General features: G+C 37.3%; 3 protein-coding genes, 1 long non-coding RNA gene and 1 other non-coding gene across 6 annotated transcripts; 4 read left to right on the top strand and 1 right to left on the bottom strand.

Moving 5' to 3' along the window:
- Window positions 1-3,137: 3,137 nt before the first annotated feature.
- LOC755253 (transcriptional repressor NF-X1) lies at window positions 3,138-28,911 on the bottom strand. Its single transcript, XM_030990375.1, has 19 exons — window positions 28,711-28,911; window positions 25,449-26,739; window positions 23,859-24,098; window positions 23,097-23,246; window positions 19,209-19,308; window positions 18,498-18,706; window positions 16,900-17,123; window positions 15,011-15,119; window positions 14,203-14,402; window positions 13,297-13,401; window positions 12,882-13,001; window positions 12,080-12,168; window positions 11,499-11,603; window positions 10,148-10,189; window positions 9,069-9,161; window positions 8,484-8,550; window positions 6,094-6,239; window positions 4,843-4,950; window positions 3,138-3,580 (listed from the first exon to the last, which is right to left on the bottom strand). Exons 1-19 carry the CDS (start codon window positions 28,711-28,713, stop codon window positions 3,490-3,492), a joined length of 3,492 nt encoding a protein of 1,163 aa, XP_030846235.1. The 5' UTR covers window positions 28,714-28,911; the 3' UTR covers window positions 3,138-3,489.
- Window positions 28,912-44,279: 15,368 nt separating this feature from the next.
- TRNAN-GUU lies at window positions 44,280-44,353 on the top strand. Its single transcript has one exon. It is a non-coding gene; the product is annotated as a tRNA-Asn (tRNA).
- Window positions 44,354-46,759: 2,406 nt separating this feature from the next.
- On the top strand, window positions 46,760-69,633 carry LOC752480 (protein white). The gene is given in 22 exon segments (XM_030990373.1): window positions 46,760-47,047; window positions 48,236-48,283; window positions 49,431-49,495; window positions 49,498-49,616; window positions 50,798-50,869; window positions 51,814-51,847; window positions 51,850-51,914; window positions 53,085-53,251; window positions 53,982-54,021; window positions 54,023-54,054; window positions 57,294-57,396; window positions 58,206-58,283; window positions 60,213-60,247; window positions 60,476-60,581; window positions 61,596-61,727; window positions 63,840-63,932; window positions 64,385-64,445; window positions 64,980-65,057; window positions 66,160-66,265; window positions 68,040-68,140; window positions 68,809-68,882; window positions 69,529-69,633. Coding segments are annotated over 22 exon segments (1,962 nt in total). The 5' UTR covers window positions 46,760-46,796; the 3' UTR covers window positions 69,631-69,633.
- Window positions 69,634-92,129: 22,496 nt separating this feature from the next.
- LOC105446727 lies at window positions 92,130-95,272 on the top strand. The gene is made up of 3 exons (XR_973840.2): window positions 92,130-92,210; window positions 94,322-94,438; window positions 95,214-95,272. It is a non-coding gene; the product is annotated as an uncharacterized LOC105446727 (long non-coding RNA).
- A 4,463-nt stretch (window positions 95,273-99,735) lies between these two features.
- On the top strand, window positions 99,736-118,324 carry LOC100890387 (acid-sensing ion channel 1). 2 transcript variants are annotated; one of them, XM_030990372.1, is made up of 10 exons: window positions 99,736-100,223; window positions 100,942-101,112; window positions 104,022-104,201; window positions 105,751-105,875; window positions 106,587-106,774; window positions 107,326-107,470; window positions 108,182-108,238; window positions 109,197-109,386; window positions 110,988-111,075; window positions 118,183-118,291. In XM_030990372.1, exons 1-9 carry the CDS (start codon window positions 100,009-100,011, stop codon window positions 111,034-111,036), a joined length of 1,320 nt encoding a protein of 439 aa, XP_030846232.1. In that variant the 5' UTR covers window positions 99,736-100,008; the 3' UTR covers window positions 111,037-111,075; window positions 118,183-118,291. The 2 variants fall into 2 exon arrangements, with proteins under 2 accessions (XP_030846232.1, XP_030846231.1); XM_030990371.1 differs by having other exon boundaries at window positions 99,737-100,223; window positions 110,984-111,075; window positions 118,183-118,324.
- The last annotated feature ends 1,279 nt before the right edge of the window (window positions 118,325-119,603 follow it).

Raw genomic sequence — 119,603 nt, 5'->3', positions numbered from 1 at the left:
CCTTTGAATTTCAAGTGAATAACAGCGTGTCGAGGTTGTGCACAGAAATAAGCTACTGGATTCAATATCTCTACTTCTCGAGTTCCCTAAATGCCATTAAGGTGTGCGAACATAAAACCTATTTGAGCACAATTCTTCTTCATTTGATGAAGCAGGATCTTGTAATCTTCTCATTAATAAATAATTCTGGCAAACTACTCCCTATCTTAACATACAACAGAATTGGGATTTTCCTGCAATTACGATTACTCTGTAAATATTTTGTACGATATTGTAAATAATTATAAATATATATATTGTATATTATATAACTGCAGTTGTTTGAATGGAGATATCTATATGAATAGTATACTTAATCTAATTTTGACAAATCTTTTCCCCATGTATGTATATATGGGAGTTGTTACTGATATTACTTCTACTGGAAACAGCTAGTTTGAACAGATACATATGTGTGGAGGTGTCACAGTGCAGAGGATTGCTGTTTGTATTTAAAGGGGAGGTCCACCCCGATATTAAGTTTTGATAACAATGAGAGAAACAAATTAGTGAATGCTTGAGCAATATCTGATTAAAAATAAAAAACTATTTGAAGTTGTCATCAGTACAATACGAATTGGCAACACTGACATATCTTGTGAGCTCCTCTCTAATTTGCTCTGTAGAGAGAAAATGTCATAAACTCTAATTTTCTTGGTTATTGATGATGGAATAGATTTGTGTCATACAGGGGTTGTTTAAAACCTTACATCAGGGTGGACTTCCCCTTTAAGCAGTGGACTACTCACTGTTAAATGCTTCAATAATTTATATTGTTCGATCAGTAATAGATGGCTCACTCCAGTGACTTCTTCTACAGAAGCACATTTTGGCATTGTCGCATTCATTGAAACTGATAATTATCTTAATATAATGTTGTTCATGAAATCACTCGTATCATGAATTACATTTTAGACATAAGAGCATCATTTCAGGAAACCATCATAAGTACAAGTTCACTTAAATCTCATTCAAACGTGTACTGTGGTTAACAGGAATTTCAAAGGCAAACACAACATTGCTTACAACATGTTTTAGTTGTATACTATTGAACGTAGGAAATGATGTCATTAACTTGATTAACTTTGATTGTTACTGACACATTCTGACACATTTGCTGTAATTTATTCTATGCACGTGTACAAACAAAGATTTTAAATGTATAATATGTTTAATTGTATAAACTAAGATTTTTTCAAATAAGAATGACTGCTTGATGTATCCGTCCAAAAAATACCTTTCATATCCTTGTATGTAAATGTGTGTGTAAAATAAATCTATGGTATTTTCTACTTTGCATGAAGGCAAATGTAAATAAATTCTATGAAGAGAGCAACAATTGTTTTTACTTTCCTTATCAATGTTTAATGTTATTAAATTATATTGATGATTCTTACGTAATAACTGGACAGGCCAAACAAATCTATACATTCATAATCATTTGACAAGGAACAATTTTAATATCATCATGACAATTTATTTAGATTTTCTCTCAAAAAGGTATCCTTTGAAAACAAGAAAGGTGTAACTATAAACCAAATACAGAAAAAGTTTGGCAATACCAAGGCCCTGTTTTATAAGGTAAAATGCAACTGCACGATTGCTTACACCCAATCAAATGCAATTATTTTAATTAGTACATTTATTGAACTTGTTATACATTTATGAAACAAGGCCCTACGTAGTTTAGTGGGTCGACATTCTGTTCCTCAAAAGACTTGAACACAGAGTATACGTGAACTTGAAGTACAACAAAACTCAAAGAAAAGCTAAACATTTCATGTATTGCAATTCATCAAAGTCACTAAAAGAAGTTTCTTCTGTGAAAGGTCATAATTTTATGACTGGAGGGGGACTTTTTTAAGCCAACAAATGAATTTACTTTAAAACTTCTGTAACACACAAGGGGGAGGAGGAAAAAAAAGAAGTTGGCATACTTCTATACCTGTTAATGGTGTACTTAATCTATGCCAAAAGAACATAAGGAATTCAGATGAAGAGATATTTTCATCCTATCTCTTTAATGAAAGCAGAAGAAAAAACATTGTAGAGTATGCCACACAGTTTTAAATTTACCTTTACTATTATCACTCCCTGTTAAACCAAACAAAACAAATTTAATTCAAGAAATTTCTATCGGGGAAAATTGGCATGCGTCCCTTCTTTACTGACCACAACACGTGCAGTTATAACCCTTACAACAGCAAAATAATACTACATGCGAAAATGTAAATCTAACATGGTCAACATGGAAAAGAAGGAAAAGGGAATAAACAGGAAAGCCCAAAATACTAAAAAGAAAAGTATCAAATGAAAGAAAAGAAACTTCTTAACTTGTATGATTTATGGATTGGTCAGGACTTTTGTCAACACATTCAATATACACATAGAACAACAGATCTACCATGCAAAGAATAAGTTGAGTAGGTTTATAACATAGTCATCCATAGCACCAGAGAGTAAAGCACCATGAGACAATCTAGTGTACTACTGTATTATTAACAATTATTCTTGCAACAGTCTCATTTACACAAATTCTGCATATTGTTGTAGACGCACTGATTGGAAACATGCAAAATCTGATGGTAGAGCATGTGCGAACATGTATTGTAAGTAGCCTGTTTTAAAGAGCATGAAAACTACTTGCAAAATTTTTTCTGCGCGCTTGTCATCTGCAAAAGTATCTGTATGCAAAAAGAGTAGGTTATACAGTTTACAAAATTTAAACTCTGCATTTGAAAGAATTTGGTAAATATGACACCAGGGGGGAGTTTCACAAAGATTTTAAGTTGAACTTATCTCTAAGTTAGACTTACAAATTATGGAAGGCTGTTAGCATCTTTGAAAATATTGTGTAAAAGTAATTTTAAAAGGCTTTAGATGTTGATTCAAACTTTTCTTATTTTCTAGTATCAAGGAGATTACATGTTTCTTGATGTGGAATTTATGAAAAGACTAAAATATTTGCATTTCTGCTTATAAATATATATCATTTTAGAGTAAAAATGGCTGTATATAATTTTAGAGTCCAACTTAGAATTAAGTTCTATTTAGGATCCTTGTGAAACACCCCCCCCCCCCCCCCCGCACTTCTTGTAGGAAGAGCTCTCTGGAAACATCTCCAACCTGTTTCTCCTATACAGTACATGGAAGTCAAGAAGAGAAGAAGAAGAAGAATGCCAGGATATCAGGTTTCAGTCTGAACACATATTTACGGAGCTGTAAGAGCGATTTAGCTATCGAAAGATTCAAAAGTGCGATCAAGAGAACGGGACGTACGGACAACCCGAAAACATAAAAACAATAAAATACTTAAATATCACTATGAGAATATTACACTTATATAATGCCAAATCCTAGAAGGATCCCTACCAACAGAAGAGTTCTTTTTCACTTGATCTGGTACCAGTATGTGCAAATTCCATCTTTGAAAGACTGGGTATGAGCTAGCTAACCAGTCATGTCGAAGTAGTCAATGACTTTTTCCTTGGTCTTGCTACCGACAATGTCAGTGGAGAGTTTGACAGCCTTCGCTGCAGATCTGAAGAAGAAAAAAAGAAGAAGTGCATTGATGAATATGGGTCAATCATTCTGCATGTTATTGAAAATATAAAGACAGAAAGGCAAGTCCTTTTGAAAACTTGACACATATTTTTAAAGCAACACTGAACTGATGAACTGTTTGCCCTAGAGTACTGTTTATTGCACAGTGGAATCTAATGGTCAACTTGCTATATAAACAATGCATAATCTCCACTTCGCAGACAGAGCACTTGATGCGAGAACCAACAGCGCAGCTTTGGAAGCAGCGAGTTACGGGACAAAACTGCAACAACTCGCTGAGATGGCGCTAGAGGTGATTTTGCGGTAGTGCTTCTAGTACAGTATGGCATTAACTCATATCCTGCCATGAGACTGCTAGCGCGCTATTGTTATAGTGCTCTGTGCACGCGAGCACGCTATCGATTGATTGCTACGTTCATGCTAGCGAGCTACCGTTTGTCTGCTTTGTGCACGCTAGCATGCATATGTAATAACAGTTATTGTTCATGCCCATTGCACCGTGCTGAGTGCTTTTGCAACGCTATTGAAAGTACCATCACGTGCATCAGATTATCGGCATTGGATTACGCGTCTTTGTATACAACAGTCAGATTGGATTTTCTCGAGTAATTCAGCGATTTGTTTTTTGTAAAGATTTAAATAACACGCACTTGAACCAACCTTAAAATTAACTTGGCACACAGGAGATTTGTGGCTGGCACAATAGGGATTAGCACTGTGGCACTGGGTGCATTGTATGGGTGGCAGCTTAAGAGTTAAGCACTAGTACTGCTGCTATCTTTGAGACCTTACTCATTAACCAGTCTTGGGTCCCCGATACATTTCAAATATTTCAAACTAAAAAAAAATAGAATTAGTAAACACAAGATAATCTTGCCATCACTGTACATGGGCTGTACCATAGATGATTTAAAGGGATCGTTTAACAATATTAAATCTGAGATGCACGGCTCTACGTGTTATCAGTGTCTGTGATATGGTGCTATATTGAAGCCCTAACAAAATTGCGCTTCAAAATGATCAAGAAGTGCCTCAAAAAAAGTAAAACCTTTGAGTGACTGGTTTTACCATACTCGTTTTCCCCAATATCTTGATAATCAGACAGGTGATCGGCTTGTAAAAGTCATGGGGTTCCTGACTGACCTAAAGGTGTATAGTTATCATTGCAGCATGAGCTAAATCTAGGATTTTGTTTCAGAATCTGTGACAAAGTTACCGGATCCCTTCAAGTATCCTTACCTGAGATCGCCTTCCTGACTGGCATGGGGTATGGGAAGCGGTGCCCTTGGGTTAATCCCTCTCTGTATGGTAGCCGTTAAGGTCATGGTTGGCATGAAACATCGATTCCTACAAACACACAAAACAAGGACTGATATTAATATGGCAGGCGTTATTAAAGGGGTCAAAAGGTTAATCCCTCTTTGGATAGTAAGCAAATAATTACCGTTGGTGAAGGTGATGGGACAAACTATCACTTCCGATCTGGATGTAGCTATCTTTCCGAAGTGAAGCACAGGAAAGATAGCGTATACATTCAGATCGCCGAGGAAGTGATAGTTTGCCATCGCCTGAAACCAAAAGGTGATTATTTGCTTTATCTCACTATGAACATGACTGACAAAGAAAGCGGACAAAATAAACAGTTCCTCAGGTAGACAAAGGAACATCCCTTCACTGCTATTATGTACAAAATGCGTAGAACAGGTGTCACATGCATATTCACCTTTTTACATAATAGCAGTGAAGGGATGTTCCTTTGTCTACCTGAGGAACTGTATATTTTGTCCGCTTTCTTTGTCAGTCATGTTCATAGTGTCTTCCACATCAGAAATATTTCACTTCTTCCGTCATTTTAGAGCAACAAATCATTAATTAACAGCTAGCAAACGGTGTACGATACGTACAGTGCACGCAGTACTTACGTACGTACGTATACGCAACGTATACAATCTTCCTTGAAAGTGTCTTGCATTGTGTAGATAGTACTACTATCTACACAGTGCAACAAATTTTTCGTCTCCCATTAATGATGGGCGAACTATCTTTCATTACATGATTTACTTTTGACCAATCGTAGCGCAAGATTCTTTGTAAGTGGAATATAATAGCTTTTAATGTCATGGTAGGCATGCAACAAGGATTTCAATAAACGCCTAACACAATACTATGATTCATAAAAATGTGGTATAGGTAGTGGGGACCAAGGATTCAGTCATGTGTGTAGGCTACTCAATACACATACATATAGTCCCTTGTGTTAACAAAATTTCTATGCTTACATTTTAAAATGTGATATTTTTTATTTCTTCATACTCCTTTACCGTTCACTCATAGAATCTTTGGCAAAGGTTTTTTTTTTTTTTTTAATTTGTTGGGGGAGGGGGGGGGGGGGGGGGGGGCTGGGATTTTCTACATATTTTATGTACACAAATTATCTTTTTGTGTGACTAGTCCCTTGAAATACTGCATAATGTACATGTGTGAACTTACTTTCTTGCTGTGGTGACTACATTTCTCTTTGGTTCTTCATCATAACTTTCCGATTCGCTGCCATAGAATTCAGACAGCTCATGGATGATTCGGCGGTGGTTCTTCATCATGGACGGGAAGGCGTGGCTTCTACTGGCCTGCTTGGACTATTACATAATAGTGTCAGGAAAGTTATAATTATAATAATAGCAATAATAATAACAACAAGAATCAGTGGTGATAGTGAGCACTAAAATTTTTTTTTTTAAATCGCAGACAAAACTAGATGGAATTTTGACTGCGCGCAGTCGAAAATGATGCCTCCGCCATAGAGCAATTTAAACAAGTTTGGAGTTTAAATCTCCAGTAGTTCTTGAGATATCATGATAACAATCTCAATGTATGGAATTTCATAAGTTGACCTCTGTGACCCTTGACCTTTGACCTACGTGCTCCAAAATCTAAGCAGATTGTCTTCCTATGGTGATACACACTATCATTAAGTTTGAAGTTTAAATCTCCAGTGGTTCTTGAGATATTATGATATGGTGATACATACTATCATTAAGTTTGAAGTGAAAATTCTCCAGTGGTTCTTGAGATATCGCGATAACGATCTCAATGTATGGAATTTCATAAGTTGACCTCTGTGACCCTTGACCTTTGACCTACGTGCTCCAAAATCTAATCAGATTGTCTTCCTATGGTGATACACACTATCATTAAGTTTGAAGTTTAAATCTCCAGTGGTTCTTGAGATATTATGATAACAATCTCAATGTATGGAATTTCATAAGTTGACCTCTGTGACCCTTGACCTTTGACCTACGTGCTCCAAAATCTAATCAGATCGTCTTCCTATGGTGATACATACTATCCTTAAGTTTGAAGTTTTTACATCTCCAGTGGTTCTTGAGATATCATGATAACAATCTCAATGTATGGAATTTCATAAGTTGACCTCTATGACCCTTGACCTTTGACCTACGTGCTCCAAAATGTAATCAGATTGTTTTCCTATAGTGATACACACTATCACTAAGTTTGAAGTTTAAATCTCCAGTGGTTCTTGAGATATCATGATAACAATCTCAATGTATGGAATTTCATAAGTTGACCTCTGTGACCCTTGACCTTTGACATACGTGCTCCAAATCTAATCAGATCGTCTTCCTATGGTGATACATACTATCCTTAAGTTTGAAGTTTAAATCTCAAATGGTTCTTGAGATATCGCGCTAACAAACTCAATACAAGGAATTTCATAAGTTGACCTCTGTGACCTGTGACCTTTGACCTACGTACTCCAAAATCTAATCAGATCGTCTTCCTATGGTGATAAATACTATTCCCGAGTCTTAAGTTTAAATCTTAAATGGTTCTTGAGATATTGTGATAACGGTCAAACGGGACGGACGTACGGACGTACGTACGGACAACCCGAAAACATGATGCCTCCGGCACCACCTTCGGTGGCGGAGGCATAAAAATAGCATTCACCTCTTTTGAGTAAGAAAATTGGGAAAAAAAAGGGAATAATAGGGAAAATAAGGGAAAAATCAAGAGAATAGGGGTAAAATCAGGATGAAAAGAAAAGAAAACAAATCGGGGGGAAAAGAAAAATTGGGTAATTAACAGGCCTGAATAATAGTGGGATCTTGTTTAGGCTTTAGCGCTCACGTCCATCAGACTTGACACTTGTGGCACTTCACGATTAATACCCCAGCTTTAGCATGACTGCCATTATAGCGCTCCAGCATTCCAAGGAATTAATTTCTGCCGGTTACGCATTGACATGGGTCGAATGTGGCAAATGTAGATTAATATCTTGCTTAAGGACATTAGTGCTGCGGTGGAACTTGAGTTGCAGACCTTGTGATCCACAGTCCGGTGACATATCCACTCCACCACGACACCTCTACACAATATAGGGTTGATATCAATCGCAACTATATACATAAGAGATAGGAGACTGCAAACTTGCAATTGATTGGAGGACTTGCTATTGATTTGGACCAATCGCAACTTACATTGGCCCAGATTGGCCCAGTGAATTTACATGTGGGTGAAAAAATACATGCCTAATACACCAAGCTTGACTTGTTCACTGAACACTATTAACCCCTTTGACCCCAAGAAATTCACACAAAGAAATAACAAAAGCATTCTATGTAGTCAAATCTTAATATTCATTCCATGTTTTATCGTAGAATTAGGTATGGAAATTACTTTTAAATAATAAACTGTAGAATGCACATTTTTATTTCTGGTATAGTTGGAAACAAATACCGGTAGTCATTCTTCATGGGGATCCCCAAGTTACAGACAATCATTAAATTTCTACAAAAATATCAATGAATGGGCTAAAACACACTCTTTGCATTAATTTAAAAAAAATAGATTATGCTTACACTTTGAGCAGAAACAACCAACGCAGCCATTTCTTTTTCTATAGCAGCCACAAAGCCTGGATGCTTCCTGTGTCAAAGAAAATAAATTCTCTTTAGAAATAAAGCAAAAATAAACAAAACATGGCAACACTTTCTTAACACTTTTTGAAGTGTATTTGCAATATTTTAAAACAATGATTTAGTGTATTGGAGTACATTTCATATTTATACCATACATTGATTATCAATGTATGTGATACAAGTAAACTTTTTAAGGAAACAGGAGAGAAATGTGTAGATTGAATTCTATATTTTTTCAATCTTTTTATCAAAACTTTTTGGTCAGCGACACTTTGCCAGATGCTTTAATAGATTCAACATTTTTTTTAAAGCCAGGGCAAAAGGCCACCTGGCAAAAATAACACAGGTTTCCTTGGATAATCAATATTTCTATGATAATTAAAACAAATGTTTGTAATGACCACTACCCCATGTGTCAAATAAAAACAATTAAACATTTCTGAACAAATACATTTAATTCTCTTCCAAGAAACGATGACTAGATTGTATGGTAAATGAGCTAAATCAGAAAAAGAGTGGAAATACCTCGCTTGTTCTTTCAGAAAGTCACCATATTGAGTTATTTTACCGCTTGCACTCAATTCAGGGTTCTTGATCTGCAATGCAACAGCAAGCCGTCTAAAAAAGGAGAGAAGAAACGAAGCGTTTGCAACAAGATTCATCATAATAAAGCTTTACACATTATAATATATTGCACAGGATTAAAATAAAACAAATATGAAAATTGTTATGAGCCTTTTTCCCCTTCAAATTACCATTTTATTTCATTACACAGCGAGTTGAATGATATCCTTTGTAATCGTTTTCATCTCTTTATTTTGACAGCAAGTTTCGTTGAAATCAACTGTCAAGGGGTTGGCATTGATCTTCAGAAGCCAGTAATACAGCGGAACCTGTATATAAAGACCGTCCCAGGGTGACAAGAAAAGTGGTCTTTGAAAGCAGGTGGTCTTTATGTACAGGTTCCTTTAGTACATGTTTCAATGACAAACAATTTTGGAGGGAAACCAAAACAGGTGGTCTTTACAGGGAGGTGGTATTTCTATACAGGTGGTAAGTAAAACAGTTTTGACTGTAGAATATCCCCACTCTCTTATCTCGTAATGAGAGGTGGGTCTTGCACAGATTAATTTACAAATATTTATGATTTGTCATAACATGATGAGTAAAAAATGGAGCATTACATATATTCCTCATCCATACATGTACACCTTAAATGAAATGAAAATATTTATCTTGTCCCCATACTGACATATTCCGTGAATATAACTTGGAGACAAGTTCTTCATCCAAATCGTAGAATGTTGATTGAAATTTGAAATACTATCCATCCAAGATGAAACAAATTAATCTATACAGTAGGCTTGCGGGTGCACCATGTGTGAGAGAGAGAGAGAGGATTGAGGAGTCCTGAAAAGGACTCTGACTTGGTGGTGTGTAGTCCTGAAAATGACTGTTTGTTATCTTTCTTAGCTTATAGTTCTAAGGAGAACTATAGCGCTTGGAGAGGATGAGTGGCTCGACGTTTCGAACAGGAGATTAATCTATATCTGATTATATCGTTTATGGAAAAATGAAAATGTGGATATGATATGAATACTCACTTATTTCTTTCTTGGAGTGCACACTCTTCATCGCAAAGAATCCTGATAAAACAAAGAAATGAAAAATAATCACAGATCACAGACCTAGTTATTTCTAGTTTAGTATTTAATGGGTGAAGAGTAACCAGAGCATCTAAATAATGGGTCTTTCGGATGGTGACAATAGGGACTTTTAGATTTGCAACGTCGACAGCTTTGACTGCAACGTGTGACATCATTTTAAGGCACTGCGCATGCGTCACGTCATCTCAGTCGGTGATCGAGAATGCGTCAAAAAATCTAGATCTAGTCACTATGAACATGACAGACAATGAAAGCGGACAAAATATACAGTTCCTCAGGTAGACAAAGGAACATCCCTTCACTGCTATTATGTAAAAATGTGTAGAACAGGTGAATATGCATATTCATTGTTCTACACAATAACAGTGAAGGGATGTTCTTTTTGTCTCCCACAGCAGGGTAGAATGAGGAACTGTATATTTTGTCCTATTTCTTTGTCAGTCATGTTCATAGTGTTACTTCCTGCATGCATGTATATCGTCGAGTGCAATCTAAAAGATTTCTAATTGTAGTCAACATGGGCAGTTGAGTACGTTGACACGTATGATCAGTCAGCGTTCATCGTGTTCTCGTCCACTCAATCTAAAAGTCCCTATTAAAGGTCGGTCCCCAGACGTAAATAATCATATCTGATTGATACATGTCTATAAAAACAAACTTCACACACACATCATAGAATGTATCCTAGGTGCATAAATGAAAAATGATTACATACCGGTAAGTTTTATACACATGAATCCAGCATTTATCTCAATGGGTTTTCGCAGTTTTGTAAACATTACTTTTATCTGCCTAAGCGTAGAAAGAAGTGTCTGACAGAAAGATAATATAGAATTGGCAATTTATGAACTTACCTACTAGCCTTGTTAGAGCCCTTAGCTCCCGTCAACTCACTGAATCATCATCACCATCACCATCATCATAATCATCACCATCACCGTCACCATCATCATAGTCATCATCAACCTACAACAAGCAACCATCGACCAAACCTCCCCGCTGTCATTTAAAAATGCAGTTACTAAAGAACTTTTTTCCAAAATGTAATCGTCCACCCTCCCCCACCTCCAGTCAAAATTCTTCGGAGTATTTAGGAGGAAAATAATCCACCACCACCACCACCACCACCACCACCACCACCACCACCACCACCACCACCACCACCTCCACCACCACCACCACCACCACCACCACCACCACCACCACCTCCACCACCACCACCACCACCACCACCACCACCACCACCACCTCCACCACCACCACCACCACCACCACCACCACCACTTACCTACTAGCCTTGTTAGAGCCCTTGGCACCCGTCAGCTCACTTATGTCTACTTCTTCATTATGTTGTAGTGTCTGGATCTTACCAGCTAACTTGGACACGGTCAGCCTGTGTAAAGAGGGAGGAGGCAAGGTACAAACAATGAATTCATCGTCATCATCATCATCAGCAGTATTATCATTATCATCATCATCATCAGCATTATCATCACTATCATCATCATCACTCTCCACTTGTAGACACTGCAAAACAAATTTTCATGGGCCCCCCAAATAAATTTGATAAAATCATTTTATTATAATAGAGGGTAAAATACTCTCCATCCACAATGAGCACATAACACATTTCCATGTGTCTTTCCTTATTTAATAGGCCATTTTCGTAATGTAATCAAATTTAATGCATAATCTTTAAGTGCCTCATTACAATTTGCATTCTGACTGATGAATGAAATAATTTGTAACATGGTACTTAACAAAGATTTATGCATGAATTTGATTATATTACGAAAACGGCCTATTCAATCAAGCATTGAACATCTTTTATTGCGATACTTCATGACATGAACTTTGTTGTAGACTTACTTCTGCAGTGCTTTGTTAATGCCGTCACTCCCACTGGCCTGGCATTCCATTATCTGTACTCGTCTCCCGCATGGACACTTCACAGTTACCTACCAATAAAATATCACATTATTTTAGTGTTATCATGAGTATGGGTATTGATGATATATTGTAAACCAAACTTTCTCAAAGTTATTCTGAATGGTTGGATATGTATTAGATTAGATTAATTATGAATAGCGAGCTTTTAGAATCAGCATAGTTATACAGTTTGGGCTCAATCTTGCTAAAATCACATGCAATGTATAAATATTTTAACAAGTATTTAAAAAATGAAACAGATAATTGGTTCATGCCTTCTGCATTTCAGGGCCAATTTAGACAGAAGGTGGTGAGCCTCTGAAAAAAAAAACATTACAACAAAACAAAATAAAATGCATTTCTTTATCTTACAAAGTTCCAACTCACAGGTCAGTGAGTATGCTATGACTTATTGTTATGTGCCGCTTCATTGTTTTCTTCAATAATTCCCGAATACTCTCTCATGCTATTCATTTACACACAAAACTTTGCTGTATAGGGGTTATTATTGTGTGCAGCTGCATTGTTTTCTTTGATACCTCCTAAGAAAAATTGCCTGATGCCATTCATTTACACACAGAGTTTCGCTGCGGCAGTTTTTTAGACGTGGTATAACCTATAGTGTCTGAAGGGGACTTAATTCTTAGACTTACTCTTGTTTTACATGTGATCTGAGGACACGGCCAGCCCACATTTAAGAGGTGGTATACCGCATAGTGTCTGAAGGGGGCTTTCTACTTACCCTTGCTTTACATGTGACCTGAGGACACGGCCAGCCCACATGGCAGATGACGCTACATGGATGTTTGCAATCAGCACGGACCACCTTGCAAGGCTGCTTGCATTCAGGGTCGCAATCACCCTGTAAAGGATAAGTATAAACATTAGGAGGCGCGATGGCTAAGTGGTAGAGCTGGGGTATTAAACAAATCCGGATTTATATTTATCACCAATTTTGTGCCAAGCCCTAAAAGCATCATGTCAAATTTTCTCAGATAATCTACACAATATTCTCATAACTACAGCAATCATGCAATTTATTCTTTTTAGTGACCAGGATTTAAATTACTTCTTGATTCGCCTCTTTGCATGTTTTATTTTTCAGGAGAACAAATGAAAAAAAATTATGTAGTAATGTCTGAAAGCTATAAACTTACCGCGTGGCAGGTTTTGAGGCAATTGTGGTAGCCACAGGGCAGTGGTTTACCACAAGGACGACCACAGGAGATGCCTTGCACGTGGCATGGAATGTTGTAGCGGACCTGCAACAACAGAGAAAGGAAAGAGACTTTTGACATACAACCCCCAGAAGTGAAATGAAGCTCATACCACGAAAGATTGTGCCAAGTCAGTCACCAAAAAATAAATTGTTATTTCTCTCTTACTCTCTCTGCAACGCTTCTGCTTCTCTCTTTCTTGCCATAAATTCTCAAAAATTAGTTTTTCTACTGGAGCCTGAATCCCTTGACAAAGTAAAGATTGTTTGACTGCAAAACACATGCTCCACCATTCATTAAACTTTCTTTTTCCATACCCCAACAACTTTGTTTTACCTTATTTTTTTCTCTTCCACCAAGACATTAATATTATAAACTTACCATTCTCCATACTTACACTTCTAATGACGGCCATTTTATTCTTGTTATTTTAAATGAATTCATTCAACGAACGTTGTATTTTTACCTCAGAATGCTTTGAATATATCTTAATGTTTGCATGTTTTCTAAACTGAAGAATGAATAAAGAATGAACTGTAATTTTTTTCTTCAAACTTGAACAAATTCCTCCATGATATGGCTAACCTAACACCCACTCTTAACTCTAACTATATCCTAATACATCTTTGACAAAATAAATCCAAGAGCACATATCATCAGAGTTTATATTGGGGGCATCTAAAGAATACAAGCTGCATTGACTAATTCTTGATTTTAACCCTGAACCTAGCATTATACTATAAGAGCTAACTTTTCATGTAATTGCAACCCTAATCCTAACTCGATGTGTTTGAAAACCAAAATCCATAGCACAAGTTGGATCACGAACCGTCCTTCAAGACTCACCTCATGTCCCCCGATACATGTCTTGCTCGTGAGCTCCACACACGGAGGGCACTTCTCCTCGCTGTGGCAGTGATGTCGGATGGTATGCTGGCAAGCATGTCTCTGATTGCACGGCTGATGGCACTCCGGGGGCGGGGTACCGCAGGGGATTGGAGGGTACAGAACCTCAGTGCCGCAGTGACAGGTCAGCTCTTCAAAACCTAGATCAGAAAAGAGGTACAGAAGGGGGGATTAAGGATTTTGTAAAAAGGAGGGTGGGGGCAGGGCACCAATGTGCTGAAAAATTACCTAATAAAGGGGCACTTTTTATGGGGGGGTGGGGCTGTGTACTAAAGGTATATAAATTCAAATTAAAATACAACTATAAATTAAAATACAAAAATCTATTGATTAAAATCTGAACAAATATATATACATACTGTTAACTCTAAATATATGCAAATTCTGTTGTGACTGCCAAAAAAATAATCTGATTTATGCTAAATTTGACTTAGGAAGTGTAAATAACATTTTTTGCATAGTTTGGTCAAATATTTGATTTGATTTGGTCAAAATTTGAACTGTGTGACTGTGAGTTATGCATAATTACCTATGTTTACTGGGTTTCAAAGGGAGGTGGGAGGGGGGAGGGGGGGGGGGGTTGCATAAGTCAGTTGTCTCCCCCTCCTCATGGTCAATAGGCACTTGTTATAATTTCAATACATTACTATTTGCATATGAGCCTCATAGATACATTAGATGCTTTTACTTTCAAAATGTAAACTGAAACGTTGCTTTTACTTCAGAAAGGTGTGTTCCATTGACTTACTTGCATGGAGACACGGAGGGCAGTTGCCCATATGGCACGGCTCCTCACAGGCGTGAATACCACACTTGAGCTTGCGTCCACACTGCTGGAAGCACAGGTGATCTGTATACTGAAAGATTATTAAAAGGCATAACATAATAAGATTCTCTTCCTATACAGTGCATAGCAGTGTAAGAATATTATAAGATGGGTAGAAGAATCCCTGCAATCTGATTGGTCAATTACCATGTAATTATTTTTACTGGATGCACGCGATATCGGCGATCGATACCACCGATATCCTTTTTTTTTATAAAATAATTTTCGTTTTTTTTTTTTTTTTTTTTAATTTTTTTTTTTATATAACTTTTTTTTAAATGATTTTTTTTTGATAATTTTTTTTTGGTGATAATTATTTGTTTTTCGTGTGTTTTTTGAAGAAAAAAAAAATTCTATAATTTGGGGCCCCATCTTATAAAATAGATGATGCACAGGTTTAATTCGTGGGTCGGTGGAATTGTGTGCACGCAGTACCTTCGAATTTGGTCTAAAACCATTCAAAGGTTCCTTGTGCACACAATCCCTACCGACGTACTCAAACCTGTGCATCACTTGTATACTGTACCCTTCGCAGAAGCTCTGATAGGATTCAGTGTTTGTAAGTGCGATTTTCTCAGTGGTATTTAAAATATTTAATTGTTTTTTACTACAGCTCTTTTTTCAATATACAGAGCACTTTTGGAGTTTTTGAGAGTTAAATCGCTCATTGCTTCAATGCAATTTTTTTTGCTGGTGCATTGTATTATGATACAACATCCCTATGCCTGCTCTTATTTTGTAAATTATTACCCCAGCTTAATAGCACTAGCGACTATTTTCAGCACGCAGTGCACTTCGAGGACAAAATCTTTAATAGCAGATACCCACTTCTTATATCTGGGTCGAGTGTGGCAGATGTAGGTCAATGGCTTTCCCGAGGACATGGGTGATTGGGGGGGGGGGGGAGGGATTTAATCCTATAACGTGTGATCCAGTCGACTGACATACATTGTACATGTACATGTAGTAACTAGAGACCACAACCCCTCATAGAAGGACATAGTGTCAAACTTGGGAAATGTTTCATAAAGACTAAGATAGACTTTAAGTCAGACTTAACTATAGCAGGCCATCCATATGCCACTGTTTGCTCTCACCATTTACTGGCATTTGTCTCTCAAAGGAAATACAAATCATGGTCCCAAATCTACATAATTTACATTTTTGGATAGTTCATTATTGAAGGAAAAAAATATTATTTAAGGGTCATAATGGTGAGAGCAACAAGTGGCATTAACAGCCTGTCATAGTTAAGTCCAACTTAAAGTCAGTCTTAGTCTTTGTGAAACACTCCCAAGGTTGCATACACATGCTTTCTTAGCAGTCAGGTAAAACAAACAAACCAACCAACCAATGATGCCATATAGTAATTTTGCTACAGGATCCAAACGACTAACTTGAACAATGGTACCATACACCATACTTAACCCCAATACCGACCCTAGCTCTAAACCTCAGCTAACACTTCAAAAGATTGTTTTACAAGATTCAAATAAATACTTATTCGCTCTAAATTCATCCAAATTCTTGGCATAATGTAGACTGTTTTGCACATTGTGTTTATTTATAAGAACAAATAAACAAGATTTTTTTTTCATATAATTTTGTTCCTATGCTTTTTCTACTACTAGCATTCATGTCCATACATTAAACAAACATATTTACATGTAAGCTTGCAATTTCCCAATTTTTTAAAGAAATTTCTATTAAGTTAGCATAACTTTATGCATAATTCCACCGTAGGAGGCTTTCAAAACATACCGGTACCTTGAAACTTTACCTATGCAAGTTTGTCAAATGACGACACTTACCACACAACACAACTGTCCACATTTATGCCTCCCACAATGCTTCTTCTTGGTGCACTTCCTGTCACAGACGACCTCTGACATGCTACCCTGTGATTGGATGCTATCCTGTATCACCTTGCAAGAGACGTCGACGAACCGATGTCCGCAACGACACTTGGCGTTTGTGGTCTTCTCGCAGGGTCGACATGGCCCAGAGTGGCAAGGCTGCTCACATATATGCTTGACTGTCATGGTGCAATGCAAAGGTGAAAGATGAAAGGTCAAAGGTCGGGAGAATGAAGAGATGCCAAGAAATACATATAGACTGACAAAAAAATAGACCACCGATTTAACTGCTTAAAGGATTACTTCCTAAAGAAGGTGAAAGGTCAAGAGAATGAAGGGATACCAACAAATATCGGTAAATTTATTAAAATAGACCGCTGATAAACCACTGATGAGTTTCAATTGCTTATAGGATTAGTTCCATAAGAGTTCTCTTTGACTAACTAATCATGCCATAGATCAGACAGCACACATAATGCTCCAAAGATGCTTTCTAATAGGGACTTTTAGATTGAGTGGACGAGAACACGACGAACGCCGACTGATCATGCGTGTCAACGTACTCAACTGCCCATGCTGACTTCAATTAGATTTTTTAAAGATTGCACTCGACGATATACATGCATGCAGGAAGTATCACTATTAACATGAAGGACAAAGAAAGAGGACAAAATTTCCCGTGCCTTATTCTACCCTCAACAATTGCTGTGGTAGACAAAAGAACATCCCTTCACTGCTATGATGTAAAAATGTGTAGAACAGGTGAATATGCATGTGACACCTGTTCTACACATTTTTACATAATAGCAGGGAAGGGATGTTCCTTTGTCTACCTGAGGAACTGTATATTTTATGTGCACACGGCATACTAGTACCGTACTAGATTTAGGAAAATCAAGGTTGACGCATTCTCGATCGCCGACTGAGACGACGTGACGCATGCGCAGTGCCTTAAAATGACGTCACACGTTGCAGTCAAAGCTGTCGACGTGCAAATCTAAAAGTCCCTATTGCTACAGCTTCTAGAGCGGTAAGTAAATCTTACCAACATAAAAATGAGTGATTGGATGAAAAAACAAAAACCCATTTTGCACAATATTAACTTAAAAAATACTTGTTGATGTCATTGATTCATTCTATTTGAATACAAGATACATTCAACAATTTGTATACATCTTGTTCTTAAAAGATGTTTATCTTCATTACAGTTACGAATACTTATGGAAGCTTCTGAATGAAGGCTTAAAAGCATTTGTATTCAGCACCAAGTTTGGTTGTCATTTTAAGTTGGTTGGATCATGATAGGGTGGGTATTGCTTATAACCTAGTATGTTTTAAATGTAGATATGACAAGTAGCTAAACAGCAACACAAATATGTGTTCAATCGACTGAATCAAAATGAACTTTTCTGTACCAACAGACAATAAAGCTCTTCCCACACTTGTTCTTCCAGATTTCAGAATTTGTCCAATGAAACTGGCATGGATGAGAACCATTCTCCTCTCTGCAAATTAGAGAATGGTGTCAATTAACTGAATCTAATTGAACTTACCTGTACCGCCACATGCAAAGCTTTTCCCACACTCGTTCCGACAGGTGGGGATAGGGTCAATACAGGAGGTCCTCTCGACCCCCTCCAGGGACGAGAGAGGGGTCTTCCCGCAGGGGCAGTGGGTGATACGGGCGGGGTCGCGGCTGCAGGGTCGGCACTCACCAACGTGGCAGGGGGTTTCACAGTTGTGATGACCACAGTCCAAAGGCCTTCAAGGATATATTGAGAGCAGAGAAATGAGGCGTTCAGTATCAAAGATGCCTCACAAATACAGAAAATATTACATTTGAAAAACACATAGAGCCCTAGAGCATTCACTCATAAAGCCCAATTGTACTACTTGTAGCTACTTGCTCCTTCTATATAGAAAACAATGCCTAAGCGGTGACCATTAGTCCCCCATGATCCTCTTTTTCTTATGTTAATTGAGAGCTGAGTTGATGAGATAGCCACCTGTCAGTGACCACGCTGTTTGGTCTAATCCCTCCTGGCCAAACTAGTACAGATGGCCTTTAAATCAATCTTTCTTGTCAGGAACAACAAAGTAACTGCTCTCAAAAAGAAGAGTTTAACCCCCCCCCCTCACCCGAAGAAAAAAAGATATGATAAACATAAATCTATCCTTTTTCTATATGCCAATAAATGAGTATGGTAAACAGGGAATATGGAAAAAATCTACTTGGTGCCACCTTGGCGTTTTCTATTACTTACTTGTCACATATTGTCAAACAAGAATAGCTGCCTTCGGTACCAGTGGGTGACACTTCCTGGTTACACTCCACTTCTCTGCTTGCTCCCCCACAATAACATTCTGAAATAGAATAGAGAAGACAACCATCTTTGATATTAAAGCAGTCATCGTCCATCAGCATATAGAATCCGATACCACAATGAAACCTGTAAACAAAGACCATTCAAAGGATCAAGGGAAACATGAAACGTGGTCTTTATAGGCAGGTGGTCTTTATGTAAAGGTTATTTTAGTACAGGTTTCAACAGGAAACAGTATTCAAGAAACAAAACAAAATGGGTCTTTACAGACAGATGGTCTTTCTATACAGGTGGTCACTAAAGCAAGTTAGACTGGATTTGAATAGTACACAGAATACAGTGTTTTAACCTGTTAACTACTGCATTATCTTATTCCCATAGGCTTAAAGATAAAGACCAGTTATGGTCATGCGATTGCATTGTGAAAGAAACGTTGTGAAGTCGATCAGAAAAGGTTGATCATCTAGCATAGATGTACTGCAAGGTTCTGGAATCATCAAAATGATAAGAAATTTGACCCAGTCTTTATAAAGTTACAAGCACTGTACACAGAAAGATGTATATTGGACTACGCACACATGCGCGACAGGTGTGTTTTTATCTCTCACAGTCCAATAGATAAAATAATTTACCAAATATATCAATTAGTAGGCGGTTTCCCGGCAAATTTGTTATCATCATGTATTATTATTCAAAACTTTTGAAATTGGGGCGTTTCCAATACTGGTCTTTCCTTTAACACAGGGACCAATAGGTTTTTGTAAGCAATGGGTTAAAAGAATTCAGAATAATGATTGATAACTGGGCAGAAGTAAAGGGCATCATGGACCGGTGAATAAGTTGGTGGACAACGATTCATATGATGGATGATACACATCCCTATCTCTGCATAAAGTCACTCGGCAAGCCATGAATCTGCCACTCTCCACACAGGTGTGGTACATGTACATACATGTAGGTACCAGGTACAAAGAATTTCCTTGAAATGCCTAATGCAAGGGTCACTCTGTGGCCTGGACCCACCCTCCTCAGGTCATCACCTTTCTTCACCTGAGCCAATTATTTGTAACCTCAGGGTTTCACCATCACTTCATGTGCTTTACAAAAAACAAAGGCAAAGCATCACTCTTATCAGCAAATGTGTTAGTCCAGGCTTCACCCTTTGAATTATTTGCATAGGTGATGCTTCACTTTTGTCAGTTTTACATAGGTGAGGCTTCACTTGTGTCAGTTTTCCATAGGTGAGGCTTCACTTTTGTAAGTTTTCGGCCGGTCTGAAGCTTCACCACTGTTTCACCATACTGGCCATTTGCATAGTTCAAGCTTCACCACTGTTTCACCATATTGGCCATTACATATTTCAAGCTTCACGTTTTGAAATCAAGCTCCACCAATGTTTACTTATAATAGTAGACCATGACTGCAATGGTCTATAGTCATGATAGTAATTCCATACTGCTCAATAAGTACCAAGTCAACCAGGTTTCAATTCAAAGATACAGTAACATGTTTATTTTGTCAATCCAATGTTTCTACAGATATGTTGTTATGAAACTTAAAACGTTTATACAAAAGTTGTTTTAACTACAAGTCTTGTTTTCTAATACTAACTCTTGTTTTCTAATACTAACTCTTGTTTTCTAATACTAACTCTTGTTAACTATAAACACTAACTCCTGTTACCTATTAAACTCTGTTACTTGGAAATGAAAGAAAATGTTCATTCCAGACAAATTTCAGGTTTGCGTTGTTAGATTTTGACATTGTGTTCATTAAAACTACACTATAAAAATAATGAAGTTGCACAAGTGCACATTTCTTTTTATACAGGCAGTACTGTCACATTATTTTTGTAGTGTAGATAAACCAAGCTAAAACTCATTTTTGGTCTGGTTTATAAAATGTTAGCTTATCAAATTTCCTATTCACAATAGCTTGGTTACACCTCATTTGTTGTAGTTGAATTCAAGAAACTTTTGGCCGGGTATTGTACAACCACCTGATGATGGACCACACAATTCAGCCTTGCCCATAACACACTAATTATAATTGGTCCGAAACTATTCAAGCAAAGCAAACCAAAAAAGAAGTTAACTCTTCATTACCTGAGAATTTATGAAATGAGAGCATTAATTATAGAGAGTAATATGCATGATCAAAGTGTACTCAATGCTTTGCTTACTTAGTTGTGGTCACTACTATGAATAAAACTTGATGGGGAAATTGTCCAGAAACAGTCAATAAGTCAACATACCAACATAATACAAAGTATAGAACTTTCCAGCTATCAAACACATTGTATGCATTTGTAAGACCATGTATACTTGACTGGCAAGCATCTCTCATTTCATATTTTAACTATGACATTGACAACACCTGAACAATTTCCCGATCAATTCATTCAATAGTGAGGCTTCGACTCGAGCGCACGGCACTGCTGTGGCGTAATACCTTTGTGGAATACGTCAACATTGAAATCTCGCGAAAATATAGGCTAAGTTTTATGCACAGATTTCGTTAATAATCAATCGTAAAACAGGGTCGGAGTAGTACCGTCTCAAAATGATCGGAAAACTCTGAACTTTCTATTTTTTTTCAACTCACCTCGCAAAAACTTGGGGCCAAAACTTGGCACGATCTGCGCTGCGCATGCTGGGTACAATACCGACAGCTCGTAGGCTACTAGTCTCGTTTCCAGACTTGAGGCTGGCCTTTCAGGCACGTATACTGCGAATACTCACGCAACTAGTTATGTGTAGGAGACTAGTAGACTACTCGAAAACGATCTCGTGAAATCTCGAAATCAGTTTCGCTGGAGAAAAGTTCGGTGACCTCAGGACGATCACTCTGCAAGTGCATGAGTGACCGGAATAAAAATTAAATAATTGTTTTGAAACGCACGATTTCGACATGATTTCGACATATTTTCGACGCGACCGGTAGTGGCTTCGATGTCACATCACCTGAACAAACAAGGCGACCGATTGGATTCGATGTCACATCACCAGAAAAAACAAATTACTCGTCAAAGCTTCACACATTTCATCAATTTGTATAGTAAAGCTTCACCCAATGAAGAAAAACGAACGTTAGGACTTCACTACAACAACAAATAGGTCAGGGTCAGGCTTAGGCGTCGAGTCGACGTCGATATTTGGCGACCTCTGAGGAGGGTGGGTCCAGGCCACAGAGTGACCCTTGCATAAGTGCCTTCAGACAGCCGAGTGAATGTTATCAAGCCCAGTTGAGTACCTTTGCATTGTTTGCAAAGTAACTGCACTATATAAATATACATATATATTATTTATTTATTACTAGTACTGGGGAGTGTTTCACACAGACTAAGATCAACTTTAAGTTCAACTTAACTATGGCACGCCGTTCATGCTACTGTGTGATATCACCATTATGATCTTTAGATAATATATTTTTTAGATAATAAATTATCAACAAATGTAAATTCTGTAGATTTGTAAGTCCCTTCAGAGACCACAGCCAGTAAATGGTGAGAGCAAACAGTGGCATGAATGGCCTGCCATAGTTAAGTCCAACTTAAAGTCGATCTTGGTCTTTGTAAACCCCCCCCCCCCCCCCTCCAGGTATTAGGGACTTTTCGCACAGCGATGCAAGTGCCGACAACAGTGTATTTAAATGAGCTCGCCACCCCGCACCAGCTCGACTCCCGACGTTAATACAGCTGAATACCTTCGTAGGTTTGGATGCTACGCATAAATTTTCACTCTGAGTGCGACCCCCGCGAAGATTAACGTTGTAGAAGGCCCCATCGCCGGTGGTGAAAACTGCCTATTATGATAAAATTGTACAAACCTTGAAGAATGGTTTCTTCACAAGGGCTACACTGGTCTCTGTGACAGATCTCCTCACAGGTATGTCTTCTGCAGTTCAACGGCTCACCACATTTCTCCTGACATCGAATCTCATTCTGGGTACCACACCTCACTGTCTGCTGGCTCTTACCTAAAATATAGAGAAGATTAAAGGTATAGACCAGTTTTGGAACCCCCCCCCCCCCCTCAAAAAATGAAATGGAAGCTCTTACATGTATTAACAATCATGTGAAAAAATATGTTTGAACTAATACGTGATGATACAAATTTTGCCGGGAAACAACCTACTAATGAATATATTTGGTAAATTATTATATCTATCCAGACTGGATAGATGTAGGGTAGTCCCGCATGCATCTTTCTGTGTACAGTGCTTGTAAATTTACCGTTGACAAATATATCAATTAATAGGCGGTTTCCCGGCAAAATTTGTATCATCATGTATTAGTCAATCATATTCTTTCAAATGATTGGTAATAAGAGCTTTCAGTTTCATTTCATTTTTTGAGAGGGGGGCGTTCCCAAACTGGTCTTTACTTTAACTACAAGAGCATAATCAGACCATGAACTAGTCTTTTCCTAAGTCACTTTTACTTTTAGAGTATTTTTTTTAAATACAAACTAGTAATATCTCTAAATAAAAGTAAAAGTTACAGCTGACATTTTAAAATTCAATGAACCAAGACATACAGAGCAAAACAGCTTGGGGTTGATGGGTCAGTCCCCTTTAAGGCCAACTCACCACAATTGCAGGATTTCTGTACATTGGACGGACACGGTGGGCATGGACCCGGGTGACATAGAATGTTACAGGCATGGGGGCAGGAGGTGGGGCGACTACCACGACACACCTCCCCACAGCTGTGGGGGGTTTCCCCCGGCTCCCATGCGGGCTCTCTCATCTTCCCGCAGAAGCAGAAGTAGACGTGCGGGATCTTGATCTCGATGCCTCTGCACGCTGGGCACTGCCAGCCATCGGTTCCTGTCAGAGATACAAGGGTAAAACATAATTCAGTGTGTTTCTACTTTCGACGGGAGACCAGGGGGGTGTTTCATAAAGAGTTCGTAAAGTTACGCATGACTTTACGAACGACTTGTATATGAAGTGCCAGACAGGATGTCCCAATTTTTTTCTGATATTTCCAATAACCTCAATTAAATTATGGCAAAAAATATACTTTGCATTAAAAATGTTTGTTATCATAAGAATGTTAATCTACATCTGCACAGTTCAACTTAATAAATAAAAATCAATAATGATTGAGCATCCCATTTGGCTTTTCATATACAAGTCATTCGTAAAGTCACGCGTAACTTTACGAACAACTTTATGAAACACCCCCAGGGGGTGTTACACAAAGACTAAGATCTACTTTAAGTTGGACTTAATGTAACTATGGCAGGACGTTCATGCTACTGTCTGTTCTCACCGTTTACTGGCATTGGTCTATCAAGGGACGTACAAACCATGATCACAAATCTAAAGAGTTTTTATTTTTTGACAATTCATTATTGAAGGAAAAAATATTACCGGTATCTAAAGATCATAATTGAGAGACCAATGATGAGAGCAACTGGTGGCATGAACAGCCTGCCATAGTTAAGTCCAACTTAAAGTCAATCTTAGTCTTTGTGAAACACCCCCCTGGGCCCCGTCTTGATCAAAACCAATCAAAAGTCCTCCAATCAATTGCAAATTTGCAGTGTCCTATTTCTTATGTACATAGCTGTGATTGATATCAATCGCAAATAATTTGCGATTTATTCTACAGAACCGAGACTGCGAGAGCATATTTGGAAAAACCTGGAAACAGGTATGTTATTCCGTTTGTGTTAAAGTTATAATCGGATTATGGCGTTTCTACAGACGCCTGTACCTGGAAATAATCTGTTATAACCAGAGAATAGCAGACTAGCAGTATCTTGAAATCTGTTACAAACAGACTAAGTGCTACAACCAAACTTGTCCAATATCCCAGGGCAGACACTACTATCAGATGGGCAACTGAATTGCCCGAGAGCAAATTAAAGAGCAAACCATTCTCTAAAGTACGAAAAATCATAGATCAACAAAGTATTTGTAAAATCATACTGATCCCTAATATTTGAACACACATTTGACAAATTTAGTCTGTATTACAGAGGAAAATTCATCTGATTATAAAGATGGGAAAAGTGAATTTGGTAGATTAGACAGTGAGAATTCGTTTTAAACCATTTTGAAATTTTGTATGGATTTATCACGGAAGAAAATACCCCTTACCCATCATTCACTCACAAATGCCCTCCCCCAACCCATCCATCTCCTCTCCTGCTAAGAGCAGGTTCTTACCTTCAGCGGATGCAGAAGGACTTTTGGCCCATTTCTTGATGCAGCCCAGATGAAAGACAACAAAGCATGTTTTACAGCTCCAGACCCTGGCTTCGCACTTGATCCGGTCACAACACACAGGACACTCGTAGGACCCTGCCGAGAGCTGCTCAATGAGAGACCCTGTCTGGGTTTCTGCGCTGCCTCCCTTGGGGACCTTCTTTGGGAACGGTTTCCTGGCCCCCTTCTGGTTCTGCTGCTTGCTCGCCGGGCCACTTCCTTTTCCTCTCTGGTTTGGAGCGGACCGGTTTCTTGGGTTGTCTCTGTCGTTGTCATCTTGGTTTTCATTAGAGTTGCTTCTGTATCGATTTCTATCTCGTGGCCCGTCGTCCTTCTTATCTTGCCATCTGGTACCTTGTATACGAGACGTTAATCTTTCAACGTCGCTCCTGTCTCGACTGGCATTGTTGGACGAATCTCCGTCAGGGTATTCTTTTGGCTTTCTCGATTGCGATCTGGATTGTTCTTGTCTGTTTTCTCTGTAATCATCCTTTTGGTATGATCCACCCTGTTCCCTATTCCCTTTCCCTCTTCCCCTTTGTCTTCCCCCTCCCCTGCCTCGGTTCACACCCCTTCCCCCATCTTCATGGCTGTCTGAATAGCGCTGTCCTTCTTTGTGGCTCTCAAAGTCTTCCACAGCACCTTTGTCCGATCCCTTTGAACAGTCCTGTCTACCCCTCCCACCCCCTCTTCCTCTCCCACCTCCTCTTCCTCTCCCACCCCCTCTCCCGCCCCCTCTCCCGCCCCCTCCCTCCCCGCCTCTCTGAGGTTGTCGGCTGTCCTCCCACGTCCAATTCGTCTGTTGATTTCCACCTCGGTGAGCCATTCCTTGGTCCCTTCCAGGGCCGTATCTGTCGTCATACCCCCTTCTATCGTCCCTTTGACCTGCTTGGTAAATTTGCCCGGTCGGATGACCACCATAACTAAAATAATCTCCACCATAGCCTCCTTGGCCTTGTCTGCCATAGTCCTGATTGTGATTCCTTCCGCCATCTCTCTCGCTGTATCCATAGTCCCTCATACCATCCTGATCTCTTCTGTAATGCCCTCGACTGTCCTGCTCTGCTTGGTGATACCTATCATCATAATTCCGCCCAGGATTCCTGGACGGGGCATGTCGTTGCTGGTGACTTCTCTGATCCATCCTGTGTTGGCTCGAGGATGATTTCTCTTCCTTATTACGGTTTCCGTCTCCACCTTTACCTCCTTTTTCATATGCAGAGTCAAAGACCTCTGATGCTGCCATCTGTGGCTAGAATGGAATAACAAGACAGAAAAAGAAAATTATGTTCTAGTATAAACTAGGCCTGTGCATACCGTATTTGCTGGCGATAAGGCCACACCGTCGCATAGGCCGCACCCCAACTTTGACATTTCAAAGAGGAAAAAAAACAAAAAACAAGGAAAAAAAACAAAAAAAACAGACAAAACAAAATAATTATCATTTTCTCGAAAACACTTTTTTTTTTTTTTTACAAACTGATACCAAATTCATCAATATTCTTATAATTTACTGGAAGTTTAGCTAAAAAAGTGATCGCAGGCAGATTTGGTGTCCCATATGTGCAAATTTGTGCTGGTTTTTACTTTCGTTTTTTTTTTTTTTTTACTCTTTCGCCGTAAAGGCAGCACCCCGACTTTTTGATATTTTCTCTTCCAAAAATACTGCGGCCTTTACGCGGGCAAATACGGTAAGCGTGTATTTTGGTAGTCCTGGACACGTCTGGACATACAGTCGATACATGTGTACACAGTCACGTTTTGCATCATCATGTCATCAATTGCAACTAAAAATCTAAAGAGTAAAGTACAGATTTTGAGTTAATTCTGATGATTTTCGTACTGTGGTGTTTGAAAATGTTGAGAATCAATAGAGGTCGTCTAAACTTTACTACACAAAAAGTATACTAATGCTGCTACACAGTACATTTATGGGTAGGGTGTCTGATCGCGCACTTTGTTTTGCGCACTTGGTCTCTGACGCTCTGCAGGTTTCGGCTTCCCGATCCGTACACTCACTGGCAATGCGAAAAAAAGGATTACTCGTAATAAAATACCCCCATTTCACCCCAGTGGGTCTCTATACAAAGTCAATGTGAATTGCATCAAGAAAATCATTGCAGAATCTGTTTTTCGCATTGCCACTGTGCAGATCGGAAATAAGAAGCATCCACGAAAATGCGGACAATACTTATTTACGGACGCGTCTGTCCGCGTTTACGAAGACAATCATGTATACGATCCTTATTCTCGGACCAGCGCCCCTACTGTAAACACATCGACAGGCAACTCCTCCATGGAGCTCCGAGCTCCAGCGCCAAAGCTCGAGAGCCCGACCTCTAGTTAATTGACGGGATGACTTTTCATCATTTCGAATCATTAGTCACCCCGCCCCTTAATTCCAACATCCAATAGCATCGTGCTTGAATGAATCTGACACAATGATAGTCCATTCATCATTGATTGAGAGAATGATGTACTGCACTGCCAGTCACTGCCAGTCACTGCCAGTGGCTATATAAGTATTATATCCCTTGTTGTAAGATTGTTGCATTAGAAGTGTACACAACAAGAAAACAAATAGTTTTACTAGTTATAAAAAACGTTTCCTGCCGACCTCATCGGAATAGTTCATTTTTTATTGCTGACGTCACGCATGGAAAAAGGACTAGGCCTATGCGTGACGTCACAATAAAAAAACGCATAGTTCTGAACTAGATCTATGCGTTTTCCCAGCGAGCGCGTACATGATATTTCAAATGCCTCCGCCCGATACCGATCACGCATGCGCGTGATCGATAGCTCAACACCAGCCTCAACACAGAGTTCTGCAGCGGTTTGCCGTGAAACCTGAGAAAAAGTGTATCCCAATATCATTGTTTTTTCCGAAAAATAATCCAAAAATAACAAGTAAATTGACACGAAACAGGTAATAAACATAACAATTTTTAACTCATGATCTTTATTTGGACATTTAACGAATATTTACTTCATTTTGGGTATGTTAGTAGGGTATCTCCACGCTGGAGTGTCATATTTTGGATACCTTACTGAACAAGCGCCCACCGAACTTCTTCTTCTTCAGTAGCAGTACAACTTGAAATCACTCACTGTATATTTGTATACTATTACTAGTACCAGTGCAGTGCCATTGGCAGTGGCAGATTTTTCGGCATGTTCGGTGAATTTTGTTTTCTTCTCCTAACTTAGTTTTTATACTTACCATGCAGTTCGACTAGACTGAGCTGGGCTAAAACACGTTCACGACGAGCAGTATCCTACGCTTGATTATTCGACACAAGTTATAATTTCAGAGGAAGTTGCGACAGTTGAACGGCTCCGGTGGAAACAAATATTGCAACACAACGTGTGCGAGCAATGCAATGCTTTTGCATATGTTGTTGTTGTTGTTGGTAAATGTTTAATGGCGTTCATTCAGTAATGAATATATACGCCATAAATATCTTCAATTTTATAAGAAAATCAGTTATAGTCTTCATAAGAAAACTGAGAATAAAGATTTGTAATGAAATAATTAATTAATGCTTTTGCATAATATAATACACATCCATATTATACGCGTACTGTACACGTTATGTATTATAGTCTAGCTCCAGCTACTGCCCGAAATATAACCCCCCCCCCCCTCCCCCAACCCCTCGCTCGCCCCCAGGAGCGGTTCCAGCTAGATCTAGCCAGAAGAGTCATTGGAGGGGGAGGGGGGGGGGGGGGGGTAGGCACCCCAAGCCTTCTTCTAGAACCGCTATACTGCCCCTATCCCAATACCAATCCCATAGTAATTCTTTCAATTTTCTTACCTGGCTGTAAATATTACTATTTTAACTTATTCATTTTATACATAAATTATGATGTCTGTAAGGGACCCCACTGGAAGCTCTCGAGCTTTCGTGGGTTAGTCTATATCCTGTTCAAGCTGACTTATTTTTTTTTTTAATCTGTTATTGTATACTGTTGTATGTTGGAAGCCGTTGTCGAATAAATCAATCAATCAACTAATTCGATCCCTGAATCCTAAATCCTAACCCTAATCCTAAATCCTAGGTTATATAGCCTCACAGTCAAATACTAGTACTACCGGTCAGCATATCACTTCGCCTTCACCCTAAATTCACTACAAAGTTTACTGTTCATGTTTAAATATTTAAATAATATGCTCTCACTTTTATTTCAAACTCTGTTTTCATTATAAATTACACCATTTACTTTTACCCTTTACCCGTTTCCTCTAACTTTCATCTATTCAACCCGAAATTACTAATTGTACATATAGATCAACTAGACACAGCTGGTCAGCTATGGAATAGTTTCCTCTAGGCCTACTCATTTAAAGCCAAAGTAAAACAAACAAACAACGAGATGTTATTATCAGAATATGCTTTCTTAGCATTGTCAATCTTAGAATTCTTATACAAAATGATGTACAAGGTAACATTTCTGTGTAAACTTTTCAAATGTTGTGATAATAGTTGATCATCCCTGTATATATTTCTTTCATTGAAACCATTATCATTATCATGAACATCATCGCCATCAGTTCAGTTCAGTTCAGTTCAGTATCATTTCTTTCCCTCAAAACAAAAATACAAAGAATACCTTTTTTTTTCTTCGTGCAAATGATATTTGTTTTCAGCTCGATACAATATAGATGATAATAGTAATAATTCAAAATAATGAAATGTAGTATAACATGATATGAAAATGAATGCTTTGTAGAATTAATGACAAGAAACATATTGTAAATCATCATCATTATCATCAGCATCATCATCGTCGTCATTATCTTCAGGCGCGTATGCAGGGGGGGGGATTAAACCCCCCTTGAATTTCATGTGTTTTGTGTATGTTTTTTGGGAACCCCCCCCCCCCCTTTTGAGTTTTTTTTTAATAAAATGAAGAAAAAAAAAATCCTTATAGATGACCTAAAAAAGATGACCTTACCCCACCCCAACGGTCGATGGGTCAAAATTTCAAATTTCGGGACCCCCCCCCCCCAAAAAAAAAAAAATGTCCTCTTACCCCCCCCCCCCCCCCCCCGCTTATTCAGCGGCTGGCTGATTCGTTGCGATTTTTTGAGGACCAAAAAGTGTCCTCTTACCCCCCCCCCCCCCCCCCGCTTATTCGGCGGCTAGCTGAGTCGTTGCGAAATTTTTGGTCCGACTTTGACCCCCCCCCCCCCCCTTGAAAAAAAATCCTGCCTACGCCACTGATTATCCTTATATAGTTACAAATGCATATTTGTTTATTGTGCTTGATAAATATGTGGATCTAGGCCTATTTAATAATAATAATAATACATAACATTTATTAGGTGCTTAATACTGATGTTTCTAAGCGCACAGTGTTCTGATTAAGAGAAGACTATAACCCGTAGAATTAAATTAGAAGAAAAAGCAAAAATACAAAAGTAACATAGATAAGGTAAGAAAAACAGTGGCAATCAACTAAATAAAGACAAATATGGTGCGCACCTCCATTGACCGACGCACAACTGCAATTTACAATTTGAAAAGATAGGTTTTGAGTAGAGATTTGAATTGAGATACAGAGGGGGCGCAGTGAATAAAGGCGGGCAGTTTGTTCCAGAGAGCGGGGGCAATAACTGAAAAGGCGCGGTCACCATACCGGGTGTTAGTGCGGGGTCCAGGTGTTAACAGTAATGTGGAAGATGAACGAAGTGTTCGTTTGTTTCGGGCTGCCATATTTTCAAGCAACTTCTTAGTATCATTCTTCCGCAAATAATTTTATAAAATTTGATGAAATATGATAATTTTACAATTTATCTTCTTTTTTCTAGAAAAATTGTTATGTTTATTTGCTTATTTATCATTAATTTGTCAAAAAGTACTTTTTAGTATTTTATGTTTGTCATGTTTAACGAAAATTGTTTATATTATATGGAATGCAGAAGAAAATCATGATAAATGGGGATTTTATTATTTTGACATTGGACTCACAATACCCAGCAGTAAAGGTGAATTTGTTTATTTTTTTACATTTGAAATTTGTCACAAAAATCTAGTAACCATAATTCTAATTGAAAGTACAAACGTTTTTACGAATATTAGCCTTTTTTGGCAAATATCGGGAATTCTTTAGAATTGGTGATTTTGGGGTGATTTCTTACATTTCTGGTAATGTTTTACCTGCCGTTTTGTGATATTGATCAATTCTGGCAACACTGTAGGATTTTTGTTTAGGTGACGGGCCTTGTTCTAAAGGAAAGCTTTAATTTGTGGTCTGTAAAACTATTATCAATGACAACGATGGTTTGCCTTCAATCGCCTAATTAAAAAATACAGGTGTCAGGAGTCACATGCACCCCAATCAAATGGGGCAAAATGGACAACAATGGAGAGAGAGAGAGAGAGAGAGAGAGAGAGAGAGAGAGAGAGAGAGGGGGGAATGAGCATGAAAAGCAAACTATTATTATACAGTGCGTCCCAGGAAAAACGAAGCCGAGAATAATATCGATGTTTTATCATAATTTAATCACAATTATAATTGACAAATGACACATATTATTTGGAAAGCTTAGATCCTCCTCTTTGATTTAATACTACTCGTATAATGCAAAGTTTACGCATGAGTGATTAAAATTAATTTGAAGAGAGGAAACCAAAATATCATTTGGCGGACGGTATCTGAATTTCAAAGAGAAAATCACATTTCCAGAAAGTTGAGTATCATACCCTTTCCAATGACACCTCAAGCAGGAAAAATGAACTAGGAATAACAAAGTTCTGTTCGTTTAAAGTAGTGCTTGCATTTCCATAATGTTATCAAACGAATTCGTTTTCACTGGCTGCCTGCAGTAGCAACAAATGGAATTAACAAAAGACTTAACTCCGTTTCGTTGACAATCAGCCCTGCATAAAGTCTTTCGTCTACGGCTGATTGTAAAAGAAATGGAGTTAAGTCTTTTGTCAATTTTGCTAGTTGCTACTGCAGGCAGCCAGTGAAAACGAATTCGTTTGATAACATTATGGAAATGCAAGCACTAATTGGAACAAACATAACTTTGTCATTCCTTGCTCATTTTCCCTGATTGAGGTGTCATATGAAAGGGCAGAAACTCAACCTTCTAGAAATGTGATTTTCTCGTTGAAATTCAGATACCGTCCGCCAAATGATTTTTTGGTTTCCTTTCTTCAAATTAATTTTAATCACTCATGCATGAAATATGCATTTATGAGTTGCATCAAATGAAAGAGGAGGGTCTAAGCTTTCCAAATATGTGTCATTTATTAATTATAAATGTGACTAAGTTATGATAAAACATCGATAGTTCTTGGTTTCATTTTTTTCTGGGACGCACTGTATAGGACCCCCTCCCACAAACTCCTTCTAATCGACGCTTAGAAACGTAATATTGAGTGCTATACAAATGTGTGCACTATTATTAGTATTATGGCTATAAATCGGTGCCCCCCCCCCATGATTTCAGTGCACTGCAATGGTATGGTATGGTATGGTATATTTTATTTATTCACGGTAATACAATAATTGTGCCCGCATTCAGCAAATTAAAGCTGTTTTTCAGCGAGGTCGTGACTACATGCACATACAATTCGAATGGAATATGACTGGAAGTCTGGATACACTCTATGTCAATGTCCGCCTTTGAAGGACCCTCTTAATAATGTCGCACTACTCGGTAGTCAGATGGTAAACCGAAAAACACAGTCGGGGATATTATGAATGATGAATAATTGACAACCATGGCTGTATATAATTATGCTTATTCCATTCCACCGAATGATTTTGTCTTATTAGATTTATTTGTCTTTTTCTTTATTTCTTCTTTGCTTTGATAGACGAATTATTGAACGTTCAGTCTTTATTATTGTGCTTTATTTGTCCTTGTTTATTTGTCGTCGTTTTGTTTGATTCTATAGAACAAATCGGTTCAATCAATAAAAGAACAAAAAACGTGTGTAATTCTCTCAAAAATGAAATTTAGATAACACTTTTGCAAATTGGACGTAATAAGTTAATATGTATTTATATTATATAAAAACGTCCTTTCGAGACAAAGGCCTATCTATCATCGCGGTCACCCCCGAAAAATCGCTAAAACTTGATATTTTATTCAGGAAAAACATTGTGTAATACAAAATTAGTAAACTGTAAACTTTAAACCGATGAATACTATTATTCCTAGAATACAGTCCTTTAATAGATAAACATCGGTTCCCCCAGAACGAAAAAGAAAACAGAAAAAACATGGAATCAAGTCCTCAAATTTACGTCACAATACAAATCAACCTCTACATTGTATTTACAGGAAGTATACCAGCCTGAAGAAGAAAAAAAATAACAGCATTCCTATTTCAAAGGATTACCATTTAGGATTACATGGTTTTCTTACAAAATATGCATGTCATTCCCATAAAATTACCCCACAACCCTGCTTAATTAAAACACAGAGTTTTTGCTGGTATATAGCAAGAGGTCTCAGGTTATTGTCATGCCCCAATAACTGTGATCATTTTTATTGACGCGTTTCGTTACTTTACCCGTATGTTCGTCACTTTACCCGTATGGTGTTCCCGAATGCCGACGTTTAGATATTCCGCGTTCTGACTGAGAAGTCATCTCGAATTCATTTTGAACTCATAACGTTTTCGATTGGCAAGCTAAAATCGGTATGTATTACATAACTAATTTGAATTTTAGAACAATATTGTATTTCTCTATATATTTGAATTGGTAGATTAAAAGTTTGTTTCATGAATTGAATTGTGTGTGAAGTATGATGGTCAGATCATTTTGTCTTAATGGCGCTTTCTTTCCGATTTCTGCAATTTGTTTTTCTTCTTCTGATATTTTATAATTTATTCAATTAGACTTTTGAACTATTGTAAATTGATGGATGTTTCTTCCATGAATCCCGGGTAACTCAATTTGAATTCACTTGCTGTTCGGTAGCTTACGTTGTAACGTGTCTGACACGGCCGAATGTAGCAAGCAACTACTTCGAAGATCAAGATACATTAATCTTGATCTAAGGAGACACGAACGAACGAGTAGCTTATAAAATTATATGACTTGAATCCACATCACGTATATACATACAGGCCAGCTTTCGGTAGTCTAGGATCTTCTTGCTTTGACTTAAGACGTATAGTTATGTGCACCAGTGGCGGATCCAGGGGGGGGGGGGGGGGGGGGGTGCGGGGGGCCCGGGCGGCCCGGCCCCCTGGGAAAAAAAGGTGTATTTTTACGTTTTTTAACGTCAATTTTACCTTTTTTTTTGAGATGGCCCTCCCCCGGCGCTCAAGGGGGGGGGGGGGGGTTCAATTTTTCAAATTTTCGAGGGCCAAAAAAAAAAAAAAATAGTGCTCACTGCCCCCCCCCCCCCCCCCCCCCCCACTGAGCGAAATATTAAAATATTAGCCGGCACGATTTTCATATTTCAGCAGACTACATTTCAAATCGATTTCAAATTTGGGCCCCCACCCCTAAGAAATCCTGGACCCGCGCCTGATGTGCACATTAATTTTGAATACATTAGTCTTACTTATTGATTTGTTTCTGTTGAGACGAAGCGTTTCGAAAAACCATGTCGAGCTCTTTCAATCAGCTAGTCCAAAAGAACCATATTTCTTTTGCAAAACGACTCGGGTTATAATTATGCTCGGGTCAGTTTCTATTCATCAACGATCATTGTTAAAGCAGGGCTCCCACTTAGCCGAGTTGGAGCCTCGAGTTGTGGCGAGCTGGCGCGAGCTTATGGCAAGCCGTTTTATCATTAAAACATATTTCTTGATAACAAGAATTTAATCGAGAAATAATTTTACGTTGTATAGCAATGGTAATTCTTGATATCAAGAAATATGTTTTAATGATAAAACGGCTTGCCATAAGCTCGCGCCAGCTCACCACAACTCGAGGCTCCAGCTCGGCTAAGTGGGAGCCCTGCTTAAAGTGTGGAATAAGCAAGTTATCCGAGTTCGGGGGTCATTGGGACTTATTGTTCGTTTATTACAAAAGAAGAAGAAGGAACAAAAAAGTTTAGTCTTTTCAGTTACCGTTTTGTATTTAAAATTCACTGGTGCTTATCTCAGAGCGCCTGCATGGCGATGAACTATTCAATTCACCTATACTATTCAATTGTATGGATGGAATTGAATACATTGGATGTTGTTATCTTGGACAAGCTTTCAGGTTATCAATAACAACCTTTGTTTAAATATCATAAATAAAAGTTCAAATTGTTTTTTCTAAGCAAAATGATAAATTACCAAAAGGTCAGCTTTTATTAAATATTAATTCCCAATCTAAAGGTGTCGTTGTCAGTGATAAATCGCTTTACTGGGGATGCGAAGGCCGTGGGTTTAATCCCTGGCGTGGAACATTCTTGAGCAAGGTGTTTTATTAAAAGTTGAAAATGTTAGTAACCTGTCTATAAGAGAGTTTACAGATAGCACGTGGTAGTTGGTACAAATTAATGACCCCAAATATCCACAGATCTTTTACACATGGAGAAGTTCCACTTTGAGCATTACACCCCATTCACAGTAGTTTTGAAATTTGTAGCGGCGTTGTAGCGGAGCGGCGACACCGCCATAACACCGCTACAAATGCATTCACAGTAGAAAAGTTATCCCGCTGCAGCAGCGGGATAAATATCATGTACCCATTCACGCTGCAGCGGGTGATTTTTATTACCTCCGTAACAAACACGTGTATGCATGGCTCATGACCCGCGAGTGACCCCGATATGACCGGAAATACTTCAGCGCGGGGTTTTCGATTGCTTGAAATTGCGCGCGCTAGCTGTACTTTACACACTCTATTCCTCATGTAGCTAGCTCGATCATATTACTTTTTAAAAAACTAGCATTTTTATTGCTTCCAGTCAGAATATTTTAATTTTTTGAAGTGTGAAATATTTTTATTTGGATAATTATAATATCTACATAATAATAAATCAATTTGAATCCACTGGTTACTTTATTTCTATTTCACTTTATGTTCCCCATTGCTGGAGAAAAGAGGTCAGTGATAGGTAAGTAAACAAATCACACGTGTTTGTCGCGGTGTTATAGCGGAGAGCCTTCACACTGAGTAAACACCGCGACAGCAGCGGGACTGTCCCGCTGCTGTAGCTAGGCGAGCCTAGCGATAGTTTGTCGCGGCGTTATCGCGAGGCGGTGTTATCCCGCGATAGTTTATAACGGGTCCGAGCCTTCACACTGAAGACAACACCGCGACAGCAGCGGGACAGTCCCGCTGCTGTCGCGGTGTTTGAGGCCACTGTGAATGGGGTGAATAATAACTGCCAAAATCCTAGATGTGCTTCATGAATACCTTTTGTTTGCCCTCTTGAAAAGAAAACTTCCACCTGCGTATCTTAGAATGTACCGTTGGTGCATAAATGAATAATGTTACATAACTTTCATGAGCGCATATCCAGTATTCACCTCTGGTGGGTTTTACCTTTTTGGTACAAATGAGCTTTATCTGCCCATGCGCAGATTGTATCTGTAAACTAGTGTTTTTCTACTGAGAACAGCTAGGGTATCTCACTGAGCGGCGAATGCTTGCGAACGTAGCGAATTTCGCTGGGGTTTCGACAGGGTTCTTAAAAGGTTTGCAAAAGGTTCGTTAAAGGTTTCAAGAAAGTTTGCCATATTATTATAATTATAACCTTGTCTATCGTTGCTAGGTTTAATTTATTGCATACGTCTTTGTGGAGTGCAAAATTTCCAACTATTTCATTCACCTGTTACGAATAATTGTATTTCATTAGTATGCATGCGAATTATATACAGCATTTGTTGCTGGTATACGGGACAACATGGTTTGCTCTACTTAACAACACGTAATGTATTCTGACTGCACGTCATTATTATTGCCTATTTGTCTCGACGGACACTTTTGGTACCCATGCGCAAATTAAATCGTTTCGGTTCAGCCAAGCACAATGAACACTACCCGCATCTTTTCTCTATTATAAGGGGGGGGGGGGGTATATAGCCTACTGAGACGACTAATCCGTAATGTAGACGTATATTGTACTGACAAAGTCTGTGTTTTACCGACGACAATTTAGATGAGACCATTTCAATTCTTCACCTTCTCCTCACTATTATTATTATTCTCTTTACTCTTTATTTCTATTTTTCGTTTCTTCTCAAATTCACTCTCCTTGTACGTCTCTAGAATCTCATACTACTCCGTTTTCGCCTCCTATAACACCTTTTAAATCCAGACCTACTATAATTGTGTTACTCAGTACGGGAGCCTATTCACATACAAGCTATGCTTTTTATTTAGGCTCCCCATATTTTACATTGTTCTACCCAGCCTGTTATATATATATATATATACATATTTCGAAATTTCGTACTTATTTTCCGTACATTATATTTGATTTGAAATCTCTAATTTTTCCTTTTTTTTTCTTGTGTGAAATCTATTCTTATAATAATATACCCCTGTATATATATAAAAAAGAAAGAATATAAACTGTTTTTCGATGTAAAATGTGGAATAAATAAAACTTCAAACTTCAAACTTAGAGTGCGCTCTCTCGAATAATAATATGTCGTTCATCTAAAAAATAAAACTTTCGTTCATTTAGATGACTCATTACACTTATAGCAATTTCAAATTTAGTTCCAAAGGAATACAAAAAGATTTTACCTGACGAGATTCTGATGTAGTATGGAACATCCATACAGCACCCACACTAGACACCTTCAGAGCAATTTTTTTTTTTGGTAACGATTATTATCAAAGAAATCTAATAGTCACTTTTAATAATATTGGGCAATTCTTGTATGACGCCCATGTGTGTCAGACTTGGCTCTTCTCTTTGCTCCATAAATGTTAGCCCGGCTTTACTATGGCTGCCAATCCTGCCATTATGGCGTTCTATATTTCAAGGAATTAAATCTTCCGTTATTCTTTTTCCTCACCTATATGGGTCGAGTATGGCCAATGTAGATCAATGTTTTTCAAAAGGGACATTGATCCTGCATTGTGACTGGGATTTTAAAGGTAACACAAAGTTTTTTTAGAATTTTTAAAAATTGGATTGATAATAATTCTTTAGAATGTTAATATAGTTGGATGCCTGTGGATGTATCATAAGCACTAAAAAGTAGCCCCTAGAACACTTCTGCTTTCGAGATATTGAATAATAAAAAAATTACCGGTGCTCCTGGTAAATTTCGAATATTTCAAATAGCGCCTAAGGCCATTCCATGTTAGCTGCGACAATGAAAATCTCAGAATATGCAGTTCTGATATATAATTTCTAAACGGGAATAGCAAATCGGTCGACTGTAGTCAAACATTGTTTTAAAGCTAAAGAGATATCAGTCTTGAGAGGGCGCTATACAACATAAGAGTTTATTATTTACAATTTCATCACTTTAGACTCGATTTCAACCGCGACAACGATCACTGATTAATTGTAAAATCGCATATGCTTCCAAATTCCTGACCCCATACCAAAATTGTGTAATACCATTGAGCGAATAATAACCTCTCCTCGACCCCCCCTCCCCCCCCTCTCTCTCTCTTTCCAACTCCCCCGTTTCTCTTCCCCCGCCTCTCCCTTCTCTCTCCACCCTCTCCTTCCCCTTTTCTCCCTCTCTCTCCATCTCTCCACCACCCTCACCTACTCTCTTTTTATAATTTCTTCCCTCCCCCTATATCTATGTTTTTATCTCGCACATTTTTTGTCTCGTTTCATCCTGTATACGTATAGCAATTTGTATTTACTCTGAGGCATTATTTTGTAGTGTTTACATAATAATAATGTAAGGCTAACCATAACTACAATTACTTATGCATAATGCATAAATCTTTGTCAAGTGCCAAGTTACAAATTATTCTATTCACGTTATGCATAATTGTATTTCAATAACCAGAATGTGAATGACGGACAGTATTCATTTTGTTGCTGGTATATGACAAACATTATGGCCTGCCTAACCTCACAATATTTTATGCTATTACAAAAATTAATGTAACAGCAAAAACGTGCATTAAAAATGATTACAAAACGGAAATATGGTTGATCAGTTTCTTCACTCAACCGGCGCGTTTTCATCATCTCGAGATTGCCAAATATCTCGAGATTGCCAAATAGCCCGTTATTTGGGAAATAATCCCGAAGTAACAAATCGGGTCTTCACTATCTCGAGATTCGACCTCGAAACTTGAAACTCGAACTTGAGAAATTAGCTCGAGATATTTTGCTCAGCGTTAGCGTGTATTGCTAATCTTCGGTCTAGTGAAAACGCAAGTCTTCGGTCTAAGACGCACGGGACAAATAGCTGGATATTTTGCCAAATAGTAGGATATTTTGCAAACTATCCAAAGATATCTCGGGATGACAATCCTGACCAAATACCCTTCTAATTGCTACTTCGGTCTGATGAAGACGCAAATTAGCTGGATAGTTTGCGATCGGGATAGTTCAAATAGCTGGATATTTGGCAATCTCGAGATAGTCAAAACAGGCCTGTCCTTGTGTGGTTTATTGACACTGCGCTTCTCAAACGGAGAATGATTATTATAGCTCCAGTACAAATTTGTCTGCCACTATCGTGCCTGCTCGTTGTACCGCATCGAAGACGTGAGAAAAATGAATAAAATATAACATAACGGTTATACCAGGGAGGTGAGACTTTACATGCCCTGGTTATACACTGCAGTTTTGTATTCTCATTGCGTTCTTGTCAACACGTATAGGTCTATAAAATCATATATTATAGGGCTCGGTCTAACGAGATATTTATACATTAGTTGGACTATTTTGAAGAATGTAATTCTGCATCATCCTTCTTTAAAGGTAGGTGTACATTTTGCATTTTGTGATTAACAAGTTCAATGATTTTTGCAAATAAAAGGTTCTCGTCACTTTAATCATGATCATGATTCTCCTTTTTTGTCGCCAATAATTTTGTGTCGGAGTGTCATTTTGTCTCCAGTGATCGACAAACGATATGGTAATGTATTTTGTGTGAACGTACATTAATTTCATCTCGATCTACTCAGTCCATCGGTTCCATGCTTCAAGGGTACTTTTAATAAGTTTATCTGTAATTAAAGCTGTCCTTTTATACTTATTTTTATTACCGTCTTAAGTTTCTGTCTTTAGAGCAATCCTTTGGCTGTGACAGGCCTTTGCCGGTTTCGCTGGGTGTTCGAGTCTATGATATTGTGACTAATCACAAATCGAATTCCTTTCACAGTACGTAAAGCGGTTGTATATCGGTTATGATTTCAAACGAATGGATTAAACTTAAAACTTGAGGAACTAAAGTAATGGGAATATATATATATATAGCAAAATGAAACATAATTTTGATTCTCTTTTCTTTCTCTAGACGTAACAACTACTATCTCACCAGGATTGCACCGGCGGTAACAGGAAGCAATGGAGTCCGATACTATACCTTTAGTCAGCCGTTTGGATAAGCAAAACGGAGGTCGTATCAAGGGTGAGAATATAAGAGTATTTTCTTCTCTCCCCCCCTCTTTCTATCTCTCTGTCTAAAAAAGGGTCAATTTTTAGTCATAGTGGGTTAATTTTATGTGTGTAACCCCCCCCCCCATCACTCCCCTAAAACCCCCACCCTTTGGATTTTTTAATGTTTTTTTTAAATTTTTTATTATATATAGGTTTTCCCGGCAATTTCGTAAAAGCAGCAATCAATTTCATTAACGTGCATACATGTTCGAGCAAATTTTCTCCAATCGTTGCTCCCCTGTTTCATTTTTAAACTTGTTGCATTCAATTTCGTTTCGAGTCACCGAATTGTCTAAACATGCACATTCAAATTAAAACTTGGTTCAGTCAATTTGGAAATGCGTATAAAGTTCATTTCGCCAATGTTGAGTGGGAGGTGAATTCTTTGGCGATTTGCGATTTCATTTTCGTCTATGGACTACCTCTTTCGCAATCGGGTCATTCAAATTAACACTAGACCTCATAATCATATGAATTATAGTATGAGGCTCGATATTTATTCGGATATTCAGTATTTGATGTTCATTTATTTATTCTTTTTCTCTATATGATCTTTCCTGACATGATTCACATTCTACAATCTTATTTGTCTGATATATTTATATTGCATTATATGTTTTCTCTTTCTTTCGACATTCTTTATTTTTGTTGAAAGATCAGTTTCTCTATATTCATATCTTCATATTATAAATATAAAGGGGTTATTTTTTAAATGGTTTCTTTTGATCAATCTTGATTGAGTAGGTGATCTTTCTTTCTTTTCATTTAACATCTTTTTCTTTATTCAACATTGTTTCCATGTCTATTCAACCTAAACTCTACCTCTGTCCAAGATCTGTTTATATATAGCTTGTGCTTAGAAGAGAAGTCATAAATTGTGCACCTTCTCTGGGGACAGTTACCTGTGTAAAGACAGAACGAATACGCATGTCATTCTTCCAAGTAAACTTTGCGTAAAATTATTCAAACAGAAGTATATTAAGTGACAAATTAACATCAAATGAAAAGCAATGTACAAATGTCACATAATTATGTATGCCTAATCACGAAATTAAATGCACGAAGACATACCACCGTCTGTCCGGCGCGAATTTGACCGCGCAGTATTGCACGCTTTTCTATTATTGAATGCTAGTTTTGCACGTCTCCGTGACAAGAGTATGACTTGAATGAACGTAATGTTAATTCGGATGCTAAGTTTACGAAGTTGGGCGGGAAAACCTATATTTAAAAAAAAAAAAAAAAAAAAAATATTCCGATGGCTGACCTAAAAAGGTGACCTTACCCCCTCCCCCCCAACGGAGCCAAATGTCAAATTTTCAAATTTCGAGACCAAAAAAAAAAGAAAAAGTGTCCTCTTACCCCCCCCCCCCCCCCCCCCCCCTGCTTATTCAGCGGCTGGCTGAGTCGTTGCGAAATTTTCGGCCCGATTTATAAATGTTAACCCCCCCCCCCCCCTTGAAAAAATCCTGCGTACGCGCCTGGATTTGGGTATCAATAATTCTTTGCAGATCCAAATAACATCCCTAACAAAATTAATCATGCCACACATATCAAATATGTATCAAAGAACAGGCGCGCGCGTGTGTGTATGTGACTTTGTTTCTGCAAAAAGCAATGCATCTCATTTGAGACATTCATTCTCTCACTTTGATACTTTTGCGCAAGTCGATTTTTGCACTGTTGTGAACACATACCACACAAAAATGATACCAAACGATTCGGAATATAACACTTTTTTAAAACATGTCTGATAACCTTTCGTTCATGATAGGCCTAAAACCTTCCGGTCATAGCTGACTTTTAAAATAAATGACAATTTTCTGAGTGTAAACTCTTTTTTTGGACTCACGCGGAATAGAGTTTGAGTTTGAAGATTATTTTGCATAATTATAGTCTTCATAGTCATATTGTCATTTTTATTCTTCTTAAAAATTGAAGTTAGTATAATTTTGGAAAAAATAAATATAGAGGCATCAAGCAGTTAATTGGCATATTGTAACGCTTCTCAAATTCCTGGCAAATATTGCAGCGATCGCAATAATTAGGATGTAGGCTGTGGAACTCCGAATCAGCGTCAGCTTTCTTCTAGTCGAATTATAAATGCAACTGTGTGCGCTATAGTTCAGTGCTATAATGTGAATGCACCAAGACTATAGTAGGCTTAACAAAAAAACGCTGTTGTATTCACTCACAATGCATAAAGTCTACCGTAAACGGGATTGTTTGCCCTTTGCAACCGACCCCAAAATCTTGAAATCTACGGTCGGCTTTTTATTAAAGTTTTTTTTTTTTAACCTTTTTTTTTTAGAAAAATAAAGTTAGTAGACCTAGGTCTAATGAATTTAAAAAAAAAATGTCTTTCAAAACTGAAAAATATTAGACCAAAGAGGGAAAAAAGCAACGACAAAAAAAAAAAAAAAAGAAAAGAAAGAAAATCGACCGATGGAGCGACGTATACTCAGGTACTGGCACCAACATAATTTTGGCCTAATACTGAGCGCGCGTGCCCCCCCCCCCCCCCCTCCCCTCCCCCCTCCTCTACGCAGTAAATTATGAAAATGAAATTGTGGATAGGTCTAGGCTATCCTTGTGCTCGACAAGTCTAGGTTTGAACGATTTTTGTTAGTTCTGTTATCCATGTTAATATACTGCGTTGAGTCAGTTATAGAATAGAAGAGATAGAATTCATCGGCTCAGATTACGACCCGCCTATATACTGGGGTAGACTATATGAGAGTACAATTAACACATTTACATGTCAAGATAATGATAGAGGCCAAATACGCAGAATACAGAATACAACAAAACAGCAATGTAACGTCGATGAAAAGGAATGATCTAAACCTAGGCTATGCTAAACATAAATACAATGTTATAAAATATGGCAAGCATACATGAAAAGTGGGGTTAATACCACATGAACAATATAAATACCCCCTCCCCCCCCCCTCCCCCTCCCCCAAAACAAAACCCAATTCAGTTTGAAGATGCTAACGCCAATTAAAACGAATGGGACTGTACATTGTCATTGCGCAGTTTGACTCCAGCTCGATTTAAGTAAGACAAGACTTAAAATGTAGTTCGATATTAAATTTGTAGCCTAACAAGTGGCAAATATTTGTATTGGGTGATACCTAGCAATGCTAATGATCTTCGAGGTATTGTTGTGAAAACAAAGGTCATTTTAGGGCCAAGTTTCCACGGCGTACGCACGATCGAGCACTGCATGCACAGCGCACGAATATAGTCGTTAATTCTCCCGACCTGTCAGCTAAGCTTCTGTGGCGCAATTGGCTAGCGCGTTCGGCTGTTAACCGAAAGGTTGGTGGTTCGAGCCCACCCAGGAGCGACTGTCTCCTTTTTTTTTTTCTTCTATTTTTTTTTTTATACTTTGACTGAAAAAATAACAGTATTCCAACACTCAATATTTAGGCGAAAAAATTAGCCCACCAAGTTAAATATTACAATAATCTGATATATTGTAGTATATTATATAGGCATATAATTATACAGGTATTTTGTCTTCTTCTATCTACCCTCCCACATGGTTCCTTATAAATTATCAACATAATAATTTTCACAAAAGATAGATACAGGCACCACTCCATGACCTGTCATATAGATAGTTAAACAATAACATATGCCATAATAACCTCGGCCGCACAGCGACATACAAGATATAAAACTTGAATTATTTACCGTGCGCATATAAAACATTATTTCATCCTCATTACATGAATGATACAAATATCCATGTTGAAAATTTATCATTTTCATCATCATTATAGCAACTCTTTTAAATAAAAAATTGAAAAATATTTCATCTGTTTTTAAATTAATAATAATATATGCGTAATTAATACGTCTACTATATTCATGCAAGTTTAGAAATAATTATGCTCCCCAATTTCACAGCGTTCAAATCACTGGTTAAGAAACAAAAAGAATTGGAATATCCGTCAGCCAAAAAGAGAAGTAAATTGCCTAGTCACTTTAAAAATGGCGTTTTGACCTTTAAGCTTTTGTGTCATCATAATAGACTTCTTTTTCCTCTTTGTTTTTAATATGATCTTACAGTGATCTTGTTATGTAATATTTTGTCTTTTGTACTCCCATGTTTACTTCTGTACATATTCCTGTGCCCCTTTATAGATGCAAGTATTTATTGTTACTTCAACCTCTTTTTTTCTTCCCCCTTTTACATTGCTGTTAGTTATTTTTCCATAGTCAAATAATTTTACATTATTTACTTGTGTGCATATAATTTTTTTTTTTTTTTTTTTTTTTTTTGGGGGGGGGGGGGGAGGGGGGAGGGGCGGTTGTGTGTTTGAGTGTTAGTATGAGAGTGTTGATGGTGTGTGTGTGTGAGGGGAGGGGGTAGAGCGGATTGTCTCATTCCTCGACTTTGCTCCTCCAACCTGTTGGTGGTCTGGAGTTTCCATTGTACCTGTGAATGGCTTATTTTTTACTCCTTTGTCTTCATTTTGGGCCCAACGAAATTTTCAGTTTCTGATGCAATGCTATCTCGAGGTTCTTGCTTTTGTACTTGTAATTGTTATAATTCTAATTTTTTTTATTACGTGTACTCTGCCTTTTTTTTTCCCCAGATCATCTCAATCGTTTGTAAATATCTTAATTTGTCATTAATTTCTTTTGTAACACAGCATTTGTATTTTTTTGGAAAGTTTGTATATGTTATGATTTGATTTCTTAATAAAAACATAAATAAATGTTTTGTACACTGTTTTGTTTTTGTTATATATTTTATAGGCAATTGTTGGAACTTGTGTGTATTAACAGGGACTGTCTCGACAAAACCCTACGGTTTCATTTGCAAGTTCCCCAATTCATTTCTATCGATTAACTTTGTATGATTCCGGTATATTTGTAGACATATTTACATTTATGTGTGTTCTCTGTTTTCTATATTGTATAAAATCTGTATTTTATACCTTCATAACATGTGTTTTTTTATGGATTTGAATTAGAATAAAACTTGAAACTTTAAGATATATCAATTAATTGCAAATCCGTGAAACATTAGCTATAATAAATATTTACTTCATTATCCTTGTTCCCAGTATTTTTTTTTACTTGTAATAAAAAAATTGATAACGTTTTAAGTTAGTGACGTAGCTCGAGGTAGGAGGGGGGGGGGTTCAAAAGGGCACATGCACCTCCCCCAATCGAATTGCGAGAGAGAGAGAGAGAGAGAGAGAGAGAGAGAGAGAGAGAGAGAGAGAGAGAGCACGGTCCTGGTTCAAATTCAATTTTCTTTAAAATGTTAACACCTGGTACTAAATAATTTTTCCGTCATGATTGTGATTGCCATATGATTCCAGGCCAGTAGCCACGGGGGGGGGGGGGGGGGGGGGGGGGGGGGGGGGGGGCTAAAATTCAACCGTATCATTGCTAAGATTGATTTTTCCTAAAAAATTACAACGGGACATAAAGCTAGGTGAAAATTAACTATGATCGAAAAATGATTTTGTCTTGTTATATATATGTACGTGGTGGTGTTTTTTTTTACCTGACTGCTAGAATTCCTAGAAAGCATGCACTAAGCAACAGACGGACGACTGACGGATTTAGGTCCTCTCCGTGGGACCTAAAAATGAGGATTAATGCCTTACCAAAGGGCACTAGCGCATCGACTTGGTTTTGAACCCGGGTCACCAATCCGGATTACGAGACCACTGCTCTACCAACTGAGCTATCGCGCCTAATCGTTGTTATATGATAATAGTTTACAAATATACTTTTTATTTCTGTCTCATGTCATAGGCACTCCAATGGAAAGAATAGCCATCCCGGATCAAACGGCACCAACGGCACAAATGGAACCCATTACGGAGCAGCGAACGGCAAAGGAGACGGCAAAATATTACGAGTTCCCTCCTGTACTCTTGTCATGGGAAGACGTTTGTGGTGAAGGGAGCAGCGAAAACAGAAGAGAAGAGTTGGCTTGGAAAGAGGAAGACGAAAGGAGACCCGGAGCTTGGAAAGAGAGTCATGATGGAGACGAAGGAGATACTTCGGAACGGTGGGTTAGAAATATATGAATATATATATTCAAATGTGCCTCTTCTGTTTATCTTATATATCAAATTTAAATCCAAATACCCCCATACATCTGTGAATTTTGATGTACACCCCTCTTTTCTCTCTCTCTCTTCTTTTCACCCTTTACCAATATTTTACTCTTTTGTCATGTGTAAAATTTGCAACGATTTATTCAATTTTGTCCATTATATATTTGTAAAACTGCAAAAGAAAAAGAAAATCAAATCTAATTACATAACTAAGTAACATATTACAAATATACATTTTATATTCATGACATAGAATGAAGGCAGGTATACATAAAAAGATAATATTCTACATAATGACATAGCCGTGAAGGTATTGCCTGATCATTGTTGATTGCCTAAGAATGCTTTAAAAACTTTTCCCCAGTTTTAAGAAAATTTACATATTTTCAGTGAGAGAAAGATTGTTACTAATTTGATTTAATTCATATCGTGTTATACGAAGATAATCATGATGGATTTACTCCAAAGCAATTCAGCTCGATTAGCGTCATCTATGATCTTGTATGTAATGCGTATTTTGCTTATTTATAATGAATTGTTATTGGTTATTCTCATTATTATGTTGCAATAATCTGATATCTCCACTTCACTTCTAGTTGTTCTCTCGCCTCGCCACTTCTCTCGCCACTTCTCTCGCCACTTCAAACACTTTAAACCCTCAAATCGGGTCATCGGGTCATCGCTCTGGTCGGACGATCGCGTTACCCGACCTTTGTGAAAACATGCCCTTTTACTCACAAAATGTCTGGGGGGGGGGGGGGGGGGCTGTTGTGAAATAATCCCTTCTCATCTACAAATGTCTTGTCCAATTTACCGACACTTTTTAAAAATCCCTACATCGAATCTACAAAAAGTCGCGTCCCTTAACGCGCATCTTCACAAGATCATTCGCTTTCTTTTTACGAACGGTCGTGTAGGGCACTGACTACCCACCCAGATGCGATGACCCGAATTATATCCTCTTGAGTTGGCCGTGGCCTTGCCAACCTTTCTTTAGTGAAGTGGAAGAGCAGTCAAGACAAACTCGTCTTTCCTTGACACTAGAGATCAAGCTTAAGCTAATACTGAGATCTTAAGTACACGTATCATTGGAACCCCTTGCCCGCAATATTATGTTACTTTATATCCTCTCTTCACAGTACTGGTATCGCAGAGCCGGGTACTTTAACAGCCATTATGGGCGCTAGGTAAGAAACCATTTTAACCCGTTGACCACTGAATTTATTAATTACAATAGCCTTAATACAGGGGCCACCATGTTCAATGGGTTGAGAGCTTTTGAAAGGGAAATCCAATCCTTCTACTGTTTAGGAAATCGTGGGTCACTGGATACATATCATATTCTATTCATTCTGATTAAACTGATAATGTAACTACGAGATGAAGGGGAAACGCCCCACCATGCCAGGCAGGGAGAAAAGGACTTTAAAAACGCACTGCCATTTTGATTAGCCAAACTTGAGTTTCTTGATAAACCAGTAAACCTGAAAAGGCCGAAGGCATATAAGGCTGGCTTGAAAACAGACTCAGAACAAACGTTTAAATATTATTGAAAGCATGGATATTACTTGGTCGGCCCCCGCCCCTTTAAATAATTAACATTTTTATAAAAATCCTACTTCCATGGGGTTCTTTATTTAAAAAAACAATCTTTTCAAATGCAATCTTATACATCAGAAGTAATTGGGATCACGCTATAGTGAGTAGACAATGGGTAAACAATAATCACTATGGCCAAAAGTTTAGGACAGAACAAAAACAATTAAACAGAATTTATGCATTAATTTCCTGCATGCATTAGTGATTTCATCATAATTATTTAAGGTAATACAAAGTTTTGGCATGGGATTATGAATTTGGTTCAAATGAACATATTGAAGCATATGCGATCCTACAATATTCACTGATCGTTGTCACGGTTGAAATCGAGTCTATAAAGTTTGAAATTGTAAATAATAAACTCTTTATGTTGAAAAGCTCCCTCTCAAGGTCAATATGTTAATTGAGCTAAAAAACAATGTTTCTTGACAAAAATCGACGGATTAGCTATTCCGGTTTGAAAATTATATATCACAACTACATATTCTGAGATTTTATGGTCGCAGCTTCCATATTACGGCCGTAGGCCCTATTTGATTTTATCAAAATTTACCGGAGCACCGGTAAAATTTTATATTCAATTTTTCTCGAAAGCAGAAGTGTTTTAGGGGCTAAATTTTCTAGTGCTTATGATACATCCACATGGGCATCCAAATATATCAAAATTGTAAAGAATCACTATCCACCCAATTTTCAAAATTTACCAAAACTTTGTAATACCTTTATCTCCTGCAGTGGCGCGGGAAAGACGACTTTGCTGAACACGCTCAATCTACGCAGTCGTGAGGGACTGGAGGTTTCCGTAGTATCCTGGTCAATGGCCGACCCATTGGTCATCAGATGGCCCGACTGTCTGCATATGTCCAGCAAGATGACCTCTTCCTGAGCAACCTCACTGTCAAAGAGCATCTAACGTTTCAAGTATGTCCAGATCACTTTAATTTACATTTTTCAAGAGTAATCTTGAATTTTTTAGTGCTTTGTTCGAATGGCTGATGATATGGGGTCATGATTTTCCATAGGAATATATCAAGCTCAAGTTTAAGCTTTATTTCAATTTAAATCCATAAAAAACACATTCTATGAAAGTATAAAATACAGATTATATACAAAATAGAAAACAGAGAACACACACAAACTGGAAACACGTTTACAAATATACTAAAAATATAAAAAGTTAATCAATAGAAATGAATTGGGGGACTGCAAATAAAACCGTAATGTTCTGTCAAGACAATCCATGTTATTGAAAGATACATTCAAGTTTCAAAAATTGCCTAAACAATATATAAAAATAACATAACTTAAAATAATGTTTCTGGTAGTATCTTGGATTCTGGTCAAGGACTGTGCTAGTGCATGCCATCATAATTTATGGCCCGTCCCTCAGCATATTTTCCAGAAGATGACCACTTTCTTAAGCCATCCGCACATTGAACGATCTTTTCTGCAATCCTATTTTCAAGAAGAAGTCGTTAAAGGAAACCAAAACCTTCATACTAAGTTACTTTTATTGTAAAGTTTAAAAGATTGAATAAAATCAGTGAAAATTTGAACAAAATCGGGCAAGGAATACGGAAAGTAAGAGCTTTTGAAATGACTAGTCACTCGAGGGCGGTATTCAATTTGATGACATCATCTGTGAACAACTCTCCATGCCTTTTGTACATAAAATTCACAATTTTTTGTTTTTTTCGTATTTATTTGTGATCTTGATCCGACTTAATAACATGTGAAGTAGAACATCATTTTGCATGCTACATCTTGCTTTCGGGGGAGTACATTATCTCAATCACAAGAAAGAAGGAAAAACATGAAATTTGGTGTACAAAAGGCATGGAGAGTTGTCCACAGATGATGTCATCAAATGAATACCGCCCTCTAGTGACTAGTCATTTCAAAAGCTCTTACTTCCTTATTCCTTGCCCGATTTTGTTCAAATTTTCCCTGATATTTTTCAAATATCTTAAACTTTACAATAAAAGTAACTTAGTATGAAGGTTTTGGTTTCCTTTAATTCTAAAAGCATATAGGCCTGTATCGAATACGCAAAGAAAAACATTCTTGTCGATTAATATACATATTTTTGTTTTGTCTTCTAGGCATGGGTGAGGATGGATCGTGAAATACCTATGAAATCCAGATTGCATCGTGTAGATGAGGTCATCCGTGCGGTAAGTATTACCCACTTGCCATTTTGTTGGTAAGGGGGGGGGGGGGGGAGGGGGCGGGGATGAGGAGGGGGCACAGCTGGCCCGTCCCTTTTAATACCAATGTGACATATCTTATTACGCGGAAGAAAACTGTTCCAATTTGAGACCCCAAATGCACCTGAAAAATATGATAGCGCCCCTTTAAATATGTTTGTTCGTCAGAATTGATTTTGCAATTGCATGTGCCTGCCTCCTCTTTTTGTTAGCAAAACACCTGGATTCGCCCCTGATCTTACCAAACTTCATGATATTCTTCATCATTACAATAGTAGGATCGTTAGGACTTTCAAGAAATCAACTGAGGGGAAATTCAATAACCTATTAATTCCCGCCATATAAAGAGAATATACAATGGGAAGAAATTAACAACAAATTATCAAAATCTATGAACTTATACAAACTATTGCTTACTTGCTTAAGTCGGGTCCACTGCCCAGTGGCGGATCCAGGGGGGGGGGGGGGCCGGCCCCCCCCCCCTTGAGAAAAAAATCATGTAAAATCACGTGATTTTTACCTTTTTTGGGGGTTGGCCCCCCCCTGGCGCTCAAGGGGGGGGGGGGGTGCAAATTGAAATTTTTTTTGAGGATCAAAAAAAAAAAATGTGCTCACCCCCCCCCCCCCCCCCCCCCCCCACTGAGCGACTTTTCGATTTTCAAATTTTCGGGAGGCAAAAAAAAAAAATAGTTGGGCCCCCTCCCCTAAGAAATCCTGGATCCGCGCCTGCCACTGCCCGAGCTGTGATGGCCCTCCACACATTCCTGTCCAACATGGCTGCTTTTACATACTATAAAGTTTACATAAGGAAGAAAAAAAACCTTCGCTTTTTCTCTCGCCTTTATATTTAGATGATATCACATTCTTGTCTTTTAAAAAAATGTCATTTTAATCTACTTTTCCCTTTACAGCTTGGTTTGAGCAAGTGTTCGGACACCGTGATCGGAAACCTGATCGGGGAATCAAGGGCACCTCAGGGGGTGAACGGAAGCGGCTCTCATTCGCTTCAGAGGTAAAACAAAAATCGAGTGATCACGGACGTCACTCCTCTGGAGAGTGAACATGTAGTGAAAATAGAGTGAACATTCACTCTTTTCTTCTTAGAGAGCACTCTAAAATCAATCGATATTCACTCCTAAACAAGTGATCACGGACATCACTCCCAAGAAAGTGAAAATGTAGTGAAATAGAGTGAAAATTCACTCTTTTCTTCTCAGAGAGCACTCTAAAATCAATCGATATTCACTCCTAAACAAGTGATCACGGACGTCACTCCCAAGAAAGTGAAAATAGAGTGAAAATTCACTCTTTTTTTTTTAGAGAGAGAGAGTATTGAATCACCAAATAAAGATTTAAGAAAGGAGGAGGAATGATCCCATGTCCCGAACAAACATGAAAATATTCTTTTAGGTGTTGATGTTTAGATAAAGCGAATATGAACCAATACAAAATTAGATAGATCTACGTATAATCTAAACAAAGAATTTGTTACCCATATTAATATGTAAGAAATGTGACCCATATCGAAACCCAAGTACAGATTTATTGATAAACTACACTGCTGATCATTACGTTAGAATAATTTGTTCTTACCTATTTTCATAAAGTGATTGTGACAATATGGTTAGTTCTTGTTAGATATAGTTTATATCTTACCAGAACGTATTGAACAATCTAAAGAGTCATAGAGATTGATACAAACAAAGTTCTAAGAAGATATAAACTTGATATATCAAGAATACACCATAGTAACACAGTCATTACATAAAAAGGACAAAAAGTACTCAAAATTTATGGGCGACAGTTATGTGTATATTATGTGTGTATTATAGCAAGCTATTTCCTATAAGCAACCACTTATGAATTAATTGATACTTTGACCAACGTAAATGTACATCAATTTTGGTTATATTGATGTACCATAATGAATGGCTCGTTATGTTGATCATGGTCAAGAATGGTTATTTCTGACTAACTCTTTTACAGTGTGACATCCACGGAAATGATATAACCTCCCACCAACGAATTAGCTGGCGGCGCAAACAGTTTAGGTTTACTGAAGAAGCTTGCGTTATCCTTGATCTATGTTTTAATATCGAGCACTTTCGATTATGCCAATGCCTTGGGATAAACCGACAAGAACTCTTTTTTGACTCGTACCTAATTGGATTTTATCTGGCAGGTTTTGACGAACCCCTCGCTCATGTTCTGTGACGAGCCGACGTCGGGACTAGATTCGTACATGGCCCAAAACGTGGTCGAAACCCTGCGCGGTCTGGCATCCGAGGGTCGAACCATCCTGTCTACCATCCACCAGCCGTCTTCCGAGGTTTTCGCCATGTTCGACAGGTGGGTGGCTGAGGCAGAGAGAGAGAGAGAGAGTGGGAAAGAGAGGGGTGAAAAGGAAGAGAGAGAGAGAGAGAGAGAGAGGGGGGGGGGGAGTGGGAGAGGGAGAGAGAGAGAAAGAAAGAGAGAGGGAGAGAGACAGAAAGAGAGAGATAGAATGAGAGAGAGGGAGAGAGATAGAAAGAGAGAGAGGAGAGAGAGAGATGGAGAGAGAAGGAGAGAGAGAGAGAGAGGGAGAGAGATAGAAAGAGAGAGAGGAGAGAGAGAGAGAGATGGAGAGAGAAGAGAGAGAGAGAGAGAGAGAGAGGAGAGAGAGAGAGAGATGGAGAGAGAAGGAGAGAGAGAGAGAGAGAGAGAGAGAGAGAGGGGGGGGGGGACACGGATATGTCATGATCGCAAAAGAAAACACAGTATTGAAATATATGTTTTAAAATAAAATTCATATTTTTTTTTGATAAAGGGTACATGTCGAAGATGACAAATGGAGAGGGAAATAAATAGACAACAAATTACCTTTGACAATGAAAATGACAATGGGGATTGATGTTTTAAACATGAACTTATACATATTTAATCATCCTATTTTAAATCGGAATCACAGGCGTTCTCGAACTCAACATATTTCTTTAACCTTTTCGTTCATGTTTCTGTAAACATTCTTGATTATGGTACACCTTAGACAGAGGAATGGAATAAATCATTTTCTTGATATTCAATTCCTTTCTATTGCCAGAATTCTGTTGATAGCAGAGGGTCGAACAGCTTTTATCGGAAACAACGAAGGAAGCTATCGACTTCTTCTCCAAGTAAGTGGATGGGTGTAAAAAAGAAACAATGCTGAAACTATGGTGGCCCTGAAGGGACATCGCGAATAGACTAAATCGTGAAAAATATGCGATAAAATTCACGATATCGTCAATTTTATCGCATATTTTTCACGAAGAAATTCACGAAATTGACGATATCGTGAACTTTATCGTGAACTTTTCACGATGAAATTGACGATATCGTGAATTTTATCGTGAAAAGTTCACGATATAAAGTTCACGATATCGTCAATTTATCGTGTACTCTATCGTGTACTCTATCGTGTACTCTCCTGACGGGCGCTTCGTAAACAAAACCAGCCCTAGCTGGGGGAGACAGAGAGAAGGAAAAAAGGGAAAGGGAAAGAGAAGATAAAAGGAAAGAAAGAATAATAAGGGCTCTTGCCTCCTCCTCCCCCCCCTCCCCGCCAAAAAATAAATCAGAGAGAGAGAGAGAAGGGAAAGGGAAAAGGAAAGAGAAGATAAAAGGAAAGAAAGAAGAGGAAGAAGAAAGAGGAAAACGGGGGAAGGGCGAAGGACTCTTGCCCCCCCCTCCCCCGCCAAAAAATAAATCAGAGAGAGAGAGAGAAGGGAAAGGAAAGGGAAAGAGAAGATAAAAGGAAAGAAAGAAGAGGAAGAAGAAGAAAAGAGGGAAACGGGGGCAAAGGGCTTTTGCCTCGTCCCCCGCCCCCCGCCAAAAAAATAAATAAGAGAGAGAGAGAGAGAAGGAAAGGGAAAGAGAAGAAAGAAAGAGAAAACGAAAAAGAGGGAGAATAGGAAAGAAAGGAAAAGAAAGAAAAGAAAGGAGGCAAGAGCCCTTCGCCCCTGTTTCCCTCTTTTCTTATTCTTTTTCCTCTTCTTTCTTTCCTTTGGTATTTTCTTTCCCTCTCCCTTCTCTTTTCCTTTATGGCGGGAGGGGGGAGGGGGAGGTAAGAGCCTTTCGCCCTTCCCCCGTTTCCCTCTTTCCGTCTTCTTCTTCTTTCTTTCTTTTATATTTTCTTCCCTTTCCCTTTCCCTTCTCTCTATCTCTCTCTCTCCTATTTATTTGTTGGCGCGGGAGGGGGGAGGAGGCAAGAGCCCCTCTTTTCTTCTTATTCTTCTTCCTTTCCTTTTTATTCTCTTTCCCTTTCCCTTCTCTCTCTCTCTCTCTCTCTTATTTATTTTTTGGGCGGGGGGATGCAAGAGCCCTTCGCCCCCGTTTCCCTCTTTTCTTCTTCTTCTTCCTCTTCTTTCTTTCCTTTTATCTTCTCTTTCCCTTTCCCTTTCCCTTCTCTCTCTATCTCTTATTTATTTTTTTGGCGGGGGGGTGGGGAGGGAGGAGGCAAGAGCCCTTCGCCCTTCCCCCGTTTCCCTCTTTCCTTCTTATTCCTCTTCTTTCTTTCCTTTTATATTTTCTTTCCCTTTCCCTTCTCTCTCTTATTTATTTTTGGGGGGGGGGGGGGGGAGGCAAGAGCCCTTCGCCCTTCCCCTGTTTCCCTCTTATTCCTCTTCTTTCTTTCCCTTTCCCTCTCTCTCTCTCTCTCTCTCTCTCTTATTTTTTTTTTTGGCGGGGGGGGGGGGGGAGGTAAGAGCCTTTCGCCCTTCCCCCGTTTCCCTCTTTCCTTCTTCCTCTTCTTTCTTTCCTTTTATATTTTCTTTCCCTTTCCTTTCCCTTCTCTCTCTCCTTATTTATTTTTGGCGGGGGGGGGGGGGGGGGAGTGAAGAGGAGGCAAGAGCCCTTCGCCCCCCCCCCCCGTTTCCCTCTTTTCTTCTTATTATTCTTTCTTTCCTTTTATCTTCTCTTTCCCTTTCCCTTTTTCTTCTCTCTGTCTCCCCCAGCTAGGGCTGGTTTTGTTTACGAAGCGCCCGTCAGGAGAGTACACGATAGAGTACACGATAGAGTACACGATAAAATTGACGATATCGTGAACTTTATATCGTGAACTTTTCACGATAAAATTCACGATATCGTCAATTTCATCGTGAAAAGTTCACGATAAAGTTCACGATATCGTCAATTTCGTGAATTTCTTCGTGAAAAATATGCGATAAAATTGACGATATCGTGAATTTTATCGCATATTTTTCACGATTTAGTCTATTCGCGATGTCCCTTCAGGGCCACCATATGAAACATCTAGTTCTCCATTTCAGCCTATTTATCTGTCCTACTCTTTATCTGTCCCTTTTATTGTGTAGTCTCCTCACCAGCTTCTCGTTCTCATTTCTCTATGCCCTCTCTCTCTCTCCCCCCCCCTCTCTGTTATTATCTTACTAGTCCTTCTAATCTTCTGTTACATTATTTTTGCCTTCTGCTACGCGATCGTTCTCCTTCAATATCCTTTAGTCATCCGTTTCAATCTCTTCTCTTGTTTCTCTTCTTGTCGTTGATCATATCCTTGATTATTTATTGTGAATCGCCATTATATGTATATGTTATGCTTTTAAATGTATCTTTTGTAAATTCAATTTCTTTCAACCTCTGGCTGCTATTTGAATGTTTTTTAATCAATAAACCATATCAAATCAAATCAAATCAAACATCACAACATAAAGACATCTTATATAAAGAGTTGTGATTGACCCCAAACAACCGCACGTTTGCAGTCTCCTATCTATTATGTACATAGTTGTGATTGGAGTCAATCGCAAATAAGTTGCGATTAATATCAACTCTTTTATAAGACGGGATCCTTATCATTAAGAAAACTGATTATCAGAGATCTCTACCAAGCAGTTTTTTAAAAACCTCATAAAAAAAGATAATGAGACAGGGACGTCGCTATAATTATGCCCATTCGCGGTTTCTTTCTGCATCTTATTTGTTGTTGAAACATAAGGGGACTGTATTTAATTCATGAGCTAATCACACGTCACCATCTTAATAACTTTGTTGTTAAAGTAAATATGTTACTAGTTATTAGGTGAGTGAAATACGAGGGAACGAGGCTATCTATAGTACGGAGGGTGCACATGTAAAGTGCACCCTCCCTGTAAAGCTTGTAAAGCTTGTAAAGTAAAGCTTGTAAAGTAAAGCTTATAAAGTAAAGCTTGTAAAGCTTGTGAAGCTTGTAAAGTGTTACACCTGCAGGTGTAACACTTTACAAGCTTCTTTTTTCGTTGCCCCCCCCTCCATTACTTTCCTTTCGTTGCATCATGCCTACACTATATATTCCCTTCGTTTATACTTTCAACAACAAAATCACTTTCTTCTCCAAATCATCACAGTCATATTGATATGTTTTTTTCTTTTACTTTAGTCTGGGTTACGTGTGTCCGAAGAATTACAATCCGGCTGATTTCTTCATTCAAACGCTAGCCATTGTGCCAGGCGAGGAGGACCACTGCAAGGAAAAGGTTGAGGTAAAGTGACTGAATTTTCCTTTGGCTTCCTCAAAATAGGGGCACTTTAATCTGCTCAACGCGGCAGCCGGCTTTACATATTTCATGCAGTGGCTAGGTTTGATAACGCCAAAGGCAGCTCGGTAACAAAGACTGTGGATGGATCTTTAAGGAATTTATCTATTATCTTTTTGATGAAAAAAATGTTAATTAGAAGTGGTCTGGTGATAATTAGTTTTTATTGAGGTTTGCTCGAGTTTCAGATTTTTGTTAGCAAAATGAGATTTCCGTTTTATCATCATGGTACATTTTTGCTTTTCGACCCTCCCTCTTCTTTAAATGAATGTATTTTAGAGAAGTAGTAAACAGTTTTCGGTTTTCGGTCCTTTCTGCAAGTCCCCCCCCCCCAAAAAAAAAAACCCACCCTAACCCCCTCAACTACTACTTCTTCTAACCGGTAGTGCGCACAAAATGCCGTGCAAAACTATATCTATAGAATTCTTTACAAAAAAATTCTATTGAATTATACAAAAAAAAATCTATATTAAACTAGACCAACACGTATTTCTTCTCTATCGTCTTATTCTAGTCTATTTTTTATTACGGATTCAGAGATAAACGCATAATAATGTTTTCCGGCATTTTTCCTATTATTTACTCTTCTTTGCTCAGTCAAAGTTTTCTCTGAGCAATATTTTCCTAAAGATATGACTCGATTACTCTAGTTGTGCACATCGTCTAACAATGCATATGGATTTTTAAGTATATCTTATTGTCGGGAACCTGTGGAAATCAACTATCTAAAGTTCTTTTAACTCTTTTTTCCCCAGGCAATCACGGAGGCGTACGATGTGTCTGAAAACTCCAAGAAGATCCGCGTCAAGATTCCACCCACTATGAGTCATGCGGTAAGATGAGAAAAATAATGTTAAGATGGGCTCTTGCATAGAAAGTATAAACTCCAACTAATTAGATATTGGTGTTCTACACATTCCTGTGGGTGTTTCACAAAGATCCTAAGTCGAACTTAACTCTAAGTTGGACTTAATCATTATGGAGAGCCATTTGTAGCCTTAAAATGAAATATATTAAAAAGCAAAAATTCTAGTACTTTAGACTTTTCATAGATTCCACATCAAGAACATGAAATCTCCTTGAAAATAGAAAAATATGAATGATTTTAATCAACATCTAATGCCTTTTATATAACTTTTACAAAATATTTTCAAAGATGCTAACAGCTTTCCATAATGGTTAAGTCCAACTTAGAGATAAGTTCAACTTGGGATATTTGTGAAACACCCCTGGACTGGATTGCATTGGAAAGTCAACTCAAATTAAACCAAACTTGCGACCCGAATCTCAGCTGTGCTTGGAAGAAAGAAAGACATGAACGATGCCATATCGACTCGCCTTATTTTGCATAAACTGCCTAGCTTCTAAGTATCCAATAATCAAACATATTAAAGTAGACCGGGGGGGGGGGGGGGGGTTCACAAAGACTAAGATCGACTTTAAGTTGGACTTAATGTAGATATTCATTGATTTTAAAAACTAAATTTATTTGTATTATTGCAAAGTTGAAACTTTGATTCGACAAGGTTATCAAAATTCAATGCTTGGAAACATTCGAAGTAATGATTATTATAAATTACAAAACGCTTAAATACAGCCCCGGCATAGCGCCTGAAGAGCTCTCCGAATGCTGCTGAGATGTGTGAGATCACAGTATGGACATAATTTGCACAAGCAGACGATGTCCCATGACATCTCACACATTTTCAGTGCCTGTGTTTTCATCTTCTCTTGAGTTCTTTCTCTTACTTCACTACCGTCAGGCTAAATGTATAATCTATTGCCTCACTCTAAACCCCGCGCATGGTTTTATTTTGATGACAAATGCAGTGATACAAAAATAAAGGAATCTGGCGCTTGTAAACAAAATAAGACGCCATTGTATATTCAGCTGCACACACCGCGGTATGTTCGGCGTTTCAAGAGGGAACAAATGCCGTCCTTAATATCATTCCGGGGGATTTTAATTTGAAAGTCTGGTTTCTTTGATTGTTAATGAACCCCTCTCCTGTGTATTTACAAGCAAAAGATTTTAGTTATCAGAATCGGGTCATATCCACTTTTGAATGGTTTGACATGCCATTACATTTATGTACACTCAACTCATTATAATTTGACAAATAATAGTTTTGCAATTATGTTCATTTCATATGGGATGTCGTCTGCTTGGGCAGTATTGGTCCATATAGTGACGTCATTAAAACATCGTTATATTTTCCGGCGAATCTCTCGTATATCCCAGCTGCTAAGGAGGTGGTTGTATTTGTATTTTTAATAAATCACCCGATATATATGTAGTTGACCTGAAACTGGTACGATGGCCATCTGTCAGCTTACCAGTTTCTAGTAATACATTAGTTGACATATTTGTGATTTTCTTTGAATTTCACCTTTAACTATGGCAGGCCGTTCATGCCACTGTTTGCTCTCACCATCTACTGGCATTTGTCACTCAAAGTACGTACAAATCATGGTCACAAATCTACAGCATTTATATATTTTTGATAATTCATTATTGAAGGAAAAAGTAGTATCTAAAGATCATAATGGTGAGAGCAAACAGTGGCGCGAACGGCCTGCCATATTTAAGTGCAACTTAAATGCGATCTTAGCCTATGTGAAACACCCACCTGTAATAAAGATAAACACATTTGAAAATAATGAAACGTCAAGAACTCTGTGATCGTCGTTATTCTTCCACAGTATAAAGTAATCGTAAAATTACTACCTTCTTTCATGTTTTCTTCATTTCTATATCTTAGCTTCAAGCTCTTGATGACGAGGGGGAGAATTCACCGTAAGTAATACAAATTATTCATGCAGCTCACAACGTTATATTCCGCTATTATGGATAAAAATTTATTTGATTCTATTGTGAAAATAGGGGTTTTTATATCGCTATGATTATTTCACTAGGAATTTATCTGAAAATCTGCTGATTCAGTCTTGAAAATTGCAACCTTAATGCAACCCCAACAATTATCTTTATGAATATATAATTGATTGATTTTTTTTTTGGTGAAAGGTACAAGGCATCATGGTGGCAGCAATTTCGGGCATGTTCTTGGCGAGCGTTCCAGAACAATCGAAGGGAACCGCTTATGACTACTGTGCGTTTCACACAGACTGTGGTAAGCATTCTTCTTCTTCTTCTTCCTCTACTACTACTACTACTACTATTACTACTACTACTACTATTACTACTACTACTACTACTATTACTACTACTACTACTACTACTACTACTACTACTACTACTACTACTACTGCTACTACTACTACTACTACTACTACTGCTACTACTACTACTACTACTACTACTACTACTTCGACTACTACTACTACTACTACTTCGACTACTACTACTACTACTTCTACTACTACTACTACTACTACTACTACTACTACTTCTACTACTACTACTACTACTACTTCGACTACTACTACTACTACTTCTACTACTACTACTACTACTACTACTACTGCTACTACTACTACTACTACTACTGCTACTACTACTACTACTACTACTACTACTACTTCGACTACTACTACTACTACTACTTCGACTACTACTACTACTACTTCTACTACTACTACTACTACTACTACTACTTCTACTACTACTACTACTACTACTACTACTACTACTACTACTACTACTACTACTACTTCTACTACTACTACTACTACTACTACTACTACTACTACTAGTAGTACTACTACTTCGACTACTACTACTACTACTACTACTACTACTACTACTACTACTACTACTAGTAGTAGTACTACTACTACTACTACTACTACTACTACTACTACTACTAGTAGTACTACTACTACTAAGGGTGAATAGGGGAAGGAGGGAGCAAAGGGGTGGAGGTGAAGAAAAATAAATGAAGGAAAATGATGAGGGATAGACAAGGAAAAGATTATATTATGATAAGGAATCGGAAGAGAATATGGAGTTTTTGAGACATAACTTTTCATAACTTTATACCCTTAACAATTTACAATAACTGTATAAGCTACTGAAATCTTCATTGCATGTAATTGACTGTGAGCTAATTTTGTATTATGGAGAAATAGCTTCATGAAACCAGGTTCCAGACCCGTTATTTCGCATCTGTCTTTTTTCTTGCCAGGTAATTGCTCTTATCCTAGGTCTGGTGTTCTTGAGACAGCACATCGATCAAGCAGGGATCCAGAACATCAATGGCTGCCTCTTCATCATCATCACCAACTCGGCCTTCAGTAACACATTCGCTGCTGTTCAGGTAAGAATTTCACCCATTGCACGTGAGGCTTCATTTTGCCCGACGTGATAATAATCTGAATTTATATAGAGAAGAAATATTGTCTCTAATCGCTTTCACCCCGGTCATCGGATTCATTCACGTGCACCATCTTCACTCCCTAGGGAGTATTGCTACCTTATGGTCACCGTGAGGGCACATGGCACTAACTAACACCAAAGCTTTCGTCATTCTACCAGGTGTCCATTTCTCTCATGGGTATGGAGTGGCAAATGTAGATTAATGCCTTGCTAAATGACTTGTAGGACTGCGTCAGCGACTGACACAAGGTTGCAAAATTATAAATTAACAGTGCAAACATTTATTTTTAAAAAATTTATGATAATCTGAATTATCAAGTTTTGTTGTTGAGGTGATTGGTATCTACAACCTTAATGTTCCATCTGAAATAATATTTCCCCTCTCTATCCTCTTTCTCTCTCTCTCTCTCTCTCTCTCTCTCTACTATGACGGAATTCAAATAGTTTCGACCCATGTGTGAATATTTAATTTTGATGTGAAACTGCAATAAATCCATTAAGAATCTACGGTTATCCAATCGAGACTTTGATGATAATGATGATGATTCACATCATTTGTATGGCGCAATATATCTGTTTAAAAAACATTCAAAGGCGCGAGCTCCTCCAATAAAGTTAGCATTTAAGTGTCTGAAGGAAATGTGAGTTTTGAGTAAAGCTTTGAAGTGTACGGAAGCATTAAAGTGCCATTCTACTTGACGACATGACGAGATATTTCATCTTGTCAAGTCGACTTAATATCCATATCATGTCGACATGTAAAGATATTTAACCTACCATGTCGACTTATCAACTTTTATTAGTCGACATGGCGAAATAAATTATCTTGCCAAGTCGACTTCACAAAAAGTTCATGTCGTCATGGCGACATAAGTTATCTTACCAAGTCGACTTCTAAAAAATACATGTCGTCATGGCGACATATATTATCTTACCAAGTCGACTACCCAAAAAGTAATGTCGACATGGCGAAATAAATTATCTTGCCAAGTCGACTTCACAAAAAAGTTCATCTCGTAATAGCGACATAAATTATCTCACCAAGTCGACTTCCCAAAAAGTATATGTCGTCATGGCGAGATATGTAGTGTGACGACTACTTCATGCAGCGCGCGTATATGGCAAGCCATTTGTGTAAAAACCTGATAAACTCTGTTTATCTGAGATAAACTCAGTTTTTTCTCAGATAAACTCAGTTTATCAACAGATAAATACAGTTTTTTCTTTGATAAACTCAGTTTATCAAAGAAAAGCTGTGTTTATCAATGATAAACTCTGTTTATCTGGTGATAAACTGAGTTTATGTGAGAAAAACTGAGTTTATCTGAGATAAACAGAGTTTATCAGGTTTTTACACAAAGGGCTTGCCATATACGCGCGCTGCCTGAAATAGTCGTCACACTACATATCTCGCCATGACGACATATACTTTTTGGGAAGTCGACTTGGTGAGATAATTTATGTCGCTATTACGAAATGAAATTTTTTGTGAAGTCGACTTGGCAAGATAATACATGTCGCCATGACGACATGAACTTTTTGTGAAGTCGACTTGGCAAGATAATTTATTTCGCCATGTCGACATTACTTTTTGGGTAGTCGACTTGGTAACATAATATATGTCGCCATGACGACATGTATTTTTTTAGAAGTCGACTTGGTAAGATAACTTATGTCGCCATGACGACATGAAATTTTTGTGAAGTCGACTTGGCAAGATAATTTATTTCGCCATGTCGACTAATAAAAGTTGATAAGTCGACATGGTAGGTTAAATATCTTTACATGTCGACATGATATGGATATTAAGTCGACTTGACAAGATGAAATATCTCGTCATGTCGTCAAGTAGAATGGCACTTTAACGCTTCCGTAGAAGTGGTTCAGGTTGTCAATTTCGCGAATAGATGATGGAGGGGGGGGGGGGGGGTCCACAAGCGAGGAGCAATAGAGGAAAATGCCCGGTCTCCATATCCCTTGACTTTGCATAATTATACACAACAGTGTTCTTTCTTTAAAACAAAACTTTCATTTTGTTTTCTTTTGTTTACAGATATTTCCCTTGGAGATGGCATTAATCAAACGAGAACACTTCAACGGAATGTATCGAGTGGATGCTGTTTTCATATCGAAAGTTCTTGTAGAGGTATCGTATTATTATCATTTCTCATAATAATAATTCGAGTTTTCAAATCTGACTCAACCCGATAATTTACTGCAAAACCATGAGCTTAGAGTGGATGCTGTTTTCATATCTAAAGTTCTCGTGGAGGTATTGTATTATTATCATTTCTCATAATGTGTTGTTAATTCGAGTTTTTTAAATCTGTCTCAACCGATAATTTACTGCAAAACCATATACATCGAGTGGCTGCTGTTTTCATATCTAAAGTTCTTATAGAGGTGTTGTATTATTGTCGTTTCTCATAATGTTTTTTCATTTTGAGATTTTAATCTGCCTCAACCCGAATTTACTGCAAAACCATGAGCTTAGAGTGATTGATATTTGCTTTGGATTTATTTTTTCTCTTTCATTATCAGTACCTGTCTACTTCTGCCTTCGTTTTCCACCAAATCTTTACATTTTTATTTCCCCAGTTGCCCTTCCAGTACATCTTCCTACCGATTATCTTCATGACATTACCATACTGGATGGTTGGTAAGTTGAATTGATACGAAATCCTAGTTACAGAGATCTGTAAAAATTATTAAATAATCATTTTTCATAACCCTATAAATTGGAGAGGATTTAGAAATATATCGTGCGATTGGAATGCATTTGCCAAAATAATCAAGTAGCTTATTGATATCTTTAAATTCTAATATACGTGTGAAAAATGATTAAAACATCTGAAACTATCCTCATGTCTGTTCGGTTCATCGAATACAAAGAAATTATATGATCGGAATGATGCCGTTATTTTTACGTTTCAATTTGTGCTGTATATATTGATTAAACTACTGCTTATTTCCAGGAAATCATTCTCCTCCATAAGAAAGATTTTAGTAAATCATCGCAAAAAATTTTTTAAAAAATGTTGTCATCGATTGAATATATATTGGCCTGCTTTTTGGATTCCAAAACATGCTGCACTGTCATTAAATGAACACTTTTTAAAGAATACAAATTGAAATTCAAGAAATCAAATGTTATCTAAAATTGAATTTTCATTTTTTTTTGTTTTTGTTATAGGTATGTACCCTTACCTCTCGAATTACGTGGTTGCCTGCTGCATCTCAATACTCGTAACCAATTCAGCTGTCTCTTTTGGTGAGTATTATCATATATGTGTTGTATATGCAATCCAAACTGTATATCTCATGACGACTGAGGGCGTAGTCCCTGATTGTAGATTGGAGCGCCTATATTAAACATACAACTGAAACTGGAACTTCTGTCTTAGTTTGCATTATTTCGGACTCACACATAATAACATGTATATGATAATCTGGCTACCATCAATAATATTTGTGCTTTGATTATGGTTGAAAAATGATTTAAGAACTTCGCAAGACTCAGTTGAGGATGCGGAGCGAACCTAGATCTAGCATGTCGTCATTATCATTATCAACACCATCATCATCATTCATTATCATCAACTTCATCAACATCATCACCATCATCATCATCACCATCATTATCATCGTCGTCATCATCATCATCGTCATCATTATCATCATTCATTATCATCATTCAAGATCATCCCCATCATCATTCATCATGATGATGATCATCACCATCATCATCATGATCATGATGATCATCGTCATCATTCGTTATCATCACCACCACCACCACCACCACCACCACCACCATCATCGTCATCATCGTTCATTATAATCATGGGACGACCGCAGCCGAGATGGAGTTCACTCTTGGCACCAATCGCTCCTTTCAATTATGACCTTAGGAATGTCTTATAACTTAAGATTACGACATTAAGGCATAGATTCAGACATTGAGACGTTTACGGTCAATGACATCCTTGACACTGTGGGGGCTTCGGCATCTGTATGGGCAGAGCAGCCTCCAGCAGAGAACATCTCCTATTCCCAATAAGAACCCTAAAAGATATTATGCCCCTGCCAGCAACTTTAGTCTCTTAAATACACATGAAAAGTGCTATGAGATGTTTTACCATCTCACTTCCAAAATACGAAGTGACAGTTGCAGAAATATTTTAAAATTCTTGGCTAGGTCGCAGGCTCGCATGAGGCGTATGCTTATGAATAGGTTAATAAGTGGTTATGATACATTGTTTTACTAATTTGTGGTAAGTTTAAGACTAAAAGGACAGATTTCCCCTCATGATTTTCATATTAAACGAATACAAATCTCATCTTCGTTCTTCATTTTTTTTATTTCTTTAAAGGTTACTTGCTGTCATCTTTGAGCGGGACTGTATCGATCGCTTTGGCCATCACTCCTCCGTTGCTACTACCCTTCATGCTGTTCGGTGGTCTCTTCATTAATCTCGCGTGAGTCACTTTTGATTTCTTACAACCATGAGATGGATTTTATCATAATAACGTTTCGCCTGCTCCGTTTTGCCCCCCCCCCTCCCCCTCTCCCCCTCTCTCTCTCTCTTTCTCTCTTTCGACCCCTTTTCTCACGCCCCTGCGTCTCCGTCTCGATTTATCTCATATTAATGATTCCCCCCCTCCTTGTAGCAAGAATTATATTCCACATTCTGAGAATCATTCTCTACGATTGGTAAAGAGTAAATCACGTGATGAAAGATAGTTCGTCCATCATTGATGGGAGAAGAAAAGTTCGTTACACTGTTTAGATAGTACTACTATCTATACAGTGCAACGCACTTTCACTGAAGATAGTAGTACTATCTCACCTTCATCGTTCTGCTTTCCCTTCACATGCCTCTCCTCCTGCCTCCAACCACTTTCACCTTCTTTCTCCTCCGTCGTTCCCTTTCTGTACAACTTTGGACATTTTGTCCACATAACCTATGATGTCTCCATAAAACGGTGTTTCATAAGGACTTTGCACCCGTGTTTATTCATTTTAACACACTTTTGCATAATTATAAACAGTGATTAACATATAATATATTTTCTTAAATTGTGATTATAGTCACTTCAAGCAAAATTGATCCCTCCTTAACATCATGAGGGGAAAACAACATCAGTTTGTTTGGCATAATATGAGAAGAGAAACTGACAGGAAAAGGGAAAAATGACAGGAAAAGTTTAGGGAAAGAGAAGCAGAGGGAGACAGCGCATCAAATACATCTACAAAGTCTATTTTATTTGGAACCTATACAAGCACTGCTTTTCAATAGGTTCCTCACATTTTACTTAATCTACCATATGAATTGAGTATCACTGAGACGTGCTCATACTACATGTATATATAAATATAATTTCTATTTTATATGTCTGTCTATATGTTTTGTAAAATGTGGAACCAGTGGCGGATCCAGGGGGGGGGGCCCGGGGGGCCCGGGCCCCCCCCCTTGAGAAAAAAATCATGTAAAATCACGTGATTTTTACGATTTTTGGGGGTTGGGCCCCCCCCCTGGCGCTCAAGGGGGGGGGGGTGCAAATTGAAATTTTTTTGAGGATCAAAAAAAAAAATGTGCTCACTACCCCCCCCCCCCCCCCCCCCCCACTGAGCGAATTTTTGGCCGGCGCGTTTTTTTCAAATTTTCGGGAGCAAAAAAAAAAAAAAAAAAAAAAAAATGTGCTCTGTACCCCCCCCCCCCCCCCCCCCCCCCCCACTGAGCGACTTTTCGGCCGGCGCGATTTTCAAATTTTCGGGAGCAAAAAAAAAAAAAAAGTTGGGCCCCCTCCCCTAAGAAATCCTGGATCCGCGCCTGTGTGGAACAAATAAACTTGAACCTTGAAACTTGAAATACATTGATAACTTAATTCGGTTGACTGGTAACAGAATTAAGTATTACAAAGAACCGGAGTTATGAGTACTAGATGGAAAGCTTTGATCGCCAATGTCTAGAACAGACAAGGCACCTACCTAGCAAGCAAGTAGTCACTAATAATCATTCTAATGTGACTAGCTTTCTTTCTTACACTAAGTCTAAAAAACACAATCGTAAGGACTTCCGAAAAATCAACGCAAGGGCAATTGCAATATCCTATTTCAAATAGAAATTATATTTTTAACGTTCAAACATTTCAAATAATGACGTTCAAGGCCATTTGAATTGTCTGGTGTTGATTTTCGAAAGTAGGCCTACTTTATCTCTCATTATAAATTTTGTTTGTTCTTTTACAGCGACATTCCAGTCTACATCCGGTGGGTCTCACGCTTGTCTTGGTTCAGTTATTCCTACGAAGCATTTCTGATCAACCAATGGGGGGATATAGATCATATCGGTAAGAACAATTGACAAAATAATGTTAAGATGAGATTTTAACGAAAATATAATTTGTTTAATTCCACATTTAATATTGATCGTACGATTGATTTTTGCGATCAAATGGATAGTGATCAATGCAATCACAACAATCAATCGTACAATTAATTGCTAGGCTTTTTGTTACGCGACCCTGGGCTCTGTTTCATAACACTTGTTATTGAGCTACGATAATTGTTATAAGCTACTGAAATCCTTGCATTTGATTGGCTGTAAGCAGATTTGTCATAGATCTGTGGCAGTTGTTACCGATAACAAGTTTCATGAAACATTGGCCCTGGTATTTTTAAAGTGATTTTTTAACTGGCCCGAACGTGTGGAGCAATATGAAACTGCAAAGAAAAAGCGGTATATCAATTACCTTTTGGATTGGATTATTATTATTATTGTATTATGTTCTTGTAATTTGTAGGTTAACATTACTTTAATTTATTTTTTTGTTAAGCGCTCAGAAACTTTGTATTAAACGCTATATAAATGTAATTTATTATTATTATTATTATTATTATTATTATTATTATTATTATTGTGTTCCTGGTATTTAAAGAAATAGTCCTGATACATACATTTCGAATTAACCATGGAGCTGCTCATCACTTTCGTTTCTTCTATGTTTCATTCTTGTAGCCTGTCCAGTTAACAGTACCATCCCATGTATATCAAACGGCAACCAAGTCCTGGAATCGTCTTCGTTTTCGAAGGTAAATTACAATAATTCATTATTCAATGGTTTCATGTATTTTATTTTATTCAGTCAATATTTGAAAACAACTTTTAATAAACATAGTTACCTAGACCATTGTCCCATTCCGAACTCAAGACAGGTTATACCATGTTTTTTTTTTATTTGTATATACATGTATGACAATACAATATACACAATTTCACATTTATGTAATATACTTCGAAGTTTTGTTGCAGTTATGAGAATTGCATAATAATATAACTTTACATTAAATTTAGTAAATGTATATATCTTATCTGCACTACTAAACTTGAGAAATATGCGAAGTAGTCAATATTCAATTTAGAATCTTTCGACTGAATTACATTTGATTAATGATTAATAACAATGTGTTGAGGTGTTTTGGCGTAGAGGTTCATTCACTTTACTCTCAATGTAAAGGTTGAGGGTTCGAATACCAGCCCAGCACTGACTTTCTTTGGCAAGATATTAATCGACGTTTGCCACTCTATGCCCATGTCTAGAAGTCCTGGAAATGTGGGCATTAATTGCATTATAATTGCTGGGGTGTGCTTCGCAATCAATCGTTAACGCAATTTTCTCCAAATACGCTGAAATGTCGCAAGTGTCTGTAAAACCATGACTTTTTTCTTTTCTTACAGAACGATTTTGCAATCGATTTCATCGGCCTGTTTGCCCTGATCATAGGGTATCGATTAGTGGCTTACATCGTGCTTCTGATCCGTTGCCGACGAAAAAAGTGAAAAGGAAAAACCTTTTGAGGGGCCCACCCCCTGTATCAGGGCTACGCCATCACGCGTCGTCGATCCATGCCCTCTGGCAGCCCCTCTCCCATGAATTTATATGAAGAGTATTTAAATTGCTTCCGCCACTAATATATATTATTGTAAGCATCTGTATGTTATACGAATGAATATAATTGATTGTGACGGCAATCACATAAGAATACCGATGATAATGATTTTACAATGATATTTTACTTCAAATTTGTATTGAAAATTCAATTTTAATTAAGGGTTTATTAGATTATCAAAGGCTTAATTGTACAGGGTTTTACAAAATTAAAATACATTGACAATAGAAACTTTTATATCCTTCATCAAAAATTTGTTGGCTTTTGATTGGTTGAGAGCTCGTCACATGACCAGAAATATTTGATCTATTTTTAGAAAGTACTATATGAGAGTATTATTTTGGTTTACTATTTGGGAGTTGGAAAAAAATGTGAATTTTTTTTTTGAATTGAATCAATTTTTTTCTTCAAATCTTAATTTAATGAAAACAAAATATTTTAAATCTTTTTAGATAAAAATTGACATTTTTTTTTTTTTTTTTTGTTTTTTTTAAAAATAAATTTTTGATGCAGGATATAAAACAAATATACCATGCCTTCTATTCGAGGTACTGGTTAAACTATGGGCCTCGGTGACCCCAAAAATACCATTTGCTTCGGGGCTGCGCCCCTCAGCAAATAGTACTATTGGAGTCACCTCTTGCGCATAGTTTTAACCAGAACCTCTCAAGGCAGTGTATATTTGTATCATAATGATACATGTAAAATAGAATGTAATGAAATCATTGATGAAATCAAAAGTATAAATTACATATACAAATGTTATTTATTGCTTTATCACAAGAACTATACTTTTTGTATCTTATTAAGGTAAGGTTCTCCAAAATAGTCTTCAAGGAAATAATCGAGCAATACATGTTATGGTATAGTTGAACCTTTTCTTTGACTATCACGTAATAAATTATATATATATATTCCTATTGGTCAAAAGACACCTTCCGTTTTCCTTATTTCAAGAGATTTTTCAAGTGGTATAAGTATTTCTAGAATTCTGAATTATTTTGAGTTAGGTTACCGACCATTTCATGTTTTTAAACATCTTGCAATATTATTATTGATTTAATCAAAATTTTGATTTTATATCATTGATTATAATATATGTAATTTGGGAAATAAAACTGGAGAAAATTAAATTCCAATTGAATCGTTCTCCTTATTTGTTTGTGTGCTGTCTTTTCTTTTCAATCATAGAACGTGATAGTGACTTGGAATTAAATTGGACAAAAACAATGTTAACTAGGGGGCGATCGAGGATTTTCTAAAAGGGGAGGGGTGGGTGGGTTTGGCAAGGGATATTTGACTAGGTTGGATGAGATACCCGGGGTGAACCGAGTTAGGGGGCAGAGGGTACTCAATTAAAGGGATCATTTAACAATGTTAAATCTGAGATACACGGCCCTACGTGTTATCAGTGTCTGTGCTTTGGTGTAATATTGAAGCCCTAAACAAAATTGCGCTTCAAAATGATCAAGAAGTGCCCCAATAAAGTAAAAATCTTTGAGTGACCGGTTTTACCATACTCGTTTTCCCCAGTAGACTGTAGTGTTATGAAAACCGTCAGGCGAACGGTTTTCAAAATTTGTAATTCCAATCATAAATATCTGGATAATCAGACAGGCGATCGGCTTGTAAAAGTCATGGGGTTCCTGACTGACCTAAAGGTTGATAATTATCATTGCATCATGAGCTAAATCCAGAATTTTGTTTCAGAATCTGAGATAAAGTTACCGGATCCCTTTAAAGCTCCGGGACACCAGATATTTGCTTCACGATCTTGATTGAAGTTTGAATCGACAGAAAACCCTGCAATCACAGAGAAAAATACAAGTGATAAATAGCATCATTCCAATGTATCACATTTAATTAACAGGTAATAAATGCGAAATGATACAGCTTCCATTAAACTATATTCATTTTTTACTAAACCATTCAGGTGTTAAATATCAAACACTTTATCATGATTCAGCATTACAATCCATATCAGATATGCATACATGTATTACATATATTTAAAACAATAATTTCTGTAAAGAACTAGTTTTCACTGAATTAGATTCCTAAATTAAACATTTATATGACAAAGCTGACATCTTTAAACCAATTGTCCAAAGTACGATTTGGAAATAAATTGATAAATGCCTATACCCGAAGTCAAAAGGCTACTGGTGAAACCGACACGTCTAAAACCTATAGGAAACAAGGTCATCTTGACTGAAAATGCATTGCACAGGTCAAGCTAAAAGAAATAAAGAACCATAACTACAAGTCCAATATTAATTGACCAGATTTGATCAGCTGAAACACAACGCAGAAATTACATAATTCCTATACTCGGCAAGTTATCACTTCTTATAAACATGTTTTGGTTTGACCAACATTCCTCCACTACTAACAGTCTACACTATGAATAACCGGGTTTAAAATCCTAATAAAGTGATGGACATTACCCCCCCCCCCCCCAAAAAAAAAAAAAAAAAAAAAATTAAAAAAAATGGAGGTGTGTGCGTTTTAGGATGACAGATAGACTTTACTTTCCCCAGACGAGCTGAAATTTCTTGTTTTTTTGTATTATTTATTTTGACGACAAATATTATTCAAACAGATTGTATTGTATTGTATTTATTTTCCGTCATTTAAAATATACATCAACATATATATATTTACAATAATAAAGACACACTTATAAAAAAAGGAAGACGGAGGAATGGCCCTACTCAGCGTTGTTAGCATAACAATGCTGGTTTACAGAGGGGTACCTATAGACATAGAAAACATGAAAATAGATAGTACAAAAGTAAGGATAACTTACAGCAAAATAAGAACTTATAAATAATAATGATAAGAGCAAATTCGAGTAAAACAAGAAACAGGAGAGAAATATTTACGACATATACAAGAGAAAAAGCTAGGCAAGTAAATTATTTTAAAAAAGGTAACAACAAAAAGATACAGCTACAAGAAGTCTGGAATAGTATTGTTTAAATACTTTTTGAATGTGTGAACAGTTTGAAGTAATTTAGTGGTAGGAGGAAGAGTATTATATTGAATTGAGCTTCTAAATTGGGTAGTTCTGCGACAATATTCAGTTCTAGGTTTAGGGAGATGATGCTGTCCGACAAAAGACATCTGTGTTAAAAAAAATCCAACCACATCAAGTCCCAGACGAACATGCTGTCTGTGCTTTGATGGTATGTTGTTCTTGGGGGGGGGGGGGGGGGGCGTTTCACAAAACTTGTCATCAATGACAAATTACTGTTTTTGTTATAATCTACTGAAATCCTTGCTTACAAGTACAAAGACTTCATGCATGGCTGATTGTCAAAGAAACGGAGTTAAGTCTTTTGTCGATTCTGCTTGTTGCTACAGCAGGCAGCCAGTGAAAACGCATTCGTTTGATAAAATTATGGAAATGCAAGCACTACTTTAAACAAACAGAACTTTGTTATTCCTAGCTCATTTTTCCTGACTGAGGTGTCGTATGAAAGGACAGAAACTCAGCTTTCTAGAAATGTGATTTTTCTCTTTGAAATTCAGATACCGACCGCCAAATTACTTTTTGGTTTCCTCTCTTCAAAATCATTTTAATCACCCATGCGTGAAATATGCATCATATGAATTGCATCAAATGAAAGAGGAGGATCTAAGCTTTCCAAATATGTGTCATTTATCGATTATAAATGTGACTAAGTTACGATAAAACATCGATAATTCTCGGTTTCATTTTTTCTGGGACGGACTGTATATATATATATATATATATATATATATAGGATTCTTTTCAGGGAACCACGGTATACATTTAAAAGGAATTGTATTAATACGTTAAAAAGAATTGTATTAATACGTTTAAAAGAATTGTATTAATACGTTTAAAAGAATTGTATTAGGACGTTTAAAAGAATTGTATCAAGACGTTTAAAAGAATTGTATTAAGACGTTAAAAAGAATTGTATTAAGACGTTAAAAAGACGTTAAAAAGAATTGTATTAAGACGTTAAAAAGAATTGTATTCAGACGTTAACAAGAATTGTATTAAGACGTTAAAAAGTATTGTATTCAGACGTTAACAAGAATTGTATTAAGACGTTAACAAGAATTGTATTAAGACGTTAACAAGAATTGTATTAAGACGTTAAAAAGTATTGTATTCAGACGTTAACAAGAATTGTATTAAGACGTTAACAAGAATTGTATTAAGACGTTAACAAGAATTGTATTAAGACGTTAAAAAGAATTGTATTAAGACGTTAAAAAGAATTGTATTAATACGTTAAAAAGAATTGTATTAAGACGTTAAAAAGAATTGTATTCAGACGTTAACAAGAATTGTATTAAGACGTTAAAAAGAATTGTATTCAGACGTTAACAAGAATTGTATTAAGACGTTAAAAAGTATTGTATTCAGACGTTAACAAGAATTGTATTAAGACGTTAACAAGAATTGTATTAAGACGTTAAAAAGAATTGTATTAAGACGTTAAAAAGAATTGTATTAATACGTTAAAAAGAATTGTATTAAGACGTTAAAAAGAATTGTATTCAGACGTTAACAAGAATTGTATTAAGACGTTAAAAAGAATTGTATTAAGACGTTAAAAAGAATTGTATTAATACATTAAAAAGAATTGTATTAAGACGTTAAAAAGAATTGTATTCAGACGTTAACAAGAATTGTATTAAGACGTTAAAAAGAATTGTATTAAGACGTTAAAAAGAATTGTATTAATACATTAAAAAGAATTGTATTAAGACGTTAAAAAGAATTGTATTCAGACGTTAAAAAGAATTGTATTAAGACGTTAAAAAGAATTGTATTAATACGTTAAAAAGAATTATATTAAGACGTTAAAAAGAATTGTATTCAGACGTTAAAAAGAATTGTATTAATCTATTATCAATCGTCATCTTCACAGAGGCATCCATGTAGGAGGTCAAGCCACTGCAACCTTTCCTCAACTGAGAGAGTGCCATCCTTGCGTGGTACGTCATAGATGTCAGTGACCCCGAGCTTCTTCAGATCATCTTTTTTCTCCTCGATGGCTTTACTTTCTCCGATAACATTTGAAATGGCACAGAGAGGAAAGCGACCTATCCGATAATAAAACAATCACCGTGATTATACGTTTAGTTACAAACCGAGGATATGATAAATCTAATAGAAAAATGAAACATTTCAATGGATGATATTATGATTATATTGTCATACATAGACTTGTTATGTAATATAGGCCTGTATAACAAGAGGAAAGAATTAAAATGCAATTCACGAAGGAAGGAACTACATTTTTGAAAATGAACGGACGAAGGGCGAGTCAGAGTCCACGAATTCAACGTGATCGGAATTATTGATGTGTAATTTAGTATTGATGATATGACATGATAGGTAATTGATTTCAAGGTCATATTGCTTTTAGAAATGTGCATATAATATAAAATGAGTAATGGTTGTTCCTCGTTTTTTTCATGTCCTAGCCATAACTGATGAAATTAATTATTAAGAAGGCGTGTATGGCGTCATTATCGTTAGAAACCAATTCAACAGCAGTCAAAATAACACACAAAAACATACACATGTATAAAGTAATGTGAAAGTTACCTGGCTACGGTAATAACATTTATTTAATCATGGCTTTATGTATTTATTTATCTAATTAAAGGTAATACAAAGTTTTGGGGAATTTTGAAATTGGGTGGATAGTGATTCTTTACAATTTTGATATAATTGGATAACTCTGTTGATGTATTATAAGCACTAACAAATTTAGCCCCTAAAACACTTCTGCTTTCGAGAAAAATTGAATTTAACAATTTACCGGTGCTCCCGGTAAATTTTGATAAATTTCAAATAGCGCCTACGGCCGTACAATAGTAGCTGCGACCATGAAAATCTCAGAATATGTAGTTGTGATATGAAATTTCCAAACGGGAATAGCTAATCGGTCGATTTTAGTCAAGAAACATTGTTTTATAGCTTACTTAATATCTCGACCTTGAGAGAAAGCTATACAGCATAAATAGTTAATTATTTAGAATTTCATAACTTTCGACTCGATTTTAACCGCGACAACGATCGTTGAATATTGTAGGATCGCATATGCTTCAAATATGCGAATTTGAACCAAATTCATGACCCTATACCAAAACTTTGTATTACCTTTAATACGGTGGTGTATATCACTGCATTGTTGTGTATATGGTGTGTATCAACGGTATAATATTATTGTGTCAATTTACATCTTCACATGACGTTAGTTTATTGTCCTGCTTAGGAAAAAACTCACCTGTTACTTTCTTTATCACCCTGACCCATGCTATGTAAAGTGCATTATCAGACGGGCTGAAGATAATAATGAGAAAATTCACCGATACAAAATCATTTTTATTCACGCGGTGACGATTAAAGGGTTAACGATAACAAAATGCATACAGTTTTACCGCTACACCAACTCACACTCTCATATACCACATGTTATGAGCATCTAAATAACTTCTTTGTACAAGACTATCTTCCAGATTTTCTCAATTAAAGGGTCTCTCTTACCAAAACGGGCTAAAATTAAGAAGAAAAAAAAGACATGTAGAATAATTTTGACGGAGATTCCTAACATGACAATGATGTTTTTTTAGAAATCATCAATAATTCTGGAATCTAGATTTAAAAATAACGACTCAGAACGCTCAGAAAAAGCCCAGTTTCGGAGCTGTATTGCCCAATAGCATATTATGTCACTGCAGGAGCCTCTCCGGTGAAAAGGAGGGTGATCTAGGCATCAAAATGTCTTTAAAAAAGCAAACTATGATATTAATTGGAGAAAAAAGACATTTATCCGAAAAATAATATGCACTTGATAATCCCAGTACGTTTCTGGCAATTTCGTCATTGAGATTGTAAGATCCTTAGTTGTAGGAAAAATCGGACATGCCCGCAATGACGTCATATGCGCCATCAAGGCGACGTGACCGTATTACCTTTTTCGAGGGGCGTAGCACAGCAAGCGTGAGAACTGTGAAAATGGATGGTTATTATAATGTTTTGGTCAATTTACAGATTTTCTGAAAAATCTGAGGCTGGAATATTAATAAGTAGAGGTGTATTCATGTTTTTAAAGGCTATGTTAATTGGGTTAGAGCGGCCCTTTAAGAGGTCATGAAGAAAAGTGAAAGTGTAACGCGAGCATTATTAGCAAGGTGCTATGAAAAAGGGAAAATACAGAGAAACACATCGGTTAAAGTTTGGAAATCTCGGACAACGGCCCGGTGCTACCCACCCGATAAAGATAAGTAGCAATTAACTTGTACTTGAAGTAGTTGTTTTACATCGTTTTGTCTATGACAAAATATTAATCGAACTTATTTTGGAAATCTGATTAAGGGGACCTAGTGAAATGACCCTTAATGAATTGTAATTTTTCTGTTAAGTGTTTCAGTCCAATTTAATTAATTGATTAATTCTTAATAATTTTTTCTTATAATTAATATGCACTTACGGAATTTTAACCGAATCACTAAAACCGGTGTCTTCTGTTTGTATCAATTATTCTTTTCAGATTTGCGATACAAAATTGTATTATTTGATGTTAGTCAAAATATATATGACCCATGTGAATATGGAGAGCAAAAAGAATTATACTCACTAAACTAGCAGAACCATAGGTCCAACCTTCCCGGCAAGGTCTCGTACAACCCCTATGTTTACACCTGGTAAGATGGTAAAAGAGAACGTGTTTGATACATTGTGCATGATGAACCTTTTGCATACTATGAACATGACATTTAACCTAAATGCGAAAAGTAGACATAGAACAGAGTACACAAGCTTGTGTAGTTTTATAAATTGCATGCAATATGCCAGAATAACACGCACAAAACATTTTGTGATAATAGGATGAACATAGGATGATAACTTAAATTGGCCACTAGCCAGGTTGCTGCAGAAAGTGTTACATATACGTCATCATTAAGCCATACCACTTGTAATTCAACATTAGGCTATTTCTAAAAAACATTCAAAATGGTCCATTGATGGTTGTGAAAAGCAAAAGATCTATCAAAATCAATTGAAAAAACTCTGAAAATAATATATATTTTGAAGTAGTTATTTCAGTATTTTTTAAAGGTCCGACATTCAAAATGTGCACCGTTATTGAAACATAAATACGAGATTCACGTCAAATCGGCCACATTTTTTACGCATGGTTACGTAATAGAATACATGTACGTCCCAATGGTATTAAGACGCTTCCTAACACACTTTGGAGATTAGGTAAAAGCGGACCCCGGCCCCCTCACTCAGTGTTATTCAGGGAACGCATATGCGTGTTCCAACCGACCCCCCCCCCCCTTTTCAGCAAAAGTCCGGTGTGTAAAGTCAATACGGCTCGACCTTTTTCTTTTGTATACGAGCCTTTTTCAGCACCCCCCCCCCCTTTCAGCAAAAGTCCGGTGTGTAAAGTCAATACGGGTCGACCTTTTTCTTTTGTTACGAAAAGGACATTTTGGCAACACGCATGGGGTCCGTCCGTTCTCGGAGTGGGGGGGGGGGGGGGGGGAAGCGGACCAATGCACATTGCATATTGTATATCGATGTGTCATTGCAATTCGACCGCGGACTAAATCGCCTGAACTTCAAGTCCACCTTGGAGATAAAGTTTAATTTGAGCAAACTGAGATAAGACAACATTGCATTTCCTTTGCTCAGTATACAAACCTAAGACTTTCTTGTTGATGACAGAAATAGAATCGGTCAGGTATTCCTCCTGATCGTCATCCTCAGTAGAGATGCTTGGCTCTTCGTCTCCATAAAGAGCACGTCTCAGGGCAGGGACCATGTCGGCCACATTTACACCGAACGGATGTACACGGATAATACCGATGACAAGCTTATCATCACAAGGTACAGCCCTGCCCGGTTTGTACGACAGAATTGCATGTTGTAATTTATCAAGCTTAATCGTCCTAATATCAGAGCTGACGGTGGCCATTTTGATACAGATTTCGTCCTGAATATTCGATTAAACACGTTACACGTTTGATAGCAGACAAATCTGTCGCATTTTTCTATGTGAGCACGCTACAAGTCATAGTAGGTATATAGTTATTGCATGGTGTAGGGAATGTGTTATCTAAAGACACCTATCATGCACAAAAGGAGAAACAGATGAGGAATTTCAAACAATGATCAACAGACTTTGGACTTGTGGTATGAAATAAAAATGTATCTGCCTACCGCCCACATGCACACGCACAAATGTTATAATGGTTTTCTCCATGTTAATCAGTTAATGGTGGAAGCACAATGTGCCACGATATTTTGTGTCCATTCTGTTAATGTTTGAACCTACCTTCAGTTAATCCTATCATATATATATATTTTCTGTCTTACGCATCATAGTTAGATAAAATTAACTATCAACCCATAGGAGAGGGAAATGGTCTCTATACCTCAGACTATAATTTTCCTGTCACTTTGAAGAATGGAACGGAATTTATAAAAACAAAATAGTTTATATCTAAATAGAATATATTGCAATACACGCCTTTAAAAAAGTTTGCTCAGGATTAAATATTAATTTAATTTTAGCAAACGAATAAGCGTGTCACATTTTCTCTTCTTCTTCTTTTCTTACATAACCTAATTCAGTTTTACAGAAATGTCGTATTTTGTTGAAGAAGCTTAAAGCAACCAAAGCTCATACTAAATGTCAGCCAAATATTGCAGTGAATCATCAATTCCCTTTTTAAGCACTGGCTAACAAATACACACTAACACGTGTCTAAATGACATCAATTCCACATATTCTTAACAATATATGGCTGGGTTGTTTATACCAAACTGTACCTTATAAAGGAATTTGATTGGTCCATAGTAGGATGTACTTAGAACTTTACAAAACATCACAGTGGACACTAATTCCTAGGCGCTACATAATATCAACCTTATCCAATTTCTTCAAGGCAATTTCTTTCACAATGTAATCGCATGACCAGAGCTCAAGTTCATCTTCAATATCCTGTCAAGCTCGAACCCTCAACCATTAATCAATCAAATTCCTTTATAAGATTATGATATGACTTTAATTCCGTTATATTATAACAATACCAATGACCACTTATACAGCGCTCATAATATTCCTCACACAGTGACGCTAATGGCACTACTACCTTGGTTATAACCGAGCAGCTAAAGTATGCTAAAAAGTAGCGCTTAAACATATCAGGTAGCCATCTACACCTGGGTGGAAAGTGGAAAATGTGGATTAACGCCTTGCCCAAGGACGTTAGTGCCGGACTGGGATTTGAACCTCGTACTTTGTTATCTACAGTCCGGTGACTTTATCCACTATAGACAACAACACGTCTACACCCGCAATGGTTCTAGGACACCTAACTCCTGGACATCCACCCACGGATAACCACCCCTAGGACAACTACCCCCTAGGACAACTACCCCCTTGGACAAATACCCCCTAGGACATCTACCCCCGGACAACTACCCCCTAGGACAACTACCCCCGGACAACTACCACCCGGACAACTACCGCCAAGACAACTACCCCTACGACAACCATCCTCTAGGACAACTACCCCCGGACAACTATCCTAGGGGGTAGTCGTCTGGGGGGTAGTTGTCCTAAGAAGAATGAACACCATGGCGACCAGAAGTGCAATGAATTGTGCACGACATACACATGTCATCAGTATCCATTCAATGAGCCATGGCATGAACCTCTTTATTAGTATAAATGTTGAAACCCAAATTTAATTCTACTATGATTAGGATAAGTAGGTGATCATGAACTGATGAATGCAATGTTGAGAAAGCGCAAGAAACTAATAGTGTAGGCAGAGTGATTTGGGGCAATTATTCAGAAACAATTTCCGCCATTCGAGGCCAATATGCATTGTTAACATGCAACAACAAGAAGAGAAGGAGAACCCACTACGCACTACGATAAAATGCACTAAAATCCAGTCGTATAACTTCAGGGGATGTTTCACAAAGATCCTAGTGGAATGATACGTTCATCCTTAGAGGTTTGAGACAGCCGAGATAGTGTATAAGGCGTTGTTCTCTTTCCTTCCTGGCCGAATCTGACTGGAAATCATTCATGATGAGGCTCACTTACAAGTCACTCGTGTTGTGTCACCCTCATATGTATTTATGTGTGTATGTCTTATTCGGGGGGGGGGGCATAACAAACATCTCTTTTTGTCAATATTCGACGAAATTAGTTATGCAAAAAAAACATTATACTTATTTATTGTATCATTGTACAAGTTTCTTACTATTGAAGTAAGTAAATTGGAGTAGACAAATAGAAAATAACCAAATATCATTTGTTAAGGGCTAGTGACGGGTGATTCTTAACCCAAAATAAACCATTTGACAAACAATATGTTTATTTATTACGAATATTTTTTCCACCATTTCTTTCTTCTCCATGCTGCTCCACTTGCCCTACTCTCAATTTCTTAAGTTCGAATATGCGAGGAAGTAACTTGGAAATGGGGATGGAATACACGTATCTCACTCTTAATAATAATAATAATAATAATAATAATAATACAGCATTTATTATGTGCCATCGATCTAGTCAACTATTCTGAGGCGCAGAGGGATAGAATTAGAATGAGATACATAGAGAAATGCGATTTGTAGCTCCAAATTATTTAAACAGTTTTACTATATATCTAAATTGATCTTGTCGAACACCATAGGCCTATAATTTAAACTGAAACGTAAACGGAATGCAGATCACCAGTGAGTCACTCAACAAACGGAGCGTCCACTAACACAGACTCGGTATAATTCGACACCCGTTCATTAATTGGCTAATATCATAATGCCACTGATGTCATGCTTCATATTGTGCATGTGTAAAATGGTGTTGCTTATCGTTGCTAAGGCTCAATATATTAATATCCTTATTCCTGGAATGATATTTCGGTAGGGATTATCATTGCCAATTAATTTGTTTGTGATGATGTAGCTTCTCGTCTTGGTTGTCTGCATGCCTAGTACGAGAGAAAATGAAATCCACCAAGCGTACCCCGACAGATAATTATTTATTACTTATTCATTATCGATTTCAATATATTTTGCCAGGGTGGCCTTTTTAGAAATTAGCTGGTCTTCCGAGGACGCCCTGGAAAACACGCGAACAACGTTTGATATGTACATACATGAAAAAAAGTACTCATAAAAGTTTAGAAGCATAAACATACAATTGAATTTGATATAAAGTATAGACGAACATAAATTTAAAACAATAATACAATTTACAAGATATGTGTGGGTCATGTCTGTTAATAACTCACTGCTAGAGAACAATATTAATCGCATACAAACAGTTTTGTGAATAAAAAGTATGTTACAAACTCTGGGATTTCAAAATAAGACGTTTTAATTTCCCTATGGTGTTAAAATGATTAATTTTTGTACATAAAAGCACATTTGAAATACGTCACACGATCGTTGATGGGAGCCATTTCACGTTATAACATTTTTCATACATGATAGGACTATTCTAGCCGCCCCCAAAAAAATTCCAAGATCGGTTGAACTTGTTTAGACCCCTCCCCAGGACGTTGATCGATTACATGTATGTGCCCCCCCCCAAAAAAAAAAAAAAACCCATCAAACTCTGACTGCAGATGGCTAGAGGTATATAATATCAACTAAAACCTCCAGTTTTGCGAGAAAAATGAAAACACTGATATCATGGTTCGCTAAACACTCGTTTGTCAACGCGGTCGGCGTGGGCACGGGGGAATGTGTCAAGTGTTCCTCGCGTTGATTGGTTACTTAAGATAGGCGTGTCTCGCTACACAGACCTTCCTGAGTTAGCGGCGACATCCGCATATTGGATATTAACCAGTGAAAGTTAATTTCCGAGTGTTTCAGTAGACGTGTGCATCGTTTCTGTTTCGCTGTCTAAACAGAATCAGGCAATTTGTATTGCGAACATTAATGGCATTTCGAAAACTTAATAAACAGACTATTTGTAATACTGGATCATTTTACTTCCTTTTGAGGGGTTCGGGAATAAAGACAACATTGCAAGAAAAACTTTGCAGAAACTATTATGCAGCTAGATGAACAAGTGTGGTGTTTGAGTTATAGAGACATCACAGCAAGGATGACAACATCGTAAGACGAAAATACAATCAATCAACCTTTGTTTGAGTGGATTATTTTCATCGAATAATTCGGATTTATTTTCCATCGTTCAAAATGGTAAGTCCTCGCCTATGTTTACTAAATTACATAAATTTGCATATACAAGGCGTATCGATATAAAGTTTACCCAACTTTGGTAGCTCCTAATTGAAAAGTCATAACCAATATGACTCTGGAATTGCTTTCATAATGAAGATTAACTTATGTTTTTTCCAATGTTATATATCATTTCCGGCAGTTTATTTGAACTAGTAACAATTCTTATTACCAATTTGAATTTGTATTTTTTTTTACAGTACTAAAAAAATAGTTTATACAGTAAATGTCATTTGATGTACTATTGTCATTTTCTAAAATCACAAATGATATGTTTATTTGATGTATTTACATTGTTTCGCACGGCCCCAATGGAAATCAATCTTGTAGCTGTTTGGGCTTTTTTTTTTTAAATATTTTTTTTTAGCCCTGTGTAAAAATAAAGATATCATTTCAATTCAATTCAATTCAATGATACCGTTTTCATAATATTTCTGCCACGGGTGAATGAGCATCAGGGCCTTTCAAAAGTGCTGTCAAAATTGCTTTGTTCCAAGTTTGGGCTTTAGGGACCGATGTAGGTCAGGCCATATGCATGTGCTTCTTTGGTCTTAAATCCTTTTAACAGTTAAATTGTGCCTCATGCTTCAGTGCTTCATTGTGTTAAATGATGCAATGTATAACAAGGCTTCACAGAACCTTGTTTCAACCGACAGGATAACCTTTAATTATTTAAAACAGCCTACTAACCTATTGTCTCATGATATCTAAGTTCTCTCTGCTCACCTGTCCACTGCACCATTTTACACGCGTATAGAGCATCATTTATGATGATAAGTATCAAAGAAATTATCAACAGACTTTCATTAAAAAAAACACGTCCCTGACAAACCTTATCCATCCTGTATCACTCAATGAGAAGGTAACCTTAAACAAGGGATGCGGGAAAAGGCAAGTTTTTAATCATCACAACGAAGAGGATATCATAGATTTTGCTTGAAATAAGGATAATTAGTGTGTCTTAATAGACAGAATACAAATTGGATACATTAGTTGTACGAAAATGGCCTTTTAACAATGACTAAGGTTTTGAAGATGATAGACTATTTACAAGATTTATCTGCAAGGAAGTAGAGTTACCTGCCTGAACTGGCAACTTATCACATGCAGCCTTTGTATTCGTATGTACATGTAAGCTAGCGTTCAGTCAGGTAGCTTTGCTCCATTCATAAGTGTTAATTAATATAATTTTTTATCTTTGAATTTCAAGCCTATCATCTTTTAATACCTTTTAAAAGCCTTTTTCATTTCTTTGTTTCACATGTAAAGGACAAAGATCTCATACGAGGCGCGATCCTTGTTTTCCTGACATGTTTATCGTTCGGTACGTATGATTCTGGTCAACGATGGTTTATTATTATTATTATTATCATCAGTATTATTATTATTATCATTATTAGTATTATTATCAGTGTTATTATTATAATTATTATTGTTACATTACTAGTAGTGGTAGGAGTAGTAGTCGTTTACACAAATACAATGAAACATTGATAATAACGCTATTATTCAAAACTTTTGTCGTTATTATCATTTATTTATTTTATTTACTAGTATTTGGCGCTTGCATTGCATGTACTTAGTACTTGGTACTTGGTTGGGTAATCCCTTTGGCAGCTCACTCAGGAAGCTATACTGGGATGGTAGGTGAGGCGAGTAACTACAAGGAGTGTCATGCATTGCTGGAATGGTGTGTGGACAAAGCACTTGTCAATTTACAGTAAAATAAGTCCAGTGCAAGTAAAAACCAAGCTAGTAAGCCTATACGATGTGAGAACCAACAGGGGGCTGCATCATTCTGATTGAGGGTAGGGTAGCCTCCTTGAAGTTGGTTATTCCTGTTGCATTGACTGCTGAGCCTGGCAGATGGTTCCAGATCCTTATTGCTCTTGGGTAGAATGAGAACTAGAAAAACAACATGCAAATGAGTAAGCAAAATATGGAAATAATTTCATAGACACACTTTTGTTTCTTGAACAATATTTGTATGTATAGCACCCTTTGTATTCATCAGAAGTGATAATGATAAAATGTATTTGTCGTAAAGATTATGAGAGGCAATGATATGGACGTAGCCAAGGGCCAGATATTGAAAGAACATGGCCCAATTAGCTGAAATGAAAATCTACACGTTAATTGATTGAGGGGGTGTAGAAGGGGGTCTTGTGTCTTTTTTAAAGTCAAGTTTCCCTCCCCAAGATGAAGTCCCTGCATTTGTTATATAACTAACTTGATAAATAAAGAGTTTAGGACAAGTAAATACGAAATTAAAGCAACAACAATTAACAAACAAACAAAGGGAATTATTTAAACAGGACAATGCTCAATTGTACACTTATTTTCTTTCTATCTCTTTCATAAAGCATCCCTAAAATAATGTTAAAAATACGTACACCTGGACCATCACTCACGAGACAACTACCACAAACAGCTAACCCAGTAACCCCTAGATTAAATAACCCCATACATGTGATGGGAGCTTGGGTAATCATTTCAGGGGGTAGCTTCAGAGGGAATCATTGCCGCAGAGTGTAGATATTTGACGTGTAATTGTCTGGGGGAAGTGTCAGAAGGTAGTTGAACTAATAGGCCAAATAGTAAATCAATGCATCTGTTTTTTACATCGTCCAAATCAATGAGTACTGCACGTATTAAAGTCAACTCCTGATAATTAAAAAATGTTTTCCACTTACGGTACATTACCATTACATGGTCATTTAATACAGTCATGCCTTAGATTTGATCGATTGGAGACGAATCCATGGGTTTCATAACCTGGATTTGTTTTGCTTTAAGAAGAGAGAAGAGAGCTAACGGCAGTTAATATCTGAATACTAGTTTATCCTAGACGAGAGGTACTACTTTCACGGCATGGCCGAACAGAGGATTTTGTTATGTTTGATGCCCGGTCGAAAATGCAATGAATTATTGAAAATCTATTGCATTTTCTTTTTTCTTTTTTTGTGGGGGGGGGGGGGGTATTTGTTGGGGCAGCCCCCTACCCTAGCCCCCGCTGCGTACAGTCATGATTCAGTGGCAAAGCAATGGCCTCGTAACTGTAATGCCCCAGGATCAAAACCGTGTTGATGTGCTACTAGTGCCCTTTTGTGAGGCATTAATGCTCATTACTGTCAAGTATGACTTAAGGACGAACTAGGTCACCTAGTTGATAAGCATAATTAGCATACATATGTAATACACATGTAAAAACAGTCATGCAAAAAAAACACTCGCAAATTATTATTCAATAAAATCTGAGAATGTAAACTATTATCTAGATCTATTAGGAAAAATCATTGTCAAAATCATCCCATAAATTGGGATAACAAAAATTATTCCACCTTTATGACCAACAGTGTAAATATACACAAATTGTTAAATGTTAAGATACTGTACTTTAAAGGTTCCAGGCTTGATTAGCATTTTTTGCTATTTTCTGGTCCCTATTATATATTCGAGATATTTGTTAAACATGCATTTATCATTGTTATGTTACTGTATTTTAACGTTTGGATAATAAAACCGCAACTCAACTCAACTAAAAAGGAAGGTGAAAAAGTCGAGAACAAAAAGCGCTAAGAGAACCTCCCGCACCCCATTTTATTTTGTAAATGTTGTAAATTCACATTTTATTTTGTAAATGTTGTAAATTCACATTTTATTTTGTAAATGTTGTAAATTCACATTTTATTTTCTGAGTAAAACATGTGCCCCCCTCCGTAGTTCAAGAGCTTCCTCAATGGATGGACACACGCTTTGCCATAGGCTGTAGTTACTGGGTTCTCATCGGTTAATACCACGAGGGATTTATAGTCTTTACTAAATTTTAGATTCTCTCCTGGTTTATATCTCGTTCAAAGCCTCTGTCGTTTCTTCGAATGAGAACAAGAACACGGGCACTTGTTGTTCGGACGGATTAGGGCTGAACTACACCTTACCAATGTTCAACGAATGTAAGCTGAAACTGCATTCTAATGGCAGCATGGTACAGACCATTCCAAAGCTCATCCCATACACATCTGCGGAAGCTGCTTGTCCAAGAAGGCAGAGTAAACTGGGGATCCCACCCGGACACAGAGTGTGCAGATTTCCTGGTAAGTCGTTCTTTGCCTGATCTAAACATAACACAACATATTAAATCTGTTCTACTGTTTAATTCTTTTGAAAATGTAATCATGAAATACCAAACTAAAAGTGTCATAAGATTCGATGTATTATGTTAGAGACCATTTTATGACATTGTCAACAAAGGTTGACAGTCTATCCTTAGCAGTCGGGTTTTTATAGCCCGAGGAGCAGCCGTAAGCCCCCTAAGATGGCTTGACTTCATGCAGTCCATGGCAAACCTTCGTCAAGAGAAGGAAGTAATGTCACTGTACATCACAAAACATAAAAGATTAAACAAAGTTCTATTTTTTGTTTAGTTCTTTGGGAGAAGGTGTTGTTAACTTTATTAATCCCTGGTCAAACAGGTGGAAATTGTTACATAATCCATGAGTCAGTGGCGAAATGACGGAAACATTGGGGGGGGGGGGGTGGCTAACGTATTTAGTAGAACGTAGCGTAAATTAGCGTGGGGTCCAGGGGCAAAGCCCCGGCGTTGGTCAAGGGGCGGAGCCCCCGGAAGCTCAGGGGTTTTAGGCATGTCATTACGATCAGATGAGCATTCAGGTTCTTACGAATTACCGAGTCGTTATTTGTAGTTTTATTTTACAGGGTACACTGTAAAAGATTAAGCGTTTGTTTACTAACATATTTAGGTGTTAATATTCAAACACTTAAAACACAGGTAAATTAGCACATATTGTTAAAACAATCAGATTATCCACTCGGTAGCAAACAGTGTTGTCTCTTACTGTTAGATATTGAGGGTTTATCCGTTGTGAAATTGGTCAACTAAGTAAGCGTTTGAGGACACGCTGCTGCCATTTAACAGTTCACAAGCTCTATTTTCAGAAACCAGTGGTTGAATCGTTTAAACACAAGCAAATACAAATTGGTCAACCGTTGTAAAATTAAGAGTGCAGCATTGCCAATTACAAAACTGCTTTCCACAGTCATATATGGCCCTTTTGGCTTCGATTAAATATGTATACAATATGATTAAATATAAAAATGATAGAAATATCAATTTCTAAATTTCTATTCAAGTGGTGTTCCCTACAGAGTATTGAATTCAATAATAGTTGAAACGGTTAAACCAGAAATCTATGATTATAAAGAATATGTCGGAAGGCATTACAACCAATGTCAAAACAATTAATCATTTTGTTGGGGTGTGGGCGATTGTCGACGCGTTTGCGTCTGGTCCTTTTTTCTATTCGGTTCAGGTTTAATTCACTGTACTTTTATACTATGATTGATCTGCCTACCTTATCACGAATGATATAATATATTCCGTCCTCCATCATGATACTAGAAGGAGCAACACTTAAATATTTTTATATCATTTTGTCCATGTTTAGTTTAGTGTTACGTGTGGTTGTCTTGTCAACACATGTAACGTGGCCAACAGAAAGTTAATCAGCCAAATGCACTTTAAATTTTACAACGGTAGACCCATTTGTATGTGCTTGTGTACATGTACGTGTATCAAGTATCGAGTTTATTTGTCTTCCAGAAAACACATGTGACAAAATATAATAGAGTATAATCATAACAGTACAATGTAGAATAAAGAAAGACGAGGAGACCTTGGTTGAAGCACAGCTTGTTAAGTTTAAGGCCCCCTCATTTGGTGTGACAAAGATAACTTTGAAATGGTTATAGAGCTATTTAGATGACCGAAAACAATTCAATGTGTACAATAAAAACCAATCTGATATGCAAAAAATCTCATGCGGAATTCCGCAAGGGTCAATTCTAGGCCCTCTACTTTGTCTAATATAAATGATATTCATAAATGTTCTTCAAAACTTAGTTATGTCCTCTTTGCAGATGACACTACAATTTCGTTATCAAACAAAGATGAAGAAACCCTTATTCAAACTCTAAACCATGAACTAGAACATGCCGCCCATTGGCTCAAACTTAACAAGCTACTACTTAATGCAAACAAAACCCATATGATGAATTTCACCAAAAGAAATATTGATATTTCCAACTATTTCCAACTATAAGGTATACCTAAATGACTCTGAAATCACAATAGTATCTAACACACAATTTCTAGGAATTCAAATTGATGACAAATTGCGTTGGCATGACCATGTAAATTACATATGTACAACAATTGCACGAAATATTGATGTAATGGACAAACTAAACTATCTGCCTAGAAATATTTTGTTATCTTTATACTACACACTCATTTACCCTTTTCTTATATATTGCAATATTGTCTGGGTCTTAGCTTCTCAAGAAAAAATGTTGAGACTATATAGATTGCAAAAAAGAGCAGTGAGGATAATTTGTAAAACGCCTTTCCTTGCCTCCACTAAACCTTTATTTACTCAATTAAAACTCTTGAATGTATTCGATTTGTATAAATTAAGACTGGCCATTTTTATGTTCTCTTGTCAGAGACAGATCTTGCCATTATTCCTGACACGCTATTTTTCCATTAACTCTTCAATCCACTCCCATTGTACTCGTACAAATGCAGATGTTCACATCCCATATGCAAGAACTTCAGTTTCTCAAAAGACTATTTACTATGCAGGTCCCAAACTATGGAATGCATTGCCACCTAATCTAAAATCTGCATGCTCTCAGAATGTTTTCAAGAGACAATACAAAGAAAGGCTTTTACAATCTTATTCACATTGAGTCACCTGTTGTTTGTTGTTCATGTCAATGTTAATTTTATATCCCAGGTTCGTATGTTTTTTTATAGTTTTTTTTTAATTGTTATTTTTTTGTTGTATTTTGTATCTATTATTATTCTGCTTGGGTCTAATTTCATCCTATGTATTAACTTTACTTCTCATCTTGCCTTTCTCTCCTTCAATTTTCCTCCCTCTCCCTCTCTCTCTCTCTCTCTCTCTACCTCTGTCTCCCTCTCTTGTTTCTCTCTGACCCAGCTGTTTATGTATTATCTCCCTCTTTTTGTTGTACATGCAGCAGTATACAATGCAATTTATACTAATGGGGTCGAATTCACAAGATCTTTAAATAGATCTTTAATCTGATCCCCACTCAATGTATGTTACTTGTGCTGTCAACTACTGATTTTACTATGTCCATTGTTTTATATTTGTTATACATGTATGCGTTTATTCGCAATTCTATGTATCTGTTTTTATATTGAGTGAATAAATGATTTGAATTTGAATTTGATTTGAATAGTTGCACTGCTTGTCTCCTCTTTTTACTACAGATTGTGTCGAAAATATCTGTCAAAACGGCTCGTGTGAAGAGACTATGGAAAACTTTAAATGCCACTGTTCTGCCGGGTATCGAGGGAAACGTTGCAATAAACGTGAGAATAAAAGTAATCACAATAATTATCTGACAAGTTGGTTAGACGAATCTAAAACCATCTATACAGTGCGTCCCAGAAAATACGAAACCGAGAATTATCGATGTTTTATCAGTTTTGATTAAGTTATGATAAAACATCGATTATTCTCGGTTTCGTTTTTTCTGAGACACACTGTACAACTTATTTTTGCTAGTAACCTGAATACAAGCAAGAGTGATCAGCTTTGTCAAAAAGAAAGGTAGCATGATTGTACATCATAATCCACAGACTGTCAGACCCCCCGTCCTTTCTGTCTCTCTGCCCCCCCCCCCATTTCCCCCTCCTTTGCCCTCTATACTCTCTGCCTGTCTGTCTGTCTCTGTCTATCTGTCTGTCTCTCTCTCTCTCTCTCTCTCTCTCTCGGCCTTTCTCTTTCTCTGTCGATTTTCTTTTGTTATCCCCTTTCCTCATTTCCCTTCTCTCTCTCTCTCTCTCTCTCCAATTCTCTCCCTCTCCCACCTCCTCCTATCTCTTTCTCTCTCTTCCTTTCTCTCTCTCCCTCTCTCTCTCCATCCCCGTTTTTCTTTCTTTCTCTCTCTTTCTCCTTTTCTCTCTCTCTCACTCTCGCGTTCTCTCTAACCATGCTTACCCTTTAATGGTTACAATTTCACAATTTTTTCATTCACCCTCACTTTCTCTCTCTCTCCCTCCCTCAACCCATCTCTTTCCCTTTCTCTCTTTCTCTATATCCTCCTTTTCTTCTCTGTCGTTTTCGAAGTTATATGATTTCTCACTTCTCTTTTCTCTCTCGAATTTTCTCTCTCTTCGTCTCTCCATGCCTCTCTCTTTCTCCCTCGCTATCACGTTCACGTGTATACACTATGCTACAACGTGAAGCAACTTCTTGCTCTCGACCATCCGCTCAGGCGTCAAAAGCTAGGAATTCGATATCATTTGGTGATTAATTTTGTTTAGTAAGTCTTAGATTACATACATTTTGGTAAACATGGATTTAACTTTTGTTTTGCCTCAAGTTGTATCATCAGGTCTATACATCATATTTATTCTTCAGAATCAACTACTACGCAAGACACCACAAAGATATATACGACGGAACACAATACTTCACACCCTACCACAACGACTCGTAAGAAAACTTCATTTACGCTACCTCTCCCTCTCTTTCTCTTTCTCCTTTTCTCTCTCTCTCTCTCTCTCTCTCTCTTCTCTTCATCTATCTCTCTTTTTCTTTTTCTTTCTTTCTCTCTCTGTTTTCTCTCTCTTTTGTTCTCTCTAACCCTGCTCACTCTTTTCGTTTACCATTTCCTTAATTTTGTCAATCACCCACACCCTCTGTCTCTGTCTCTCTCTTTGTCTCCATCTCTCTGTCTCTCCCTCTATCTCCGCCTTTTCTTTCTCTCTCGTTTTCTATGTTATATGATTTTCCACTTCTCTATTCTCTCTCGAATTGTCTCTCTCTCCGTCTCACCATGCCTCTCTCTCTCCCTCGCTTTCACGTTCACGTGAATACAAAATGCTACAACGTGAAGCAACATCTTGTTCTCGGCAGCCGCCTTTGCGTCAAAAGCTGGGAATTCGATATCATTTGGTGATTGTTTAGTAAGTCTTAGATTTATTTTAGTAAACATGGATTTGACTTTTTTTGCCTCAAGTTTTATCATCAGGTGTATATATCGTATTTATTCTTCAGAATCAGCTACTACGCAAGCCACCACAACGATGTCTACGACGGAACCCACCACCTCAATAGTTGATCCTATCACAACGACTCGTAAGCAAACTTCCTTTTACACTACCTCTCTCTCTTTTTCTCTCTCTCTTTCTTTCTCTTTCTCTCTCTTTCTCTCTCTCTCTCTCTCTTTCTCCCAACTTTTCTACATACATAATCTACCTACACTGTCGCTCATATAGGTGGAATATTTTTTTTTTACCCCAATTTATGGAATTATTTTGACAATGATTTATTCCTAATAGATCTAGATAATAGTATACATTCTCAGATTTTATTGAATAATAAATTGCCAATGTTTCTTTTGCGTGACTGCTAAAGCATGTGTATGCTACTATGCTTATCAACTAGGGGACCTACGCCGTTAAGTCATAAATGACAGTAATGAGGATTACAGTGCCCCACAAAAGGGCACTAATATGGCATATCGACGCGGTTTTGATCCTAGGGCCTCACAGTTACGAGGCCATTGCTTTGCCACTGAACCATGACTGTACGCAGCGGAGGCTAGGGTAGGGGGTAGTTCCCACAAATTAAAAAAAAAGAAAAGAAAATGCAATAAATTTTCATTAATTCATTGAATTTTACCCCGGTCCCCAACATAAACAAATCCTCTGTATGACCATGCATTATGGCACAAGGCATGGGTACACAGAAGCTTTGTTTGTCCGAGTCTGCTTGTGTGGGAGAGTCTTTGCCAACTCCATCCTATAGACAAGTGTTCATAATAGCACATGGTACAAAATGACCCCAAATACCTTTTACACCTGGGCCCAGTTTTACAAAGAGTCCTCTAATCAATCGCAAGTCCTCTAATCAATCGCAAGTTTGCAATCTCCTATCTCTTATGTACATAGTTGCGATTGATATCAATTGCAAATAAGTTGCGATTGATATCAAGTCTTTGTAAGACAGGGCCCTGGGGTAATCCCACTTTTTGTATTATGTTTTGCCCTCTAGAGGAGAACACTTCCTACGATGATACATAACGTTTACCGTCCGAGCATGAACGAGTAATGATACCGTAACTTCCATGAGTGCGTATCCAGTATTCGTCTGGGTGGGTTCTTCAGTTTTGGTACACTTGAATTTTATCCACGCATGCGCAGATTGTATCTACCCAATGGTGGATTCATTTGTGGTATAGCATTGGATTATGTCGAAAAAGTTACATAAGACATTAATGTCGTAGACTTTAACCAGTACAACGTCAGCGCAAGCCAAACCGACCCCTGTGAAAATGGTGGGACATGCGTCAATGACGTGGAGGGTTTAATTTTACTTGTCCTGTCGGTTACTAAGGGGACAACTGCGAGATCGGTAAGGGGTGATGAGGTTTCTTTTATGGCAGGTAATCAATGCCATAAAGCTCGATCCATAAAGAAAATTATGGCATCAAATACCTGCCATAGTCATGTAGTCCCCCATGCCCTCATTGGTATGATCAGCATCACCGTTACTATGGCAAGAGCACGGAGGCACAGCATTTCATCGCGTTGTTTTCTTAACTCTCTTCGTTGCTCCATCTTGTGCATTCATAGCACGACTCGACTGGTTTTTATTCCTTAATTCATTATATTTTACTCAAGTATTCCTTTTATCTTAGCAACGTTGCTTCAATTAATTTTGTTTTCTTCATCTGCTTTGTATAACCATTCAATTGCATTTACCAATGCTGTGATTACTTCGCATCCTTCATAACATTTTTTATTAACGCTTTTTATCCTCGTTGGTTAATTAAGAACATGCGGAGTGACCATTTTTGCTCTATTTATTGATTGCTTGTTTGAAAATACATTTGGAACGTTCAATGGCTGCCACTTGCAATATAGGAGTTACGGAATGATGCCAAATACCCACTCTATATGTTATTCATCTGGCTAATTATATCCTGCTATTATATTCACCGTATATTTTGTTTATTTGTATGGGGAATATTCAGGAGTACCCACAGTCTACTAAATACAAAACACTGGGTTTAGGTTTTTCTTTAAAATCGGGTTTAACAAAGAGAGTATAGTCTGAAGTGATTCTAAAACGTGATTTTAGACCCATGGATCTGTTGAACAAGGACCACATTATCACCATTGCTGTTTGTATAAATATTTCTTTTTAACCAATTGCTTTCTATGTTGTTGTTCCTTCAAAATTAGCATGTACCGACCAAGCACGTAGCTGTGCATTCTGGGCGAGAGTCGGTGAGTGTGAAAAGAACCCGAAATACATGCTCAAGAACTGCAGGCTAAGCTGTGGAGTATGCAACGAATTCGGTAGGCAATAATCAAATTGGATAACGCTCTTTAAACTTTCGAAATGAAGCAATGCCACTTCTTTTCAACTACTCAGAACTTCTTTAACATTCAACCAATAGATTCCCCCATAATTTTACTATGAAATGTCAAACCACTAGAGTGTTTTCTTTTACCCACCCCCTCCCCGTACTTACTTTTATAATCCCTTCTTTCTGTCCCTTTTTTGCATTGTCTTTTACACTTCTAATTCCCTTTCATAGTAAAAATATGAAAAATGAGAGAAAAAAATGTTCACACATAGTTACTCTTTGTATGACGAGGCCCTGGGGACGGTGAACGTTCTCATTCGTTTTTAATCAGTTGGAAGAATATCATAGAGAAATTTATTTTCATTTTCAATTTCATTTTTATTCCGGCCATTGCTAATATTACTAATGCTCCTGGTGCATTCAATTGTCGAGCCTTAATAGCTTTTACGGATGCACCATCTCCTATCAATTGTTTATACTTTCATATTTTCTTCATATTTTGGATGTTTTTGTGCCAATTTACATGTGATTTTTTATATTCCCTTTATCTCCCTTTCTCGCTATACCATGGTCATCTTGTGTTTTTGATAGATATAAAAGTATTCACAAATATATAATTCCTGTATATATTTAATTATTTCATTTGCATCCTTATCGTGAAATGATATGTAATATTACTAATTCAATACATGTTTCAGTGTTTATAATCAGAATTATTCTTCTGCTGTTATTAATTAGCATTTTCATCAACTTTGAGTCCATAGGAGATGACGAGTGAAATGCAGCACCCTGTCTTAACGGAGCAACTTGTACACCGACAGAGGCAGACTTTAACTGCACATGTGCACCAGGATTTAAGGGAGAAACGTGTGAAATAGGTTAACGATTATTACATTTTGTTTAATCCTGTGGTCATTTTATCATTTAAGTTATCATTCAGAAAATAGACTCGTTTGATCAGGCCAATTCATCAATAATTCATTATTTTTATTAGAATATTTTTATTTTCAGAAGAATAGTATCGACTCATTTTGCAATTCTTGTTAAATTTTGCTTGTTATGTTTTGCTTTTCAATATGAAATGTATGAAACCATGTCAACCACGAGATACGAACTGTAATGTTTAGACATTGTTAGTAACAAGTCTGTATGCATGGTATAAACTCCTTGAAGTGATAGGTTATAATAATAAATAATAATAATAATAGCCTAATAGTCCACTCCAAATTTTATTAATTTTTTTTTGCCCAATTGATCGTGAGCCCGGCAGCCACTGAGCAGCGCCAGATCGACGTTGCTCTGTCTCTTATTGTTGAACGCCAAACAAGGTAGCAACAACTCCCGTCTTTTAACGTCTTTTTGGTATGACGCGGCCGGGGTTCGAACCCACGACCTCCCGGTTGTGAGGCGGACGCTCTACTGACTGAGCCAACACTCCGGTATTATCATGCTTGCTCGAATACTAGCTATAAAAACTCTCATTTGCTACCAAACTTTCCATACTCATAACTAAGATTTGTATGTCTTAGCCAAAAAAAGAAGCATGAAACATTATTACAGTCCAATGTCATAATGTACTGAATCTGAATACAGTATCGTATAATTTTTAGAATGCAGAGTGTAACTTGAATTATCGAATTATTTACCTAGGTAAACCGGTTAGAGACACTAATCTATCACACTGTCAGTTGTTTGGTAATCATATACAATACTTGTACATAATATCTAAGTATATTGATAATTTATTTTCTTCAAATTTGTTGTTCATAAGTGTTATTGACGATGACGAAGATCTATTCTTCTGATATAGTTTACTATGTGATAATAAAATATGCCTTCAGCCGTGCATTTAATGTTTTGAGTGGGATTCTGTTATACTTCTTTTAGACAGTTAATATATGATATGTACATGTATATAAATAAATAAATACATTTTACTAAAGGCGTCATTAGAGGGACATTTGGAGTGACCAAAAGGAGTCATTAAGTAGACAGTGTCATTAGGAGGACAATTTGGTGTCCTCTTAACGTTTTTACGTTTTATTTCTCATAGAAGGCCCATTTAAAAAAAATATATATCTCTCTCTATATATGTTATAATACTAAAGGTGTTATTGGAGGGACATTTTGAGTGAAAAAATGAGTCATTAAGTAGACATTAGGGTTAGGGTTAGGGTTAGTAATAGGAAAAGGGTTAGGGTTAGGATTAGGGTTAGGGTAAGGATTTTTAGGATGTCCACTTAATGTACCATATAGGGTTTTATATATATACAACCCTACATGTTGTATTTACAGGATATCTACATTATATAACCCCAAATGGTACATTAACCGGACATCATAAAAACTGGTACACTACCGTAACCCTAACCCTTACCCTAAATTCAAAACAATGAAACTAATTAAACTAATGACTGATGATTAAACGTTATGTTTCTTGAATTGAATTGAATTGAATTGAAAATTTATTGTCCCTTACGGGAAATTCTTTTTCAATGGTTTAACAGTCTTTGTACATATATACATATACAGGAACAATACATAATACAATAATTATCAAATGTACATCGTTACAAACGTAGTTACATTTTGAACGGGAGGCCTTTAAGTTACGTCTGCCTTAAAACGCACGTAGAGGGCGTACTTCTTTTGTTCAATCATTAACATGTCACGAAAATATCCTGCTAATGACCATTTCTACTAATGACCATGTGTACTTTCCTTTAAAAGAGATAGTTTTGTTGCAGAGGGCGCTACAATTTTTTTGGGTGAGACAATGAAGAACTGTGTGCCTAATTTGAAAGAACATACAATTCAAATGCGAAAATCATTTTTGTTTGATCAAAATCGGTTAAGAGATGGCTAAAATATTCATAAATAGGCCTATAGCGATTTCTAATATTTGTGGTGCCCCACAAATATTCAATAATTCAAACCCGCCGTTGAAAAAACGAGATAGCGCCTGATACGTTTTATTTCAGCCAATGCTGATGTTGGCTTTTTGTCGACTGTTCCCTGTTGGTTATAATACGCACAATCAGCCGGCCCATGTATTTTAATGATTAATTAATTACTAACGGTCACCATATTGTTTTGAAAGTGGAGCTGAATTGGTATGATCGTATTGGCCACATTTCAAACATTTTGGGGTCTAAAATTATCTTCATAGCAATTTTAGATCGCAGTCGTTAATGTTAAAACAGCTGAATGTTCTCATTAATATGCACATAATCAGAAGGCGGTGACTATCATTGGATCAAAGAACGAATCACGTTGAATGTCCATCCGTAATAGGTCCATGGATAGACCAAGAGTTTGATGAAGTCGCCCTGTCCTTGTTCTACGATACCCGTGCGTATAATTATCTAGAAAGATTCTCTCCTGTTCGTACAAACTCTGTCCATGGTCACCATGACATAGGGATGTCGTCATGCATTGGAAGGCAACAAATGAAAAGGGCAAATGTTAATATTAGTAACAATAATAACATTCCGATTCTGTTTTGCGCATATCACATTATCATACACTCTAAAAAATATTGGGCAAGAAAGTGCCCAATTTATGTACTTTCACTTTTTGGTATATGCATGGATATAAGGATATCAATATTCAATTACTGTGATATACGATTTGATTCGTTCTCATATTAACTATATATTTCATGAATTATAAGTAAGTATATTTCATATGACTTTTCTCTTTTTAGGCTGATATCTTTGTTTGTTTAATTGAACTTTGTTTGATAACGTAATGCAGAGTTATTTCATATTGAATAAAAAATATATGAGCACATTTTCAGACATTAACAATTTACTTTTCGACATATACAAACAATACTTAGGGGAAATGAGCATTTTACAACTAACAGAATGTATCTAATCGATACTATTATGGCATTGTGATAGAATCAGAATAGGTTAAGAACTCTTCTATCTGTACTATCTTGTTTGGAATTAAAGGAAACCAAAACCTTCATACTAAGTTACTTTTATTGTAAAGTTTAAGATATTTGAAAAATATCAGTGAAAATTTGAACAAAATCGGGCAAGGAATAAGGAAGTTAGAGCTTTTTGAAATGACTAGTCACTAGAGGGCGGTATTCAATTTGATGACATCATCTGTGGACAACTCTCCATGCCTTTTGTACATCAAATTTCATGTTTTTCCTTCTTTCTTGTGAGTGAGATAATCTTCTCCCCGAAAGCAAGATATAGAATGCAAAATGATATTCTCCTTCACATGTTATGAAGTCGGATCAAGAATACAAATAAATACGAAAAAAACAAAAAAATTGTGCAATTTTATGTACAAAAGGCATGGAGAGTTGTCCACAGATGATGTCATCAAATTGAATACCGCCCTCTAGTGACGAGTCATTTCAAAAAGCTCTAACTTCCTTATTCCTTGCCCGATTTTGTTCAAATTTTCACAGATATTTTTCAAATATCTTAAACTTTACAATAAAAGTAACTTAGTATGAAGGTTTTGGTTCCCTTTAAGGTCCGCTGTTCGAGTCTCGCCACCGCACTAATGTCCGTCGGCAAGCCTCGATTTACATTTGCCACACTCGACCCAGGTGAGGTACATGTAAATGGGTACCTGGTAGGATTATTTCTTGAAATGTGCTGCCGGAGCTAAAGCTAGGGTAATACATTGTCAAAAAGCCTTTTGGAAGCGCATGGGGACGTAACAAAGTGATATGCGCTATACAAGAACGGAATATTATCATTCGCTATCTCGATTGGTTGGAAATTAGTTACATTGTCTTATACATGTACAAGGGGGCCGCCGGCCGCTATAAATTGATACGAACTACATACACATAACCTTCAGCAGTATTAAACATGAAATTCAACAACTTAGGAATATCAACACAGCCGCAAAGATTGATGGGCAAGCATTTGTAACTACCTAGAGATAAAAACAAATTTGGAGAAGATCCCTTACTGAAAGAAGGAAAATAACAACGTCTCAAATATCGATACTCTCCTGTATACATATTTTGTATGTGGCCCACTTTACTACAGAGAATATATTTTTTTGGGTATATACCCACACATTTCGTTTTTGCTCATCACGTGCAGGTATTGAAGGATGAAAGACATAGTGCCTTGACTCAAGTTACATAACCACCATACATCGATTAAATTACTTCGACATAATATTACACTGAATTGAATACCCGCACCTTTTTAGAATACCCACAATGTTAAATGATAATCATTTTTTCTATAGGTAAGAATATATATTATAAGTTTGTAAAGGACAGTACTTTTATTGGCGGCTTGGCCATGGATATAGTTTGCTGTCATTTGCAGTGCTCTTACCAAAACTACACGTTATACTGTTAGCGCTGTACAAATTTGAAACACGTCAAGAGAACGTAAATGTTGGTTTGCGCCTTCAGGTCGTTATAATTAATCGCACTCTGTTGTATATCATCTGTAAGCGCTGGGTCTTACTCGTATATGTTTTATGGGCGAATAAATAACCTGAAGTAACTTTTCTGGAAAATTGTGAGTGAAAAAAAAAATTAAATCGCATAACAAACCACAGTTGATGATGAACGGAAACAACGCCCAAACATCACCCGCCGACGATGTCTCCGTAGAGTTAGGGATGGTTAGCAACGAAGGCGTGAGGTTCGATAAGAAACATTCGCGTATTCACCTCGTTTCGTCTTGGTGGTTGGCGTTGTCTCGCAGTGCCCCGGAAGGAATAGGTGTGTCAGGAATCAAGTACATCCTCGTGTCAAGGGAGAGTCGGTGCAGAAGGTGAGAAAATACTACAAACGATGATGATAATTACAATCATATTCTCCAGTGATTTATTTTTCAATGATATAATTTGACTCTAAAAGATGGAAATGCTCGTCAACATTTAAATGGCCCAAAACCCCATACTTTTGCAGTTTGCTTGAAGAGACTAGTTTATTGTTAAAGCGCTATGCTCTCTAATGCATTTATATAATTTTGATATGTTATAATTTACACTTAACTGGGCATTAGCTATGTCAACTGCGTCGCTCAGCGCATTCAAGGAATAAGTCTTACCAGTTAACCCGCGCATTATACTTTGGCCGAGCATGGACTTACTAGACATGGGCCGAGTGTGGCAAAGGTAGAACCATGGACTTACTAGACATGGTAGAACCATGTCTTACCAAATGACGTAAGCGCTGGGATTTGAACCCCGTGCCTCTCTTTCCTCTCCCCCTTCCCAATATATTTGTGTGCGTGTGTGTGTGTGTGTGTGTGTGTCTCTCTCTCTCTCTCTCTCTCTTTCTTCTCTTTAACGATCTCTCTCTCTCTCCTTTCTTCACTCGATCCCTCCGCCCCACCTTATCTCTCTCTCTCTCTCTCTCTCTCCCTTTCCCCCTCTCTTTCTCTCTCTCTCTGTGTTTGTTCCCCCTCCCTTGCTCTTTCTACTAAATATCTATCTGTATATCTATTTTTGCTCAATTATTTCTTTCTCTCGCTCTCTCCTCTTCAGGATGGGCTGGTTATGCATCCTAACGTTAGCCTTGACAGCATTCATATGCATAACCGCCGAGAGGGCTATTTACTACTCCACCTTCCCTCTCTCGGTGGACATTAGCTCAAACGTGACAGCAGATGGGCTAACTTTTCCCAAAGTTATCATCTGTAACTTTAATTCGTTTGTGTGAGTATTAAAGCTTATATATCTGATCTCTTTCAAAACTATTTTAGTTAATACCGTGAGTCCTTAATACAAACAAATGATATCATTGTCCTTGTTTAGTGTTGTTTTGTTTTGTTTTTCTTCCATCATCTATTTCTTATTCTACTTCTCCTTCCTCTTCTTTCTGATCTCCAGGGAAGATCAGCTCCACGTATACAAGTGCAGCTGACAATGATATATCCAGCTGTGTATTTTCTGTGGGTTTTTTTCGCTGTACATTCTTCAATGTTATGCTAAAAATATGAAAATAGATATATTTATATAATTATGTAGGTATATATATATATATAAATATATATACGTATGTATATAATCATGAATTCTTTTATTTGTTGTTATTTTATTCTCATTGTATATCTTTATATGACGAAAAAAAGCACTAAAAAACACAATGTGGAACTCAAAAGGCACGGACGGGGACGTCATCGGAGAAGAACCGGTACTTCTCAGTAGCTATGGGACGTCGGTATTTAACCCTAAAATATGTAGCCAGATGGCCCACGACAACGACATTTTCGGTATAGCGGGCTTTTGTTCTCGTGGGCTGTAGCGTAACAAATATCGTTTGTTCGTTTCAGTTTCTTTCTGTCAAAACACAAAAACGCCATAATGGAGAACAAAGAATACGTTTTCCTCACTGTATGCAAGTATGCAATCATGAGGTTGTACATTCATAATATTTTTTTGGCATTAACTAATATCGTGAATGTTAAATTAATTAAATTATAATCATTTTCAATGTATCCCCCCCCCCCCCAGGCCCACTAGGTTATGGCAATAGCTGACTGGATAGACATTCCCCCACCCCCCCCCACTCAGTGTTATTTAGGGTACGCATATGCGTGTTCCAAGCGACCCCCTCCCCCTTTTCAGCAAAAGTCCGGTGTGTAAAGTCAATACGGGTCGACCTTTTTCTTTTGTTATACGAGCCTTTTTCAGCACCCCTCCCCCTTTTCAGCGAAAGTCCGGTGTGTAAAGTCAATACGGGTAGACCTTTTTCTTTTCTTACGAGCCGGAGAGTTTGGGAACACGCATGGTATCACTCCGTTCACGGAGTAGGGGGGGGGGGGGCGGGAGACATTCATGTTATATCACATGCCCAGTCTGTGTCACGATCGCAGAGAGTTTGGAATAACAACCTAAAATAATTTCAGTAGCCTTGCCTATCACTAAGTACTAACAAATGCGAACAATAAAATATTACACATTGTCTCTCACATTTTTTTATCATTTCATTTATCTTTTCCCCACTTACGCTTGCTTTTCTCTCTAATTGTGGGACAGATCAATTTTTTAATTTTATTTACTGCGTGTTTTACATTCATTTATTTATTTTTATTTGACCCGTGCCTTGTGTGTCTTGTCCTCGGCATGTCTCTTGTTAAACACTTGAGAAAAAAACACACAGCTGCATATTTTATTGATGATTATAAATGATTTTATTTACTGTGTTTTTTTACATTAATTTATTCATTTTTATTTGACCTGTGCCCTGTGTGCCCTGTCCTCGTCGTGTCTCTTGTTAAACACTTGAGACAAAAAAAAAAAACAGCTGCATATTTTATTGATGATTATAAATGATTACTCATCCAACTTAAATTACGACGTAATTCAGTTTTTAGACGGGTATACTATTACAAGCTACGCTTTTCAACAAGCCTCTCATTTTTACATGTCACATAGAAAAAGTCTTTATATTAACCTTTAATTAAGTTCAAACTGTCAAATTTGTTTAATTGTCAATAATGTTACTTCAAAAATGCAATTGTTATTATGTTGTTTCCAGATGTAATATCCTCCATTTTCCATTTTGTTATATCGTTGGTTTCTTTTGTTTACATTCAAGCATGTGAAAATAAACTCAAATTCAATTCAATTCAATCCGAAGATTATCTCTATGGTTTACACTCAGGGAACCACTGGCGTAGAAAACGGGGGGGGGGGGGGGGCTGTGATGGGGAGGGGGTTAGCCCCTGGCCAAAAATGTGGTACGGCGGGAATATCGTTCCGCCCCCTCCACTTTTTATGGCTGAAAACCCCTTATTTTTTTGCATTTAGAATGATTGTCCTTTTCCCTTTGGATAGGTGCGCCCTTTTCTTTTCACCATAGAATATAGCGACTTCAAGCATCTTTTTCTGCAATTTCACTCAAAGCTTGCTCGCATTTTAAGTTATAATGTATAATATTTTTTAAATAATTTTGTATTAAAGATCGTTTCAGTCTTTCATGATAAGGATTGTTTTTATCTCTTTATAAGATGTAATATTTTGCACTTCACAAATCTAAAAAACTTGTTCGCTCGCTCACAAATAAATATTTAGACCATCGCACCCAACTGCAAAGTATGATGCTTAAGCAGTATCTTGAACCATGTAAAGAGAAAAACAAATCAATGAAATTGACCCTAAAATCTAGTCATATTCCAGGGGTATAAGGGCCTGTCTGAAAATGGCATTTTCGCTTTGAGGTTTCCCTTTGTAGTTTAGATAAGCATCAACGGGCCCGCCTCAGGGCGCTTGGTGGGGTTCAGGGGGCAGAGCCCCCAGAAGCTCAGGCCATTTTTTGCCTGACTGTTAATTTGGGAATTTTTAATTTTCCAACAAACGCATACACAAATGTATTATTTACAAAAGAGTGCGAAAAAATCCCGGAAAATCATGTTATTTTATATAGCAACATTTGGAAACCACTGGTATCGAATTAGAAATAAACCTCGTTTGAATTTTATTCGGTGCCCCCCTATCAGCACGCCAGTGGTATTTACAGTTTATTCGAGTTGATTTCTCAAAGGTATTTTCTATACTTCTATACTTTTGTATACGTCATGGTAAAATGTCACGGTCTGTTTCATTCTGTTTTCCACGTTTAGAAAATCAAAAACTCAGGCCCGACCAGCGATGGACAAATTGTTGAGGATTTACGAGAACACACACTACAATTCCAATGAGACTATTCTTTTGACACAAGAGGAGTTGACGCATCTAAGGAACGTCAATACGACACAGATGTTCGAAGAATTGAAACATCAAAAGGAGGATATGTTTATCAGGTGACAGTAATGATACTAGTAGTAATAGTACTGATAATAATGATGATGAAATAAAAAAACAATTAAAATAGGGATACATTCAAAGTCATTACACTATTTCAAATATATTAATACTTTCATAAAATCTAAACCTTACTTAATTGCACTAACACCAAAGCTATATTTCTGACAAAAATAAAACCCAGAGCAAAAGGGGGATCATCAATTGACAGAAAATTAATAGAAAAGAGGAGACATGTTGGCTTCGTTGATTAAACGTCTGCCTGTCGGAGCAAAGATCGTGGGTTCGAATCCAGGCCAGGCGGGTGACTGAAGCCAGCATTAGGGACTTTTAGATTTGCGTGGACTGATACGTGTGACGTCCATTCAAGGCAGTGCATTAAAAGGACGTCGATCATAGCTGTCGTTGTGCAAATCTAAAAGTCCCTGTGTGTTTAACCAGGGAGGTGAGACTATCTGCCCCTCGCCTGTTTTGTAGGCGCAGGCTAGGTTACAGACAGAAAACATACCGTCGTTACAGTGATTCAGTTTGCTTTTCACCTCCCCGGCACAGGTGACACTAATACTTGATAATCATAATATATATATATATATATATATATATATATATATATTGTGTTAACTCAACAGTTCATCAATACTTGTATCTTGAAAAGCCAATTTTATTTTATTTATGTTATTATGTAAATTACCTTGAATATATATTTTTGTATGTGTTTCAAATGAAAATCAATAAAATCCCTGTGGAGGGAAAAATATGAAGAAAAAAAAAATATATATATATTATTTAAAGCCTGTCTGCACTAATTTGGCCAGGAGGGATTAGGCCTCCCTACATGGTCTCTGACAGGTGGTTATCTCTTCAAATTAGCTCTCACTTAAAGGTACTATGTCCCATTTGCAGGCCCCAAAAATTAGAAGGCTAAATTCCAACGGCATTTGAAAGGTAATACTAATTTATAACTTCCCTTAGAACGAAATGGTTTGAAAATGGTTTGAAAAGTGGTAAAATAACAACCATTAGTTGTCGAATCGACTTTAGTGATTGTAATCACTAAAGTTACAGTCTAATTTTCAGGCCCTTGAACCGAATGGTCGAACGTATTGTGCTGCGCAAAGATTCAATCAGTTTAATGTTGGCCTTTACAAGAATTGGGTTATTGATGTAGCCAAATGCTAATGTACCCTTTACAGCTCATTTTATGTATGTTATTACCAAAAAAATAAAAAAGTCAGTCAGTCACTCAATAGTGTCTGACAGTGAAGTCTAGAAGGTAAACGGTGTCCTTGAGTAATTTGAATATAAGGACACTGCTTACGTTAACATTTCACAGATAGGACATATTAAGTGACATGTTTATAATTCCTGTAAAAATCTACATAATTTGATGTTGGCGGCAAACATTTAACATAAGAAAAAGGGGATCATGGGAGACCAACGGGTACCGCGTTTGCACTGTTTGCTATATAGAGGGCGCAAGTAGCTACAGGTAGTGCAGTCCCGCTTTAAAGAGGATTGTCCATCATTTCTTATACTTCCACTTTGCAGGGTGGTATTTAATGGTGTGCCGGTGAGCTTGGATGACATCATACCAGTGGCCACCACCTTCGGGCGTTGCTATCAGATTAACGACGGTCAAAATGGAAGACAACTCCTCAACTCTTCAGTTGCCGGTAGGGATACCACTACTATTAATAGGGCTACTACAACAACAACAACAACAACTATTACTACTACTACTCACTATGAACATGACAGACAATGAAAGCGGACAAAATATACAGTTCCTCAGGAAAACAAAGGAACATCCCTTCACTGCTATTATGTAAAAATGTGTAGAACAGGTGAATATGCATGTGACACCTGTTCTACACATTTTTACATAATAGCAGTGAAGGGCTGTCCCTTTGTCTACCTGAGGAACTGTATATTTTGTCCGCTTTTATTGTCTGTCATGTTCATAGTGACTACTACTACTACTACCAGGCGCGTACGCAGGATTTTTTCAAGGGGGGGGGGGGGTTTAACATTTTTAAATCGGGCCGAAAATTTCGCATCGACTCAGCCAGCCGCTGAATAAGCGGGGGGGGGGGGGGGGGTAAAAGTCCGTGCAACAAAGTCCGGCCCGAGAATTGTAAGAAAAGGGGGTGTATTTGACTTTCGACCTGAGAATTCTTTAAAAAGGGGGTGTTTTTTTCTTTTTTGCTCTCATCTCTTTGGACTCCTGAAAAATTATTCCGAATTTAGGGGGGTAAATTGAGCATTTTTCCGAATTTAGGGGGGTACATTGAGCATTTTTCCGAAATTAGGGGGGGGGGGTGTCCAAGGCAGGAAAAGCCCGCGAAATTCTCATTTCTATCTTTTAAACCAAATTATTTATTCAGGAGTGTCATTTGGACTGAGTCTGATCCTAAACACCGAGCAAGATGAGTATTACTACAACACGTACTTGAAAGACTCAGCGGGATTCTCGATTCAACTTCTGGACCAAGATGAAACCAGTGACCTGCACGTACGAGGGTTTCAGGTGGGCCCAGGCACGTCGGCTGATGTTTCAATTACCGCCAAACAGGTGATTGTTTTATACACACTTTTATACACGCTTTCTTTGCCTCTTTGCATATAGCCTCTCGATCCTATCTTACACGACTTTTGGCACAAAACAATAGGCGCACCAATATTAATTATGACGGAAGGATTGCTTTGTCCACCAAAATTTAATGACTTTGCATAATTATAAATTTCTTGTTAACTTACGACTTATAAAAAAAAGAAGGTTGTCGTGCCAAATTAAATCATAGAATCACCAATGTTCGCGAGATTGTCGTACCACATTTCAATGTACTGTATTTTAATTTATTTTCAAATCTTTTGTAATTCAATTCGTTTCAGCCTTTGGATCCCGCTTTGGATACTATATATTTTGAAAATGTTTTTTCTTCTTCAGATCAACAAGCCAGTTCAATGAATTAATATGCCATTTTGGATTTATAATTCCCAATAAAGTTGCTGCATGGTTCAAAGATTTAGCAGGGATTTTTATCATATTTTCTTTCCTTATTGTAACACTGCTCAAATTCACATTTTTCCCCTCTCTTTTCTTTTGTGCTTATAATCATGTAGCAAAACTATGCGAAGCCGCCGTACGGTGGTTGTGGAGAGAGGAAACTGCAATATTTCGATAAATATTCTCGAATAAAGTGTCTTCTTGAATGCATGACACATACTGTGATAGAAGCGTGTGGATGTAGATCTCCTGCCCTGCCCGGTGAGTACTCTTAAAAAAAAAATCGAGTGATCACTGACGTGACTCCTCTGGAGAGTGAAAAATGTAGTGAAAATAGAGTGAACATCCACTCTTTTCTTCTTAGAGAGTGACTTCAGCGGCTGGCTGAGTCGTTGCGATTTTTTTTGGGACCCCCCTAAAAAAAGTGTCCTCTTACCCCCCCCCCCCCCCCCCGCTTATTCAGCGGCTGGCTGAGTCGTTGCGATTTTTTGGGGACCCCCCCCCCCCCCCCCCCCAAAAAAAAAAAAAAAAAAAAAAAAAAAAAAAATGTCCTCTTACCCGACCCGACCCCCCCCCCCCGCTTATTCAGCGGCTGACTGAGTCGTTGCGAAATTTTCGGCCCGATTTAAAAATGTTAAACCCTCCCCCTCCTTGAAAAAATCCTGCGTACGCTACTGATAATTATACAGTATAATTATATATACGTCCGGTATTAATACATTTACCATCTGTTTGTCTAAGATGACGCAAAAGCAAATATGACGGAGAAGAGAAGTTTCATGCTTTAAGTCGTCCAACAGCTCTTATAAAGTGGACATCGACTATTCACTATCGGCAAATAATTTTCGTGATTTATTGTTTCTTTTCCAAACTCTGCCGAGGGAACGCATACCTTGTATTAGTCTCGACGCTTTTTCGCTTATGTTACAATTATATATTATATATATATATATATATATATTCTGTTACTAGGCAACGCATCTGTGTGTGATCCGATCACTATAGGAACTTGCGCGAATGCTGTGTTCGGTGAGTATGATAGTCATTTATTTATTTTTCATTTGTTTATTAATTCATTAATTTTCATATTCATTTATTTATTATTTCATTTGGTTCGTGATTTTATTATCATTATTGCCACAACAACTAAGAAACGTAATGGGTTACACTAAGTATTAGGCCTAAAATAAAAACTTGTCGTATTGCCCATTGCGACCGACCCAAAAATCTGAAAATCTACGGTCGGTATTTAAAATAATGTAAAAAAATTAAACCTTTTTTTTAGATTTTTTTTGTAATTCATGAATAAAAATATATGTATTTTGTTTGTTTAAATGGGATATAAATGCATAAAATCAAACTATTCCAAAATTCTCACTCGTGCAAACCATGGATAATTATGAGGTGAAAATGATATCAATGGAATGATGACGCTGAAGCACATGTATTTAAGCATTAAAAACTGAAAAATATCAGCTAAAAGAGGGCGGGAAAAAAGAAAAAAACACATTCAAATCTGAAAATATCGGCCCAAAGAGGGCGACAAAAAAAAAGTATAAAAAAAAAAATTCCGACCGACTGACCCATGTTTTGGCACCCAAAGGGCAATATAACAAGTTTTTATTTTAGGCCTTAGTATGGATGAAAGGCCGAAAATTCATAATGCAAACAAAAATCTTAATATCCGTATTTAGCCAGATACACACGAGCCGTAATTTTGAGTGTATTCTTTATAATTATATCGTCATTAAAACAAATTATAGAATGCATCCCTCATTTCATCACTTTTCTGCATCCCTAATTTTTAAAAAAAAATTATCGTAAAAGTAAGGAAGTAAAGAAATAAATATACAAATAAATATTTTAATATATATAAATTAATGAATAGGTAAATACACAATAGATAGATACATAAAAATAAATAAATACATATTAACGAATAAATAATTGTCAGATTTTCATGGCCAAACGATTAATCCTTTCTCAGAAGAGATAACTAGCACACACCACGCAGAACTTTGTCAATGCCCCATGAACTGTGAGGAAAGGGATTTCCCCGTTTCTGTTTCAACGGCCAAGTACCCGTCAGCCTTTCGGGCCGGTCTCCTTGAAAAGTACATCAGTGAAGGCCTGCTGGACAACATCAGTTTTAAGTCTGCAAATTTGTCGGTCATTGAGTAAGTATTGCTAGTAGTAGAGCTAGTAGAGGCTATGGCACGCACTCGGTGCCATAGAGTTCAATTAATACAAACTAATGTCGATCTTATGGTGATTCTTCAGTGTATCGTATATTGAATACTGGAGCATAAAGTTTGATTGATGGATTTTTTAAATAACAAAAAAAAAATCCTTACAAAATCAATTATATTTTAATCCATCTATAACAAAAAAGAAGGTTATCGGGGAAGACCGAGTCAAGGTGTAAGATAATATACATTATGATGCAAATCATTCAATGACAATAATGTCAATGAAACAAATACATTTTCACCTTGAGATGAAGTTTAAAAAAAAAATTGTAATATATGTAAATAAATGAATAAGAAGGCTGGATAAATGGGCTTATATTCTACGTTTATGTAGAAGTCTTGAGTGCTTTGTTCAGGAGTACAAACCACGGCGAATGATATTGGATTCTCGACTCCTACGCAGTCGTTTTAATATTTTTGGAGAGTTGATTCTACTTTTGGAGAGTGTAATATAAGACGAAGCGAACCCGAATACGACGTCCAAATGAATGAATTCCCTCTTTTGTAAAGTGGGAGTGTCCCCCCGTACACCCCAGGGGTCTCAGTCAGATAGACATACCGGAAGCATGCGTGACCACAAGTTTTCCAGACACCCCCTAAACGAGGACTTCTTCTGAAGCCAAAATACACCCTAAATGAGGATTCCGCGTGGGTCCCCCCCCGAATTCACACCCTAAACGGGTAGTTAATAAAAGCGTAGTCCTAAACAACTGCTGTAAAATTGTAACTTCTTGTGCATTTTGAAGTGCGATATTACAATTTAAGTTGTTTGCAATGAAAATAAATCAAATTGCGCTTTTGATGTAAAATTCACAATGAAAAAAACAATTTCAATAGAGAAGCAATAGCATCAACCTGTACACTTCCAAATGGGTTTAATACACAGCCATCATAATATTAGTCCTTACTTTGAAAAAAGAAGGATTTACATTTCATCGGCGTCAAGCCTGGTCGTAAAAAAGCAATTCACATGCTGGTACGCAAAGTATAGGGGCTTCTTTATGTGTTTTTATATTAGCAAGCTGACGTAACCGCAAGATATGGACAACCGGCTTTCCGACCAGCTTTCAATTTGGAGTCGGGATCTAGAAAAATACCCCTTAACGCGTACAGCAGCAGGATTTTGAAAACTACCCCTTTTCTTGAAAATGACGTTTTTAACCCCTTAACGCGGCACCGCACGGAGCGCGTCAATTAAATCTCCAAATAACACCCTTTTTACACGTTTTGGGGGTCACGTATGCTTACGGTAATTCATATATTTTACCGAGACCCTTAGCCCCTGTCCATACATCCTTAACATGTAGAATTTTGCAGCTGTTCACCATAATATTTGGCGCAGATTTTTTTTTGTATATCACTCCTAAAAGAGTGGATTTCCACCCTCATCATAGAGTGCTCGTTTCTATTGTATGATCCTTTACAGGCAATTTTTAGCGTTGATTTGATATCACTCTTAAACGAGTGTTTTCCACTCCTGTACATGGCAGTGTTAGCCTCTAATCTCTTTCCCACTTTTTTACAGGCAGAACTTTGTGGCTGTCAATATTTATTTCAGTGATATCAGTACGACGGTAGTGACCCACCGACCCGCCTATACAGTCTCCTCCTTCATAGGTGAGTAACTTTATTTTCCCTTGAAGTATTTTTTTTTTTTAAATCATAGTAAAGTCGTTTGTTTTTAGACCCGTGCTAGAATTGCAATAAATATTGTGGAGCACATAGTCAATAGAGCTCTGGAGGTAATGTTATTGTGGTATATTCTAATTTTGTGTGACTTTTACAAAGTTCCAATGAAACCTGAAATTACTGATTGTTTTTTTTGTTGTAACTTAGTGATGCATTTTTCAATCGTTGACAAGAGAGCACAGCAACTACCATCCATGCATGATGTTTGCATTTAATTCCTGAGATGATTAGTTCTGTGCTGTGTATGGCTATGTTGTGCGGATGCTCGTCATCGTTCTTTCTTTGTACAATTTGTAAATGTATGCCAACTACCTGGTCTTACAAAAATGTTATTTTCTTTTTGAAATTTGTGTTTAGATTACAGCGAAAGTCATATAAGCTTAGGTACAAATCTAAAAAGAATATACCTACAGATTTTATTGAAATTGATTAATAAGTTTTTTACATTTATGATTCTGTACAATTCTCGAAGTTTGATCGATTGATGTGGCTGAATGCCATTTCTGTAGTGAAAGCGAGAGTATAATGCTGAACAACCCGGTGTATCCAGTTATGAATAATAGTGCGGTATGGTATGTAATCCTGTAGGATCTTTTTGCCAAAGTTGATTTTGTTTTTTTGTTTTTTTGTTTTTGTTTGGGGGGGGGGGCTTCAAAAGGGTCCCAATTGGCCAACAATGATGGGGTTCAAATTTTCAGACCCCTCCTTAATCTCCACGGGGTCCATATTGGGCATCAAAATGGCTTATACAGTGCGTCCCAGAAAAAACGAAACCGAGAAGTATCGATGTTTTATCATAACTTAATCACAACCATAATTAATGAATGATACATATTTGGAAAGCTTAGAGTCTCCTCTTTCAGTTGATGCTTCTCAGATGATGCATATTTCACGCATGAGTGATTAAAAGCAATTTGAAGGAAGGAAACCAAAAAGACATTTGGCGGGCGGTATCTGAATTTCGAAGAAAAATTCACATTTCTAAAAAGTTGAGTTACTGCCCTTTCATATGACACCTCAATCAGGAAAAATGAGCGAGGAATAACAAAGTTCTGTTTGTTTAAAGTAGCCCTTACATTTTCATAATTTTAACAAACGAATTCGTTTTCACTGGGTGCCTGCCGTAGCAAAAAGCAGATTTGACAAAAGACTTAACTCCGTTTCGTTGACAATCAGCCATGCATGAAGACTCTCGTCTACGGCTGATTGTCAACGAAACGGAGTTAAGTCTTTTGTTAATTTCGTTTATTGATACGGCGGGCAGCCAGTGAAAACGAATTCGTTTAATAAAATTATGGAAATGCAAGCACTACTTTAAACAAACAGAACTTTGTCATTCCTCGCTCATTTTTCCTGATTGAGGTGTCATATGAAAGGGCAGAAACTCAACTTTTTAGAAATGTGAATTTTTCTTCGAAATTCAGATACCACCCGCCAAATGTCTTTTTGGTTTACTTCCTTCAAATTACTTTTAATCACTCATGCGTGAAATATGCATCATCTGAGTAGCATCACATGAAAGAGGAGACTCTAAGCTTTCCAAATATGTATCATTCATTAATTATAGTTGTGATTAAGTTATGATAGAACATCGATACTTCTCGGTTTCGTTTTTTCTGGGACGCACTGTATAACGCGCAATAGTGAAATTTGGTGTCTTCGGGAAAATTTGAACCCCATCAATTTCTGATAGCTTGGACTCCAATGAATCCAAAAATGCAAACAAAATTAACTTTAGCACAAAAATCCTACGGGAACTGTTTCAGTGACATACCGTACCACACTATAAGCCACACTGTTAACTTGGGTTAAGCAACTAATCCCTTCCAAAATTTTAGATGTGCTTTTCTTATTAGTTTGAATAGGAATATTTATTTTTTCCTTTCTGTATTAACAAATGTGGGTTCGCATAGTGAAATTTTAACCTGGTAAGTGTATCCAACTATATACTTCATATTCAGCATTATCATAAGGCGCGTCCTCATCAGCTCGAGATTGCCAAATAGCCCGCTATTTATGATTTGGGAAATAATCCCGAAGTAACAAATCGCGTCTTCACTATCTCGAGATTCGACCTCGAAACTTGAAACTCGACCTTGAGAAATTAGCTCGAGATATTTTGCTCAGCGTTAGCGCGTATTGCGAATCTTCGGTCTAGTGAAGACGCACGGGACAAATAGCTGGATATTTTGCCAAATAGTGGGATATTTTGCAAACTTTCCCAAGATATCTTGGGATGACAATCCTGACCAAATATCCTTCTAATTGCTACTTCGATGAAGACGCAAATTAACTGGATAGTTTGCGATCGGGATAGTTCAAATAGCTGGATATTTGGCAATCTCGAGATAGTGAAGGCAGGCCTTATACAAGGGTTGATTTACATGTGCAGTAGGCCTTTTAATTTTGGAGGGCTCTAAAGGTAGTTTTGATTAAGAAACGATTCGTAATTATGTTTTAATAATTAATTTTGGCTTCTTGAAATTGAAAAGAAAAATATTGAATGCATCGGGGAGAAGGATAGCAAGGAATAATAGAATTCCACTAATGCTATGTGAGACAGCACTGTTATTGAAAAATAATGTTGTGACATATTATTTGTGATACCGGTTTATAATTATTTATATCCAACATCGAAGAATTTCGGGCCAAGAGTTGGCCAAGGTCCATGAAGAAAAAAATGATATTGCATGACTTTAGACTTGGTATATCCAGGATAGTAACCCCTTTTGACGTAATCTTCGAAGCTATTATGTGGCATGGGCAACGCAGCGTTTTGCAAGTGCGGTGTGTGTGTGTGTGTGTGAGAATTTTTTTAGAAAGGTGTGAGTCGAAGTTTATTTTAAAGGTAAAGACGAGTTTTGGAAACGCCCCAATCTCAAAAAATGAAATGGAAGCTCTCATTACCAATCATGTGAAAGAATATGTTTTGACTAATGCATGATGATAAAAAAATTGCCGGGAAACCGCCTTCTAATTCATATATTTGGTAAATTTGTTTCTCTCATGGTCTGTGAGAGATATAGGGTAGTCCCATATACATCTTTCTGTGTATAGTGCTTGTAACTTTACGAAGAATGGGCCAAATTTCTTATCATTTTGATGATTCCAGAACCTTGCAGATGCTAGATGCTAGATGATCAACCTTTTCTGATCGATTCCACAACGTTTCTTTCACGACGCAATCGCATGACCATAACTGGTCTTTACCTTTAAGATGTATTTCTTTATAATTTATATTGATAGTTTTTCATTTTTGACGAAGGATATAATACCATGCATTCTTTTAGAGTCACTGGTGAAATTATGTCTTTTCTACGGTGACTAGCATAGTGATTATTTCCTTTGCGGCTGCACGCTCACCCCGCCCCTCCCCCTCCCCACCGCCGGGGAAATAGTGTAATGCCAGTAAATAGTGCTTTGCAAGTCACATTAGTGAATCGGTTATTAAACCGTAGCCTCTCGGAGCATGGTATATTAATATTACAACCTTCATGGCACGATGAGGATTAATTGTAGCATCATCGGCATTGATATCAAGTAATACGAGGAATGAAGGGTTGATTCAACTAGCTCTTTATTTTGTTATATAACATTCTTCAACTACATCCTAGCATGTACTTGTGTTGTCAGAAGGTAATACGTTACGGGAGCTTGTTAGCTCTAAATGTCATCTGTTTGGAGCCAGAAGGGCGTTAACCCATATACCTCAACAGAGAGTTAACGCCCCTTCTGTCTCTTAACAGACGATGCACTCTTCATGTGGCCATTATGTTCCCTCTCTCTCTTAGACTCCTGGCTGGTACTTGATTGCTAACACGCTGGGACTGATATTTACTTCGCTTCAAAATGCATTGGCTTATTGGCCAGATAGAAGGGCATATATCACTGTTATGTGATTTCTAAATATTATGGTTTTGATCGCTGAAGTAGTGTGGAGCTAGAAGGGCGTTTAATCATATACTGTAACACAGACGAAGTGCCCTTCTGTCTCTCAACAAACAATATCATGAATGTGTTGTGTAGATGTAGTTATGGAACGGTCAAAATTTAGATGGGAATTTCTTTAAATGTATTGTCTGTTTGGAGCCAGAAGGGTGTTAACTCATATACCGGTACTTTAACATATTATGGAGAAAAATAACGCCCTTCTAGCTCTAGATAGACGATATTATCGTTAACAAATCAGGCCATGCTTGAACAGAGAGAGAAAAAGAAAGATATACACACTAAGGAATAGGGGAAGAGATCGCTGCTACAATAACAGCCACCTATAGGGTGCAAGTCTGCAATACGTGGCTGCTATTGTAGCAGCGGTCTGCACCCCTAAGGGTGCTCGTTTGCACCCCTAAGGGTGCTCTTTTGCACCTCTAAGGGTGCATGTCTGCAAAATTGCACCCTATAGGTGGCTGCTATTGTAGCAGCGGTCTGCACCTTATAGGGTGGAAATTTGTACCATTATTTGTTAGTGTGTACCATGACAGCGAGAATAACCCATGACCCAATATATTATCCACTTCTATCCATGTCTCACTTTTTGCATGTTAGAATAGTCACTCTGTGAGGAAGTGCTTCACAGATAATATAAGAAAATATAAATAATAATAATAATAATAGTGAGTTCTTGTATAGCGCTCATGTCAGTCAGATTTGACCCTCCTGGCGCTCTCGATTATTACACTGGCTTTAGCACGGCTGCCATACGGCGCTCTAGCATTTCAAGGAATTAATTCCTGCCAGGTACCCAGTGGCGGATCCAGGGGGGGGGGGGCCCCGGGGGGCCTGGCCCCCCCCCCCCTTGAGAAAAAAATCATGTAAAATCACGTGATTTTTACCTTTTTTGGGGGTTGGGCCCCCCCCTGGCGCTCAAGGGGGGGGGGGGGTGCAAATTGAAATTTTTTTGAGGATAAAAAAAAAAAAAAAAATGTGCTTTAGCAGTTCCGCAAAACACACATTGGCAAGTTATTATTCAATAAAATCTGAGAATGTATACTATTATCTATATCTATTATTTTTAAATAATTTTTAAAATAATTCCATAAATTGGGGTAAAACTAAAATATTCCACCTTTATGAGCGACAGTGTATAGCACTCAACAGCTACTAAATGCAGTATATACAAGAATTACAATACAGCAGCCTATATAGAATACTTTGTAAATATCATTATACCGTCGCATGTATAATAGTAATAAGCGATCGATGTATGTATGTCTTTATAATTTGTAAGCTATTTTTTTGAAGAATGTAATAAATGTTACTTCAGTTCAATTCAATTAAATTCTTTTATTCATCCAAATTCACAAGAATACATGGAAATTTGTTTTGGTCACACATTGTAAAAATAGGTAATATATATATATATATATATGCGAAACTATATCGTTGTGTTTATAATCATAAAAGAACCATCAAAATAAAATGTAGATAACATAATCATAAATATTCTTATATTCTAGTATTACTCATTGAAAATGATGAAAGGGTTGAACATCAATGTGAAGGAAGGAAGAAAGAAAAACCAGGCCAGGTACCCATTTACTTCACCTGGGTGGAGTGTGGCAAATGTAGATCAATGTCTTGCCAAAGGACATTAGTATAATGGACAAGTGCAGGGTCACCGTAATATATAGTGTGCAACATACACTATGAAATTAATTAATGAGCCTATCGAAACTAAAATTCCACGGATTGTAATTTTGCAAGCTGGCTAGATCTAATTAAAAATAATGTTGATCTTTAAATCATAAACGCGTTGCCACCTTTACAAGACAATGGGTTTACCTGTTTCCAAACAAGTAGTGCTTAAATAAGCACTGATTCTTTTATTCAATTTATATATATATAAGGTTATGCTGAGGAAAGCACAGAACTATTATCTTTTTTCCATCAATTGTGTACGCTATGTTTAGTAAATTAATATGTCACTTAAAGATAACCCTCGTATGATCATATGCTTTTGTAAAAATCTTATGTTTATTCAGATATCTTAATTTAAATACAAACCTACTGGGACCTACACAATACAAAGCTTTGCTTTTTAGTAGATCCCCACTTTATTTACCTTTTTTCAATGCATTTATCATACTTAATATGATTGTATCTTTTGTTATAACTATTTCCATGTACATTATGTTTCTATAACTATTGCCATGTTCATTGTGTTCAATTATGTTATCTTCGATAAAGTTGAAATAAATATACTTGAAACTTGAAAGCTCCATGACAACCCACTGAACCCCTGTATAGATTAATATTGCACTAGTTAAGCCATTGGCTAAGTACTGAGTTCGCTCATTTCCTTAGGCTTTGAGAAAGGATCGAGCCACCCGGTCCACATAGGTAATGGATGAACCCATTGGCTACTGAGTTCGCTCATTTCCTTAGGCTGTGAGAAAGGATCGAGCCACCCGGTCCACATAGGTAATGGATGAACCCATTAGCTACTGAGTTCACTCATTCCCATAGGCTTTGAGAAAGGATCGAGCCACCCGGTCCACATAGGTAATGGATGAACCCATTGGCTTCTGAGTTCACTCATTCCCATAGGCTTGTGTGGCATATAAAGAGTTATGTGCTCGTGTTGCACCATATCGACAGTGTGACGTCATTTGCTAACGCTCGACTGCGTCTGTGACTTTGGCGTGGTGTGTGACACATCATGTGATCGAGTGTGAAATCTTGGACAGCGCATGCGTCAAAATGACGATTTCAGTTAAACACGGGAGTTTTTGACGCATGCACTGGTTTGCTTCAAAGCCTTAATTGATTGTCGTAGGTATAGGCTATTCTCGAAATGTAACCAAATGTAATGCACATGCACGTCTATGTGAAGTGCCTCAATACGAGCAATGGCAGTCACAATATGTTACGACTAGCGAATATGACGTTATAGCACTTCGGTCCCCTATGTTTGTCCTATCTAGCATTGGATTTGGTTGCAGTACGAAAATGGTCTATTGAAATGAGACGTCGTGTGCAACGTTATACGTAATGCCTTTATTAATAATTATGTATCCCCTTCTCATTCTCTAGCTGACATAGGGGGCTCTCTTGGTCTATTTCTCGGCGGTAGTCTTCTAACAATATATGAAATATTGGACCTCTGTGGACACTCCTTCTCCAGGAAACACTAGAGCCTGATATGATACAGGATACACAAACCCTTCACCACCAGGTCGACGCCAGCCCGACAAGAGACCGATCATGAAGTTGCAAATATACGTAATAGCCAAAATCCAGTCGGTCTAGCTAGAGTCGGTTTTGCGGTGTGACTGACTCGTTATGAGAAGCGAAAGAAGGGCGATAAAGGCTGGGCGAGTCCTAGAGAGGGATGATTGACGAGATTTTTCCCGGCAACATTTACATCGAACTTATATCATTTTCTACCCTTACCAAGTTTTGTAATTTTTTAAGAATGTGAAAATTGATTTGTCCCAAATTGCGTTTCATGAGAATGTGGCATATTAGAGCTTACATCTTAGACTTAAAGGTAAAGACCAGTATTGGAAACGCCCCAATTTCAAAAAATGAAATGGAAGCTCTCATTACCAATCATGTGAAAGAATATGTTTTGACTAATACATGATGATAAAAAATTTGCCGGGAAACCGCCTACTAATTCATATATTTGGTAAATTTGTTTCTCTCATGGTCTGTGAGAGATATAGGGTAGTCCCATGTGCATCTTTCTGTGTATAGTGCTTGTAACTTTACAAAGAAAGGGCCAAATTTCTTATCATTTTGATGATTCCAGAACCTTGCAGATGCTAGATTGCTAGAGGATCAACCTTTTCTGATCGATTCCACAACGTTTCTTTCACAATGCAATCGCATGACCATAACTGGTCTTTACCTTTAAAACATTCAACAAAGGCCCTAATTCAACCTGTCCACCCTTCATTCTTGAGTTACCGTGCGTAAAAAAAAGAGAGTTAAATTTACAAGGGGTATGAATGATTTAGTTGTTAAATGTATATGTAGTCCAATATATCAGTTTTATTTCTATGCTTATTTCCTTTCAACTTAATATTTTAGCAATATTTAAGCCAATTTGAGATTGTTTTCAGAACTCAACTTGAAGTTCATCTTTTAAGTTTGGTTTGAGTTTGTGAAAATGTATATCCCTCATTCACCAAAATTCAAGATTCAGACATAAATGTGTACAATCACAATAACAATAATTAAACTGGGACTACTTTGAAGAATTTGAAGAAGGCCTCTGCATATATGCCTTGGTTTCCATGACGATTACATGACTTATAAAATATAAAAATAACTGATGTCAAACGTAACGCACTTCACGAGGATGAAGTATACATGTGATATTATAGAAGCCCTATTCCATAGTGAATAAATGTTCTTATGGCACTCAACAGCTACTGTATATACAAGAATTACAATACACCAGCCTATATAGAATACTTTGTAAATATCATTATACCGTCGCATGTAGT

This window comes from Strongylocentrotus purpuratus, unplaced genomic scaffold, assembly GCF_000002235.5.
Source record: "Strongylocentrotus purpuratus isolate Spur 01 unplaced genomic scaffold, Spur_5.0 spur5_scaffold_19, whole genome shotgun sequence".
Taxonomy (NCBI): Eukaryota; Metazoa; Echinodermata; class Echinoidea; order Camarodonta; family Strongylocentrotidae; genus Strongylocentrotus; species Strongylocentrotus purpuratus.
This window is presented reverse-complemented; position numbering and strand designations above follow the sequence as displayed.

Excerpts from the sequence above, each read along its gene's own strand:
- LOC755253 (XM_030990375.1), bottom strand. Across the intron at positions 8,551-9,068 it reads TTTCTGAAAGAACAAGCGAG|GAAGCATCCAGGCTTTGTGG; the intron begins GTATTTCCACTC and ends TCTTTGACACAG. Across the intron at positions 6,240-8,483 it reads TGGTTGTTTCTGCTCAAAGT|TCCAAGCAGGCCAGTAGAAG; the intron begins GTAAGCATAATC and ends ATTATGTAATAG.
- LOC100890387 (XM_030990371.1), top strand. The coding sequence starts at position 100,009 with ATGATGAACGGAAACAACGCCCAAACATCACCCGCCGACGATGTCTCC. Across the intron at positions 104,202-105,750 it reads AAGGAGGATATGTTTATCAG|GGTGGTATTTAATGGTGTGC; the intron begins GTGACAGTAATG and ends TCCACTTTGCAG. Across the intron at positions 108,239-109,196 it reads TTGCGCGAATGCTGTGTTCG|AAGAGATAACTAGCACACAC; the intron begins GTGAGTATGATA and ends ATCCTTTCTCAG.